General features: G+C 45.5%; 4 protein-coding genes across 6 annotated transcripts; 1 reads left to right on the top strand and 3 right to left on the bottom strand.

Moving 5' to 3' along the window:
- Window positions 1–15,074: 15,074 nt before the first annotated feature.
- On the top strand, window positions 15,075–16,019 carry LOC122207645 (olfactory receptor 5-like). Its single transcript, XM_042917765.1, has one exon. The coding sequence runs from the start codon at window positions 15,081–15,083 to the stop codon at window positions 16,017–16,019; it is 939 nt and encodes a 312-aa protein (XP_042773699.1). The 5' UTR covers window positions 15,075–15,080.
- Window positions 16,020–25,567: 9,548 nt separating this feature from the next.
- LOC122207643 (olfactory receptor 5-like) lies at window positions 25,568–26,765 on the bottom strand. The gene has a single exon (XM_042917762.1). The coding sequence runs from the start codon at window positions 26,546–26,548 to the stop codon at window positions 25,574–25,576; it is 975 nt and encodes a 324-aa protein (XP_042773696.1). The 5' UTR covers window positions 26,549–26,765; the 3' UTR covers window positions 25,568–25,573.
- Window positions 26,766–45,462: 18,697 nt separating this feature from the next.
- LOC122207644 (olfactory receptor 5-like) lies at window positions 45,463–46,478 on the bottom strand. The gene has a single exon (XM_042917763.1). It carries the CDS (start codon window positions 46,439–46,441, stop codon window positions 45,503–45,505), a length of 939 nt encoding a protein of 312 aa, XP_042773697.1. The 5' UTR covers window positions 46,442–46,478; the 3' UTR covers window positions 45,463–45,502.
- A 3,385-nt stretch (window positions 46,479–49,863) lies between these two features.
- ZIM2 (zinc finger imprinted 2) lies at window positions 49,864–128,000 on the bottom strand. Of its 3 annotated transcripts, XM_042917727.1 has the most exons (7): window positions 127,923–128,000; window positions 123,896–124,398; window positions 121,651–121,751; window positions 119,678–119,804; window positions 116,730–116,822; window positions 97,500–97,663; window positions 49,864–49,999 (listed from the first exon to the last, which is right to left on the bottom strand). In XM_042917727.1, the coding sequence occupies exons 2-7, from the start codon at window positions 124,293–124,295 to the stop codon at window positions 49,976–49,978; spliced, it is 909 nt and encodes a 302-aa protein (XP_042773661.1). In that variant the 5' UTR covers window positions 124,296–124,398; window positions 127,923–128,000; the 3' UTR covers window positions 49,864–49,975. The 3 variants fall into 3 exon arrangements, with proteins under 3 accessions (XP_042773661.1, XP_042773659.1, XP_042773660.1); XM_042917725.1 differs by lacking the exons at window positions 49,864–49,999; window positions 97,500–97,663 and adding an exon at window positions 113,236–114,347; XM_042917726.1 differs by lacking the exons at window positions 49,864–49,999; window positions 97,500–97,663; window positions 127,923–128,000 and adding exons at window positions 113,236–114,347; window positions 127,711–127,744.
- Between the last annotated feature and the right edge of the window lie 16,179 nt (window positions 128,001–144,179).

Below are 144,179 nucleotides of genomic sequence, written 5' to 3'. Positions count from 1 at the left end.
CCTTCCTTCTTCATTCCTTCCCTGCTTCCTTGCTTCCTTCCTCCCTTCTTTCCTCTCTTCCACCCTTCCTTCCATTCTTTCATCCATCCCTCCATATGTCTATCCATCCTTCAATCTGTCCACCCATCCTTCATCTGTCCATCTGTCTATCCATCCATCTACCCACCCTTCCATATACTCCTTCCCTCATTCCTTCCACCCTTCCATTTACCCACCCACACATCTGTCCATCAATCCATCCTTCCTTCCATCCTTCAATCAAGCCACACTTCCATCCATCCATCCATCCATCCACACTTTCATCCATCCATCCATCCATGCATCCATCCACCTTCCATCCTTCCATCCTTCCATCCATCCTTCCTTCCATCCAGATTTCCATCCATCTATCCATCCATCTGTCCATCCATCCATCCTTCCATCCATCCATCCATCCACCCACCCATCCATCCTTCCTCCCATCCTTCCATCCATCCATCTACACTCTCACCCCTCCACACTTCCAACCTTCCATCCATCCTTTCTTCTATCCATCCATCCATCCCTCCATCCATCAATCCATCCATCCACACTTCCACCCACCCACACTTCCATCCTTCCATCCATCCATCCTTTCTTCTATCCATCCATCCACCCATCCGTCCATCCATCCTTCTATCCATCCACCCATCTGTCCATCCATCCTGCTATCCATCCATCCATCTACCCATCCACCCATACTTCCATCCATCCATCTGTCTACCTGCCCATCCTTTCATCTTTCCACCCTCCCATAGACCTTTCCTTCCTTCCTTTCTTCCTTCTTCCCCTCTTCTCTTCCACCCTTCCTTCCATCCTTTCATCCATCCTTCCCTATGTCTATCCATCCTTCAGTCTGTCCACCCATCCTTCATCTGTCCATCTGTGTGTCCTTCCATCTACCCACCCTCCATTTGCTCCTTCCCTCCTTCCTTCCACCCTTCTATTTACCTACCCACACATCTGTCCATCAATCCATCCATCCATCCATCCATCCACACTTCCATCCTTCCATCCATCCATCCTTCCATCCATCCATCCATCCATCCATCCACCTTCCATCCTTCTATCCATCCATCCTTCCATCCACACTTCCATCCTTCCACCCATGCATCCCTCCACACTTCCATCCTTCCATCCATCCATCCATCCATCCTTCTATCCATCCGTCCATCTGTCCATCCATCCATCCACCCATCCTTCCATCCGTCTACCTGTTCATTCTTTCATCTTTCCACCTTTCCATTTACCCTTTCTTTCCTTCCTTCCTTCCTTTCTTCCTCCGTTCCTTCGTTCGTTCGTTCATTCATTCCTTCCTTCCTTCCCTTTTACCCCTCCTCTTCTACCCTTCTTTCCATCCTTTCATCCATCCATCCTTCCCTATGTCTATCCATCCTTCAGTCTGTCCACCCATCCTTCATCTGTCCATCTGTGTATCCTTCCATTTACCCACCCTCCATTTACTCCTCTCCTTCCTTCCACCCTCTGCTTACCCACCCACACATCTGTCCATCAATCCATCCATCCATCAATCCATCCACCCATCCTTCCATCCATCTGTCTACCTGTTCATTCTTTCATCTTTCCACCCTTCCATTTACCCTTTCTTTCCTTCCTTCCTTCCTTTCTTCCTTCGTTCGTTCGTCCGTTCCTTCCTTCCTTCCTTCCCTTTTACCCCTCTTCTCTTCCACCCTTCTTTCCATCCTTTCATCCATCCATCCTTCCCTATGTCTATCCATCCTTCAGTCTGTCCACCCATCCTTCATCTGTCCATCTGTGTATCCTTCCATCTACCCACCCTCCATTTACTCCTTCTCTCCTTCCTTCCACCCTTCTGTTTACCCACCCACACATCTGTCCATCAATCCATCCATCCATCCATCCATCCAAGCATCCACACTTCCATCCATCCATCCATCCATCCTTCCATCCATCCACCATCCATCCATCCATCCATCCATCCACCTTCCATCCTTCCATCCATCTATCCATCCACCTTCCATCCTTCCATCCATCCATCCATCCATCCATCCATCTTCCATCCATCCATCCATCTGTCCATCCACACTTTCATCCATCAATCCATCCTTCCTTCCATCCATCCATCCATCCATCTTCCATCCTTCCATCCATCTATCCATCCACCTTCCATCCATCCATCCATCCATCCATCCATCCACACTTCCATCCATCCATCCTTCCATCCATCCATCCATCCATCCATCCATCCATCCATCCATCTCTATTCTTCCATCCATCTATCCATCAACCTTCCATCCTTCCATCCATCTATCCATCCATCTTCCATCCTTCCATCCATCTATCCATCCATCTTCCATCCATCCATCTTCTATCCTTACATCCATCTATCCATCCACCTTCCATCCTTCCATCCATCCATCCATCTTCCATCCTTCCATGCATTCATCCATCCATCCACCTTCCATCCATCCATCCATTCATCCATCCATCCATCCTTCCATCCATCCATCCATCCTCTTCCATCCTTCCATCCTTCCATCTATTTATCCATCCATCCGTCCATCCATCCACACTTCCATCCTTCCATCCATCCATCCTTCCATCTATCCATCCTTCCATCCATCCACCCATCCATCCTCCATCTTTCCATCCATCCATCCATCCATCCATCCACCTTCCATCCTTCCATCCATCCATCCTTCCAACCCCACTTCCATCCATCCATCTATCCATCCACCTTCCATCCTTCCATCCTTCCATCCATCTCTCCATCCATCCTTTCATCCATCCATCCATTCATCCATCCATCCAAATTCCATCCTTCCATCCATCCATCCATCCATCCACACTTCCGTATTTCCAGCCATCCACACTTCCATCCTTCCATCCATCCTTCTATCCATCCATCCATCCATCCACCCACCCATCCATCCATCCATCCTATTCCCTCTGCCTGCTATGCTCTTCTTTCTCCCTCCTGGCCATGCTAATTGGATCATTCTTTTCTCTCAACACTCTTCCATCATTTCCTTGGGAAGCATTTTTGTCCCCTCATTCAGACAAGGTCCCTTTACCTCATGTCAGAAACTCAAATTCCTACAAGCCTTAGGCGGGTTCTACGGTGTTCCCACTGTGCTCCTTTGTCCTGGTTTCAGGCATGTCCTCTCTCATCTCCTTCAATAAATTGTTATGGGAAAATGGGGGCAGCTACAACTAAAACAATGATACCAGAACACTTTTTAACACCATACACAAAAATAAACTTGAAGTGGATTAAAGACCTAAATGTGAGATCTGAAACCATAAAAAATCCTAGAAGGTAACTTTATCTGACATCAGTCATAGCAATATTTTTAAAGATATGTCTCCTAAGGCAAGAGAAACAAAAACAAACATAAAGTATTGGGACTACATTGAAATAAAAAGGTTTTGCACAGCAAAGAAAGCCACCAACAAAACAAAAACAAAAAAACAACCTACTGAATAAGAGAAGATATTTGCAAATGATATATCTGATAAGGGGCTAATATCCAAAATATAGAAGGAACCTATACAGTCAACACTAAAGAAACAAACAATCTGATTAAAAAATGGGCAGACAGGGGTGGGGGGCACCCGGGTGGCTCATCTGTTAAGCCTCTGACTTCAGCTCAGGCCATAGTCTCATGGTTCATGAATTTAAGCCCCACATGTGTGCTCTCAGAATAAACCCTGCTTCAGATACTCTGTCTCCCTCTCTCTCTGACCTTTCCCCTTCCCTCAAAAATTAAATGTTTTTTTTAAAAAATGGGCAGAGAAACTGAATAAGTATTTTTCAAAAAACAAACAAACAAACAAACAAAAACAACCACAGATGGCCAACAGACACATGAAAAGATGCTCAACATCACTAATCAGCAGGGAACTGAAAATCAAAACTACAATGAGATATTATTTTACACCTGCTAGAATGGCTAAAATAAAAAAGACAAGAAGGGGCGCCTGGGTGGCGCAGTCGGTTAAGCGTCCGACTTCAGCCAGGTCACGATCTCGCGGTCCGTGAGTTCGAGCCCCGCGTCAGGCTCTGTGCTGACGGCTCAGAGCCTGGAGCCTGTTTCCGATTCTGTGTCTCCCTCTCTCTCTGCCCCTCCCCCGTTCATGCTCTGTCTCTCTCTGTCCCAAAAATAAATAAAAAAACGTTGAAAAAAAAATTAAAAAAAAAAAAAAAAGACAAGAAATAACAGGAGTTGACGAGGTTGAGAAAAAGGAACACATATGCACTGTTGGTGGGAATGTAAATTGAAGAAACTGCTGTGGAAAATAGTATGGAGACTCCTCAAAAAATTGAAAATAGAAATACCATATGATCCAAGAATTCCACTATTGGGTGTTTACCCAAAGAAGATGAACATACTAATTTGAAAAGATATATGCACACCTATGTTTATGGCAGCATCACTTATAACAGCCAGGATATGGAAACAACCTAAGTGTCCATCAATAGAAAAAGGGACAAAGAAGATGTCATATATATATATATATATATATATATATATATATATATATGAATATTACTCAGCCATAAAAAAGGTTACGATCATGCCATATGCAATGACATGGATGGACCTACAGTATATTATGCTAAGTGAAGTAAGTCAGTCAGGGAAAGGAAAATACCATATGATTTCACTCATATGTGGAATCTAAAAAAAAAACCCAAATGAATAAATGAACAAAAAGCAGAATCAGACCTCTAAACACACAAAAAAATAAACTTATGTTTTTCAGAGAGATGGGGGGGGTGATGAGGGGAGTCAGAGATATGGATTTCCAGCTATGGAAAGAATAAGTCATGGGGGTAAAAGTGACAGCATAAGGAATACAGTCAATGCCATTGTAATAGCCTTATAGCTACACTTGTAGTGAGCATAGCATAGTGTATAAACTTGTCAAATCACTATGTGGTACACCTGAAACTAATGTAACATTATCAACTGTACTCAAACAAAAATCACACACAGGCAGAAAATAGACCCATTTTCTTGACTCAACTTGCTGAGCTCAGCTTCCTTGCATAGACAACAACCACCATCAATTCCCCTCATCAGAACCCATCAGATATTGGAAGCCCCCCTCATGTCTGTGAGCTCCAGCTAAATCTGGGACCAGCCCTACAGGCTCCTGATCTAAAGGCACCTAGGGGCGCCTAGGAGGCTCAGTCGGTTAAGCATCTGACTTCAGCTAGGGTCATGATCTCATGGTTTGTGGGTTTGAGCCCTGTGTTGGGCTCTGTGCTGACAGCCTGGAGCCTGGAGCCTGCTTTGGATTCTGTGTTTCCCTCTCTCTCTCTGTCTGCCCCTCCCCCACTCTGACTCTGTCTCTCTCTCTCTCTAAAATAAATAAATGTTAAAAAATTTTTTTTAAAGGCATCCAACTAGCCCCGGGTAGCACTGATAAAGGGAGTTGGGGTTGAAGAAAAATTGAAAACGGAATCTCAAAGAGATGCCCATGCATCCACGTTCACAGCAGCTTATTCACAATAGCCAAAAGGGGGAAGGAAACCGATGAATCGGTAAGCAAGGTGTGATGTAAGCATACACAGTGGAATATTATCCCCCCTTGAGATAGAAGGATGTCCTGGCACACACTGCAACATACATGAAGCCTTAAGGACATCATGCTAAGTGAGATACGCTAGTCACAAAAAAGACAAATACTGCATAATTCCGCTTATATGAGTGGCCCAGAGTAGTCAGAGTCATAGAGACAGAAAGTAGGACGATGGGTGCGGGAGGCAGGGAGGTGGAGGGAAATGGAGAGACAGTGTACAGTGGGTGCAGAATTTCAGTTTCACGAGAGGAAAAGAGTTCTGGAGACAGGTGGAGGGGACGGTCGCACAACAGTGTGAATGTACTTAAAGTCAGCAAACTGTGCAGTTATAAACAGGACTAGGACAGTGAATTTCATGTTATGTGTATTTTACCAATTTAAAAATCCAAAAAGATAAACAGGCAGGTTGGGGGTCAGTGATAAATAAAGCTAGTGATAGCTTTTGCAAATAACTCAGCCTCAGAAGATGAGTCATATTTTCTGCAGGAAAAGTGGAGACAGGGAAGAGTACTTCAGACAGAGGGATCTGAATAAGCCAAGGCATAGAGGGAACTAGGTGTCCCAGACATGGGACAGGAGGGAGTTTAGAGCAAATGAAGCAGAAAGTCTTGCCTGGGAACATAAAATCCAGGACTTGAAATACCATACTAAAAAATTATAAATTCATACAGAAGACAAGAAGGGGAATGCTTTTTAAATATCTATCTGTCTGTTTATTTATTTATTTATTTATTTATTTATTTATTTATTATTTTTTTAAGTGGTTTCTACACCAACTTGGGGTTTGAACTCACAACTCTGAGATCCAGAGTTGCTTGCTCTTCTGACCGAGCCAGGCAGGCACAATGACACTGTTTTTTCTTTTTCCTTTTTTTTAAAAACCTAATGGGGCACTGATCTCTTTTGCACTGCTGGTGGGAATGCAAACTGGTGCAGCCATTCTGGAAAACAGTATGGAGTTTCCTCAAAAAGTTAAAAATAGAACTACCCTACAACCCAGCAATTGTACTACTAGGTATTTATCCATGGGATACAGCTGTGCTGTTTCAAAGGGACACATGCACCCCAATGTTTATAGCAGCACTATCAACAATAGCCAAAGTATGGAAAGAGCCCAAATGTTCATCGATGGATGAATGGATAAAGAAGATGTGGTATATATATACAATGGAGTATTACTGGGAAATGAAAAAGAATGAAATCTTGCCATTTGCAACTGGAGGGTATTATGCTAAGTGAAATTAGTCAGTCAGAGAAAGACAAATATCATATGACTTCACTCATATGAGGACTTTAAGAAAGAAAACAAATGAACACAAGGGAAGGGAACCAAAAATAATATAAAAACAGGGAGGGGGACAAAACATAAGAGACTCTTAAATATGGAGAACAAACAGAGGGTTACTGGGAGGGGGGGGATGGGCTTAATGGGTAAGGGGCACTAAGGAATCTACTCCTGAAATCATTGTTGCACTATATGCTAACTAACTTGGATGTAAATTAAAAAAATAAGTTAAATAAAAATTTAAAAAAAGAATACACTTATCTCGATGAGCAGTAACATGTGGTACTGTTGAACTACTACATTGCACACCTGAAACTAATATAACACTGTATGTTAACCACACGGGAATTAAAGTAAAAATAAATAAATAAATAAATAAATATATTTATGCATATATATATTTATATATGAATTTATATTTATTTATAAAATATATAAATATAAATATAAATTATAATTATATTTATATTTAAAATATAAATATAAATATATAAATATCATTTATATTTATTCATATATATATATATATATATATATATATATATATATATATATATGAAAAAAATCTAATGGGGCACCTGGGTGGCTCAGTCAAGCATCCAACTCTTGGTTTTGGTTCAGGTCGTGATTCCTGGGTCATAGTATCAAACCCCATGTCAGGCTCGGTGCTGAGTGTGGAGTCTGCTTAGGATTCTCTGTCTCTTTCTCTGTGTCCCTGCCCTCTTCCCTCTCAAATAAATTTTATTTTATTTTATTTTATTTTATTTTATTTTATTTTATAATTTTTTTCAAATAAATTTTAAAAGATTTAAAAAATCCTTCCATATGACCTAGTATGTGCCTAGTGTACATATCGAATGTTTCTTGACTGCTGAGTGAAGGTAATTCTGGAAGACTCTCTGAACCTTTAGCTCTGCCAGTGCATTCTTCTGAATGTCTTTTGTAAGTCCCCACACAGGACTAGTCTCCTTCCTCTCTGCTCCCCCAGTTTCTGGCCCTCGTGGGGTTCCATATTCACCTGTACCCCAGACCTGGGGAACAGAAGTGAAGTCTGCCTTGATTTTGTGTTCCCAGCATCCAGGACACATGCTAGCACACAGGAGGGGATAAATGCATGCTTATCGAAACACATGCTAGCCCATAGTAGGTATCAGTGCATGCTTATGGATATGGCCTACAGATGAGTCCCAGAATTAGGGGTGCCTTTGCCCTCTTCTCTCAAACCCAACTGAGATTGAGAAAAACAAAATCCCATCTGGTCTGTAATTCCACAGAGATTAAGGGAGAGAGAGGTCTCAAGATCCCCAGCTGTAGTTTAAACTGGCCTTTCTGCTTGCCTACTGGCTGTAAGGATGGATGCAACTTGGCAGAGCCCAGGCAGGAGCCCATTCAGAGTGTGCGGTGGATGAAGGTGCAAAGTGGGTCCATTGAGGTAGAGCTCCTTCCAGGCCGGGGGGAATTCAAGGAGATATCCTCGTCTCCGACTGCTGAACTCATTCCTGAAAATTGTGTCCCCAAGTGGATGCCCAGATCATCTGATCACTGACCAGAGACCCTACGGAGGGAAGAAGACTGGGTAACACCCACCTTAGTTGAACTGTTCTGGTAAGGAGACTGGACAGATCTTTGGGGGGCCAGTGGGAAGGAAATATCAACATGATGGAATGGTACTTAGGGCACATCGGCTCTGTGTCACTTGCTTTGCTGAGTGATCCTTGTGTGATCTCCATCAGTCGTCCCAATAATCTTCTGTTGTAGGAATAAGTATATTGTACAGATGGAGAACTGAAGGTCAGTAAGAGTAAGTACACGGGCTTGATTTCACATGAGCTGGGTCGAGAGCTGGAACCCAGGTACGTCTGATTTTCAAGACTGAATTATGTCTCTCGGGGACGATTGGAAAAGGATGGCTGGGTTGGAAGCTGGAAACCTCCCCAACTGGGTCACCCAACTGGGTGACTTTGGCCAAAGTGGGGTCATATCTTGATGTCCTTTAAAAAAATTGTTTTTAATGTTTTTATTTATTTTTGAATGAGAGAGAGATACAGAGTGTGAGCAGGGGAGGGGCAGAGAGGGAGACACAGAATCCGAAGCAGGCTCCAGGGTCTGAGCTGTCAGCACAGAGCCCGACACAAGACTTGAATTCACAAACTGTGAGTTCATGACCTGAGCTGAAGTCAGACGCTTAACCAACTGAGCCACCTGGGTGCCCCAACACACACTGATGTCTTTACCAGTATAGTTTTTTTCTTCCCAGGTTGCCCATTACTTTACCCATTTTCTAACTCAGAATTCTACTCATCCTTCAAGGCTCAGATGAAACGTCAGATCCTATGTGAGGTTTTCCTAATCCTTCCTTCTAGGAGTTAATATTCTGTCATCAAACCCCTACCCTAACTGATTTTTGTCTCCTCCTTGTTGATCGCCTCCTCTAGCTAGAATGGATTAGATCAACAGGTGAACCCTGAAATCCAATATGGAGGTCAGAACAAAGGATAGCTTCCCTGCACACATTCGAATGTGTGTGACTGCTTTCACGCAGACAGACAGCACAATCTAGAGGAGTGATCACTGGCTTCAGAATCAGACAGATCCAGGCTTGGTTGCTGGGTATGCCACTAACTACCTGTGTGACCTCCACATCAAGTTTCTTTGCCTCTCCTAGCTTTAATTCTTCCCATGCAAAATGCAAAGCATAACACCTCACTCACAGAATGGGGACAACCCAGATTAATGAGATAATGTGCGTATCATGAAGATAGTGCCCGTATTGGGATGACATGTTATTTAATAATAATAATAGCTAACAATTAGTGTTTATCGTGTGCCAGAAACTTGGCACAGGGCAACACCACAAGGTAAGAAATAAAATCATTCCCAGCTTGCATGTGTGGAAACTGAAGTTCTAGTAAGACATGTAACTTGTGCAAAGTCTCATAGCTATTAAGCAGAAGACCTGGAATTCAGAGTTGGGTCTATCTGACTCTTATTGTTTATTTGTTTTTAATGTTTATTTACTTTTGAGAGAGAGAGAGAGAGAGAGAGGGAGGGAGAGGGAGAGAGAGAGAGAGGGAGAGAGAAGGAGAGGGAGAGAGAGAGAGAGAGAGAGGGAGAGAGAGAGAGAGAGAGAGGGAGAGAGAGAGAGAGAGAGAGAGAGAGAGAGAGCGAGCAGGGGAGAAGCAGAAAGAAACACACACACAGAATGTGAATCAGGCTCCAGCTTCTGAGCTGTCAGCCCAGAGCATGATGTGGGGCTTGAAATCATGAACCATGAGATCATGACCTGAGCCAAAGTCAGATGCTTAACCAACTGAGGCACCCAAGTGCCCCATAATTTTTATTTGAGTATAGTTGACACAGAATGTTACATTAGTGTCAGGTGTATAACATAGGGATTCAACTTCTCTGAACCACCTGCTGTGTTCCCAAGTGTAGCTGCCATCAGTCACCACACAACGCTATGCCAATGTCATTGACTATATTCCCTATGCTGTGCCTTTTATTCCCATGGCTTACTTATTCCATTACTGGAAGCTTGTGCCTCCCTTTTCCCTTCACCCCTTTTGCCCACCCACCCCCCAGCCCCTTCCTTCTGACAACCACCATTTGTTCTCTGTATTTATAGGTCTCCTTCTGCTTTTTGTTTGTTTATTATTTTGCTTTTAGATCCCACAAATGAGTGGAATCATACGGTATTTATCCTTCTCATATCTGACTCTTATGTAATAGTGGAGATGTTATTACATGCTTTGAGATGAAGACAATTACATCTATCTTTTTTTCATAAAAGGCTATCAAGTGCCAGACAGGCTAAGTAACTTATCCAAGTTGCACCGATAAGAAAGAATCGGATAGAAAACTCCTCTGGATGGGGCGTATCTTGTTCATCTCCATATCCCCACCGTGCCTAGCACAGTGTGCAGTACTTTGCTGATGCTGGATAAATGTTTATGGGATGAAACAAAAATCCTAAATAGCCACTGTGCACTCTGCTTCTGGGCTGAAGAATTCCAGAGTGACCTTTGAAGTTAAATTGATTGTATTTTATGTAAGACGAACAAAAAACAAAACCTATTGGCATCTAAGGTGACTGGCTATGATGTTTGATATGTGGGATACTTTGTAGAAGAAGTGAGTCTGGTGCAGGCACAAAGAAAGGGATTATTAACAGAGGCAGGAGCAGAGAGAAAGTGGGTCGTGGAAGAGAAAAATCTGGTGGGGGAGGGAGCACAGACAGAATAGAGCAGTGGAGACGTTCTTGTTTAGTACCCAGATGAGTTTCACCATTTGGTGCTAACAGGGCTTGTCTGAAGAGTCATATCCAGGACCACAGAGCCTCCTTGGGAGGGGGACTGCTGTGGGCAGATATAATGTGCTTGTTTCGGGACTGGACACAGTTCCAACCACTGTGGGACCGGGGCAAACAGACCTCAGCTGAGCCTTGGCTGTGTTAACCTCATTGCTACATTTAATCTTCTCTGAGGTTAGAAGTGTCATCAAGGGAATTGAGACCCAGGGTCGTGAAGGAAGCAGTGGAATATGGCTTCAGAATGCCAACCTAAATTGAGCATCACCTCCATGATTTGTCAAGGTACTTGAGCATGTCTTATACTTTCTATGCCTCTGTTTCTTCGTCAGTAAAACAGAGCTTAAAAAAAAAAAAAAAAAAAAAGCTTACCTCACAGGGTGAATGGGACGATGAAATAAGATCCAGCCTATAGATTCTTTGTCCAGGATCCCAACACCATATGGAGGCAGCAACTTGACATCTGGGATTTTGGAAAACTCAAATCCATTTGAACTATGTAACTGTAGCACCAACCACAGCCCTTGCACCTGTATAGGTATTTTCAATTTCCTCCTGCAAAAAACAAGGATATCAAACTGAGTCCCTTCAAATGGCCCTTCCAGTCCTAACATTCCCTTCCCAGACTAGAAGACTAATTTTCTTTTCTTCTTTGGCCAACATGTTTCAAAAAATAATCATAAAGTGAAAATTTCACCCCAAGTCCCAAGAGATAGAGAAGAAAATAATGAGATGGGGTCAGCCACACCTGGGCAGTTGAATCTGTATTCTACTCCCAGCAGTTGGAAGGCTTTGAGGGACACAAGCAGACTCTGTGATCCTCAGTTCCCACATCCGTACCGTGGGAACATTGGTGATTACTTCTCAGTGTTGTGATGAGGATAAAATAAAAGCAAAGATCTCCTGACACAACATTTGGCAGTTGGTAGATGTTGGAAAATGGGGATTATTGTAATTTCTAGTTTTCACTCTGCACTCAGAACCCGGGTTTATTTGTGAGGCAAATAGGGCTCGGAGAGGTTAAGTGACTGGCTCCTAGGGAGGCAGTGGCACATCTAGGGTTCAAAGATATGCCCGTTTCATTCCAAAGAAGATCCCTGTGAAAGGAAGAAGCTCAGTAGGACTAGAGTAAGCATCGTCTGTGCTGTGCAGCTGGGATAGATGTAGGGCGAGGCTATGCCAGGAAGGCTTTGTGACAGAATGAGACACATGTGGCTCTCAAACAGACCGAGGGTATGTTTCATAAGCAATGCAACCTCATGCAAAGCCCTGCTGAGTGGTAAAATTGGACAGAACTGGTTTGAAAAAAAAACCCAGTGTCCTTACTTTGTACTTGTAGCCTCTGGGAAACTCTGTTTCTTCATCTTTAACAACAAGGAAAATGACACCTGCTTCACAGGACATTGAGCAATGAATGAAAATGTTTGTTAAAAGGACCCAACCTGGGCACCTGGTGGCTCAGTCAGTTGAGTGTCCGACTTCAGCTCAGGTCATGATTTCATGGTTTGTGGGTTCCAGCCCCGTGTCGGGCTCTGTGCTGACAGCTCAGAGCCTGGAGCCTGCTTTGGATTCCGGGTCTCCCTTTCTCTCTGCCCATCCCCTCCTTGCATTCTGTCTCTCTCTCAAAAATAAATGAACCTCAAAAAAAAATTTTTTAAAAAGAACCCAACCTGGACATACATATATGCAATAAATACTGCCTCCATCTTTATAATAAGATATGTTGGGGGTGGGGAGGATAGAACTCCCTCTATAGAAAATCAGGCATCAAACTTCCATTGTTTTTTCTAGAAAATTGCTGTACCTGACTCCCTTCTCTAATAAATGGTGGTAAGTTTCATCAATAAATGTCATCAAATCAAGAGAGGAATCTCAGAATATGGAGATAAGCATTGTTCTCTATGCCATATGACCAGGAGAAGCACTGAATTTGCTTTTATTTATTTTTTATTTTTTTAAGTTTATTAATTTATTGATAGAGAATGCACATGAGCAGGGGAGGGGCAGAGAGAGAGAGAGAGAGAGAGGGAAAGAAAGAATCCCAAGCAGGCTCCGTGCTGTCAGCACAGAGCCTGATGCAGGGCTTGATCTCATGAACTGTGAGATCATGACCTGAGCTGAAATCAAGAGTCAGTGGCTTAACAGACCGAGCCACCCAGGTGCCCCTATCTGCTTCTTCTTGAGACAGAAGAGCAGTGGGTGAGGGATGAGGGCCACAGACACCCCTCTACTTCTCTCTGTACTAGTGTTTGGGACTGGCAGTGGCGCTGATTTGGGAGATAGAAAGTTCGGTGTGGTTTTCACGTGCTAAATAAAGCACTCCTGTTTGGAGCAGAAGCATCTGGCTGGAGAACAGTTGGCTGACAGATCAGTGCCTGGAAGAACACTGGACGTGTGGCGGATGCCAGCAGGTGCACCAGGACTAGCGGTCGTGCCAACCCTCCCAGGAGATGGAGGCCCGTGTGGGCTGAAATTCTGCTTGCACAGCCCCCCCTCATCCTCCTCAAGGCAGTGGCCAGAAGGGACTCCCTCCCTTTCCTTTCCTTATGCAACCCCCGCACTATTCCGTGGGAGCCAATATCATTCTCCCCATTTCACAGAGGGAAAAACTAAGACTTGGGTGAACTCAACAATGTGCTGATGTAATAGGCCGACAAGGCAGGGTTTCTGATCCCACGGTGAATGTTCTCCCAAACACACTACATCACCTCCCTTCTGGATCAACAGCCATCAGAAATTGAAGGGCACCCAGGCAGAGTCCCAGAGTTCCCAGCCAACATCGCCTTCTCTTTGCTGCTGTACCTGCTGAGGAGTGTGATGCCTGAAGTCCAACTCTGATTCTCCGTGCATTGAATAAACGTGTGTCAAGCACCTATAAGGTACCAGGCAATGCACTCCTTTGCTGGGTCCTGAGGTTAGAGCTGTGAGCGAGATAGACCCCATCTCTTTCCTCAAGAGGCTTACAACCAAGTTGGAGAGACTTTGCATAACTCAACAAACATGCAAGTAATCCTATTCATTTATTCATTCGGTTAAATTTTTTTTAACGTTTATTTATTTTTGAGAGACAGAGTGTGAGTAGGGGAGAGGCAGAGAGAGAGGGAGACACAGAATCCAAAGCAGGCTCCACCCTCTGAGCTGTCCACACAGAGCCCAACCAGGGGCTCAAACCCATGAACTGCAAGATCATGACCTGAGCTGAAGTCAGATGCTTAACCAACTGAGCCCCCCAGGTGCCCCTCATTCATTCATTTTAATCCCAGTATTAACATACAGTATTATGTTTCATGTGTACAATACAGTGATTCAAGGTTTCCATCCTTACCTGGAGCTCATCACAGCAAGTGCACACCCTCATTCCCTTCACCTATTTCACCCACCCCCCACCCCAGCAACCTCCAGTTTGTGCAAGTAATTTAAACTAAATAAAGTTAATAACAATCACCCTGGCACAGAAGTAATGGGTTGCAGGGATAAAGAATAATGACACGGGTTTGACAAAGGATTTTCTGAGGATATGACATTGAAAAACTCATGCCAAGAATGTCAAGGATTCCCAGACATGGGAAACACAAGAATGGAGAGAAAGCTGTTCTAGGATGGAGAGACTTCATGTGGAAATGCTTTAAGGCTGGAAAGACCTTGGAGTATTTGAGGAGGTGAAAGGGCCTCCATGGGGTTACAATGGATGTGAGAAATGGTGCTGTGATGTGAAGTAGTCAGCAAGGATCGGAACATGGGGGCTCGGGGGCCATGGCAGGACACATGATGCTTATTCTAAGGACACTGAGGAGTGTATCAAGGGTGTTAAGTAGGTGATACAACAGCATAGAACCAGAGTAAGGCAAGCTGTAGAGAGAAAGATGTGCAAAATATTTTGCAGATGTATTTTATTCTTAGATGGAGAGGCCCTTGGAGTTGGGCAATGTGACCAGAGTCCAGGAGTTTGTCTTGTTGGGTTTGTCCACAAGGCCAGACGTAAGGGATGTCCTGTTTGCCATCTTCCTGGCCCTCTACCTGCTGACCCTCCTGGAGAACACGCTCATCATCTACCTCATCTGCAGTCACATCGAGCTCCACAAGCCCATGTATTTCTTCCTGGGCAACCTGAGCTGCCTGGAGATGTGCTACGTGTCCGTGACCATGCCCAGTCTGCTCGTGGGTTTGTGGATTGGACCTTACCATATCTCCTTCACAGCCTGCATGACACAGCTTTTCTTCTTCATAGTCCTCATCTGCACAGAGTGCACCCTCTTGGCCTCCATGGCCTATGACCGCTATGTGGCCATCTGCCGCCCACTCCACTACCCACTGCTCATGAGGCCCCAGGTCTGCCTGGGCTTAGCCTTGTCCTCATGGCTTGGGGGGCTGTTGGTCTCAGTGGCCAAGGCATCATGCATTGCCAGCCTGTCCTACTGTGGCCCCAATGTCCTCAACCACTTCTTCTGTGACGTCTCCCCTCTGCTCAACCTGTCCTGCACCCACGTGGCCCTGATGGAGCTGGTGGACTTCATCTCTGCCATCGTCATCCTCTGGGGTTCCCTCCTCGTGGCCATCGCCTCCTATGTGGCCATCGGGAGGGCTGTGCTCCACATGCCATCAGCCGCTGCCCGCCGCAAAGCCCTCTCCACCTGCGCCTCCCACCTGGTGGTGGTGGGCATCTTCTACGCAGCCACTCTCTTCATCTACGCCCGTCCCAGCCGCATAGAAGCCATGGACCTCAACAAGGTGCTGTCTGTCATCTACACGGTGGTCACACCCATGTGCAATCCCGTCATCTACTGCCTGCGGAACAGGGAGGTCCAGGCAGCATTCTGCAGAACCCTACACCAGTCCTGAAGCTGACCAGCGGATAGGCCATGGGGGAGATCTCAAGTTATCAATACTTTTCATTTTTTTAAATTTATTTTTTATTTTTTGAGAGACAAAGAGAGACACAGTGCGAACAGGGGAGGGGCAGAGAGAGAGGGAGACACAGAGTCCAAATCAGGCTCCGGGCTCTGAGCTGTCAACACAGAGCCCAACGCAGGGTTTGAACTCACAAACTGTGAGATCATGACCTGAGCCAAAGTCAGATGCTTAACTGACTGAGCCACCCAGGAGCCCCTCAATATTTTTCATTTTTATTGAGATATAACTCACATGCCATATACTTCACCCTTTAAAATGTGCAATTCATTGAGTTTTAGGTATATTCACAAAGTTGTGCAACCATCACCACCATCTAATTCTACAACGTTTGCATCACTACCAAAAAAATCCTGTACACAATAGAAATCACTCCCAAAGCCTAGCCCACTAGCTTAAAAAACTGTAAGTCTTCTTTGTCTGTATGGATTTTCTTGTTTTGGATATTTCATATAAATGAAATGATATAATATGTGGGCTTTTGTGTGTCTCCTTGCACTTAGTGTAACACTTTTGAGGCTTATACATGATATAGCATCTAGCAATATTTCATTCCTTCTTAAGGCTGAGTAATATTCCATTGTATGGAAATACCACATATTATTTACCCATTAGAGTACGGCTGTGTTTTCATGCTTAAATGCAGTGTGTGTCTATATGTATACAGGGAAGAATTGGAAAATCGATACTATAAAATGTTCATAGGGATTGCCATTATGTGGAGGAACTTGGGAAGGGTTTGCTTTCCTTTTCATTTTGTTGTTTTGTCAATTTTTTGTGATAAGTATGCATTGCTTTTGTAATAAAGATATATTTTTTTTCCTTTTGAACTTTACTTATTTATTTTGAGAGACATAGAGACAGCACGAGAGGAGGAGGGGCAGAGAGAGAGGCAGACAGAGAATCCCAAGCAGGTTCTGTGCTGTCAGTGTGGAGCCTATTGCAGGGCTCGAACCCATGAACCGTGAGACCATGACTTGAGCTGAAACCAAGAGTCAGATGCTTAGTTGACTGAGCCACCCAGGCTCACCCTAAAGATGTAATTTTTGGACTTCAAGATTGTGGAAGATGGCGGCATAGGAGGACGCTGGGCTCACCGCATCCTGCTGATCACTTAGATTCCACCCACTCCTGCCTAAATAACCCAGAAAACCACCAGAAGACTAGCAGAATGGATTCTCCAGAGCCAAGCATAGACAAGAGGCCCACGGAAGAGGGTAGGAAGGGCAGAGAGGCAGTGCGCACTACATGGACTGGTGGGAGGGAGCCGGGCTGGTAGAGGAGCAGCCCGCCCTGCAAGGCAGAGCCCCTGAATTCTGGCTTACAAAAGTGGAGGGGTTGGACTCTGTGAGTTCTGACAGCCAGCGGGACTTAACATCTGGAATGTTATAAGTCAACAGCTCTGCTTGGAGAGCAGGAGGGCTAGAGGACAACAGGAGGGAGAGTTGTTGAGCTCCAGAGAACAGAGCTCAGCTCAGTGGGAGAACAAAGGCACTGGCCAGCGCCATCTCCCTCGCCCACCCCCCAGCCAAAATCCCAAAGGAAACCAGTTCCCATCACGGAACTTGCTCACACCCCGCAAATACCCAAGCTGTGCTTCTGTGGATCCATCCCTCCGATGGGTCTGCCTCCCTCCCGGTGCTGCAGGGCCCCTCCTGAAGCAGACAATCAAAGGCAAAGCAAGCTGAGTCTGCCCCTCCTGCCCCTGCGCACCTTGCGGATCCACCCCCGTCAATACGCCAGATTCCATAGAAGTAGCACCACAAGCCTGGCAGTGTTCAAGTAGCCCAGACAGGGGACATACCACTCCACAGTGAGTCCTGCCCCTGGGAGAGGGGAAGATAAGGTACACACCAGCCTGACTATGGCCCCAGCGATGGGCTGGGGGCAGACATTGCGTCTGACTGCGGCCCCGCCCACCAATGCAAGATACTCCAGACAGCACAGAGGAAGATCCCTGCAGTTCCATGCCACTCCAGGGACTATTCAAAATGATGAAATGGAAGAATTCTCCTCAAAAGAAACTCCAGGAAGTAGCGACAGCTAATGAACTGATCAAAAACGATTTAAGCAATATAACAGAAAATGAATTTAAAATAATAGCCATAAAATTAATCGCTGGGCTTGAAAAAAGTATAGAGGACAGCAGAGAATCTATTGCTACAGAGATCAAGGGACTAAGAAACAGTCAGGAGGAGCTAAAAAATGCTATAAATGAGCTGCAAAATAAAATGGAGGTGACCACGGTTCAGACTGAAGAGGCAGAGGAGAGAATAGGTGAATTAGAAGATAAAATTATGGAAAAAGAGGAAGCTGAGAAAAAAAGAGATAAAAAAAATCCAGGAGTATGAGGGGAGAATTAGAGAACTAAGTGATGTGGTGAAACATAATAATATATGCATAATTGGGATTCCAGAGGAGGAAGAGAGAGAGAAAGGTGCTGAGAACTTCCCTGATCTGGGGAAAGAAAAAGGCATTGAAATCCAAGAGGCACAGAGAACTCCCTTCAGACGTAACTTGAATTGATCTTCTGCACAACATATCATAGTGAAACTGGCAAAATACAAGGATAAAGAGAGAATTCTGAAAGCAGCTAGGGATAAACATGCTCTAACATATAAAGGGAGACTGATAAGACTTGTGACCAATCTCTCTAGTGAAACTCAGCAGGCCAGAAAGGAATGGCAGGAAATTTTCAATGTGACGACCAGAAAAAATATGCAGCTGAGAATCCTTTATCCAGCAAGTCTGTCATTTAGAATAGAAGGAGAGATAAAGGTCTTCCCAAACAAACAAAAACTGAAGGAATTCATCACCACTAAACCATCCCTGCAAGAGATTCTAAGGGGGATCCTATGAGACAAAGTACCAGAGACATCACTACAAGCATGAAACCTACAGACATCACAATGACTCTAAACTCATATCTTTCTATAATAACACTGAATGTAAATGGACTAAATGCACCAACCAAAAGACATAGGGTATCAGAATGGATAAAAAAACAAGACCCATCTATTTGCTGTCTACAAGAGCTTCATTTTAGACCTGAGGACACCTTCAGATTGAAAGTGAGGGGATGGAGAACTACCTATCATGCTACTGGAAGTCAAAAGAAAGCTGGAGGAGCCATACTTATATCAGACAAACTAGACTTTAAATTAAAGGCTGTAACAAGAGATGAAGAAGGGCATTATATAATAATTACAGGGTCTATCCATCAGGAAGAGCTAACAATTATAAATGTCTATGCGCCAAATACGGGAGCCCCCAAATATATAAAACAATCGCAAACATAAGCAACCTTATTGATAAGAACGTGGTAATTGCAGGGGACTTTAATACTCCACTTACAACAATGGATAGATCATCTAGACACAGGATCAATAAAGAAACAAGGGCCCTGAATGATACATTGGATCAGATGGACTTGACAGATATATTTAGAACTCTGCATCCCAAAGCAACAGAATATACTTTCTTCTTGAGTGCACATGGAACATTCTCCAAGATAGATCACATACTGGGTCACAAAACAGCCCTTCATAAGTATACAAGAATTGATATCATACCATGCCTACTTTCAGACCACAATGCTAGGAAGCTTGACATCAACCACAGGAAAAAGTGTGGAAAACCTCCAAAAGCATGGAGGTTAAAGAACACCCTACTAAAGAATGAATGGGTCAACCAGGCAATTAGAGAAGAAATGAAAAAATATATGGAAACAAATGAAAATGAAAATGCAACAATCCAAACGCTCTGGGATGCAGCGAAGGCAGTCCTGAGAGGAAAATACATTGCAATCCAGGCCTATCTCAAGAAACAAGAAAAATCCCAAATACAAAATCTAACAGAACACCTAAAGGAAATAGAAGCGGAACAGCAAAGACACCTTAAACCCAGCAGAAGAAGAGAAATAATAAAGATCAGAACAGAAATAAACAATATAGAATCTTAAAAAACTATAGAGCAGATCAATGAAACCAAGAGTTGGTTTTTTGAAAAAACAAACAAAATTGATAAACCTCTAGCCAGGCTTCTCAAAAAGAAAAGGGAGATGACCCAAATAGATAAAATCATGAATGAAAACGGTGTTATTACAACCAATCCCTCAGAAATACAAGCAATTATCAGGGAATACTATGCAAAATTATATGCCAACAAACTGGACAACCTGGAAGAAATGGACAAATTCCTTAGTACCCACACACTTCCAAAACTCAAACAGGAAGAAATAGAAAGCTTGAACAGACCCATAACCAGCAAAGAAAGTGAAGCAGTTATCAAAAATCTCCCAACAAATAAGAGTCCAGGACCAGATGGCTTCCCAGGGGAATTCTACCAGACATTTAAAGCAGACATAATACCTATCCTTCTCAAGCTATTCCAAAAAATAGAAAGGGAAGGAAAACGTCCAGGCTCATTCTATGAATCCAGCATTACTTTGATTCCTAAACCAGACAGAGACCCAGTAAAAAAAGAGAACTACAGGCCAATATCCCTGATGAATATGGATGTAAAAATTTTCAATAAGATACTAGCAAATTGAATTCAACAGCATATAAAAAGAATTATTCACCATGATCAAGTGGGATTCATTCCTGGGCTGCAAAGCTGGTTCAACATTCGCAAATCAATCAACGTGATACATCACATTAATAAAAGAAAAGATAAGAACCATACAATCCTGTCCACTGATGCAGAAAAAGCATTTGACAAAATTCAGCATCGTTTCTTTAGAAAAACCCTTGAGAAACTCAGGGTAGAAGGAACATACTTAAACATCATAAAAGCCATTTATGAAGCCCATAGCTAATATCATCCTCAATGGGGAAAAACAGAGCTTTCTCCCTGAGATCAGGAACACGATAGGGATGTCCACTCTCACCGCTGTTGTTTAACATAGTGTTGGAAGTTCTAGCATCATCAGCAATCAGACAAAAAAAATGAAATCAAAAGCATCAAAATTGGCAAAGATGAAGTCAAGCTTTCACTTTTTGCAGATGACATGATGTTATACATGAAAAATCTGATAGACTCCTCCAAAAGTCTGCTAGAACTGATACATGAATTCAGCAAAGTCACAGGATACAAAATCAATGTGCAAAAATTAGTCACATTCTTATACACTAAAAATAAAGCAACAGAAAGACAAATAAAGAAACTGATCCCATTCACAACTGCACCAAGAAGCATAAAATACCTAGCAATAAACCTAACCAAAGATGTAAAAGATCTCTATGCTGAAAACTATAGAAACCTTATGAAGGAAATTGAAGAAGATATTAAAAATGGAAAAACATTCCATGCTCATGGATTGGAAGAATAAATATTGTTAAAATGTCAATACTACCCAAAGCAATCTACACATGCAATGCAATCCCAAGCAAAATTGCACCAGCATTCTTCTCAAAGCTAGAACAAGCAATCCTAAAATTTGTATGGAACCACAAAAGGCCCCGAATAGCCAAAGTAATTTTGAAGAAGACCAAAGCAGGAGGCATCACAATCCCAGACTTTAGCCTCTACTACAAAGCTGTAATCATCAAGACAGCATGGTGTTGGCCCAAAAACAGACACATAGACCAATGGAATAGAATAGAAACCCCAGAGGGGTGCCTGGGTGGCTCAGTCGGTTGAGCATCCGACTTCAGCTCAGGTCATGATCTCACAGTTTGTGGGTTCAAGCCCCGCATCGGGCTCTGTGCTGACTGCTTGCTCAGAGCCTGGAGCCTGCTTCAGATTCTGTCTCCTTCTCTCTCTGCCCCTCCCCCGCTCACACTTTGTCTCACTCTGTTTCTCAAAAATAAATAAAATGTAAAATAAAAAATTAAAAAAAAAAAAGAATAGAAACCCCATAACTAGACCCACAAAAGTATGGGCAACTAATCTTTGACAAAGCAGGAAAGAATATCCAATGGAAAAACGACAGTCTGTTTAACAAATGGTGCTGGGCGAATGGGACAGCAACATGCAGAAGGATGAAACTAGACCACTTTCTTACACCATTCACAAAAACAAATTCAAAATGGATAAAGGACCTGATTGTGAGACAGGAAACCATCAAAACCCTAGAGGAGAAAGCAGGAAAAAACCTCTCTGATCTCAGCCATAGCAATTTCTTACTTGACACATCTCCAAAGGCAAGGGAATTAAAAGCAAAAATGAACAATTGGGACCTCATGAAGATAAAAAAGCTTCTGCACAGCAAAGGAAACAAGCAACAAAACTAAAAGGCAACCATCGGAATGGGAAAAGATATTTGCACATAACATATCAGACAAAGGGCTAGTATCCAAAATCTATAAAGAGCTCACCAAACTCCACACCCAAAAAACAAATAATCCAGTGAAGAAATGGGCAGAAAACATGAATAGACACTTCTCTAAAGAAGACATCCAGATGGCCAACAGGCACATGAAAAGATGCTCCACGTTGCTCCTCATCAGGGAAATACAAACCAAAACCACACTCAGATATCACCTCACACCAGTCAGAGTGGTTAAAATGGACAAATTAGGAGACTATAGGTGCTGGAGAGGATGTGGAGAAATGGGAACCCTCTTGCACTGTTGGTGGGAATGCAAACTGGTGCAGTTGCTCTGGAAAACAGTGTGGAGGTTCCTCAGAAAATTAAAAATAGACCTACCCTATGACCCAGCAATAGCACTGCTAGGAATTTATCCAAGGGATGCAGGAGTACTGATGCATAGGGGCACTGGTACCCCAATGTTTATAGCAGCACTTTCTTTTTTTTTTTTTAATTTTTTTTAACGTTTATTTATTTTTGAGACAGAGAGAGACAGAGCATGAACAGGGGAGGGGCAGAGAGAGAGGGACACACAGAATCTGAAACAGGCTCCAGGCTCCGAGCTGTCAGCACAGAGCCCGACGCGGGGCTTGAACTCACGGACCGTGAGATCATGACCTGAGCCGAAGTCGGACACTTAACCGACCAAGCCACCCAGGCGCCCCATCAGCAGCACTTTCAACAATAGGCAAATTATGGAAAGAGCCTAAATGTCCATCAACTGATGAATGGATAAAGAAATTGTGGTTTATATACCCAATGGAATACTATGTGGCAATGAGAAAGAATGAAATATGGCCTTTTGTAGCAACATGGATGGAACTGGAGAGTGTTATGCTAAGTGAAATAAGCCATACAGAGAAAGACAGATACCATATGTTTTCACTCTTATGTGGATCCTGAGAAACTTAACAGAAGACCATGGGGGAGGGGAAGGAAAAAAAAGAGGTTAGAGAGGGAGAGAGCCAAAGCATAAGAGACTCTTAAAGACTGAGAACAAACTGAGGGTAGATGGGGGGTGGGAGGGCAGGGAGGGTGGGTGATGGGTATTGAGGAGGGCACCTTTTGGGATGAGCACTGGGTGTTGTATGGAAACCAATTTGACAATAAATTTCATATTTTAAAAAAAGATGTAATTTTCAATTTAAAAATCACTTTATTTTTTTCAAAATTTTTAATGTTTATTTTGAGGAGAGAGAGAGTGTGAGAGAGAGAGAACAAGCAGAAAAGGGTCAGAGAGAGAAGGAGACACAGAATCTGAAGCAGGCTCCAGGCTCTGAGCCATCAGCATAGAGCCTGACATGGGGCTTGAACTCGTAAACCATGAGATCATGACCTGAGCCGAAGTTGAAAGCTTATCTGACTGAGCCACCCAGGTGCCCCTAAAAAACCACTTTAATCTCTGTGTTTTGTGTCCATAAGACAGAGCTGAACCTCTTTCACTGGGAACTCAAGATGCCATTCTGTTGTGGTTCCAGCTGCACTCGACTCAGCATTGTGTGGACATGTCAGGGGTGTCGTATCTGGTGCCTGTGCACCAGTGTCATCTGAAAGCCGTGATCTTCCTTGTCTTCCCTGTGCATGCAGACACCTTCAACGTCTGGCTTCTGCGTCCCCAGTTGCTGTGGCACCACACTCCACTCCTCTTGCTATTCCTCCGTGGAGCTCACTTCACAGCCAGCTGAAAATGTGCAGAGCATAACGTGAGCACCTCAGAGCATGGACCCCATCCGCGTTGCCCGGAACAATGCCTGGTCCATGTTAGCTGCTCGGTGAATCTGGTCGAATAAATAAGAGAACAACTCACTGAAGAAAGGTGATGTCTGATCCATCTCCATATTCCCAAAGATTTACAGCTATAATAATTCTACTGGCTATAGAGAATTTGCTGAATTCCAGACCCTATTCAAAACACTTTATATAGATTTGTCACATTCACAGCCACGCTGTGAGGGAGATATGTGTGACAAAGGTTGTGGTCATCTACAACATCAGTCCTTCCTTCTTCCTTTAGTAATAGATCCACCATATCTCAGCTGGAAATCCAGGAAAAAATGTTTCCATGGCACAAGAACAGACATTCAGATCAATGGAACAGAAAAGGGAACCCAGAAATGGACCCACAAATGTATGGCCAACTCATCTCTGACAAAGCAGGAGAGAATATCCAATGGAATAAAGACAGTCTCTTCAGCAAGTGGTACTGGGAAAACTGGACAGCGACATGCAGAAGAATGAACCTGGACCACTTTCTTACATCATAAACACACAAAAAAAATGTTTCTCAGCTCTTCCCTTGTCTATCCATGATGTCATAGGTGTATGTGCTGGACAAATGTCCATGGAAAAGTTTTAGGTTATGCTTTTTAGGAGAAAGACACTTTCCTGTACTTCCTTCGCTCCCCTTCTCTTCTGGTTGGAATTCAAGCGTGATGACTGGAGCTGGAGCAGCCATCTTGCACCCTGACCTGGAAGCGTCATGCTGAGAATGATATAACAAGATAGGGGAACTCTGACGTTTTGGCTGTCTTATTAATACCAAATCAGTGCTGCTACATTGATGAGAAATTCGTTGTATCCTGTTTAAGCAACTGTTTTAGGCTGAAATCCATTACCTAACCAATATGATGCTGTATTAGTCAGTCATTGCTACAACACTGCTGTATTACAAGCAATCCAAAAATGTTTTTCAGTGGCTTCAGTAGCACACTTGTGTTTTTTTTTTCTGGCTTCTGGATCTATGGTGGTATTCTGCTTCAGGCTGCAGGGCAGGCTTAGGTCTTTTCTACTTGTCTCTCATCCCAGAACCAGGAGATGTTCTTCTCAAGGCAAATGGCAAGAAGGCAGTGGAAACAGTTAGTGCTTCCCCAGACATCAGCTCAGGACTCTCAATTTGGTCTACATTCCATTAGCCAAAGCCAATTATATGGTGAAGCAAAAGTTGTTGGGAAAAGGGAAGTAGTGTTATCTTATTATTACTTTTTAAAGTTTTTATTTAAATTCCAGTTGGTTAACAACAGTGTAATATTAGTTTCAGGTGCACAATCTAGTGACCCAACACTTTCGTACATCACCCGGTGTTCATCACAAGGGCCCTCCTTCTTCCCCATCACCTGTTCAATGCACCCCCACCCACCTCCCTTCTGGTGACCATCAGTGTGCTCTGTTAAAATCAGGAGCGGGCAAAGTGTGTTGTCGCTGAAGAGACCCGGGGTGAGTGGAGGGTTTTCTGCAGCACTGCCTGGACCTCCCTGTTCCGCAGGCAGTAGATGACGGGGCTGCACATGGGCGTGACCACCGTGTAGATGACAGACAGCACCTTGTTGAGGTCTGTGGAACCGATGAGGCGGGGGCGGGAATACATGAAGAGGACCACCCCATAGAAGATGCCCACCACCACCAGGTGGGAGGCACAGGTGGAGAGGGCTCTGCAGCGGGTGACGGCTGATGGCATGTGGAGCACAGCCCTCCCGATGGCCACATAGGAGGCCAGAGCCACTAGCAATGACCCACAGAAGATGACGATAGCAGAGATGAAGTCCACCAGCTCTGTCAGGGCCACGTGGGTGCAGGACAGGTTGAGCAGAGGGGAGACGTCACAGAAGAAGTGGTTGAGGACATTGGGGCCACAGTAGGACAGGCTGGCAATGCATGATGTCTTGGCCACTGAGACCAACAGCCCCCCAAGCCATGAAGACAAGGCTAAGCCCAGGCAGACCTGGGGCCTCATGAGCAGTGGGTAGTGGAGTGGGCGGCAGATGGCCACGTAGCGGTCATAGGCCATGGAGGCCAGGAGGGTGCACTTGGTACTAATGAGAGCTATGAATAAAAAAAGCTGTGTCATGCAGGCTGCGAAGGGCACATGGCATGGACTGGAGCCCAGCCCCACGAGCAGGCCGGGCATGGTCACGGACACGTAGCACATCTCCAGGCAGCTCAGGTTGCCCAGGAAGAAATACATGGGCTTGTGGAGCTCGATGTGACTGCAGATGAGGTAGATGATGAGCATGTTCTCCAGGAGGGTCAGGAGGTAGAGGGCCAGGAAGATGGCAAACAGGACAATCCTTATGCCCAGCCTTGTGGATAAACCCAACAAGACAAACTCCTGGACTCTGGTCACGTTGCCCAACTCCAGGGGCCTCTCCATCTAAGTGCAAAAGAAGCAGGTTAGAGGAGATTGTGATCCACGCAGGAGTAAAAGGGCAAAAGAGGAAGAGCATCAGGGGTCCCGAGAGCCAATGTAAGTGCTGTGGGTTGACTGTTGTCAGGAGGACTGGTGAGGTGGGACGTCGCAAAACCGGAAATGGAAAACCTCCACGTGTACTTAGTAAATCTGTGACCTTCGGCAATTCAACCCTTATAAGCCTCAGGTATCTTTTTTTTTTTTTTTAAATTAATGTTTATTTATTTTTGAGAGAGAAAGACGGCTAGAGTGGGGGAAAGGCGTGGGGGGGGGGCGGTGGAGACATAGAATCTGAAACTGAGCCTCAGTTATCTTGTCTGTAAAATGGAGGTAAAAGCTATGATTGTTTTTTTCTTTTCTTTTGATGACTTTAAGTGGTCTGGTCTTTGTCTTTCCTTCCTTCCTTCCTTCCTTCCTTCCTTCCTTCCTTCCTCCCCCTTCCTTCCTTCCTTCCTTTCTCTCTCTCTCTCTCTCTCTCCCTCTCCTTTTTCTCATTCTTGAAAAGTTTCCCAGGATGCAAGGGGTTGTCTCCAATAGTTTAAATAAAGGAAGATTCACAATCCCTTTATTCTGAAATGCATACCTCTTTTAATAGGTTGAATTTCTGGAGGAAATTTGTTACTGCTTATTAGAGAAAAGTACCATCAATAATGGTTTTTCTAAGAAAGACCAATGAAATAATTTCCTTTCTGAATATTTCTAAAAATGACTCTTTCTAGAAAGAGAACACATTCTTCTTTTTTTTTTAAGGAAAAAAACTATATGTGTTAACACCACATATGTGCCCCTACACTGTGCTGCATGTTTTAAACACAGGGAGATCAATTAATTTTCACGACCCTACAAAAATAGCGTGATCTTATCCATTCATACACGACTGTACTGAGGCTCATAAGCAGTAAGTAACTTGTCCAAAGAACAGAGTTCTAGAAGTAGGGGTCCTTATGGGGCATCTGGGCGGCTCAGTCGGTTAAGTGTCTGGCTCTTGGTTTCAGCTTAGGTCATGATCTTGTGGTTTCATGAGTTCGAGCTCCACTTCAGGCTCTGTGATGACAGTGTGGAGCCTGCTTGGGATTCTCTCTCTCCCCCTCTCTGTCTCTGCTCCTCCCTCGCTTGCGCTGTCTCTGCCTCACTCAAAATAAATAAACCAGCTTTAAAAAAAAAAAAGTAGGGGTCCTTTGCCTCTGTTGCTGACTCTGAGGATCCAGCATGAGTTTTAGGTCATTGGCATGCATAAAATATGCTATTTGGACTTATTTCTGACTTGCTATTTATCATATGTATCAAACAGCAACTATTTGAGGGTATACTATGCACAAGGGGCCTGAAATCAAACAGTGAACAAAACCAGTGGCCATGAGCTTTCACAATTTATATTCTTGCTAGTGAGGAATAGAGAAAGCAAACAAGAAGACAAATATAGGGACAAATTTTAGCTAAGAAGAAAGCAAAACAGGATGGTCAGTAATGTGTGGAGGAACAGGCTGAACACTGAGCTAGCGAGAGAGCACTTGAAACAGAATAGGAAAAAGCACGTGCAAAAACCTTAAGTTGGGAAGGCGTTTAGCATTGCTGAGGAAAACGAGATCCAGAGTGGCCCAGGAGTGCAGAACTGAGGAGGGAAGAAAGTCATTTTCTGCCCACAATACCCCATCTCTACCCCGATGCACTCTAAATCTCTCGTGGTGTGCTAGTCTCTGAGTTAAACATCCCAATGAAAAAAATTATGTGTCAGAGATAAACAGAGTAACAGGGTGGGATGAGGCTTGGGAACATACACATATATATATACAAACTTGATTTATCACATTACTTGTATTGAGGATAATCAGGAAGAAGATAGGTCTTTCTATTAATGGTTTTTGGGTAATTAGTTATTTGTGTAGAAAAATAAAAGGAAATTGAAACCATACATCATACCACATGCAGAGAAAATCAATTTCGGGCAAATGAAAACCAAAAGGTGAAGTGCGAATTTCTGAAATTTTAGAAAACAAAATAAAAGTATATCTTTGTGGCCTTGGTGGCAGAGAAAACTATAAGAATATAAGAAAAGAATTCAAAACTTGCCTGCTTTAAAATGTAAAAGTCAAAAAATAAATAAATACAATGTAAAAATCTGGGGCACCCGGATGGCTTAGTCAGAAGAATGTGTGACTCTTGATCTCGGGGTCGTGAGTTTGAGCCCCACATTGGGTGTAGAGATTACTTAGATAAGTAAGCTTGAAAAAAATGTAAAGTGTAACTATCAGAAGAAAAGCTGATCACAAAAAATTAAAACTCACAAACTGGAAAAATATTCCTGCAATACATATGGGTGACAAGGAATCCCTATGTAGGATATACAAAGGAATTGGACAGTTAATATGCAAAATACGTTTTTTTCCACAGAAATTTGGGGAAAAGGCCTGAATGTATACCTCACGAAAAAATAATTCATCACTGAAAACATGGAAATATGCTAATCTCATTAGGAACAAAGGAAATGAAAATTAATACCCAAATTAGATACCACTTCGCATCCGTGGAATTGGCACAAATATAAACTTCTGAAAATATTGTTTAATAATGCTAACTTTCACACATGGTTGCTGACAGTCTGAATTGGCATGATCACTTCAGAAAACAATTTGGAATTATGTAGTAAATTTTAAGGTATGACCATGCCCCAGAAATTCTGTGTCCAAGCATATATCCAGAGTAACTAATGTTCACAGCTGCACCGTTTTACTAGAAAAAAACAAAAACAAAAAACTGTAAACATCCCAAGTGTTTAGTGGTAGAATTGATAACTAAATTATGATTTCCTTATACACTGGAATACTATTCTATAAAGAAATGAGTGAATCAGAACCACATCTAATGTTATGAATAAATCAATCTCAGAAACGTTATATTGAACAAAGAAAGTTACATGAGTGTGCAGTTATAATTCCATTTACATAAAAGCCAAACTGTGCAAAAAAATGTTAAGAAACATATTGTTTAGGGATACAAAGTCATGTGGCAGATAAAATAGGAGAAAAGTGAGCCCCAAATTCAAGAAACATACTTCCTAGCAGTGAGGAGTGGTGTAGGAAGGGCACACAGGGGCTTCAAAGATCATTTTCTTAAAGTGGCTGATAAGTACAAGGGAGTCATTGCATCTTTATTTTTTCTATTTTTATTTTAATTCCAGTATAGTTAACATATAGTGATATATTAGTCTCAAGTGTACAATATGGTGATTTGTGTAAGCAGCCCCAATGTCCATCAACTGACAAATGGATAAAGGAGAGGTGGTATATGTGTATGTGACATATACATATGTGTGTGTGTGTGTGTGTGTGTGTGTGTGTGTGTACATATACACATAGTGGAATATTACTCAGCCATAAAAAAGAATGAAATCTTGTCATTTGCAATGACATGGATGGAGCTAGAGAGTATAATGCTGTGTGAAATAAGTCAGAGAAAGGCAAATGCATCATTATTTTTATACCTATTTCTGGGTTGCATTCGCTCATTATTTATATAAAAGCCATTTGTTTTATTTTATTTTTTAAGTTTATTTACTTATCATCTTGAGAGAGAGAGAGAGAGAGCATAAGCAAGGAAGAGGCAAAGAGAGACGGAGAGAGAGAGAGAGAGAGAGAGAGAGAGAGAGAGAGAGAATATCCCAAGCAGGCTCTGCACCATAAGCGCAGAGCCCAATGTGGGGCTTGAACTCACAAACTATAAGATTACAACTTGAGCCAAAGTCAGATGCTTAACCACTGAGCAACCCAGGTGCCCCTATAAAAGCTACTGATAAAAATAGTTTCTATGTGTGTTAAAATATATGTATCTACACACCCAAAAACTCAATTTTATGTATGTTAATTTTAAAAATAAATTTTAAAAGTAATTTTCTTGCTCCCATAGTGCTCCCTGAGGTAACAATTGGTATGAGTGTCTTGAAGGTCCTTTCAGAAATGTTGATGGCACATTCTTGCACTTAATGTATGGGTCCACCCTCTCTCCCTTTAAAAAATGACAAAAATTTCACATGAAGTGTGAGTACTAAGATTTCTTTGAATCCAAATATTGTGTTCTTTCTCCAATTCTTTAATGCCTTCTCCCTCAATTTCAGCAAAATTTCCCCACTGACCATGCTTAATTCCTAACATGTCCAAATTAAGGAAAAAGGATCATTCCCTCCAAAACTGTTGGTTTAGGCAAAGATAGACAAGGTCATTAAGATACTCCCCTTCAAGTAACAGATAAAAACACCTTGAATAATATGAATGAAATAAATTATTGGTGGTCATTGTTGATGCTATTTTATGATTATGGGGACACAGTTTGGCACAGGAAGGTAGATATGTTTTGGTGGAAACTTCCCTCTTGGTATTTTGGCACAAGCCCTCATTTTTCAGACAAGCACAATGAGGCTCAAAGTTGGTACTTCAAGTTATTTTCAGGCCAACTTCTGTCTAGGGTGGATGTTCTTAGCCCTGAATGGGGTCACCTGGCCTGTTGGGCTGTTCTTGGCTGGGAGTAAGAGCTGAGCCCATTAGAGGTGCTCTCTCTGGTGCTAAAAATAAGTGTCTGTTGCAGTCTCTTGCCATGGGCTTCCTTCCTGTCTATGCTCTGCCCTACCTCTGTCCTGCTTTTTCCCTCCTCTCCTTTTTTTTTTTTTAATTTTTAAACGTTTATTTACTATTGAGAGACAGAGAGACACAGAGCATGAGCAGGGGAGGGGTAGAGAAAGAGGGAGACACAGAATCTGAAGCAGGCTCCAGGCTCTGAGCTGTCAGCACAGAGCCCGACGTGGGGCTAGAACTCACAAACCACGAGATCATGACCTGAGCCGAAGTCAGTCGCCTAACCACTGAACCACCCAGGCGCCCTGCCCTCCTCTCCTTCTAGCTGCTCCTGTTCTTAACTTCTTCGTGAAGGCTTCTTCAGGTTATCTTGCCCTTCTGATAACTTTAGATGCTCTGGAATGTCCTTGATTAACCTGCTGAATAACTCACAAATGCACCTAAAAAGGTACTGGGCTCTCTGGGGATGGTTGCACAAACGTTCTGCACCTGAATTGCACCAAGAGCCTGAGATATAGTCAAGGTTGACATGATTTTTACCCCTGCAGAGGTTATGATGAGCAGTGAGCAAAATTCCTAATCTCTCTAAACCTGAGCTAACTACTACTGAAGATAGTAACAATAGGTCCATTAGGAATAAAAAAGATACTAGCTGAGATGGCCTTCATTTATTGCCTTTCTGTGTCCGGGCAATCTAGATGCAGTAAAATACAGTACAGCTGGCTTCATGCATTTTTACTATTGCCCAAAATAAGGAATATACTCACGTTGTTACCCAATCACAATGGTGCGCACATACACCACATATACAAATAAAGCACAAATCTCTCAAAGAAATACTTACCTTTAATCTGTGTGATTCCCTTTCATATTTTCTCTAATGTTCTAGCCATGTGATTTTTTAAGATTTTTTTAATGTTTATTTTTGAGAAAAAGAGAGACATAGTGTGAGCAGGGTAGGGGCAGAGAGAGAGAGGGAGACACAGAATCTGAAGCAGGCTCCAGGCTCTGAGCTGTCAGCACAGAGCCTGATGCGGGGCTTGAACTCATGACCTGTGAGATCATGACCTGAACTGAAGTTGGATGCCCAATGGACTGAGCCACCTAGGTGCCCCTCCAGGTGATTTTAAAAAAGATTTTATTTTTTAAGTATCTCTACACCCAACATGGGGCTCAAACTCACAACCCCGAGATCAAGAGTTGCACACTCCACTGACTGAGTCATCCAGGAGCCCCTATGCCACGTGATCTTTAATGTTAGTACTGACTTAGGGGCGCCTGGGTGGCTCAGTCAGTTGAGCGACCGACTTGGGGTCAGGTCACGATCTCACGGTTTGTGAGTTTGAGCCCCACAGCGGGCTCTGTGCTGACAGCTCGGAACCTGGAGCCTGCTTCAGATTCTGTCTCCCTCTCTCTCTGCCCCTCCCCCACTCATGCTCTGTCTCTGTCTCAGAAATAAACATTTAATATTACTACTGACTTAATACAACTACTTTATAACCCTCAGTTTAAAATATGCTGTAATTCACGGGGCATCTGGGTGGCTCAGTCAGTTAAGTGTCTGACTTGGGCTCAGGTCATGCATAATCTCATGGTTCGTGAGTTCGAGCCCCATGTCAGGTTCTGTGCTGATAGCTTGGAACCTGGAGCCTGCTTCAGATTCTGTGTCTCCCTCTCTCCCCCTCCCCTGCTCATGCTCTGTCTCTCTCTCTCCCTCTCTCTCTCTCAAAAATAAATAGACATTTAAAAAATTAAAATATATTGCCATTAAGGTTAAGAGAAGGGCTTTGGAATAGACAGACACTGGTTCTAACCCAGGCTCTGCCTCTGACTCAGACAAGGGCTCTGACTTTCTGACCTTTGTGTTGCCTCCAATAGGGAGATAACAGCACTGACTTTCTCACACTGTCATGGGAATTAGACCTCAGATAGTCTCCATGGCACCCAGGTAGTGTCTAGCACCCCACAGGTGACTTATAGGAGGGAGAACTTTTCTGGTCTTCTCTTCCCCCCCTCCCCCCTCGCCAAATCAAGCAATCTTGTTTTCTTACCTCTCAGCTAAGGTGACACGGGTCCTGCTTTTTCTTTTCTCAAGGAGACTCTGGGGGCCACAAATATTCAGCTTCTGCCCCTGGACATAAGTGAAGATGCCAGTGATGTGAAGTGTTGGCCAGGAATATTTGGAAGAAGCTGCCTTTGTCCTGAGCAGTGAGTTCACCCACCTCTCTTCATTTGGTGCCTCTGTTCTCTCAGCTGCCAACGGTACTCTGTGCTTGCAGCCGGCTGCAAGAGAAGGGCCAGTTTAAATCCGAGAGATGGGCCTTAGGGGGCTGTCCTAATCTCTGTGGGTTTAGAGGGGAGAATGAAGTGAAAGCTTTACATCAGTTGTACTGAGGCGTGGGAAGGAGAGTTCCAAGTCTGTTCTCACACAGTTTGGAGCTCGTAATAGATGCAAGGATTTATGCTGGATACTGGGATTGCAAAAGCGGAATGAGACGTAATTCCTGCTCTCAGGTTGAAACAGACGTTTATACACATTATAGTAGGAGATGAGCAAACTGTGGGTGTTTGGACCAGGGGAACCTGGGTTTCGAAATACATGCAGGAGGGAGGTCTGAGCTCAGTCTCTCTGAAGTGTTACAAGATCATGTCTCCTTGAAACAAGACAAGAAATAGATGGAACATTCTTCCAGCTCATATGGAAAATTAAAATATCCTTTCCCCACTTCCTGCTGGATATTTTAGCTGCCTGAGTTAACATTTAATGTTGAGAATTCTATGCATGAAGCACATCTTTTCCTCTCTGTGCTGTGGATTACCCACTACATAGGTCTCTCTGTTCCTGGGATGCCCGATGCAAATTTGGAGGGAGGACAATCAAATTGAATTTTTTTCTTTTCTCCTCTTGTGTGATCAGCTTAGATAGATTTATTTATTTATTTTTAAAGGTTTATTTATTTTTGAGAGAGAGAGCAGGGGAAGGGGAGAGAGAGAGAGAGAGAATCCAAAGCAGAGAGCAGAGAGCTCGATGCAGGGCTTGAACCCACAAACTATGAGATCATGACCTGAGCTGAAGTCACTCAACTGGCTGAGCCACCCAGGTGCCCCTAGATTTATTTGTTTTTAAATTATTTATTTTAAGTAATATCTACACCCAAAGTGGGGCTTGAGCTCATGACCCTGAGATCAAGAGTCACATGCTCCTCTGACTGAACCAGCCAGGTGCCTCCATAGATAGATTTAAAAGGAATGTGCCCAGGGGTGCCTGGGTGGCTCAGTCGGTTAAGCATCTGACTTCAGCTCAGGTCATGATCTCACAGTCCATGAGTTCGAGCCCCACATCAGGCGCTGTGCTGACAGCTCAGAGCCTGGAGCCTGCTTTGGATTCGGTGTCTCCTTCTCTCTCTGCCCCTCCCCTGCTCATTCTCTGTCTCAAAAATAAATAAAAATATTTAAAAAATTTAAAAGGAATGTGCCCATAATTATAACATAGCATTCTCTCAGGAACAGTAAAGTCTTTAGTCTATAAAATGCTTCAGTCAACAAGCAATACAAGATATTTTTGAGTTAATGTCTGGCCCATATTCTCTCTAGGATGTTCTCTGTTCCTCCCATCTTTAAAAAAAATTTTTAATGTTTATTTTTTAGAGAGAGAGAGAGAGACAGAGCACAAGCAGGGGCGGGGCAGAGAGAGACGGAGACACAATCCAAAGTGGGCTCCAGGCTCTGAGCTGTCAGCACAGAGCGTGATGAGGGGCTTAAACTCAGGGACTGCGAGATCATGACCTGAGCCCAAGTCGGAGGCTTAACTGACTTAACTGGCTTAACCCCCAGGTGCCCTGCTCCTCCCATCTTTTAAGGGAACGAAGGCTAAAATACTTTCACGTACTCTTGCTTTAAGTACTTAAGTACTTTAAGTACTTCCCTAGCTTTATCCTATATACACAAATACAACAGTGAACTTTGCACATCTATGCCAATGTCTGTCTTTCTGTCCTTCCCCTCTGAATGGAATCTAACTCATCTCTCAAGCTCATTTTCACCTCCTTAGAGTAGCTGTTACCCACTTTTCTTTTTCCGGACACCAGGAATTAACGCTTTTTTGCCTCCTGACAAAGAAGTGTGTTGAAGATGGCATGATCCCCAGCAGGTATCTAGGAACTGGATTGAATGTCTGGGCTTTAAACCAAATTTGGAGCTTGAGAATCTGAATTGAAATTCTTGATCTATCATTCAAAGGTTGTGTGACTTTGACCTCCCTGAGTTTCTGTGTCTCCGTCTATAAAATGGTGACTGTGATACTCACCAGAAAGAGTTCTCATGAATATTAAATTAATCAATGCACATAAGGTGCCTGTTACAATTCCTAGTATGTATTAGGAGCTCAGTAGGTGGGAGCTTTTGCTATTATTGATACACATGACCTCCACAGTAAAAAACATGAAACATTGCTGACACAAAGTTTAAAGGTTAAAAGTGCTAAATATGGAGCAACCTAAGAGTCCACTGAGAGATGAAAGGGTAAGGGTATGTATGTGATACATGCACACAATGGAATGTTATGCAAACATAAAAAAAGATGAGAACCAAAAAAAAAAAAAACATGGTAGAACAGCAAGGAACTTTTCTTTGCATCTCTCATCCCTTAAATACAACCAGATCAACACTAAACGATCCTGCACACTTAGAAAACTGATTTGAGGATTAATACACTGATCTGCACAACCTGAACCACAGAATTCAGCAGGTATGCAGCGCTGAGAGGTGAAGTGGGGGAGAGACAGTTGGAGAGTGCAGGGAGCTGTTTGTGCTTGTGGAGAGAGGACGGAGATGGGGGCAGAGGTGGAGCGTATGGAAAGCATCCCCCTTGCCCAAAGCAGCTGGAGAGAAAAGAAAGTGTACGCAAGGGACTGAACAAAAAAGGGAGAAAGGAGGAGAGGGTTTAAATTACATTAAACTCTGTAAACAGGGGGAGCGCAGAGTCCAAAACTCCGCAGCTGCATACCTGGTGGAGCTCTGATGGGAGGGGCGAATCCCCAGGAGCAGAGACCGAGGTCCTCAGGGCACACGGGAGGCGGTTCCCCTGCTGGGAGGACTCCCCAAGGGCAAACGTCCCAGCGGAGCCAGGAGAACAACCACATTCGCTGGTGCTGGGACAAGGCCGTTGGGGGTGAAGCCTGGCGCCAGATGTGAGTTGTGATTTTCCAGAATCCCTGAAACGCTGCTGCTACACGCCCGCGTGAACTTTTTCTGGGGCGAGCTGGCACCCAGCCGCAGTCTCTGGGCGTTGGCAGCAGCACGGTCTCGCGAGTGTTCCTGGGGGTGGCCGGCACCAGCCAGTGCTCGGTGAGACCCTCCTGCAGAAGGTCTGAGCGGAACAAAGCCACAGTCCCTCAGAAGTGAGGGGTTGGGAAACACAGCTGCTTCTGAGATAAAACTCAGGAGGGAGGTGCCGCCTGGCAGTCTGACGGCTTAGTCACGGACATTGTGGAAGCGGGGGGTGGACGGAAGCTGGACACAGAGGATGAGTGCACGATTGCTGGTCAGAGAGAACAGAACTCTGATACTACTGACCACACAGCTGGGTGATGCCATTTTCGCCCCTCCTGCGCATGCGCACACACACCTACATGCGCCACAACATCCACCCCAGTAAGCTAAGCAGTGCCATCTAATGGAGAACAGAGCCTTTACACTAAGCCCCGCCCAACTGGGCCAACCTCTCTCTTCAGGAACCCAAGTCTCTCCACCTGCTTATTTTACCGACAATAAAGCGCTTCATAGTTTAACTTCCAGGGGAAAACGAAGTAATTTCAGTCGTATTTCAGTCTGTTTGCTGGTCCCTTTATTCAATTTTCTTTTTTTTCTCTTTTCTTTTCTTTTTCTTGAATAAAGAAAGAGAAAAAATTTATTTCTATTTTCAATTTTTATTAAAAATATTTTTCTTTATTTTTTTAAAACTATATTTTTACTATTTTGTAAATTTTTCAAATTCCATTTTACTTCCATCATTTCATTTTATTCTATTTCTTTGTATTCATTTTTTCAAATTATCAAATGTTTTCCTTTTTTCTTCCCTTTTTTCTCTAATCTAACAAGCTCCTTTCAACAACCAGACCAAAACACACCTAAGATCTAGCATCATTTATTTGATCTTGTGTGTGTGTGTTGTTTTTAATTTTAAGTTTATTTTTACCTTATTAATTCCTTTTCTTCCTTCAAAATGATGAAACGAAGGAATTCACCCCAAAAGAAAGAGCAGGAAGAAACGGCAGCCAGGGACTTAATCAACACAGATACAAGAAAGATGTCTGAGCCAGAATTTAGAATCATGATAATAAGAATACCAGCTGGGATTGAAAATAGATTAGAATCCCTTTCTGCAGAGATAAAGTCAAGTCAGGATGAAACAAAAAACTCTATAACTGAGCTGCAATCTTGAATGGGTGCTTCGGTGGCAAGGATGGATGAGGCAGAGAAGCGAATCAGTGATATAGAGGACAAAATTATGGAGAATAATGAAGCAGAAAAAAAGAGGGAGACTAAGGCAAAAGACCACAATTTAAGAATTAGAGAAATCAGTGACTCATTACAAAGGAACAACATCAGAATCATAAGGGTCCCAGAAAATGAAGAGAGAGAAAAAGGGGTAGAAGGGTTATGTGAGCAAATCATAGTGGAAAACTTTCCTAACTTGGGGAAAGACACAGACATCAAAATCCAGGAAGCACAGAGGACTCCCTTTAGACTCAACAAAACCCGACCATCAACAAGGCATATCATAGTCAAATTCACAAAACACTCAGTTGAGGAAAGAATCATGAAAGCAGCAAGGGAAAAAAGCCCTTAACCTAAAAGGGAAGACAGATCAGGTTTGCAGCAGACCTTTCCACAGAAACGAGACAGGCCAGAAATGAGTGGCAGGATATATTCAATGTGCTGAATTGGAAAAATATGCAGCCAAGAATTCTTTACCCAGCAAGGCTGTCATTCAAAATGGAAGGAGAGATTAAAAGTTTCCCAGACCAACAAAAATTAAAAGAGTTCATGACCACTAAACCAGCTCTGCAAGAAATTTTGAGGGGCACTTTCTCAGGGAAGAAAAGATGGGGAAAAAAGACCAAAAGCAACAAAGGCTAGAAAGGATCAGAGAATACCACCAGAAGTTCCAACTCTCCAAGAAACATAATGGCAATAAACTCTCATCTTTCAGCACTCACTCTAAACGTCAATGGACTAAATGTTCCAATCAAAAGACATAGGGTAACAGAATGGATGAGAAAACAAGATCCATCTCTATGCTGTTTACAAGAGACCCACTTTAGACCTAAAGACACCTATCATGCTAATGGTCAACAAGAGAAAGCCAGAGTAGCCATACTTATATCAGACAATCTAGACTTTAAAATAAAGATTGTAACAAGAGATGAAGAAGGGCATTATATCATAATAAAGGGGTCTATCCATCAAGAAGACCTAACAATTGTAAACATTTATGTGCCAAATGTGGAAGCACCCAAATATGTAAATCAATTAATCACAAACATAAAGAAATTCATTGATAATAATACCATAATAGTAGGGGACTTCAACACCCCACTTACAGCAATGTATAGATCATCTAAATAGAAAATCCACAAGGAAACAATGGCTTTGAATGACACTCTGGACCAGATGGACTTAACAAATATATTCAGACCATTTCATCCTAAAGCAGTGGAATATACATTCTTCTCTAGTACACATGGAACATTCTCCAGAATAGATCACATGGTGGGACACAAATCAGCCCTCAACAAGTACAAGAAGATTGAGATCATACCATGCATATTTTCAGACTTCAATGCTATGAAATTCGAAATCAACCACATGAAAAAAATTAGAAAGATAACAAACATTGGAGACTAAAGAACATCCTAATAAAGAAAGAATGGGTTAACAAGAGGAAATTAAAAAGTTCATGGAAGCCAATGAAAATGATAACACCACAGCCCAAAACCTCTGGGATGCAGCAAAGGTAGTCATAAGAGTGAAGTATATAGCAATCCAGGCCTTCCTAAAGGAGGAAGAAAGTTCTCAGATACACAACCTAATCTTATACCTTAAAGAGCTGGAAAAAGAACAGCAAATAAAACCCAAAACCAGCAGAAGACAGGAAATAAAGATTAGAGCAAAAATCAATGCTATCAAAACCTAAAAAACAGTAGAACAGATCAATGAAACCAGAAGCTGGTTCTTTTTTTTAACGTTTATTTATTTTTGAGACAGAGAGAGACAGAGCATGAATGGGGGAGTGGCAGAGAGAGAGGGAGACACAGAATAGGAAGCAGGCTCCAGGCTCCGAGCCATCAGCCCAGAGCCCGACGCGGGGCTCAAACTCACAGACCGCGAGATCGTGACCTGAGTCAAAGTCGGACGCTTAACCGACTGAGCCACCCAGGCGTCCCCAGAAGCCAGTTCTTTGAAAGAATTAATAAAATCAATAAACCCCTAGCCAGTTTGATCAAAAAGAAAAAGGAAAGGACCCAAATAAATAAAATCAAGAATGAAAGAGGAGAGATCACAACCAACACAGCAGAAATAAAAACAGTAATAAGAGAATATTATGAGCAATTATACGCTAACAAAATGGGCAATCTGGAAGAAACGGACAAATTCCTAGAAACATATAAACTACCAAAACTGAAACAGGAAGAAATAGAAAATTTGAACAGACTCATAACCAGTAAGGATATTGAATTAGTAAGCAAAAATCTCCCAAAAAAACAAGAGTCCAGGGCCAGATGGCTTTCCAGGGTAATTCTACCAAACATTTAAAGAAGAGTTAACACCTATTCTCAATAAGCTATTCCAAAAAAATAGAAATGGAAGCAAAACTTCTAAACTCTTTATATGAAGCCAGTATTACCATGATTCCAAAACAGACAAAGACCCCAGTAAAAAGTAGAACTACAGACAAATTTCCCTGATGAACATGGACACAAAAATCCTCAACAAGATACTAGCCAACTGGATCCAACAAGACATTAAAAAAATTATTCACCACGACCAAGTGGGATTTATCCCTGGGATGCAAGGCTGGTTCAATATCCACAAAACAATTAACATGATTCATCACATCAATAAAAGAAAGGACAAGAACCATATGATCCTCTCAATAGATTCAGAGAAAGCATTTGACAAAATACAGCATCCTTTCTTGATAAAAACCCTCAAGAAAGTACGGATAGAAGGATCATACCTCAAGATCATAAAAGCCATATAGGAAAGACCCACTGCTAATATCATCCTCAATGGGGAAAAACTGAGAGCTTTCCCCCTAAGGTCAGTAACAGGACAGGGATGTCCACTCTCACCACTGTTATTCAACATAGTATTGGAAGTCTTAGCCTCAGCAATCAGACAATACAAAGAAATAAAAGCCATCCACATTGGCCAGGTGGAGGCCAAACTTTCATTTTTCGCAGATGATGTGATACTCTACATGGAAAACCCAAAAGATTCCACCAAAAACTGCTAGAACCGATTCATGAATTCAGCAAAATTGCAGGATATAAAATCAATGCACAGAAATCGGCTGCATTCCTATACACCAATAATGAAGCAACAGAAAGAGAAATCAAGGAATTGATCCCACTTACAATTGCACCAAAAACCATAAAATACCTAGGAATAAATCTAACCAAAGAGGTGAAATGTCTATATGCTGAAAACTATAGAAAGCTAAAGAAATTGAAGAAGACACAAAAATAATGGAAAAATATTTCGTGCTTCTGGATAGGAAGAACAGATATTGTTAAAATGTCAATATTACCCAAATAAATCTACATATTCAATGCAATCCCTATCAAAATAACACCAGCATTCTTCACAGAGATAGAATCAACAATCCTAAAATTTGTATGGAACCAGAAAAGACCCCAAATAGCCAAAGCAATCTTGAAAAAGAAAACCAAAGCAGGGGCATCACAATCGGACTTCAAGCTAGACTACAAAGCTGTAATCATCAAGACAGTATGGTACTGGCACAAAAACAGACACTCAGATCAATGCAACAGAATAGAGAACCCAGAAATGGACCCACAAACAGATGGCCAACTCATCTTTGACAAAGCAGGAAAGAATATCCAATGGAATAAAGACAGTCTCTTCAGCAAATGGGGTTAGGAATATTGGTCAGCGATATGCAGAAAAATGAACCTGGACCACTTTCTTTCACCATACAGAAAAATAAACTCAAATGGATGAAAGACATAACTGTAAGACAGGAAGTCATCAGCATCCTAGAGGAGAAAGCAGGCAAAAACCTCTTTGATCTCGGCTGCAGCAACTTCTTATGCAACACATCTCCAGAGGCAAGGGAAATAAAAGCAAAAATGAACTATTGGGACCTCATAACGATAAAAAAGATTCTGCACAGTGAAAGAATCAATCAGCAAAGCTAAAGGGAAACTGATAGAATGTGAGAAGATATTTGCAAACCACATATTAGATAAAGGGTTAGTATCCAAAATCTATAGAGAACTTATATCAAACTCAACACCCAAAAAACAAATAATCCAGTGAAGAAATGGGCAAAAGACATGAATAGACACTTCTCCAAAGAAGACATCCAGATGGCCAACCGACACATGAAAAAATGCTCAACATCGCTCATCATCAGGGAAATACAAATCAAAACTACATGGAGATACCACCTCACACTGTCAGAATGGCTAACATTAACAACTCAGGCAACAACGGATGTTGGCGAGGATGCGGAGAAAAAGGATCTCTTTTGCACTGCTGGTCGGAATGCAAGCTGGTGCAGCCACTCTGGAAAACAGTATGGAGGTTCCTCAAAAAATTAAAAATAGAACTACCCTACAACCCAGCAATTGCACTACTAGGTATTTATCCAAGGGTTACAGGTGTGCTGTTTTGAAGGGACACATGCACCCCAATGTTTATAGCAGCACTATCAACAATAGCCAAATAATGGAAAGAGCCAAAATGTCCGTTGACAGATGGATAAAGAACATGTGGTACACACACACACACACACACACACACACACACACACACACACACACACAATGGAGTATTACTTGACAATCAAAAAGAATGAAATCTTGCCATTTGCAACTATATGGATGGAACTAGAGGGTATTATGCTAAGCAAAATTAGTCAGTCAGAGAAAGACAAATATCATATGACTTCACTCATATAAGGACTTTAAGATACAAAACAGATGAACATAAGGGATGGAGAACAAAACATGGAGGGGTTGTGGGAGGCGGGATGAGCTAAATGGGTAAGGGGCATTAAGGAATCTACTCCTGAAATCATTGTTGTACCCTATGCTAAATAACTTGGATATACATTTTTGAAAAAAGAGAGAAGTTTATATCTCTCTCAAATAAAATACAATAAGATCCTTCTATTTTGTAGCCCACTTGGCATAGTTTCCATTGTCAAATTCACCTCTTGTTCCAAATGGCTACTCCAGTTCCAGCCACCTTGTCTCCCCCTCCCCACCTTTTCAGTAAAGAGGGGTAAGAAAAAAGAAAGAGAAAGACATACCTTCACCCAAAAGAACGCTTAAAATTTTTCATTAAGATCTTAAAATTTTTTACCACAAGAAAAAACCTTTTTATAACTATGTATGGTGATGTATATTAACTAGACTTATTGTGGTGATTATTTCACAACATATACAAATATCAAACCATTATGTTGTACAGCTGAAACTAACACAATGTTATATGTCAACTATATCTAAGTTAAAAAAAAAAAGAAAAAGAAAATGTATCTATAAAAAAAAGATGAGATTGTGTCTTTCAAGACAACATAGATGGACTTGGAAGGGGTTATATCAAGTGAAAATAGTCAGAGAAAGAAAAATACCATAAGATTTCACCCTTATGTGGAATCTAAAAAATAAAAATGAATAAATAAACAAACAAAAATCAGAATCAGACCTGCAAACACAAAGAACAAATTGATCGTTGCTAGAAGGGTGGGGAATGGGCTAAATGGTTGAAGGGGAGAAGAAGGCACAGACTTCCGGTTATGGAACAAGTAAGTCATGGGGATGATAGGTATAATGAAATGTGGTCAACGATATTAGATAAGGTTGTATGGTGGGGCACCTAGGTGGCTCAGTCGGTTAAGCGTCCGACTTCAGCTCAGGTCATGATCTCACCATTTGTGAGTTCGAACTCCACGTTGGGCTCTGTGCTGACAGCTGGGAGCCTGGAGCCTGCTTCCAATTCTGTGTCTCCCTCTCTCTCTTCCCCTCCTCTGCACATGCTGTGTCTCTCTCAAAAACAAATAAACATTAAAAAAGAAAGAATAGGTTGTATGGTGACACATGATAGCTATGCATGTGGTGAGTACTGCATAATGTTTGAACTTGTTGAACCACCATGTTGTATGGCTGAAACTAATGTAACACTGTGTGTCAACTACACTCGAAAAAATTTTAAGTGCTAAAGGGAAAGGTATACCATATTTATAATTTGACACTCGATATTGTCAAAAATGTCAATTCTGCCCAAAATGGTCTCTAGATTGAATGTTGTCACAATTATAATCTAAGAAGCCACTTTTTGTAGAAATGAATAGGTGAATTTAAAATTTATATGGTAATGTGAAGAACCTAGAAGAGCCAAAACTATCTTGAAAAAGAACAAAGAGGGAAGATTTAAAATTCCTGGTGATAATTCTTACAATAACACTACAATGATCAAGACAATCTCATATTTGTGAAACAATCAACAAATAGATCCATAAAGAATTAAATAGTCTAGAAAGAGAGCCACATATTTATGCTCAATCTGATTTTTCACAAAAATGCCAATGCAATTTAATGGGAGAGTCTTTCCAACAATCACTTTGGTAAAACTGGATAATATGTGAAAACAATACACTCATACATGCAAATGAGGTAGCTAAAACTATAAGCCATCTAGGAGAAAACAGAGGTTATATTTGTGGCCAGGAAATAGGCAAATTTTGTTAGGATGCAAAAAGCAATAACTGTAAATTTAAATATTGATAATTTAGATTTCACCAAAATCAAAATCTTCTGTTTATTATAAGACACTATTAAGAATATAGACAGGCAGAGAAAGGAAAATACCCTATGATTTCACTCATATGTGGAATTTAGAAAACAAAACAAATGGAACATATGGGGGGGGGGGAGAGAGGGAAACAAACCATAATAGACTCTTAACAAAAGAGAACAAACTGAGGGTTGATGGAGGAAGGTGGGTGGGGGATGGGCTAGATGGGTGATGGGCATTAAGGAGGACACTTGTGATGAGCACTGGGTGTTGTATATAAGTGATGAATCACTGAATCCTACTCTTGACACCAATATTGCACTGTATGTTGACTAAAATATAAATAAACATTTTTAAGAGAAAAAGAATATAGATAGGTAATAGCTAGTAGCAAAGGGATGGGGAAGGGATTGAGATAAAAGTTCTGCCCTAATTTTTTATTCAGCACATATATCTTGGTCGTATCATCATGTCAAACATATAAATCTGTTTCTTTTTATGTAGTACCCCAACGTTTATCTCAGAATGAATATAATGTATTTAATCCATCAATTTTAGATGGATATTAGATTGCTTCTGATTTTTTCATTATAAAGATGCTACGAATATCTCCATATATATATATATATATATATATATATGGAGATATACATATATATATATGGAGATATATATATATATATATATATATATATATATATATATATGGAGATATATATATATATATATGGATATATATATATATATATATATATATATATATGGAGATATATATAGAGAGAGAGACCATATATATATAAGATAGACCATATGTGTGTGTGTGTGTGTGTGTGTGTGTGTGTGTATATATATATATATATATATATATATATATATATATATATAATCTCTCTCTATACACACACACACACACACACACACACACACACGGTCTATCTTTACTTGTGGGAACATATAAAACATTTGGTAAATATTTGTCATCCTAGGAATAAAATGATGGGATTGCTAAATCTGCATTTCTTGGCTTACTAATAAAGTTGACCATCTTGCCATGTGAGTTATCAGTCACTTATCCTTGATGACTTTGCTTTCTCATGGACATTGTTCACTCTTCTCATGGGTGATTCAGATTTTGTTATTAATTGAAATGAACTCATTGTTTATTAATTGGGAACCACATTTCTCTAGTTTTTTTTTTTTTGTTTGTTTGTTTGTTTGTTTTGCCTTTCAGTACTATGTTTGGTATTTCCTGGCCATGAAAGATTTTCGATCAGGAGATGAGAGGTCCAATCCAAAACCATGATCAAGGCCAGTGGAGAGTTTTCCGAAGCACTACATGGACCTCCTTGTTCCTCAGGCAGTAGATGATGGGGTTGCACATGGGCGTGACCACCGTGTAGATGACAGATAGCACCTTGTTGAGGTCCATGGATTTGATACGGCTGGGACGACAATAAATGAAGAGGGCTGCTGAGTAGAAGATGCCCACCACAATCAGGTGGGAGGCACAGGTGGAAAAGGCCTTGCGCTGGGCAGCAGCTGATGGCATGCGGAGCACAGCCACCACAATGGCCAAGTAGGAGGCCAATGCTACCAACAGTGTTCCACAGAAGATGACAATGGCAGAGATGAAGTCCACCAGCTCCGTCAGGGCCACGTGGGTGCAGGACAGGTTGAGCAGAGGGGAGACGTCACAGAAAAATTGGTTGAGGACATTGGGGCCACAGTAGGAAAGGCTGGCAATGCATGTCGTCTTGGCCACCGAGACCAGCATCCCCCCAAGCCATGAGGACAAGGCTAAGCCCAGGCAGACCTGGGGCCTCATGAGCAGTGGGTAGTGGAGTGGGCGGCAGATGGCCACGTAGCGGTCATAGGCCATGGAGGCCAGGAGGGTGCACTCCGTGCAGATGAGGACTATGAAGAAGAAAAGCTGTGTCATGCAGGCTGTGAAGGAGATATGGTAAGGTCCAGTCCACAGCCCCACGAGCAGACTGGGCATGGTCACGGACACGTAGCACATCTCCAGGCAGCTCAGGTTGCCCAGGAAGAAATACATGGGCTTGTGGAGCTCGATATGACTGCAGATGAGGTAGATGATGAGCGTGTTCTCCAGGAGGGTCAGCAGGTAGAGGGTCAGGAAGATGGCAAACAGAACATCTCTTATATCTGGCCTTGTGGACAAACCCAACAAGACAAACTCCTGGACTCTTGTCATGTTGACCAACTCCAGGGACCTCTCCATCTGTGGAGGGACAAATAAAGTTTGTTGACATTCTGGTTTCTTCAGAGACACAGTAGCAAAAAAACATTGGGAATATGGTCACAGTACATGGAGACGCTAGGCACTTGGCTAGCCCAAATTCTGTTGGAAATTGACTGTTATACAGAAATGCCGAATAGATGTTTGTGAACGAAACTCTGAGCATGAGATCACTGTCTTTACTCTAATCTGTCTTACTAAGTCTGTGTCCTTATACAATTGGATCGCTTGAAAATTGGGGGAAAAACATTGGCCTCCCATGAGGTTGTTATAATATATAAATCAATTGATGGGAAATGCTATACCAAATAAGAAATTAGAATTGTTCTTATTTCAGTTCCCAAAAAAGTGCTTATTCTGGGTCATGTTTTTTCTTTCTTTGTATAGTCTGCATAAAAATTTATTTATTTAGTTTTAAATGTTTATTTATTTATTTTGAGAGAGAGACAGAGAATCCTGAGCATGCTCCACTCTGTCAGCACAGAGCCTGACTCGGGGCTTGATCTAATGAACCACATGATCATGACCTGAGTCGAAATCAAGAGTCGGGTGCTTAACGAACTGAGCCACCCAGGGGCCCCAATCTGTGTAAACATTTTGGAGTATTTTATAAGTCTGGAGTAGAGCAAGACTGTCATCTCTTTTGTTTGAAAATGTTTCTCTTCTTGGGGCGCCTGGGTGGCTCAGTGGGTTAAGTGTCTGACTTCGGCTCAGGTCATGACGTAGCAATTCATGGATTCGAGCTCCACATCAGGCTCTGTGCTGACAGCTCAGAGCTGGAGCCTGCTTTAGATTCTGTGTCTCCCTCTGTCTCTGACCTCCCCTGATCACACTCTGTTTCTCTATGTATCTCAAAAATGAATAAACATTAAAAAAATTTTTAAGAAAACGTTTCCTCTTCTTAATGCAAATTAACTTTGGGAATTATATTAGGTTGTAGGTCACCAGTGATGATGTTCAATGGACATGCCATTCATGAAAAGGTTGGAAATACCATTTATTGTATCAGTGTGTGTGATCACAAACACACATAGGCATTATTTTCCCACTGATAAGTTTCTGGAAGCTGAGGCTCACAGAAAAAAAAATAATGTAAACTGGAACACACAATCTCATAATTAAAACTTCCATAACTCATTGAGCCCCTAGTATGCCTCAGTAACTTGCCATAAAGCCTACTTATATTTGTTGGTTTTGTGCCATGAAAGACTATGGAGCCCAAACAGATAAATTCACTTGCCCAAGGCCACAGAGCCAGGACACAACAGCACAAAGAAGAAAACATAGCTGGGCCAGACGTCTATACTGTGCCAACCCCTTTTCATTCCATTGTCACAATCAAGCCTAAAAAGTCTACACTCAGGACATGGGAAGTAAAGAGCTGACAAGTGACCCAACCAGAGAATCTTTCTGACTACAGGCTATCATTCATGGGATTCATTCAATAACATTCATTAGGTTTTCCATTCCATAGTAGGTGTTGGGAATACATGGATGAGGAAGACACAGTCCATGTCTGTGGTGAGCCGACTTCTTTTTTTTTTTTAATTTTTATTTATTTATTTTGAGAGATAATGAAAGAGCAGGGGAGGGGCAGAGAGAGAGAGTGAGAGAATCCCAAGCAGGCTCCATGCTTAGCACAGAGCCCCATGAAGGGCTTGATCCTACAAACCGTGAGATCATGACCTGAGCCAAAACCAAGAGTCAAATGCTTAACCAACTGAACCACCCAGTCAGCACCCTATGAACTGACTTCTTATGAGAAAGAGAGTCAATTAACAAACAAACCAATTTAAAAAAAGCAATTTCAGGTTAGAGGGGAGCCCAAGATAGGAGTTCAAGGCTACTTAAGCTCAAATAATTGAGGATAAACTAGTGATAGAAGGCAATATCTACCAAATTTTCCTAATAAAGATACCTACTCTGCACATGAATGTTAGGGATGAAGGTGTCCTGAGACACAATCTCTCGAGTTATATTAGCAGGAATCTGGAAGAGCATCGGCATGAAAGAATTTGTTGCTATCATTTTCTTCTGGTTGAAGAGCACCAAAATTTTCCAAGAGGTCAGATTTGTAGATCTTAAGGCTCTGTACAAAGGAAGATATGAGCTAATCTAACCCTCAGGACACACAGATGTTGTGTACATTACTGCACATACACAGATTGGGCACCAAGGCTCAGGGATGTGACTCCACCAACCCGTTCCACGGCTGTCAAGCAGAAGTTTCAGCCCAATAAACACAATCACCTTTCATTTCCCCTCCTCCCCAGTCCTTCCCCTTCACTGAGATTCTTCACTCCCCCTCTTTTTGGTTCTGCCTCTGATCTTCATTATCCCCTCATCCGTATCCCCTCAACAGGCATCTCGTCCACAAATCCTCTCCCGTGGCATTGACTTTCCTAACATAGGGCTTCAGATGAGCCAAGACATCCCTGGATAATCTGCAGCAAAACTAGTGAGTGCACTCCCAGAGGGTCACATTCGTATCCCGAATCCCAAAACTAGACATTCAGAGGTTATTTTATCTAAAAAATATTTGTAATCCATGAATTATTTGCTAACAGCTGTGCTAGGTTGGAAGCAGATAGGACGGTCAGTAAGAACTCATTCCTGGTCCTCAGAGGAATCTGTGTCAGGGAACTTTCTCTATCTGTTGCCTTGAGCATTCTACTTAACCTCAGCTGTATGTTAATAAAAAATATAATCATCTCTCCCATGAACTATATAAATTCTCTGCTGTGGGAAGAGGGGCAACGTAGTGTTGTGTTAAAACAGGCTCAGAGTTATACAGAAGTGGGTTTGAATCCTGTTGTTCTAAATGAAACTCAGAATTTCCCTCATGAGAAGGCTGGTAAAATCTCGAACAGTAATTATCTATTAAGTAAGGACTTTGTGTAAGAAGCAGTGCACCAATAGTGATGGCTATTTGGGCATGAATAAACCTGAGTTTTAGCCTCAAAGTGTTCGAGAACTTTCAAGCAGTGGAACTCTGGGAAAGTCACTCAATCCATTTAATTCTGCCTTGTAAATTAATATACAGTATGTGGATAACTACTAAGGTTATTAACTGAGAATTACTTCACTTAATATTTCTAAAGCATTCAGAGTCGATAGCTGGTATGCCATGGATATTCTATAAATAAATTCTTATAAAAGAAAACCTTCTTTCGGGGTGCCTGGGTGGCTCAGTTTGTTGAGCATCCAACTTCAGCTCAGGTCATGATCTCACCATTTGTGGGTTTGAGCCCTGCTTCGGGCTCTGTGCTGACAGCTCAGAGCCTGGAGGCTGCTTCGGATTCTGTGTCTCCCTCTTTTTATGCTCCTCCCTCACTTTCGCTCTGTCTCTCTGTCTCTCAAAAATAAATAAAAAAAAACACACAAAAAAGAAAGAAAACCTTTCTGTCGTTCCTTGTCCTCATTCCCCCAAGAATAGTATTTGGTCTTCTCATGTGATGGTCTCCTCAACTACAGATCCATTCTTGCTGATGCTGCTCTTAGAAGAGGTTGAGATGCTCAGGTGAGTTCAGCTCCTCTTACCTGGAGGAGGAAATGCCAAGGAATAGAGTCACCATTCAGTCTATGTTGGAAGAAGTTGCTCCTGGACCTGAATGGCATCCACTCCTCCCACCCTTGTTTCTCTTCGTGGTTCTGGATGCCTTTCGTTGCTGAGATGACTATCCTCACAGTGAGAAGGAGGCAGGAAGGCCAGCTTAAACTGGAGCTCTGGGCCTCAGAGACCTCCCCCAGTCTCTGAAGATTTGGAGAAAAGTTGGTGTGAAAAACACTTTTACTGATATTCGCTTAAGGGGAGGAGAAACCTCAGAGCCACCCTGAGTTCAGGCCATCGTACATTGGCTGATTTATTCCCAAATACCTGGTCTTGTGTTTGGATCCTGGGGCATGAAGATGAGTGGTAGGGGCACCTGGGTGGCTCAGGTGGTTGAGTGTCTGACTCTCGATATCAGCTCAGGTCATGATCCCACGGTCGTGAGATTGACCCCACGTCAGGCTCCACACTGAGCATGGAAACTGCTTGGGATTCTCTTCCTCTCTCCCTGTCCCTCCCCTGTTCATATTCATTCTCTCTCTCTCTCTCTCTCTCTCTCTCTCTCTCTCTCTCTCTCCCTCCCTCCCTCTCAAAATAAATAAATAAACTTAAAAAAAAGATGAGTGGTAAACTGTTCCTGCCTTTGGTTGATAAGTTTGGTTATGGAAACACATGTTCATAACATGTACTTGTTCTGAGAGGAGATAATGTATCTGAGGACCACAGAAGTGGACTTTCCAGTAGAAATTGGAGGCTAAGAAAATGCTGGCCATTGAAAGTAGGGGCAGGAATGGATATCTGCATGTCCATATTCATAACAGTATTATTCACAATAGCTGAAAAGTGGGAGTAGTATCAGTGTACATGGAGGGAGGCAATAATGAGCAAAATGTGCTGACAGCTCAGAGCCTGGAGCCTGCTTCGTATTCTGTGTCTGTCTCTCTCTGCCCCTCCTCCTCCTCTCTCTCTCTCTCTCTCTCTCTCAAAAATGAATAAACATTAAAAAAATAATCCCATATGCCCTTTCGTAGCTGTGTGGCTTTGGGACGATTTTGTCTCCTCACTGAGCCTGTTTCCACACCAGCAAATTGGAGCTAAGAAGACCCAACCCACCATGTTGTCAGAGCAGGTGTTAGTTTCTGGGGATATCTGGGCACGTCAGACCTGTATCCTGCCATTTCTCTCAACACTGGGAAGTCAGTGAGAGGCATGGAGCCTTTCATGCACAAAGGTGTTGAGGCTGATAACTCAGTAAGCATTTGATGGGTTGTGAACTACACTTCTCAGAGTATGGATGGGGTCACTAATTATGGAATCTTTAGTTTCTTCAAGAGACCTCACCCACTTTCTGTGATTCTGGAGCCATGACCAAAACACATCCCCACCAAGTAGTTACTAAGCACTTGCTTGTATATCTCACATGAGGGGGAGCTTATCACCTTTCATGACAGCCTCTCCATCCTCAGAATTTAAGAATGATTCCTTGGGGCGCCTGGGTGTCTCAGTCAGTTGAGCATCCAACTTCAGCTCACGTTGTGATCTCATGGTTTGTGAGTTCGAGCCTAGTGGCAGGCTCTGTGCTATCAGCTGCTTCGGATTCTGTGTCTCCATCTCTCTCTGTCCCTCCCCCTCTCAAAAAATAAATATTTAAAAATAAAAAAAATAATTATTACAAAGATCTCCCCAGCAGTATTCGTATACATGGTTGGCAGGACTATAAACTGGAACCAATTTTTTGGAGGACACAGTGGCTATATCTGCCCACATTAACACTTAGGAGTTTATCCTACTGATAGATGTGCATGTCAACTCAAAGGTCTGTGTATGGGGTTAGTGAGAGCTGAGCATTATCTTCAAGGATAGAAGATTGGAGAGAACCTTGGTCCACTGACAGGACTGGGGAAATGCACTATGTTGTATGCTTTTTTTTTCTATTAAAAAGTTTTTTAAGTTTATTTATTTTGTGAGAGAGAAAGCACGCTGGGGAGGGCCAAAGAGAAGGAGAGACAGAATCCCAAGCAGGCCCTGTACCATCAGCACAGAGCCCGATGTGACGCTTGAACCCACACACTGTGAGATCATGACCTGAGCTTAGGTCAAGAGTCAGAGGCTTAACCTACTATGCCACCCAGGCGTCCTGCATTATGTTGTATTCTTTTTTTTTTTTTTTTTACATTTTATTTTTTATTTTTTTAAATGTTTATTTATTTTTGAAACAGAGAGAGACAGAGCATGAACAGGGGAGGGGCAGAGAGAGAGAGGGAGACACAGAATCTGAAACAGGCTCCAGGCTCTGAGCTGTCAGCACAGAGCCCGACGCGGGGCTCGAACTCACGGACCGCGAGATCATGACATGAGCCGAAGTCAGACGCTTAACCGACCGAGCCACCCAGGTGCCCCTACATTTTATTTTATTTTATTATTTTTTTGAGAGAGCAACATTAAAAAAATCTTTTTTATAATTTACATCCAAATTAGTTAGCATATAGTGCAACAATGATTTCAGGAGTAGATTCCTTAGTGCCCCTTACCCATTTAGCCCGTCCCCCCCTCCCACAACCCCTCCAGTAACCCTCAGTTTGTTCTCCATATTTATGAGTCTCTTGTGTTTTGTCCCCCTCCCTGTTTTTATATTATTTTTGTTTCCTTTCCCTTATGTTCATCTGTTTTGTCTCTTAAAGTCCTCGTATGAGTGAAGTCATATGATATTTGTCTTTCTCTGACTAATTTCACTTAGCATAATATCCTCCAATTCATCCATGCAGTTGCAAATGGCAAGATTTCATTCTTTTTTATTGTCAAGTAATACTCCATTGTATATATATACCACATCTTCTTTATCCATTCATCCATCGATGGACATTTGGGCTCTTTCCATCATTTGGTTATTGTTGATAGTGCTGCTATAAACATTGGGGTGTATGTGTCCCTTCAAAACAGCACACCTGTATCCCTTGGATAAATACCTAGTAGAGCAATTACTGGGTTGTAGGGTAGTTCTATTTTTAGTTTTTTCAGGAATGTCCATACTGTTTTCCAGAGTGGCTGCACCAGTTTGCATTCCCACCAGCAGTGCACAAGATATCCTCTTTCTCCGCATCCTCGCCAACATCCGTTGCTGCCTGAGTTGTTAATGTTACCCATTCTGACAGGCGTGAGGTGGTATCTCTTTGTGGTTTTGATTTGTATTTCCCTGATGATGAGTGAAGTCAAGCATTTTTTCATGCGTCAGTTGGCCATCAGGATGTCTTCTTTGGAGAAGTGTCTATTCATGTCTTTTGCCCATTTCTTCACTGTATTATTTGTTTTTGGGTGTTGAGTTTGATAAGTTCTCTACAGATTTTGGATACTAAATCTATATGTCATTTGTCTGATATGTCGTTTGCAAATAATCTTCTCCCATTCCGTCAGTTGCCTTTTAATTTTGCTGATTGTTTCCTTCGCTGTGCAGAAGATTTTTATTTTGATGAGGTCCTAGTACTTCATTTTTGCTTTTGTTTCCCTTGCCTCCGGAGATGTATTGAGTAAGGAGTTGCTGTGGCTAAGATCAAAGAGGTTTTTGCCTGCTTTCTCCTCGAGGATTTTGATGGCTTCCTGTGTTCCATTTAGGTCTTTCATCCATTTTGAGGTTATTTTTGTGTATGGTGTAAGGAAGTGGTCCAGGTTCATTTTTCTGCATGTCTCTGTCCAGTTTTCCCAGCACCACTTGCTGAAGAGACTGTCTTTATTCCATTGGATATTCTTTCCTGCTTTGTCAAAGATGAGTTGGCCATCTGTTTGTGGGTCCATTTCTGAGTTCTCTATTCTGTTGCATTGATCTGAGTGTCTGTTTTTGTGCCAATACCATACTGTCTTGATGATTACAGCTTTGTGGTATAGCTTGAAGTCTGGGATTGTGATGCCTCCTGCTTTGGTTTTCTTTTTCAAGATTGCTTTGGCTATTCAGGCATTATGTTGTATTCTTACAGTTAAAAACTCTACAGCTCTTCCTGAAGCCACATGGGAAAGAATGGTATTAATACATGAGAAGCAAGGTGTACCAACTGTGGAGAATATGCTATTGTTTCTATGAATGGCAGGAGAGGTTATATATTTTTGTATATATGCATGCAGATGCATATGCAATGAATGTTTCTGGAAAGACAGACAAGATTCTGCTAACAGTGGCTGCCTCTTGAGAGTTTCAGAGGGGGCATAGAGGCAAGAGACATTTTTCATCATATATCCTCATAATATTTTTTAAACTTTTGTCCATGGACATGTATTTTGCTTCTAAAAATTTGCTTTTTAGACATTGAAGAAGGAATGAAAGCCCTCCACAAACAAACTTGCTATAAAAATATTTGATCCAATTATATGAGGTATCTAGAGGAGTCAGATTCATGGAGGCAGAAAGTAGATGGTGGGGACCAGGGGCTGGGGGAGGGGGAGGTGGAGGTGTTTATTGGGTACAGAGTTTTAATTTTCAAGACAAAAAAGTTCTGGAAGCTGGTTGCACAACAATGTGAATATACTTTACACTACTGAACTGCACACTTAAAATGGTTAAAATGATAAAATTTATGTTATGTGTATTTTATCCCAATAATATAAAAAAACTAAATATATTTGAAATAACATAAGTATGTTCAAAACAAAGAACATCCTCCAGAAACCAATGCCCATTTCAACATGATAACCAGGATTTATAGTTTGGCCTTATATCCTTCAGATTTTTTGTCATGTACATGAAATGCTTTCTATGATTTGACTCCTACTATAACTTCATTTAACACTTTGGAATCAGAAAAAAAAGTAGGTTTATGAATATGTGATTCTACGTAGATCATCCCCATGGATGTTTGATGCATCACATACACAGACATAGTTTCATTTTGAAAAAAAAAAATTGGTTTTTAATTACATTTTGCATTTTAGTGTGTTTCATCCACGGAGTATTTTTCCATATTCATTAAAATGTTCATAATCACGATTTTAATAAGTGTGCAATGTCTTGTCATATGGTGTTGGCAAATAATGTTATACAATTCTGAGTTACCTAAGCGACATGAGGAAGTATTCTTTGTCAGCCAGATGAAGTAAGTAAAAGTACTTGCCTCACAGGCTTGTGGTGTGAATGAATGAAGCTGATGCATTAAATATCTTATCACAGGCCCTGGCACCTAGTAAGCACTTGATTATTGTCATTACTATGTGATCAAGTGGTATTTGATTTTTTAGAACTTGAGAGAGTGCCACAATGGACATCTTTGTATGGGAGTGCTGTGCTTGTTTTCTCTTTTTAAACGAGTTATGTGAAGAAGGATTGAGGGCATGAGGAGGAACAGACGAGTGAAGGAGGAAGCAGGGAAGGAGGGATGGAGGAAAGGAAGGGAGGGAAAGAGGAAGGGAGGGAGGAGTTATTTTACAGCTATGGGATGTAAAGTTTCCTGGAAGGTCAGCCAATGCTCTTCATTTTTGGACCAGAAAAGGTGATGCTCAGAGAGGATCAGTCTGCCTAGGTGACCCAGTGGTCCCCTTGCCCCACCCCATGCTCATTCTATCATCCTGGTTTGTAGGGTTATCTTCAGATGATGGATGAAGCAGGAAACAGAAGCCCAAAGACCTTCACCAACTCAGAAGTCAAAGCGGGGGCTTCCACACCTCCTGCCTCCAGTCAGATCCTTGAAGAATCACCCTTTTTTTCCTGAATAAGCAAAAGATGCTTTGCTCCCAAAGAAGACTCTCAGAAACCAGTGCATCCACAGCTGAGAAGCTTGGCTGAAGGAAGCCTCAACAAGATAAAGCTTCTGGCCAGGGAACTTGAAGCTGTCATTCTCCCCGAAGACCTCAGAATCAGGGCTCATTATCTACTCTCTGTGCCAATCTGGGGGCAGTGCGGACACAGCCCTTCCATTCTATCCACCCCCTCTCTCCAGCTGAAGAGGAGTATACCTCTCCATGGTGCAAAATTCCAGTTCCATGGCAAGGGTGTTTGATGTGGGCCAGGGTGTGAACAAACGGGTCCTCTTCTACTCCTCTGGTGAGAGCACAACTGATGCAGCCAAGTTGGTGGGCAAGCAATTAGACAGGTTAAAACAAAAACTTGCCTTCCTTGATGCAAATCAAACCCACAGTGAGATACCATCTCACACATGCTATGTTGGTTATCATCCAAAAAGGGGGGAAAAGAAGAGATAACAAATGCTAGAAAAGATATGGAGATGACGATGATGGTGATGATGATGATGATGGTGGTGGTGGTGATGATGGTGGTGGTGATGATGATGGTGGTGATGATGATGATGATGATGGTGGTGGTGGTCATGGTGATTGATGATGATGATGATCATAATAGTGGTGGTGATGATGGTGATTGTGATGATGATGGTGATGGTGACAGTGGTGGTGATGATGAAAGTGACGATAGTGGTGGTGATGGTGATGGTGGTGGTGATGACGGCGGTGGTGGTGATCATGATGGTGGGGATGATAGTGGGGATAGTGATGATGATGATGGTGATGGTGATGATGATGGTGATGGTGATGATGATGGTGGTCGCGATGATGATGTTGGTGGAGATGAAGATGGTGGTAGAGATGATGATGCTGGTGATGGTGATAATAATGGTAATGCTCATGATGATGCTGGTGGTGATCATGATGGGGATGGTGGTGATGATGGTGGTGATGATGGTGGTGATGATGGTGGTAGTGGTGGTGATGATGGTGGTGGCGATGGTGATGATGGTGGTGGTGATGATGATGGTGGTGGCGATGATGATTGCAGTGGCGGTGATGGTGGTGCTGGTGATGATGATGGTGATGGAGATCATGATGGTGATGGTGGTGATCATGATGGTGGTGGTGATGATGATGATGGTGGTGGTGGTGATAATGATGGTGGTGGTGATGATGATGGTGGTGGTGATGGTGATGGTGGTGATGATGGTGATGTTGGTGATGATGATGGTGATGGTGAGATGATGATGATGGTGGTGGTGATGGTGATGGCGATGATGATGATGGTGGTGGTGATGATGATGGTGATGATGATGGTGGTGATGGTGATGATGATGATGGTGGTGATGGTGATGATGATGGTGCTGGTGATGATGGTGATGATGATGGAGGTGAACGTGATGACGATGATGATGGTGGTGATGGTGATGATGGTGGTGGATGGTGATTATGATGGTGGTGATCGATGGTGATGGTGGTGATGATGAAGGTGGTGATGGTTATGATGGTGGTGGTGGTGGTGGTATGATGGTGGTGGTGATGGCGATGGTGATGATGATGGTGGTGGTGATGATGATGGTGATGGTGGTGAAGATGATGGTGGTGGTGATGATGATGGTGATAGTGATGATGTTGGTGGCAATGACGATGGTGATGGTGGTGGTGGTGGTGGTGATGATGATGATGGTGGTGATGATGATGATGATGGTGGTGGTGACGATGATGATGGTGATGATGATGATAATGGTGGTGATGGTGATAATGATGGTGGTGATCGTGATGGTGGTGGTGGTGATGGTGATGATGGCTCGATGGGATGATAATGGTGGTGGTGATGATGGTGGTGATGACGGAGGTGATCATGATGATGATGGTGGTGATGGTGATGAGGATGGTGGTGGTGATGGTGAGGATGGTGGTGGTGGCGATGATGATGGTGGTGATGATGATGATGGTGGTGATCATGACAGTGGTGATGATGATGGTGATGATGATGATGGTTGTGGTGATGATGGTGGTGGTGGCAATGATGATGGTGGTGATAATGATGATGATGATGGTGAGGGTGATGATGATGGTGGTGGTGATGGTGATGGTGACGGTGGTGGTGATGGTGATGGTGGTGGTGATGATGATGGTGGTGATGGTGATGATGATGGTGATGGTGATGATAATGATGGTGGTGGTGATGGTGGTTGTGATGATGATGGTGGTGATGGTGATGATGGTGATGATGAAGGTGATGTTGATGATGATGGTGGTGGTGATAATGGTGGTGGTGGCGATGATGAAGATGGTGGTGGTGATGATGATGGTGATCCTGATGGTGGTGGTGGTGATGATGATGGTGGTGATGATGGTGGTGGAGGTGATGATGATGGAGGTGATCCTGATGGTGATGGTGATGATGATGATGGTGGTGGCGATGATGATGGTGATGGTGGTGATGATGATGGTGATGATCCTGATGGTGATGGTGGTGATGATGATGATGGTGATGGTGATGATGATGCTGGCAGTGGTGATGATGATGGTGGTGGTGATGATGATGGTGGTGATGATGGAAGTGATCGTGATGATGATGGTGGTGATGGTGATGATGATGGTGGTGGTGATGATGGTGGTGATGGTGATAATGGTAGTGATGGTGATGATGATGGTGGTGATCCTGATGGTGATGGTGGTGATTATGATGGTGGTGATGATGATGATGGTGATGGTGATGAAGATAATGGCAGTGGTGATGATGCTGGTGATGGTGATGATGTTGGTGGCAATGACGATGGTGATGGTGGTGGTGGTGGTGGTGGTGGTGATGATGGTGATGGTGGTGATGATGATGGTGGTGGTGGTGATGATGATGATGATGGTGAAGATGATGATGATGGTGAGGGTGAAGATGATGATGGTGGTGGTGATGGTGATGGTGGTGGTGATGATGATGGTGGTGATGGTGATGATGATGGTGATGGTGATGATGATGGTGATGTTGATGATGATGGTGGTGGTGATAATGGTGGTGGTGGCGATGAGGAAGGTGGTGGTGGTAATGATGATGGTGATCCTGATGGTGGTGGTGGTGATGATGATGGTGGTGATGATGGTGGTGGAGGTGATGATGATGGAGGTGATCCTGATGGTGATGGTGATGATGATGATGATGGTGGCGATGATGATGGTGATGGTGGTGATGATGATGGTGATGATCCTGATGGTGATGGTGGTGATGATGGTGATGGTGATGATGATGCTGGCAGTGGTGATGATGATGGTGGTGGTGATGATGATGGTGGTGATGATGGAAGTGATCATGATGATGATGGTGGTGATGGTGATGATGACGGTGGTGGTGATGATGGTGGTGATGGTGATGAGGATGATGGTGGTGATGGTGATAATGGTAGTGATGGTGATGATGATGGTGGTGATCCTGATGGTGATGGTGGTGATGATGATGATGGTGATGGTGATGATGATGCTGGCAGTGGTGATGATGATGGTGGTGGTGATGATGATGGTGGTGATGATGGAAGTGATCGTGATGATGATGGTGGTGATGGTAATGATGATGGTGGTGGTGATAATGCTGGTGATGGTGATGAGGATGATGATGGTGATGGTGATAATGGTAGTGATGGTGATGATGATGGTGGTGATCCTGATGGTGATGGTGGTGATGATGATGGTGGTGATGATGATGATGGTGATGGTGATGAAGATAATGGCGGTGGTGATGATGATGGTGATGGTGGTGGTGGTGGTGGTGATGATGGTGATGGTGGTGGTGATGATGGTCATGGTGGTGATGATGGTGGTGGTGGTGATGATGATGATGGTGATGATGATGATGGTAAGGGTGAAGATGATGATGGTGGTGGTGATGGTGATGATTATGGTGATGTTGATGATGATGGTGGTGGTGATAATGGTGGTGGTGGCGATGATGAAGGTGGTGGTGGTAATGATGATGGTGATCCTGATGGTGGTGGTGGTGATGATGGTGGTGGAGGTGATGATGATGGAGGTGATCCTGATGGTGATGGTGATGATGATGGTGGTGGCGATGATGATGGTGATGGTGGTGATGATCCTGATGGTGATGGTGGTGATGATGATGATGGTGATGGTGATGATGATGCTGGCAGTGGTGATGATGATGGTGGTGGTGATGATGATGGTGGTGATGATGGAAGTGATCGTGATGATGATGGTGGTGATGGTGATGATGATGGTGGTGGTCATGATGGTGGTGATGGTGATAATGGTAGTGATGGTGATGATGATGGTGGTGATCCTGATGGTGATGGTGGTGATTATGATGGTGGTGATGATGATGATGGTGATGGTGATGAAGATAATGGCGGTGGTGATGATGATGGTGATGGTGATGATGTTGGTGGCAATGATGATGGTGATGGTAGTGGTGGTGGTGGTGGTGATGATGGTGATGGTGGTGGTGATGATGGTGATGGTGGTGATGATGGTGGTGGTGGTGATGATGATGGTGGTGATGATGGAGGTGATCATGATGAAGATGATGGTGGCGATGGTGATGATGATGGTGGTGATGATGGAGGTGATCATGATGATGATGATGGTGGCGATGGTGATGATGATGGTGGTGATGATGATGATGGTGGTGATGGTGATGAGGATGATGATGGTGGTGATGGTGATGATGATGGTGGCGATGGTGATGATGATGGTGGCGATGGTGATGATGATGGTGGTGTTGATGATGGTTTTGGTGATGATTATGATGGTGAGGGTGAAGATGATGATGGTGGTGGTGATGGTGATGGTGGTGGTAATGACGATGGTGGTGGCGATGATGATGGTGGTGGTGGTGATGATGATGGAGGTGATCCTGATGGTGATGGTGATCATGATGGTGGTGATGATGATGGAGGTGATCATGATGGTGATGGTGATCATGATGGTGGTGATGATGATGGAGGTGATCATGATGGTGATGGTGATCATGATGGTGGTGATGATGATGGTGGTGGTGATGATGATGGTGGTGATGATGGAGGTGATCATGATGAAGATGATGGTGGCGATGGTGGTGATGATGGAGGTGATCATGATGATGATGATGGTGGCGATGGTGATGATGATGGTGGTGATGATGATGATGGTGGTGATGGTGATGAGGATGATGGTGGTGATGGTGATGATGATGGTGGCGATGGTGATGATGGTGGTGATGATGATGATGGTGATGCTGATGATGGTGGTGATGATGATGATGGTTTTGGTGATGATGGTGGTGATGATGGAGGTGATCATGATGATGACGATGGTGGTGATGGTGATGAGGATGGTGGTGGTGGTGATGATGATGGTGATGGTGATGATGATGGTGGTGGTGATGATGATGGTGATGGTGATGATGATGGTGGTGGTGATGATGATGGTGGTGGTGGTGATGGTGGTGGTGATGATGATGGTGATGGTAATGATGATGGAGGTGATCCTGATGGTGATGGTTGAGATCAAGGTGGTGGTGATGATGGTGGTGGTGATGGTGATGATGGTGGTGGTGGTGATGACGATGGTGGTGATCCTGATGGTGATGGTGGTGATGATGATGGTGGTGGCAATGATGATGGTGGTGCTGATGGTGATGATAATGGTGGTAATGATGACGATGGTGGTGGCGATGATGATGGTGGTGATGGTGATGATGGTGGTGGTGGTGATGATGATGGTGGTAATCCTAATGGTGATGGTGGTGATGATGATGGTGGTGATGATGATGGTGGTGGTGGTGATGATGATGGTAGTGATGATGGAGGTGATCGTGATGATGATGATGGTGATGCTGATGATGATGGTGGTGATGGTGATGATGATGGTGGTGACCCTGATGGTGATGGTGGTGATCCTGATGGTGGTGATGATGATGGTGATGGTGATGATGATGATGGTGGTGGTGATGATGATGGTGATGGTGATGATGTTGGTGGCAATGACGATGGTGATGGTGGTGGTGGTGGTGATGATGGTGGTGATCCTGATGGTGATGGTGGTGATGATGATGGTGGTGGCAATGATGATGGTGGTGCTGATGGTGATGATAATGGTGGTGATGGTGATGATGGTGGTGGTGGTGATGATGATGGTGGTAATCCTAATGGTGATGGTGGTGCTGATGATGGTGGTGATGATGATGGTGGTGGTGGTGATGATGATGGTAGTGATGATGGAGGTGATGCTGATGATGATGATGGTGATGCTGATGATGATGGTGGTGATGGTGATGATGATGGTGGTGACCCTGATGGTGATGGTGGTGATCCTGATGGTGGTGATGATGATGGTGATGGTGATGATGATGATGGTGGTGGTGATGATGATGGTGATGGTGATGATGTTGGTGGCAATGATGAAGATGATGGTGGCGATGGTGATGATGATGGTGGTGATGATGGAGGTGATCATGATGATGATGATGGTGGCGATGGTGATGATGATGGTGGTGATGATGATGGTGGCGACGGTGATGATGATGGTGGTGATGATGATGGTGGCGACGGTGATGATGATGGTGGTGATGATGATGATGGTGGTGGCGATGGTGATGATGATGGTGGTGGCGATGGTGATGAGGATGATGGTGGTGATGGTGATAACGGTGGTGATGGCGATGATGATGGTGGTGATCCTGATGGTGATGGTGGTGATTATGATGGTGGTGATGATGATGATGATGATGATGATGATGATGATGGTGATGGTGATGATGGCGGTGGTGATGATGATGGTGGTGGCGATGATGATGGTAGTGATGGTGATGATGGTGGTGATGGTGATGAGGATGGTGGTCCTGATGGTGATAATGGTGGTGATGGTGATGATGATGGCGGTGATCCTGATGGTGATGGTGGTGATCCTGATGGTGGTGATGATGATGGTGATGGTGATGATGTTGGTGGCAATGACGATGGTGATGGTGATGGTGATGAGGATGGTGGTGGTGATGGTGATAACGGTGGTGATGGCGATGATGATGGTGGTGATCCTGATGGTGATGGTGGTGATTATGATGGTGGTGATGATGATGATGATGATGATGATGATGGTGATGGTGATGATGGCGGTGGTGATGATGATGGTGGTGGCGATGATGATGGTAGTGATGGTGATGATGGTGGTGATGGTGATGAGGATGGTGGTCCTGATGGTGATAATGGTGGTGATGGTGATGATGATGGCGGTGATCCTGATGGTGATGGTGGTGATCCTGATGGTGGTGATGATGATGGTGATGGTGATGATGTTGGTGGCAATGACGATGGTGATGGTGATGGTGATGAGGATGGTGGTGGTTATGGTGATAATGGCGGTGATGGTGATGATGATGGTGGTGATGATGAGGATGATGGTGGTGATCCTGATGGTGGCGATGATGATGATGGTGGTGGTGATGATGATGGTGGTGGCGATGATGATGGTGGTGATGATGATGATGGTGGTGGTGGTGATGATGGAGGTGATCATGATGATAATGATGGTGGTGATGGTGATGAGGATGGTGGTGGTGATGGTGATAACGGTGGTGATGGCAATGATGATATTGGTGATCCTGATGGTGATGGTGATGATGATGATGGCGGTGGTGATGATGGTGGTGGCGATGATGATGGTGGTGACGATGATGATGATAATGGTGGCGATGGTGATGATGATGGTGATGGTGATGATGATGGCGGTGGTGATGATGATGGTGGTGGTGATGATGATGGTGGCGATGATGATGATGATGGTGGCGATGGTGATGATGATGGTGGTGGTGATGATGATGGTGATGGCGATGATGATGGTGGTGATGGTGATGATGATGGAGGTGATCCTGATGGTGATGGTGGTGATGATGATGATGGTGATGGTGATGATGATGCTGGCGGTGGTGATGATGATGTTGGTGGCGATGGTGATGGTGGTGATGATGGTGGTGATCCTGATGGTGGTGATCCTGATGGTGATGGTGGTAATGATGATGATGATGGTGGCGATGATGGTGATAATGGTGGTGGCAATGGTGATGGTGGTGATGATGATGATGATGATGGTGATGATGGTGATCATGATGGTGGTGATGATGCTGATGATGTTGATGATGATGGTGGCGATGATGGTGGTGGTGATGGTGATAATGGTGGTAGTGGTGATGATGATGGTGGCGATGGTGATGGTGGTGATGATGATGATGATGGTGATGATGGTGGTGATCATGATGGTGGTGATGATGCTGGTGATGTTGATGATGGTGGTGGTGATGGTGATGGTGGTGGTGATCCTGATGGTGATGGTGGTGATGATTGTGATGGTGATGATGATGCTGGCGGTGGTGGTGATGATGATGGTGGTGATCCTGATGGTGATGGTGGTGATGATGATGATGGTGATGATGATAGTGATGGTAATGATGATAGTGATGGTGATGATGATGCTGGCGGTGGTGATGATGATGTTGGTGGCAATGATGATGGTGGTGGTGATGGTGACGGTGATGGTGGTGGTGGTCATGATGGTGGTGATGGTGATGATGATGGTGGTGATCCTGATGGTGATGGTGGTAATGATGACGATGCTGGTGGCGGTGATGGTGATGATGATGATGGTGATGATGATGGTGGTGATGATTCTGGTGATGTTGATGATGATGGTGGTGATCATGATGGTGGTGATGGTTGCAATGGTGATGATGGTGATGATGGTGGTGGTGATGATGATGGTGGTGATCCTGATGGTGATGGTGGTGATGATGATAGTGGTGATGATGATGATGATGGTGATAGTGATGATGATGGTGGTGGTGATGATGATGGTGGTGGTGATGATGATGGTGGTGATTCTGATGGTGATGGTGGTGATTCTGATGGTGATGGCAGTGATGATGATGGTGGTGATGATGATGATGGTGATGGCGATGATGATGATGGTGGTGGTATAGGTGATGGTGGTGGTGGTGATGATGGTGGTGGTGGTGATGATGATGGAGGTGATCCTGATGGTGATGGTGGTGATAATGATGGTGGTGATGATGATGATGGTGGTGGCGATGAGGATGGTGGTGATCCTGATGGTGGTGATGGTGATGATGATGGAGGTGATCCTGATGGTGATGGTGGTGATGATGATGGTGGTGGCGATGAGGATGGTGGTGATCCTGATGGTGATGGTGGTGATGATGATAGTGGTGATGATGATGATGGTGATAGTGATGATGATGGTGGTGGTGATGATGATGGTGGTGATTCTGATGGTGATGGCAGTGATGATGATGGTGATGGTGGTGATGATGATGATGGTGATGGCGATGATGATGATGGTGGTGGTATAGGTGATGGTGGTGGTGGTGATCCTGATGGTAGTGGTGGTGATGATGATGGAGGTGATCCTCATGGTGATGGTGGTGATGATGATGGTGGTGATGATGATGATGATGGTGGTGGCGATGAGGATGGTGGTGATCCTGATGGTGGTGGTGGTGATGATGATGGTGGTAATGGTGATGATGATGGTGTTGGCGATGATGGTGGTGGTGGTGGTGGTGATGGTGATGATGATGGTGGTGGCGATGATGATGGTGATGGTGATGATGGTGATGGCGGTGATGATGATAGTGGTGGTGGTGATGATGATGGGGACGGTGATGGTGGTGATGATGGTGATTATTATTATCATGATTTTGCTATTATTTTCTTTCTGCCTGGAAAATATCAAGATTTAATTCCTTGGGTCCTTCTCACTCAGCTTATGAAAGTCAAGCCTCCTGGGCCATTGCTTATTCTTTGGACTCAAATTCCCTTACAGATCTGGGGGCAGCGAGGCAAAAATACCCAGGCATTCTCTATTCCTTTCCAAGCTTTTATAGTCTGATATCACTGAATCTGCTAGATTCAGCCATGCCTGAAGCCAACACTCCCCTCCATTGCACTCATCACCACTAGGCATGCTATATAATTCCTCCATTGCATTTATCACCACTAGACATGCTATGTACTTCATGAACTTTGTACATTGTATGACTTTCCCACCAGAATGTAAGTTTCATGAGGAAAGGGCTTTGGTCTGTTTTGTTCACTACACTATCAGTAGTGCTCAGAGCAGTGCCTAACACATAGTAGGCACTCAACAAAGATTTGCTGGTGGAATCAATGAATGGATAACTTAAGCAAAAACATTGAAACTATTGGAATTGTATGAGGCAGCTGCTAAAATCTATGGAAAAGCCAAATCACTTTATCTCAGAAAACACAGAACTGAGACTAAAGTATTGTCTTCTGGAATCTCTGCAATGAGTGGACTTTGAACATTTCCAATCCTTGAGGCATGAGAAGGAATGGTGGACAAGCCACCTTTTGGTCAAAGGAGGACACGGCACCATAATTGGGTACCTCACCAAGCGTAAGTACTGTACTTACCTGTCTCTGGAAGAGTGCATTCAGCTGCAAGATATCAAATGTCTTTCAAGAGTGGCTTCTGTTAGAGAATGAGATAAGCTACAAACTAAGAGGAAATACTGCAAAAGGCACATCTGATAAAGGACTACTATCCACAATATACAAAGAACTCCTGAAATTCAACAATAAGAAAAAGAGATACTCATTTTAAAAATGGGCAAAAGACCTTAATGGACACCTCACCAAAGAAAATATACAGATGGCAAATTTGCATATGAAAATGGTCTCCACCTTATACACACAAGGAAATGCAAATTAAACAATGAGACACTACTGAACACCTATTAGAATGCCCCAGATCCAGAACACCAATGTCACTAAATGTGGGCGCGGATGTGGAGACAGGAACTCTCGTTCATGGCTGGTGGGAACACAAAATGGTGCAGTCACTTTGGAGGACAACTTGCAGTTTCTTACAAAACTAAACATAGTCTTATCGTATGATCTGGCAACTGCACTCCTTGATATTTACCAAAAGGAATTGAAAACTTATGCCCACACAAAAACTTGAATGGGGGGATGTTTCTAGCAGCTTTACTCATAATTGCCCAAACTTGGAGGCAACGAAGATGTCCTTCAGTAGGTGAAGGGATAAATAAACTGTGGTCCATCCAGACTATGGGATATTAGTCAGTGCTGAAAAGAAATGAGCTATCAAGTCATGAAAAGACTGGAGGACCTTTAGATGCATATAATTAAGTGAAATAAGCCAATGTGAAAAGACTACATACTGTGTGATACCAGCTTTATGACATTCTGGGAAAGACAAACATACAGAGGAAAGACCAGTGGTTGTCAGGGGATGAGGAGAAGGAGGGATATACAGTAGGAACCCAGAGGAACTTTAGGGCTGTAGAACTATTCTGTAGGATGCTGTAGTGAAGGGCATATGTCATTATTCATTTGTCAAAACCCCTGGAATTAGGGCACCTGAATGGCTCAGTCGTTTAAGCACCTGACCTTGATTTCGGCTCAGGTCATAACTTCACAATTTCATGGGTTTGAGCCCCATGTCAGGCTCTGCACTGACAGCGTAGAGACTACTGGGGATTCTCTCTCTCTCCTTCTCTCTCTCTGCCCCTCCCCTGCTCGCTTACTCTCTCTCTTTCTCTCTCTCAAAATAAATAAATAAACATTAAAAACTAAAACCCTGGGGGGCACCTGGGTGGCTCAGTTGTTTGAGCTCAGCTCAGGTCATGATCTCACGGTTCATGGGTTCAAGCCCCATGTCAGGCTCTGTGCTGACAGCTTGGAGCCTGGAGCCTGCTTCAGATTCTGTGTCTCCCTCTCTCTCCCTCAAAATAAATAAACATTACAAAAAAGATTTTTAAAAGTGGCCTAAGCAATAATAACTTAGTTAAGGGCTTACCATGTGCCAGGCACTGATAGCTTTTCATATATTATGAATGATTTCCTTACAATAACCCCATGAGGTAGGAATTATTAGTATCTCCACTTTACAGATGAGAAAAACAGAAACACACAAGGGGTTGGGTTCATGCTAGATAGGAAACAGCTGAGCCATGTTTCAAACCTGGATGTCTGATGCCAGATCCCACATGCTTACCCACATCATTATAACATCCAGCGTTTAAATTGTACGTATATGGGCCAGGCACACCTTATGTGACTTATGTGTGTCAATTTAATTCTCATAACAATGCCGTGGGCTGACTATCCTCACCATCATTATCATCACCCCCACTTTATAGATGAGGAGAATGGAATTACAGTAGGTAACTGTCCTGACACCACGTAGCTCCTAAAAGAAAGAAGTGGGATTTGGATTCATGCAGTCTTGCTCCAGAGAACATATATCCATTACATTCTACTGCCTCTAGAAATAATAATAAGTTTACTGTCTCTTAAAATTGCCAAGTAAAATACAGGACACTCAATTAAATTTAAATTTCATATAAATAAAGTTTCCTTAAAGTATAATTATACTAATGATTTTCAGAATAAGTATGTCCAAAACATAGCACGGGAGAGGGAGGCAAACCATAAGAGACTCTTAAATACAGAGAACAAACTGAGGATTGTTGGAGGGGAGGTGGGTGAGGGGATGGGCTAAATGCGTGATGGCTATTAAGGAGGGCATTTGTTGGGATGAGCACTGGGCATTGTATGTACCAGATGAAATACGTGGAACGCCCAGGGTGGTTCAGTCAGTTGAACGTCCAACTTGGGCTCAGGTCATGATCTCCCGGTTCATGAGTTCGAGCCCCACATTGGGCCCTGTGCTGAGAGCTCAGAGCCTGGAGCCTGCTTCAGATTTTGTGTCTCCCTCTCTCTCTGCCCCTCTGCTGCTCATACTGTGTCTCTCTGTCTCTCAAAAATAAATAAAAGTTAAAGAGATGAAACATGAAGTTCTACTCCTGAAACCAAGACGACACTTCATGCTAACTAACTTGAATTTAAATTTAGAAAAGAAATACTTTTAAAAAAGCTTGTCTATCTGAAACTCCAATTTAACTTGGAGTCCTACACTTCTGTTTACTAGATCTAGCAACCTCACCACCTCATACAACAAAATGACCATAGATGAGTAGTTGTAAATTGGTCAATTCAAGGTATCAATGATATCAGACTTGCTTCTCTGTGAGAATCTAGGATTTGCCCTCATGATCACAAAACAGCTGCCAGTGCCCCATCCTCACCAGAAAACATCCAGAAGAAAGGACGGGAGGAAGATGGAGAGTGAGGAATGCAGTCCCACCCTTTGCCTCATTCTTTTTTATGTGGAGGAAAATATTTCTTTGGAGCAGGAGGGAACTTCTCATTAAATCTCACTGACCAGATTGGGCCACATGCTCACTCCTAAACCAACCAACAGCAAAGGAGAAAAGGGCCGTTGTGATTGGCTAGTGCCTACAGATCATCTCCCAGACCTGAGGCCCCAGTTCCCAGAGCAAATTGCCTGCTGGTTCTGCACAGGGTCAGGGTTCTCCTGGGAGAGTGGTGCCTGCCCCTGCTTGGGTTATTACTGCTGCCTGACAAGCTGCCTCAAACCTAGAGGCATGAGGCAACCCTATTAACATCCTCCTGATTCTTTGGGTTGGGATGTAGGACAGAGCTCAGCAGGATGGTTTGTCTTTGCTGCACTATGTCTGGGGCCTCTGCTGGGAAGCCTTGAGGCTGGAGGTAACACCACGGCTGGAAGCTCGAGAGATATGGAAGCGTCTGTGCTCATATGTGGGAGGTCAGCTTGTGGTTAGCTGGAACCCCTACATGTGGCCTCTCCACGGGGTATCCTTGTGAAATGGTTTGGGCTTCTGGAAGCAGGACAGTCAGGTTCTGAGGAGGTCCTCCTCTGCTCCACCTGCTCTCGTCCTCCAGAAGGTCGTCCACTACTCCACCTGCTCTCCTTCCCCAGAAGGTCCTCCTCTGCTCCACCTGCTCTCCTTCCGCAGAAGGTCCTCCTCTGCTCCACCTGCTCTCGTCCTAACAGAAGGTCCTCCTCTGCTCCACCTGCTCTCCTTCCCCAGAAGGTCCTCCTCTGCTCCACCTGCTCATCTTCCTCAGAAGGTCCGCCTCTGCTGCACCTGCTCTCGTCCTCCAGAAGGTCCTCCTCTGCTCCACCTGCTCTCCTTCCCCAGAAGGTCCTCCTCTGCTCCACCTGCTCTCCTTCCCCAGAAGGTCCTCCTCTGCTCCACCTGCTCTCGTCCTCCAGAAGGTCCTCCTATGCTCCACCTGCTCTCCTTCCCCAGAAGGTCCGCCTCTGCTGCACCTGCTCTCGTCCTCCACAAGGTCCTCCTCTGCTCCACCTGCTCTCCTTCCCCAGAAGGTCCTCCTCTGCTCCACCTGCTCTCGTCCTCCAGAAGGTCCTCCTATGCTCCACCTGCTCTCCTTCCCCAGAAGGTCCGCCTCTGCTGCACCTGCTCTCGTCCTCCACAAGGTCCTCCTCTGCTCCACCTGCTCTCCTTCCCCAGAAGGTCCTCCTCTGCTCCACCTGCTCTCCTTCCCCAGAAGGTCCTCCTCTGCTCCACCTGCTCTCGTCCTCCAGAAGGTCCTCCTATGCTCCACCTGCTCTCCTTCCCCAGAAGGTCCGCCTCTGCTGCACCTGCTCTCGTCCTCCACAAGGTCCTCCTCTGCTCCACCTGCTCTCCTTCCCCAGAAGGTCCTCCTCTGCTCCACCTGCTCTCCTTCCCCAGAAGGTCCTCCTCTGCTCCACCTGCTCTCGTCCTCCAGAAGGTCCTCCTATGCTCCACCTGCTCTCCTTCCCCAGAAGGTCCTCCTCTGCTCCACCTGCTCTCCTTCCCCAGAAGGTCCTCCTCTGCTCCACCTGCTCTCGTCCTCCAGAAGTTCCTCCTCTGCTCCACCTGCTCTCCTTCCCCAGAAGGTCCTCCTATGCTCCACCTGCTCTCCTTCCCCAGAAGTTCCTCCTCTGCTCCACCTGCTCTCCTTCCCCAGAAGGTCCTCCTCTGCTCCACCTGCTCTCGTCCTCCAGAAGTTCCTCCTCTGCTCCACCTGCTCTCCTTCCCCAGAAGGTCCGCCTCTGCTGCACCTGCTCTCGTCCTCCACAAGGTCCTCCTCTGCTCCACCTGCTCTCCTTCCCCAGAAGGTCCTCCTCTGCTCCACCTGCTCTCCTTCCCCAGAAGGTCCTCCTCTGCTCCACCTGCTCTCCTTCCCCAGAAGGTCCTCCTCTGCTCCACCTGCTCTCCTTCCCCAGAAGGTCCTCCTCTGCTCCACCTGCTCTCGTCCTCCAGAAGGTCCTCCTATGCTCCACCTGCTCTCCTTCCCCAGAAGGTCCTCCTCTGCTCCACCTGCTCTCGTCCTCCAGAAGGTCCTCCTCTGCTCCACCTGCTCTCGTCCTCCAGAAGATCCTCCTCTGCTGCACCTGCTCTCCTTCCCCAGAAGGTCCTCCTCTGCTCCACCTGCTCTCCTTCCCCAGAAGGTCCTCCTCTGCTCCACCTGCTCTCCTTCCCCAGAAGGTCCTCCTCTGCTCCACCTGCTCTCGTCCTCCAGAAGGTCCTCCTATGCTCCACCTGCTCTCCTTCCCCAGAAGGTCCGCCTCTGCTGCACCTGCTCTCGTCCTCCACAAGGTCCTCCTCTGCTCCACCTGCTCTCCTTCCCCAGAAGGTCCTCCTCTGCTCCACCTGCTCTCGTCCTCCAGAAGGTCCTCCTCTGCTCCACCTGCTCTCGTCCTCCAGAAGGTCCTCCTATGCTCCACCTGCTCTCCTTCCCCAGAAGGTCCTCCTCTGCTCCACCTGCTCTCGTCCTCCAGAAGGTCCTCCTCTGCTCCACCTGCTCTCCTTCCCCAGAAGGTCCTCCTCTGCTCCACCTGCTCTCCTTCCCCAGAAGGTCCTCCTCTGCTCCACCTGCTCTCCTTCCCCAGAAGTTCCTCCTCTGCTCCACCTGCTCTCCTTCCCCAGAAGGTCCTCCTCTGCTCCACCTGCTCTCGTCCTCCAGAAGTTCCTCCTCTGCTCCACCTGCTCTCCTTCCCCAGAAGGTCCTCCTCTGCTCCACCTGCTCTCGTCCTCCAGAAGGTCCTCCTCTGCTCCACCTGCTCTCCTTCCCCAGAAGGTCCTCCTCTGCTCCACCTGCTCTCGTCCTCCAGAAGTTCCTCCTCTGCTCCACCTGCTCTCCTTCCCCAGAAGGTCCTCCTCTGCTCCACCTGCTCTCGTCCTCCAGAAGGTCCTCCTCTGCTCCACCTGCTCTCATCCCCCAGAAGGTCCTCCTCTGCTCCACCTGCTCTCCTTCCCCAGAAGGTCCTCCTCTGCTCCACCTGCTCTCGTCCTCCAGAAGGTCCTCCTCTGCTCCACCTGCTCTCGTCCTCCAGAAGATCCTCCTCTGCTGCACCTGCTCTCCTTCCCCAGAAGGTCCTCCTCTGCTCCACCTGCTCTCCTTCCCCAGAAGGTCCTCCTCTGCTCCACCTGCTCTCCTTCCCCAGAAGGTCCTCCTCTGCTCCACCTGCTCTCGTCCTCCAGAAGGTCCTCCTATGCTCCACCTGCTCTCCTTCCCCAGAAGGTCCTCCTCTGCTCCACCTGCTCTCGTCCTCCAGAAGGTCCTCCTCTGCTCCACCTGCTCTCCTTCCCCAGAAGGTCCTCCTCTGCTCCACCTGCTCTCCTTCCCCAGAAGGTCCTCCTCTGCTCCACCTGCTCTCCTTCCCCAGAAGGTCCTCCTCTGCTCCACCTGCTCTCCTTCCCCAGAAGTTCCTCCTCTGCTCCACCTGCTCTCCTTCCCCAGAAGGTCCTCCTCTGCTCCACCTGCTCTCGTCCTCCAGAAGTTCCTCCTCTGCTCCACCTGCTCTCCTTCCCCAGAAGGTCCTCCTCTGCTCCACCTGCTCTCGTCCTCCAGAAGGTCCTCCTCTGCTCCACCTGCTCTCCTTCCCCAGAAGGTCCTCCTCTGCTCCACCTGCTCTCGTCCTCCAGAAGTTCCTCCTCTGCTCCACCTGCTCTCCTTCCCCAGAAGGTCCTCCTCTGCTCCACCTGCTCTCGTCCTCCAGAAGGTCCTCCTCTGCTCCACCTGCTCTCATCCCCCAGAAGGTCCTCCTCTGCTCCACCTGCTCTCATCCCCCAGAAGGTCCTCCTCGGCTCCACCTGCTCTCCTTCCCCAGAAGGTCCTCCTCTGCTCTACCTGCTCTCATCCCCCAGAAGGTCCTCCTCTGCTCCACCTGTTCTCGTCCTCCAGAAGGTCCTCCTCTCCTCCACCCGCTCTCCAGAAGGTCCTCCTCTCCTCCACCCGCTCTCATCCCCCAGAAGGTCCTCCTCTGCTCCACCTGCTCTCTTTCGCCAGAAGGTCCTCCTCTGCTCCATCTGCTCTCCTTCCCCAGAAGGTCCTCCTCTGCTCCACCTGCTCTCCTTCCCCAGAAGGTCCTCCTCTGCTCCATCTGCTCTCCTTCCCCAGAAGGTCCTCCTCTGCTCCACCGGCTCTGGTCCTCCAGAAGGTCCTCCTCTGCTCCACCTGCTCTTGTCCTCCAGAAGATCCTCCTCTGCTCCACCTGCTCTTGTCCTCTAGTAGTTTCACCCAGGCTTGCTTTAATTGCAAGGGCAGATAGGCAAGACTCATCCCAAGCTGTAGTGTGCATCACAAGTACCAGCATCTCTTTGCCAAAGTGAGTCACACGAATGCATGCGCTCTGTTGTTACACAACACATCACATATTGTGGCTTAAAACAACGCATACGTATCATCTCACAATTGTGTGGATCAGGAACAGCTTCGATGGGTCCTTTGCTTAAGAACAAATAGCATGACGTCCAGCGGGTCTTCATCCCAAGCCAAGGCTTCCTCTCAAGTATATCCAGGGTTGGATATACTTCCAAGATGACACAGTTGTTAGAATCCAGTCCCTGGTGGGCAGTTAGGCTGAGGACTCCAGTTTCTTGCTGGCCTTCTGTGGTAGATAGAATAATGCCCTTTACCCCCTCAAGAGAGGTCCACATCCCAATCCCCAGAGCCTGTAAGCATGTTACATTACATGGCCAAAGGGATTTTGCAGGTGTGACTAAGGATCCTGAGATAGGGGATGAGCCCGGATTATCCAGGTGGGCCACATGCAACCACAAGTGATATGGTGCTAATAAATCAGGAAAGAAGGGGTGGGAGGAAGAGAAAGGTTGTACATCTCTGTACCAAAAGCCTCAGTTATTGCTCTCTGTACCCACCCACTCTGGGCATCTTCCTTACAAGCGCCAAATAGTCCAGAGACACCGTCTAAGCTGTGACAGGCTGTAACAGCCCAGACAGTCCTCTCCTCCAGGTCTGCATGGAAATCTTATCATGCATGACATCTAAAGATTCCACCTTCCAGCTCACCCTGATGGCCTTGAGGACAGACCATCTGAAGATTCTACCTGCCAGCTCACCCTGATGGCCTTGAGGAGGATAGACTTCAAAGAGGCAAGTTTTGGTGCCTGGAGGCCAATCAGGAGGTGACAGCAGGTGTTCAGGCAGGAGATAGTGCTGGTGATGGGGAAAGGTGGAGAGATTTGGGGTATATTTTGGTGGCAAGACTTCAGGTTTATTTTAGCAGCAAATGTGACCAAAACCCAACCCAAATAAGGTTAGGCTGAAATAGAATTTTCTGGATCATGGAACTGGGAAGAATGGAGGAGGTCACAGAGTCAAAGAAAGAAAGCGAAGGAATGTAATCCTTGGAAGAACTAGGGATCCCATCTTCCAGATCTTTCTGTATATATCATCTATCTATCTATCTATCTATCTATCATCTATCTTATACCTATCTATCATTTATCATCCATCTATCTGTCTATCTATAAGTCAACTATCTACTATCTATATATAATCTATCTATCTATCTATCTATCTATCTATCTATCTATCTACTATCTATTATCTATTTATCTATCTTCTATATACCTATCATTTATCTATCTATATATCTATCATTTATCTTATACCTATCTATCATTTATCTATCATCCATCTATCTATAAGTCAACTATCTATTATCTATCTATCTATCTATCTATCTATCTATCTTATACCTATCTATCTATCATTTATCTATCATCCATCTATCTGTCTATCTAATTTTTTTTAACGTTTATTTATTTTTGAGACAGAGAGAGACAGAGCATGAATGGGGGAGGGTCGGAGAGAGGGAGACACAGACTCTGAAACAGGCTCCAGGCTCCGAGCTGTCAGCACAGAGCCCGACACAGGGCTCGAATTCACGGGCCGCGAGATCATGACCTGAGCCGAAGTTGGCTGCTTAACCGACTGAGCCACCCAGGCGCCCCTGTCTATCTATAAGTAAACTATCTACTATCTATATACCATCTATCTATCTATCTATCTATCTATCTATCTATCTATCATCTATCTTCTACCTATCATTTATCTATCATCTATTTATCTATCTATCATCTCTCTACTATCTATATATCATCTATCTATCTATATCTATCTATCTATCTATCTATCTATCTATCTATCTATCATCTCTATTCATCCATCCATCCATCTCCTATCTATCTGTCTGTCTGTCTATCTATCTATCTATCTATCTATCTATCTATCATTTCTCTCTCTCTCTCTTCCTCTCTCTCTCCATCTCTCTCTTTACATACCTCCACCTTTCTAGCTCCTTCTCCACCTCTCAATCTCATTATCACACATATCCATGTGTTCCTTGCATGGAATTTCTCACATCCTGGGCATGAAGAAATATGGCTAACATCTCCCCAACTCCAGCAAAATCTTCATGATCCCAAAACCCTTCAGTCCATCCCAACAAAAAACTAATTAGCTGTGTTTGTGTTGCTGCCTTCACTGAGAACCAACAAATGTCACCAGGGATGGGAAGCTATGACTGGCTAAGCCTGGACCACGTGCTCTCACCTGCAGCCAGTTGGGGCAGAGTACTGTGACCCAGAGCCTAGTGGGACTTGCAGGAATGGGGTATATCCCCAAGGGGACAGAGGAATGTTGGCAGACATACCCCATGCTATGGCAGGTAGTCCTGAGCCACCAGGACAAGTGAGAAGCCTCCTTCCTACTGGCCTATGGAGCTCTTCTCAGAATATGCAGCCACGTGCAAGCTCCTGGGCAGCACAGGTCTCTCAGGATGCCAACTCCACTGGAGCATTTGGAAAAACCCAGAAATATCATTTTACACCCAAACAAGTGTGGCTCTGTTATGAAACTCCCCAACCCTCCACATGGCTGGTTTCTTTTTTCTATTTGAATCTCACATCAAATGTCACCAGACCCTCAGAAAGCCTGATCACCTGTCTAACACAGCCATCTCCTCATGCACTCTCTGGTATTCAGTTATATTTCTCCTCATCATTCTCTGAGCACAGAGAATACAATAAACAACTTACTAACTTGCTTTATAACATGTCTATCCATATCTCCATCCCTCTATCCACCTGTGAGTGCATCTTAATTTTTTATGCATCTCAAAGTAAGTTACAATCACTAGTATGTGGTCTTCCAGTATTTCAGCATGTACATTGCTAACTGGATTTCACGGACAGTTCTTTCTTTGTTTTATTTTGGGGGTAAAGTTTACCTAGAGAAAAATGCCCAGATAATTTTTGATAAGTTTTAACAAATGCACATGCCTGGGTAACCCAAATCCCTTTCAAGACACAGACTGGTACCATCGCCCTACCCCCAACAAGAAGTGGGGTTTCTGTGTCCTAGGATAGATGTATGATTAACTTTATAAGAAACTGCCACCCTCAATGACATAAATGCTTAAATAAATGGTGGTATATTCATACAATAGTGAGAGACAATGGAAACCAGCCACAAGCAACAATATGGATCTATCTAGAAACCTAATTTGAGAAAAAGAAGCCAGAAAAGATTTTGTATGCTTTAAAACTTTGTCAAGTTTTAAAACATGTAAAAACTGATCAATGATGTTAATGCCTTTGTGGGATAGTAGAGTCTGGTAGGGGGGATGGGGATTTCCAGGGTGTCAATAATATTTGTCTCCCAATAAGTTGCTGGTTGCAAGGGCACGTTTATTTGGGAAAACTCACCAAGCTTCACAATTATGATTCATGTACTTTTCTGTACATAGGTAACACTTAAATAAAAAGGATATTTAAAAAAAACTAGGTCCATGCATGTTGTTGCAAATGGCAAGATCTTAGTCTTTCTTATGGGTGAGTAATACTCCAGCATGAGTATAACACTGTATGTTAATTATACTTCAATTAAAAAAATCTTTTGAGGGGCAGCTGGGTGGCTCAGTCGGTTAAGCGTCGGACTTTGGCTCAGGTCATGATCTCAAGGTTCATGAGTTCAAGACCCACATCAGGCTCTGTGCTGACAGCTCAGAGCCTGCAGCCTGCTTCGCATTCTGTGTCTCCCCCCACCCCCCGCTCTCTCTGCCCCTCCCTTGCTTACTCTCTCTCTCTCTCTCCCTCAAAAATAAACATTAAAAAAAATTTTTTTAATCTTTTGAAAATAACTAGGTTACCTGACTTGAGATCTCATGCCCTTAACCACTATGCTGTCAAGATAGCAAGTGCCCCACCAGTTCTTCAACAAACAAAATGTGGGGGGAACTTTAGAGGGAAATCCTCATAGATTAAAATACATTTAAGAGACAAATATATCAAATGCAATGGCTGGGTATCATTAGCACATTTATTCAAAAAACTAAACCAACAATTGGGGGATTTGAACACTGTCTGCACATTGGCCGATGCCTACCTATATGGGGGGGAGGGCCAGTGGCTTACCTGGTCCACCACTTCAAATGCCAATCTCATCTTGAAACAGCCCCACAGACACACTCAGAAATAATGTTTAGCCAGGTATCTGGGCGTCCTAAGGCTGTCAGGCTGACACATAAAATCAACTGAAGTTCGTAAGTTATTCGTATTTGATGACTTTCTACCTGAGGTCCTTTTTCTGTTCCAGGATCCCATCCAGAACATGGCTTTACACAGAGTCACCGTGTCCCCTGAGGCTCTGTGACACTGTCTCAGACTTTGTCTTTGGTGACCCACACAGTTTTGAGAAGAAGTGTTCAGGTCTACCATAAGGTGTACCTGTATAGGGATTTGATGTTTTTTTCACAGTTAGGATGGGGTTATGGGACCACAAAAGTCTGGTGCCATTTCATCCTGTCACATCAATGGCACATTCTATCTGCACAATTTAGGACACGCCATGACTGTTGATCAGGCCACGTTTTCAGGTTTTCTCACTGCAAAATCACTCTTTTCAGGGATTTTATAGAGTGCCCCTCAATTGGGATTTGTCTGATGTTTTTCTTGTGACTACACTGGGGTTCTATGCTTGGGGGGGGGCAGAATATCACAGAAGTAAAATGCCATTTTTGTCACATCACAAAGTATTTCTGTCTGCAGTTCTATTTCCCTGAAAGGAGCTATGCCTTTGTCACACATGGAGAGCCCATGCATGGGTGGCTGGGTCTTCCCCGCCAGAAGGAGCCCTTCTGAAGAGCAGGGGCTGTTTCTGGCTCATTGGCAGATCTCCAGCACGGGTTCAAGCAAGCGCCCAGTGTTTGAAAAAGGAAGAACACAGAGACTCTGAAGCAGGTGCCTAGCGCCATCACTCCAGTCAATGCAAGATTATGGAGTATCTACTCATCAGACATGATTCTATTTGCTGGAGATACAGCAGTGAACAAGCTGGACCCTGGCTCTTAAGTTCTGGTGGACAGAGGTGAATTATAAGCTGGAAAATCAGGGTTTCTCAATTCGTGCACACTTGATATTTGGGGATGAATCATTCTAAGCTGTGGGGACTATCCTGGGCTTAACTGCGGGATGTTAAGCAGCATCCCTGCCCCCCACCACTAATGCCAGGAGCACCCCCCTTTCCAGCTGTGACAACCAAAAATGTCTCTAGACACTACCAAGGGTCCCCTGGGGAGCCAAGTCACCCTTCATTGAGAACCACTGCAGTAAAGAAACATGTAAGATCATGTCAGTGATTTAACAGGTTTTCACTGAATGTGCACTGAGTGTTCCCGGCACTGGAGAGGCAAAGAGTGAACCAGTCGGTCAAAGCCCCATCCTCACCCATGTGCCCACTTTACAAGAAGAAATGCACACGGCTAGGCAGTGGTTGCGTCCGGCCACACCAAAAAAAATCTTTTCCTCTCTTGCAATTCTGGGATGTGTTTTCTCAGCACAAAGATACTAGCCCTTGGGGAAGAAGTGCCTGCCAGAACTGCGGATGCTTTACTAATGAGTTAAACAGGTCAAAAAGTTTCTTCACAATTCCCAGGCCAATCTCTGATTGCCAGTTCCTAACGAGCTCGTAGGCCTTGGTCTCCAGTGGCTACTGGAGGGGAGTTGGAGGCCAATTACTGCAGTCCCGTCTGGCTCCTCCTGCTCCAGGCCCCAGCCCTGCAATACCAGGGTGACAGAGGGGGCCGGGGGGGATCTCTCTCGGGCACCAAGCATGTCAGCAAAGTTCTCGTCCTTGGGGAACCACCGGGAGTTTCAACGTAATGAGGCTTTTCTTAGCCGTAAAAGAATGGGTTGTTATGCTGAGCTAAACTGATTCGGGGCTGGTGGAATTTCTAGCCTGTGTTACCAGGTAAGAGCAGTCCCACTGGACTCCAGGGTCTGCAGACAGGTTAGCTAAGGTCAGTTGGAGTCAGACCGCGGCGTCTGTTTATTCTTCACCGAGTTACTTCCCTCTTTGGTGCAGACACTAAATATTCAGCCCAATTAGCAATGCTGAAGGTGTGTGCTCTCTAATTGCAATGATTTCCTGAGTGATAACACCCAGCCCCTGGGCTCTAATTGGTGTCCATATGCTGACAAGTCCTGACCCTCAGCCCCGTGTTTCCCTGTCCTGCTGTTTCTCCTCTTGAATGTCTAACAGACATCTCACAGTTAACATACTAAAGTAGATCCGTGGCTTTGTGTCCCCAAATCTGATCTTCCTACAGTTTTCCCCAGCCCAGTAAATGGCATCCACTATCCACCCAGACACTCAGGTTGAAAGCCTAAAACTCACCCCCAGCACTAAAACAGGATGGTTGTAGCTATAGGGTCACATGGCTGGGTTATTGTGAGGACCAAAGGTGTGTGTGTGTGTGTGTGTGTGTGTGTGTGTGTGTGTGTGTATACACACACACACATGTAATCGTATGTGTCGTATACAGGACAGCGTGTAGTCACATACGTATATAATTGTATGTGTCGTATATAGGACAGTGCATGGCTTAGAGTAAGCATGTGTTTGCTGCCATTGTTATGCTTTATATTACTTTATATTATTATATTATATTACTTTATATTATTAAAATTACATCGTTATTTTATATTACCACATATTACATTATGTATCATTTTGCATTATATTACTATTGTTTCTCCCACAACCCATATGCAACCACTGGAAACAATTTTCAACTCCCCAAAGTTTAGACTTTCAATTTTCAACATACAATAAAAGCTCGGATTGCAAGTAAATCGTTCTGCGAGGGTTCCAGATAAATGAGCGATGTCTTGCAATAGGAGTAGTGCGTGACGCCCAATGCCACATGATCACAACAGAGTCAAAGGTTCTTGAAATTTGCTTTGATATGCGAGTGCTTTGGATTGCAAGCGTGTTTCCGGATGATTTGTGCTCGCAAACCAAAGTTTCACTGTAGCATCCACGCCCCCCCCCCCCCCCCCCCCGCCCGTCACCACCTCTGCTGTTACCATGTTAGTCCAAAAGCCACCACTGCCCTCGGCCAAACCCCTGCCAGCGCGGACCCCCGCCAGAACACCTACACACCCTAGTTCTGCCCTTGCGTCCTTAAAGTTTATTCTCTACACCTCGTAAACTGGGACCAGCCTGGGTCACAGCCTCATCCAAGGCCTGCAGAGCTTTCTTTTTTTTTTTTTTTCCTCATGCTTGCTAATCCAACCCATACTCCTCACCATAGCCAATCGGGTCACACGGTCTCCCCACTCCCGGCCTCTCCTCATCTCCTGCCATCCCTCACCCTCCAATCTGCTCCACTCACATAATGCCCTGAGTGCCTCCTGATCTCAACACCTTGCATGTACTGTTTCCTCTGCTGGAATGTTCCCTCCTCAGTTCAGTGCATGGCTCATTCTACCATTTGCTCATTTGTCTTTTCCTCACTAAGCTGTCCTTGGCCATACTGGCTAAATACATGCCCTGCTGTCCTTCTACGCCCCTTGTCATGCTGCATTTTTCTTCATATGTCGACCACCACCTGAAAGTCGAAAATGTATTTGTTTACTTATTTTCTGCTTGACTCCCAGCTAGAATATAACATCCATGATTTTTAAAAAATTTTTAATGTTTATTTATTTTTGAGAGAGAGAGAGAGAGAGAGCGCACAGGGGAGGGGCAGAGAGAGAGGGAGACACAGAATACAAAACAGGCTCTAGTCTCTGAGCTGTCAGCACAGAGCCCGACATGGGGCTCGAACTCACAAACTGCGAGATCATGACCTGAGCCGAAGTCAGGTGCTTAACCAACTGAGCCACCCAGGCACCCTAACATTCATGATTTTACAAGATCTGGGATCTGTGGTTTACAGTGGTCTGTAAAGAAGTGTCTTAGGGGTATGAAAAAAAAGAGTTGTAGAATGAATCAATGACATAAAAATAAAGAAATTGTAAACCGTTATGCATTGGAATTGTGTCCGACACCCCAAAATTCAGATGTTGAAACTCTAACCCCCTATGAACTCAGAGTGAGATGTTATTTGGAAATGGGGTCCCTGCACAGGTAATTAGTTAAGATGAGGTCATCCTGGATTAGGATTCCTCTAATCCAATATTAATGGTGTACTCATAAAAATGGGCAATTTGGAAGCAGACATGTATGAGGGAAGGTGATGTGTACAGACAGGGACAAGACAGACATCTACAAGCCAAGGAGAGGGGCCTGTAACAGATCCTTCAGAGCCCTCAAACAAACCAACCTGCAGACACCTTGACCTCGAACTTCCAGCCTCCAGAACTTTGAGACAATAAATGTCTGTTGTTTAAGCCACTCAGTCTGTGGTACTTGTTATGGCAGTCCTGGAAACAGAGGCACTAAGTACGACCTTTGTGTCAAATAAACTAATATACAATATACAAGGAGTTCTTACAAACTACAAGAGATCAAAATGCCAATAAAGCATGGACAAGGAAGATGAACATAAAATTCACAAGAGAAGTGGAAATGGCCAAGCAGAATATTAAATATGTTACCCAACAGAACTTTCCAGAATAAGGGTGCAGTAAAAAGGAGGCAGCTTACCCAATAGAACATTCCAGGATAAGTGAGCAGTAAAAAGGAGGCAGCTTACCCAGTAGAACATTCCAGAATAAGTGAGGGGTAAGAAGGAGGCAGCATACCCAATAGAACATTCCAGGATAAGTGAGCGGTAAAAAAAAGGCAGATTACCCCATAGAACTTTCCAGAATAAGGGTGCAATAAAAAGGAGGTGGTTTCCCTAATAGAACATTCCAGAATAAGAGTGCAGTAAAAAGGAGGCAGCTAAATGCAACTGGGACCCCGAATTGGCTCTTGGGAGAGAAGAGGGAAATGAGTGAGAAACACGGAGAAATCTAAAAAGCACATTTAGTTACTAATAATGGGTCGATGTCCATCTCTTTGACAGACACACATGGTTGTCTCAGCTGTCATATTAAGTGAAGCTGTCAGGAGGTTATATGGAAACTGGGCTATCTTTGTAACAGTCCCGTAAACATAAAATTATTAAAGTATAGGAAATGTAAAATATATGTTTGAAAAAGATTCAGTAATGAGTATCATGGTGAAAAGTCTAGGACTCTGGCCCCAGACTACCTGGATCAATGTCATTGTCCTTTTCACTTACTAGCTGTGTGGCCTTGGACAAGTTCCCTAGTCTCTGTGAGCCTCCAATTCTCATCTGTGAAATAAGGACTAATAATAGTACTTGCCTTATAGGGTTGTTGTGAGGACTGAGTGTTTAATACAGATGAACTCAGAATATCCTCTGAAGATTAGTAAGCGGTAGATAAATGCTTGCTAGTATGAATTTTATATTTGCTGATGATATTGGCAAATATTAAAACATTGACAGTAAATGGGAACTCATTTGCAATGTTTGTGGGAAAGAAATGGGCATTCTTTTTTGAAGGGAAGAGTGATCATTTAAAAAAATTTTTTTTATGTTTATTCATTTATGGGAGAGAGAGTGCAAGCAGGGGAGGGGCAGAGAGACAGGGAGACACAGAATCCAAAGCAGATTTAGGCTCTGAGCTGTCAGCACAGACCGTGATGCCAGGCTTGAACCCATGAACTGTGAGATCATGACCTGAGCTGAAGTTGGATGCCCAACTGACTGAGCCACCCAGGCACCCTGGGAAGAGTGATCATTTTAATCAATATTTTCACAGCCTTATTGATATATAATTTACATACCATGAACTTCATTCATTTATTCTTTTTAAAGTTTATTTATTTATTTTGAGATATATATAGAGAAAGAATGCATTAGCAGGGGAGGAGCACAAAAACAGAGACAGAGAATCCCAAGCAGGCTCCACACCATCAGCGCAGAATCTGACACAGGGCTCAATCCAGAAAACCCTGAGATCATGACCCCAGCAGAAATCAAGAGTCTCAAGCAACTGAGCCACCCAGGTGCCCCAAACCTCACCCATTAAAATTGTACATTTAAAGAGCGCCTGGGTGGCTCAGTTGGTTGAGCGTCCGACTTCAGCTCAGGTCATGGTCTCATGGTTTGTGGGTTCGAGCCCCGCGTCAGGCTCTGTACTGACATCTCAGGGCCTAGAGCCTGCTTTGTATTCTGTGTCTCCCTCTCTCCCTCTGCCCCATCCCCTGCTCACACTCTGTCTCTCTCTCAAAAATAAACAAACATTAAATGTTTTAAATTGTGCAGTTAAATGGGTTTTTTTGGGGGGGGTATTTTTACAGAGTTGTGCAAACCACCAATGTAATCTAATTTTTTAAGTGTGCAATTCAGTGGGTTTTAATATTTTCACAAAAATGTGCAACCATCACCACATACTCATGTATATGTGTACATGTGCACATTCTAAGGTTGATAGACATTTGAATTGTTTCCATTATGTTTCCAGCCACCATGACCAATGTAGCTATGAACATTATCTAAATTGTGTTCAAGAGCACAGACACATGCATTCCCCAGTGTATATTTCTGTGAGCACAATTTCTGCATCATAGAGTACGTGCGTCTTCAGATCACCACACCTTAGAATGCTTTAACCATTTCTAATTTTTTTAACATTTATTCATTTTTGAGAGACATACAGTGACAGAGCATGAGCAGAGGAGGGGCAGAGAGAGAGGGAGACACAGAATCCAAAACAGGCTCCAGGCTTTGAGCTGTGAGCACAGAGCCTGACTCGGGGCTCAAACTCAGGAGCCATCAGATCATGACCTGAGCCAAAGTTGGACACTTAACTGACTGAGCCACCCAGGCGCCCAGAATGTTTTAACTCCTGTTATTTCCTCTCAGCCTAAATGTCACCACTACCTTGTGTTTTGAATGTATCTTGTTTGCTTTCCAGACCCCTTTGGACATTTTTGTTTCTGTTTTATATAATGTTTGTCCACACCTGGATCCATATTTACCTCTTTCTTTCCTTTTCATTTTTTGTTCCAACTCAGACTTTCCACCTTACATCTCCTTCCTTTCTGTCTAAAGTATACCGTCTAGTGTTTCCTTCAGTCTTCTACTGGTGGCAAACTCTCAATCTTTTCATCTGAAAATATTTTTATTTTTCATTCATTCTTGAGCAATGCTTTTTCTGGTATACAACAGGCAGACAGCCTTTCCACACATTAAAGAAATCCTTCACTGACTTTGACTTCCATTTTTGCTGGTATCGGTCAGTCTTACTGCCATTCCTGGGAAGGTGACCTTTTTTCTCTGGCTGACTTTAAGATAATCTCTCTAACTTTGTTTTTTTCTGAATTTTGTGATGTTTCTGGGTGTTGATTTCTTTTTATTTATCATTCTTGGGATCTGCTGAACTTATTCAATGTGTATATTGGTATCTTTCATTAGTTCTGGGAAATTCCCAGCCATTTTTTCTTCAAATATTGCTCTAACCTCTGCTCTGCTGGGGGTTTCTCTCTAAGCTCAGTCAAGTTCACTTGACCATCATGACTCCATTCTGTATCTTTTCTCTTGGGACTTTAATTGATTGCATACTGGATCTTCTCACTCCTCTTAGTCTCTCTTTTGTATTTTTTCTTATTTTTTGTCTCTGTGCTGAATTATGGATAATTTTGTTATTATTTCTTCTAGTTCATAATTCTTCTTCTGGCTGTGTTCCATCTGCTGTTAAATAAATCTCTGTTGTCTGTATTTCCAGTTTTGTGATTTTTGTGTTTCTAGACATTCTCTCTGATTCTTTTTCAAACCACCTGTCCCTTTTTATAGGTTTCTGTTTCCTACAGATATTTCCAAAGTTACATTTCTTCAAACATTGCAAACATGGTTGTATAATCTGTAACCGGTGACTCCAGTGTCTCAAATGTCCCTGGGTCAGCTTCTGATGTGTGTTGTTTTCTCTTCTGCTTCTTACTCATTTTCTCTTGTTTCCTTGGGTGCCTGGTTGTCTTTGAATTTTCATCGTCATTGCCATTAAAAAAATAACGTTGGGTTTTCTTCAAGGCACAAGATAAATGTATCCTCCTCCAGATAAGTTTTGCTTTGCTCTCACAGATGCTATGGTGGGCAAAATTCTAAGATGACTCCAAATGACCCACACCTTTGTATAATCCCTTCCCCTTGAGTGTAGGAGAGACCAGTGAATATGGTGAAATATCATTACTGTAATTATGTTATATATATATATATATATATATATATATATATATATATATACACACACATATATATATATACATATATATATATGACAAATCTTCTTTATCAGTCAATGGACACTTGGGCTCTTTCTGTAGTTTGGCTATTGTTGATAATGATGCTATAAGGTGCCTGTGCCCTTTTGAATCTGTATTTTGTGTTCTTTGGGTAAATACCTACTAGTAAAATTGCTGGGTCATAGGGTAATTCTATTTTTAACTTTTTGAGGAGCCTCCATACTGTTTTCCAGAGCAGCTGCACCAGTTTACATTCCTACCAACAGTGTAAGAGGGTTCCCTTTTCTCCACATCTTCGTCAACATTTGTTGTTTCCTGTGTTGTTAATTTTAGCCATTCTGACAGGTGTGAGGTGGTATCTCATTGTGGTTTTGATTTGCATTTCCCTGGTGATAAGTGATGTTGGGCATCTTTTTATGTGTCTGTTGGCCATCTGGATATTTAGGAATAAACCTAACCAAAGAGGTAAAATATCTATACTCTGAAAACTATAGAAAGCTTATGAAAGAAATTGAAGACACAAAGAAATGGAAAAACGTTCCATGCTCATGGATTGGAAGAACAAATATTGTTAAAATGCCAATACTACCCAAAGTAATCTACACATTTAACGCAATCCATATCAAAATACTGCCAGCATTCTTCACAGAACTAGAACAAATAATCCTAAAATTTTTATGGAACCACAGAAGGCCCTGCATAGACAAGGAAATCCTGAAAAAGAAAACCAAAGCTAGAGGCATCACAATCCCGGACTTCAAGCTATACTACAAAGCTGTAATCATCAAGACAGTATGGTACTGGCACAAGAACAGACACATAGGCCAATGGGACAGAATAGAAAACCCAGAAATGGACCCATAAATGTATGGTCAACTCATCTTCAACAAAGCAGAAAAGAATATCCAATGGAAAAAAAAAAGTCTCTTCAGCAAGTGGTGCTGGGAAAACTGGGCAATGACATGCAGAAGAATGAACCTGGACCACTTTCTTACACCATACACAAAAATAAACTCAAAATGGATGAAAGACCTAAATGCAAGACAGGAAGCCATCAAAATCCTCGAGGAGAAAGCAGGCCAAAACCTCTTTGACCTTGGCTGCAGCAAGTTCTTCCCAGACACATTTCCGGAGGCAAAGGAAATTAAAAAAAAAAAAAATTAACTACTAGGACCTCATCAAGATAAGAAGCTTCTGCACAGCAAAGGAATAATCAACAAAACTAAAAGGCAGCTGACAGAATGGGAGAAGATATTTGCAAATGACATACTGGATAAAGGATTAGTATCCAAAATCTGTAAAGAACTCAACACCCCAAAAAACAAATAATCCAGTGAAGATATGGCCAGAAGACATGAATAGACACTTTCCCCTGATACATTAAAAAAATTCCTACGAATTCTTAAGAAAAGTCAAACAGTCCAATAGAAAACATTTTATGTACAGACATTTCACAGAAGAGTAAATGCAATTAGCCAAACAGATAAAAAAGATGGTTAACCTCTCTAAAAACCATGGAAACATAAATCAAAACAAAAATGAGATCATTTCTCACCACTGGATGGGCATGAGTTTAAGGGACTGATACATCCACTATTGGCCAGAAAGACAAAAAGTTGAGTTTTATATACATGGTTGGTATTCACTGATAAAAGGTGTTTATGCTGACTTTGCATAACTAACCAGAATTTGAATGTGCACTCCTTTCAATTTAGAGATCCCATGTTAGTGGAAGCTAGTCTGTTCATATATGTGAATAGAGTACAACTGCCTTATGGCTAGATACAAGATCAAAACACAAAGTTCAATAACTTATGTGACTATCAGCAATAATCAATCACAAGTGTCATGGAAAATTAGATCTCATTCACAAGAGGCACTGAAGCTCTAAGTTAATGAGATGGAGAAAAAAGAAGTATGCAAAACTCACATGAAGAAAATTACTTAAAAATAAAAATTTCTGAAAAACATAAAGTAAGATGTCCGAGAAAGGTGTAATAAGTGTTGGCAGAATTGTTTGTCTTGGCAAAAAAAAAAAAAAAAAAGTTGAAAACAACCTAAGAGTCCACCAACACGTGTCTGGCTACATGAATCTTTTATCCATAGTGTGATAGTCAAAAAGACTGATATATTTCTACGTGTAATCTCTATTTATTTAACACATATATCTCCAAGACACAGAAAGCAAAAACTATACATTGCAGAAGAGCGTTTCTCAACAGTGAATAGCATCGCTAATGTCCAAAAACGTTGACTAACATGGTTTTGATATCACCACTCTAGAAAAGTAGTGAGCAGTTGGCATGGCTGATGCCCCGCTTGTCAACGAGTCTTGTGCTCAGAGCCTGGAGTCACCGAGGGACAGAAGGTCCCCAGAGGTGACTTTGGACGAATCCCCGAGCTGAGAGACACTGTGTGGCTCAGGGCTGAGTACTGCAGGAGTCAGCAATGCTTGCCCGTCCCTAATGCCTTCACTGCCCACAGCTTATAAGTGGGGAGTCAGCCCAGGGACGGGAATCCCAGCTTGGATCTTTGTCACCTCACACCCTTGGAGGAGCTGGCCTCCCACAAGCCCAGCTCAGCACCGTGGAGAGGTCTGGAGGAAGTGGCCTCCCACAAGCCCAGCTCAGCACCTTGGAGAGGTCTGGTTTCACTGCGGCTGGGGGCGGGGTTGGGGGGGGGGCGGGGAGATGGTTGGGACACCCCACCAGGTAGGTCAGGCTGATACAAATTTCCGAAAGGCTTCCATCTCGTACCGAGTATGACTGGAGGCCACAGAGCAGGGATGAACACCTATGATTACAGGGTTCATCAGCTGGGTTTGAACCCTAGCACTACCACTCACTAACTCTGAGACTGTGAACAAATTGCTTAACTTTTCTGTGCCTCGGTTTTTCCATCTGTGAAAAAAATGGGGATGATAAAGTAGGGTGGTTGGGAATATTAAGTGTATTGTATGAGAAGCACTCAGTTCAGTATCTGGCTCTCAGGATTTTTATTTTATTTTTTTATTAAAAATGTTTTGAAGTTTATTTTGAGAGAGAGAGAGAGAGAGTGCACAAGGGGGGAAGGGCAGAGAGAGAAAGAGAGAGACAGAATCCCAAGCAGGCTCTGCACCATCAGCACAGAGCCCAATGCAGGGCTCGAACCCACAAACTATGAGATCATGACCTGAGCCGAGATCAAGAGTCAGATGCCTAACCGACTGAGCCACCCAGGCGCCCCAGGAAGTGATATTTAAATGCCAGTTATCCTTCTGCTGACGTAGCACAAGGGACTCAAAACTAAGTCAGAGAGACAACCTCAGTGCTATTGACATTTTGGGGCCGGATCATTCTTTGCTATGGAGGGAGGGGCTGTCCTGTGCACTGAAGGATGGTCAGCAGTGTCCCTGCTCTCTACCCACTAGGTGCCACTAGCAACTTTCCCAGGCATGACAACCCAAATTATCTCCAGACATTGCCACATGTCCACTGGGGGGGAGGGGGGAACACAATCATCCCCAGCTGAGAACCGCTGCTCTAAGGTGAGCTCCCTGTGAGTGGAGGCATGCGAGCCAAGGCTGTGAGACAACGGGGTGGGGAGACTCTGGGTCTGATTCAGGCTCTTGTGAAGAGGCAGTTCCTAACATCTCATTACACCCCCAGGGTCGACACTTCTGTGTCGCTCATCAGGCAGCCTCATTTCTCCCATCAGCTGGCTGATGGCTCAGATCCAGGGTCTCTGCTCCCCTCCACTGCTTCAGATTACGCTGTTCTAATCCATATCCGTGAAGAGGTAATACCGCACAGTTCTGAGAAACACAGACTCATCCATTTGGACAAAGTAATAAAGACCCCACACGGTGCTCTAAAAATTCTGCACATACTAATAATCCCATGGCATGGGTGACACATGGTCACCATTACTCCTACACGTTACGGATAAAGAAACCAAAGCACAGAGAGGTTAAGTAGTTTACCTAAGGCCACACAGCTAGCAAGTGGCAGGGCTGTGATTTGAACCCAGAGGCTCTTTCCTCGCCCCTGCCTCACTTCTGGTGGGTTGCCAGCCATTTCTGGCATCCCTTGGCTGGTAACTTCATCACGTCAAGCTGTTTTAGTCATCACGTGCTATTCCCCTACGTGTCTCTGTCTTCATATGATCACCTTCTTGTAAGGACCTCATCTTAACGAATTGCATCCACAGTGACCTATTTCCAAATGAGGTTACATTCTGAGGAACCGGGGGTTAAGACTTCAGGGGGGTGGGACACAATTCATCCACAACAACTGGATAGTCCAGGATAATCTCCACATCTCAAAACCCTTAACTTCATCACATTTGCAAAGTTCCTTTTGCCATGTAAGGTCACATATCCCCAGGTTTCATGGATTGGGGTATGGACCTTTCTGTGGGGGCCAGGCATTATTCCACCTAACAAGTGAGGTGCTTATGCCCCAGCCGCCCAGGGCTGCCCTTCTGTAGCACTGGAGGTGACAATGGCAGGGGGCTGACGGAGTGTGAGAAAACTAATACTTTCCATGAAGAAGTTTAAAACTACGTTTTCATGTCTATTTTATTACACAATCCCAGCAGCTCAGGCACTAATAATGGAAAGAAAGACAAGGAACACACACTTGCAAAGAAACTGATAATAGTAACGGCTGACCCTTAGTGACAGCTTGCCACCTGCCTGATCTTGTTTTAAGTATTCTTCTTCCAGGACCTCATGTGACCCTCACAGCACTACATTATCCCATTCTACAGAGGAGGAAACTGAGGCTCAGAGAGATTAAGGTATTTGTCCAAGGTCACACAGAATCCAAACCCTGGATGTCTGGTTGCATAAGTATTCCTTTTTTTTTTTTTTAAGATTTACTTATTTTTGAGGGAGCACACAAGCAGCAAAGGGGCAGAGAGAGTGGTGGGGGGAGACAGAAGATCTGAAGTGACAAGACAGGGCTAAAACCCACAAATGGTGATATCATGACGTGAGCTGAAGTCGGAGGCTCAACCGACTGAGTCACCCAGATTCTCCACAAAAGCATTCTTAAATTCTACTTCCCTACCATACACTACCTCTTATGCTGGATGCTGGGGAACAAAGACATGAAAAAGAAGTGGTCTCTGCACACAGGTGGGCGGGTGCTCACAGTCTAGTGGGGGAAATCGATCATTAGAAGGCCTTGGGTAGGGAACTGTAATTAAGATGCTATGGGGTCGTCTGGGTGGCTCAGTCGGTTAAGCATCTGACTTCGGCTCAGGTAATGATCTTGAAGTTCATGAGTTCAAGCCCTGTGTTGCACTCTGTGCTGACAGCTCAGAGCCTGGAGCTTGCTTCAGATTCTGCGTCTCCCACTCGCTCTCTCGCTCACTCTCTTTCTCTCTCTCTCTCTCCCTCAAAAATAAACAAGCACAAGTTGGGGAGGGGAAGAGAGAGAGGGAGAGACAGAATCTGAAACAAGCTCCAGACTCTTAGCTGTCAGAACAGAGCCAGATGTGGGGCTTGAACCCACAAGCTGTGAGATCATGACCTGAGCTGAAGTCAGCCGCTTAACCAACTGAGCCACCCAGGCACCCCAACATTAAAAAAAAATTTTTTTTAAAGATGGTATGGAGTTATGAAGCAGAGACACACGACAAGACCAAAACTCTTAAACTAGAAGCCCCATTTGATGGGCAGAGTGTTTTAAGTTCAGGCTCACTGCCAACATGTAATACTTGGGAAATTTCACATTTACAAATTTTCTTGAAAAATGTCAGAAGATCTGGCAGTGCTTGGCCCACCACTAAAGCTGGTGAGAGCTCAGAGCAGCTGTCTCATTTGAGTGCCCTATCCCACCCCCCCACCCCCACTGGTGACACTCAGCCAGGTTCACTAACTTATGCATGTGCCAGGCCTCCATAGGTATTTGAACGCGAGACCTCCCAGAAGACAAATAATGCACGTGTGCTTCGTGAAGGAACATTTGAGCATCCTTTCCAGATGAGCTCAGCCCCCTTCTTTTCTCCTAGGTCTCTGCTCTGGTCTCATCTCTCCCCTCTTGCTCTGTTCCTTGGGTGTCCTCTGTGGTCCAGGAGCTTTTCCAGAGAGAGACCATGGCCAACCTGACAGCAGTAACTGCCTTCCTCCTCCGGGGCTTCTCGCCTGTCCCTGAGTTACAGCTGCTCAGCACGGCCACCTTCCTCCTCATTTACCTGGCCACTGTTCTGGGAAACATCACCATTGTGGCGGCCGTGACACACGATGCCCGCCTGCACACGCCCATGTACTTCTTCCTCAAACACCTCTCCTTGGTGGATATCTGCTCTGTGTCCACCACCTTGCCCCGGGCCCTGGTGGCCACCATGCTGGGCTCCAGGGAGATTTCCTTGTGTGCATGTGCATCCCAGCTCTTTGCCTTTGTCTGCCTTGGGTCCACGGAGTGTTTTCTCATCACCTCCATGGCTTTCGATCGATGTCTGGCCATCTACAAGCCCCTAGTTTACACAGCAATCATGAGCCCCCAGACCTGTGTCTCCCTGGTGGCAGTGGCCTGGGGCAGCGGGCTCCTTTTCTCTGCCTTCCACACAGCCAACACCTTCTCCCTGCCTTTTTGTGGCCCCAACGTGATTGAGCACTTCTTCTGCGACATCCCCCCACTTATGCGCCTGGCCTGTGCCAACGCGGATGCCCACGAGGCGGCAGGGTCCACAGCCAGTGGCTGCATCATCATGAGCTGCTTTGCCCTCACTGTTCTGTCCTATGTCCGCATTGTGGCCACCGTGTTTCAGATCCATTCCACGGCTGGCCGCTGGAAGGCCTTCTCCACGTGCTCTTCCCACCTGGCCACCGTTCTCCTGTTTTACGGCACCGGTAGCTCTGCCTACATGCAGCCCGCCGCCAGCTACTCCCCGATGCAAGGGCGCGTAGCTGCTGTCTTCTACTCTGTCCTCACACCCACCCTGAATCCACTAATCTACAGCCTGAGGAACAAGGACATGAAGGGAGCCCTGAAGAAGCTTTATCTTCAGGTACCCTTTTAGAACTTGGTATGTGGACACGGGAGGGACCCAGAAACCCTCCCAGAATTTTCCTCCTGGTCATGGTCCAGGTATTAGTGCCTCCAAAGACCACCCGGAACACACCTGTAGCCAAAAATTTGGCAGCAAAGTTGGATGACATTGAGCCCTTCCGGGGTCCTAGTGGATGTCCAGGTAAGATGACATTGAGCCATGCCGGGGCCCTAGTGGATGTCCAGGTAAGGTGGAGACATGTCCAACATGCATCTAATTTAGGAAAATGCTACCATATGTACACAGGGAAAGACAGAGCTAGAGGGAGCGAATAAACAGTGGGGATCATTCCATCCAAGAGCCCCTTCAATGACCCTTTGCCCTGGAGTGCGAGTCCAGTAGGAAACCATCCTCTCAGTTCCCATGGCCCTTCCACAAGAGGACACAGCATGGCCGACTCAATGTAAGTCTAATGTCTAATGGCAGACATTCTTCATCTAGTATCTGTCCTAAATGCAAGCCAATGGCTTCATCAGAAGAAGCAATGATTCCAGAAGGAAAACAGACCATATTGGACTTGCAGGGATACACTGTATAGTCTTCATGTGACTCCTTCTAAGGGAATGTCGAAGGCATTTTTGTCTTCCTACCATGTTTACCTAGTAGCATTGCATGAGTTGGATTTTTTGCTCAGTTGCTTTCGCAGAAAACGAGTTAACAGTGGCTTCAAAACCACAGAAGCCCTCATTCTCATTCATGTAAACACCTGTGCTTGTCTCATTCATGTAAACACCTGTGATCCTGGTGTCTGTGTGCCACAAAGTCATCCTGAGACCAGATTTCTCCTATCTCATTGCTCTGTATGCCTCAAGTCCTCCGATCCATGCAGCTTTTTAAAAAAATTTTTTTAACGTTTATTTATTTTTGAGAGACAGACAGAGACAGATCATGAGAGGGGGAAGGGCAGAGAGAAAGGGAGACACAGATTCTGAGGTAGGCTCCAGGCTCTGAGCTGTCAGCACAGAGCCTGATGCAGGGCTCAAACCCATAAGCCGTGAGATCATGACCAGAGCCGAACTGGGGTGCTTAACTGACTGAACCCTCTCTATCACTTCAAAAACATTACTTTGTTGAGACATTTGTGGGGGGGGGAGTTTTAGGAGAAGTTTGCTGTGCTACTAACATATCCTTGAGGATTAAGAGTCCTCTTCTACTTGGGAATACCAGCCTCTTGATCAAATGCATAAGCCCTGGGAGAGACATAAATTGTCCAAAAAGAGAAAAGGGGCATGTGATGAGCCAGTCAGATTACATAAATTTTTGGTGATCACGTGGGTGTGGCAGACACACCCTTAGGTGATCACCAATGAATCACATCCTCCTTATATAATCCCCTTACCTGAATGTGGAAGAAACTTGTGATGTATTTTTTTAGCCAAAAGAATACGGCAACGGTGATGGGATGTCATTCCCATAATCACTTGAGATCTACTCAGTGAGACAGAAAACATCCAGTCACTTGGGTATCCCAGGTTTGGGGTAGCAGGCTCTCTATAATCCTGTAGGTCTCAGCTCCAATGCCACCTCCTCAGAAGGGTCTTCCCTAACTCTCCCATCCAAATTAGGTCACCTCCAGCTCACTCTCAATCCCCTCCTTTTGTTTTATTATCTATGTTGCATTTACCACCCTTCTGAACTACTTACTCAGTTTGTTTGGCCACAAATCCCCATCCCCTCCCTCCAAATATAACCTCCAGGAGGGCAGAGCTCTGTTCTCTTCAATGCTGTGTGTACTGTCCGGCACACACTAGGTGTTCAATATGTGTTCCTCCAAACAAACAAATGTGAAGCAGAACCACAAAAAACCAAAAAGCCAGAGCTGCACTGGTGTTATCTAGAGTCAGGGGGCTGGGACCCCTGAGCCCTTAATGGTTTCTAGTCCCCTCTCCACAGTTATTTATGCCACACCTGCATGGCATCATGGGGCTCCACAAACCCAGTAGGGACAACCCTTTCCCTAGTCAGATTAACTAGTGCAGTTGAATCCAGACCACCACCAATTGGAGGACAGTCCATCATTTCACACTCCACCAGGAAAGAAAAAGGCACCGCCAATCGAACTTTGACACTTTGTCAATAAAACACATCTTGGTTTCCAATATTAAAGTGTGCTGCTCAGCCTTCAGATCACAGCCCAACTATCACTTCCTGAGCACCCCTGCTGGCGAAGCTGGGTCATTTTCCTTCTATACTCTCAGAACTCTCCTTTCTCCAAAACATGCATTGCAGTGTCAGTGAATTGTTTAGCTATTTGTTTACAAATCTATTTCCCCATGAGAATTAAAGCTGAATGAAGGTAGAGATTACATTTGCTTGCTTTGTGTTATCCAATAGCGTGATGGAAAACCAGCTCTCTGAAAAAAATTGTAGCATTTGCTAATTTCCATGGTGTAAATAACCTCACCACAGCTGATGTCAAACTATGAATCTATAGGGTAACAACTGGTTTGTAACATTTTCGAATGTTAGTAATTAACCCTCGTGAGATGTGCTAGCATGCTCCAGCACCAAACACGGTGTCAGTGAAGAATAGAAACTCAATAAACAATTGGTTCGTGAATGAATACGTTCATGTTAAATCACATTGCACGAATACGTAGCAAGTCCTTGAAACTTAACACACCTACACGCAGTCTCTATTTTTCCTCCTTCCCCAGTTTTCCTGTTCCTTCCCCAGTGTTCACCCCATTTAGTGCACTGCCATCCATCCATCCCCAGGGCAGAAATCTAGCAGGCTACTGATTTCCCTCTTACCCTCACCTCTCCCCATCACACTCCACTGTGTCCCTCCATGTATGTTTCAAACCCATGCATTTAACACCAGGCCTTGACCACCATCCTAACCCAGCACACACCATCTCTGCCTGGACTATCCCACAGGCATCCTCCCTGATCTCCCTGCCTTCACTATTACCTTCCCAAACTCCCCTCCACCCAGAAAACATGGATTCCTGTTTAGAATATGAATCACATCGTGCTATCCCTGTTGCAGCCCTTCACTGCCCTAGGCTCTCCATGTGCGGAACCCCATCCACCTCTCCAGTTTCCTTCCCTGCGCCCTCCCCTGCATCTTTTATCCCAAGCTATGCTGGTGTTATTTCAGTTCTTCAAACACGTCAATCCTTTCCCTGCCTCAGGGCCTTTGCACCTGCTCTTTCCTCAGTTCAGAAAACCCTTCCCTACATTGGGGAATTGCTGCTGCTTCATATTTGTCATCTCTTTCAAAAGACCTTTCTAAACCACCTCTGAGTAGCACGGCCCTTCCCATCCCTTATCATACTTGGTTCTGAGACAAGGGGAGTTTACTCCGCGGAGGACGCAGCCGCCGCGCCACAAGGAAGTGCGCCTGTGCGCAAGACTCGGGACTACATTTCCCAGAGCGTTCCGCGCGCGGGAGGGGGGGGGGGGGGGCTGGCGCACTTCCGCTTCCGAGGGGGTCAGGCGGTGCGGCGGGGTCAGAGCAGCGCGGGTGCTGAGCCTGTGGCTGTGCGTGTCAGCGTGTGGTGCGCGTGGCGGGTGAGCGAGTGCAGGTCTTTGTGCGCGCACGCGCGTGAGGGCGGATCATAGGTGGGCAGGCGAGTCCGTTTGTGTGTGCGCGCGCGAGGGCAGATCACAGGTGTGCGTATGAGTGCAGGTGTGTGTGTGTGCATGTGCGCGTGAGGCCGGAACACAGGAGGGTGTGCGAATGCAGGTGTGTGTGTGCGCGCGTGCATGTGCGTGAGCGTGTGAGGGCGGATCACAGGCAGGCGGGTGAGTGCGTGTGCGTGTGTGTACACGCGCGTCAGGGTAGATCACGGGCGTGCGAGTGCAGGTGTGTGTGTGTGTGTGTGTGAGAGAGAGCACGCGTGAGGGCAGATCACGGGCAGGCGAGTGCAGGTGTGTGTGTGCGCACATGAGGGCAGATCACAAGCGGGCATGTGAGCGCGTGCACAACGAGGGTAGAGTGTGGTATGTAGAGGGTAGAGGTTTGCCATGGCTGAGTTGGGGGTTCGTGCGGTGGGGACGTAGTCCTGAGCGATTCTGTGTGGGAGGGACGCACCCCCGCCTGTCGGATGTCCGCGTGGACAGGGCTGACACATACCTGCCTGCGGAAGTGGTGTGTGTGTGTGTGTTTGTGATCGTGCACAACGGCACGGGGGTCTCTAAACCTGTGGTCACACCCATGTGAGTCCATGCTCATCGCCCTTGTGTCTGAGGTTCTGGGGGCGCTTGTGGAGTTCTACTCGTGGGTGGTGCATGCGACGGACCTTCCATTCCCGTGGGGAACACAGGCCAGGGACGGTCGTAAAACAACGCCGTCACTTATGAGTGCTCTGAAGAAAACACCAGAGGGCACAGGGCACAGCGACTTAGGGCTGGGCCACTGGGGCAGTTAGAGACCCCCTCCAGGAGGGCCGTCTGGGCTCAGCCCTGAGGGATAATCATATGCTGGAGGAGAAGCTGGAGGAAGAAGGTTCTAGGCAGGGGGAAGGGCAAGGACAGAGGCCCTATGGCAGGAACGAGGTCGGGATGCTGGAGGAACGGGAGGACCACCGCTGGCCAACACAGGTTAGGAGGCCAGACCAAAGCCAAGAGGCGGGGGACGCACCGCGCTTAGTGAGAGGCCACAGCAGATAGGTGGCCAAGGGTGTGGCTACAGGGAAGGTGAAGAACCCAGGGCCAGTAACACCATCTGCATTCACTAGCTCATGGTATGCCTGCCACGTCCTACAGGTACATCCCATTCCTATCCCCATTTCCCAGACAAGGACACTGAGTCTCAGAGAGAGGTCATATAGCTAGTGGGTCACAGATGGGATTCAAACCCAGAACCCTGGTTCCACACTTCCAGTTCTCAGCTTGGATCAGGCCAGGGAACAGTGGCCATTTACCCATTCCTCCAACCCCAGAAAGGGAGGTGGCCCTTCTGGGTCCCAGAGGAGGGGCTGGCAGCATGGCCCACCAGGGCCCCGTCACTCACCGCTCTTTCCTTCTCCACCAGGAGAGGGTCTCTGAAGAGCAGGGCATGGTTCTGGGCTTGCGACTGCGATGCCCCTGGTAAGTCGGTCGATGTTCTGGGCTTATGACTACAAGGCCCCCGGTAAGCCGGCCGTCTCTGGTCTTCCCTGGAAGGGCCCCTGGGATCTGAAAGACAGGACGTGGCTGCAAGTTGGACACAGAGCACACCCGGCCCAGGCAGCAGTGTGCCGGTGGGTGCGATCCGTTAGTCAGCGGATATCCACGGGCCTCCTGTGTGCCAGGCGCTCTCGGGCACTGGGATGCAATTCTGATGCTGACTGACGAGGCTCCTGCTTGCGTGGAGACCAGGAATGACGGAGACATTAAAGAAACCCGCAGGCGTGGTCATTCAGGTGGTCACAAGTGCTGTGCAGAAAGTAAGGCCGCAGTGGATCAAGCAGAGTCCGAGGGCAACATTCATACTAGCAACACGAGGCCAGTGTTGGGGGACAGCCTTAGCTGGGCTGAGTAGGGGCACCCTCTTTGGCTGCAGGGTCTTCCCATGTGCCACAGTGCCCACCCTCCCTGTTTGTTGGTCCCCAGCAACTGAATCCCAGGTGCCTGGTGTAAGTCGACCCCAGTAAATCTTTGTCACACTGAGTGCATTGCAGTTTCCTGTACAGCCCCATAGGAAGGCCAGGTTCCACGAGTCTGTGAGCTCTTCTGGCTCTTGGACCGCCACGTGCGGCCTCAGCCATGCTGTGAGGAGTCCTGAACTTTTCTCTTTTGACTCCCCTCCCAACCCCAGACTCCCTTTCCCTGTGACCATGTGAAGGGCTAGTCATTCCAGGAGCTGATTGCTCTCCAGGATGCGGTGGTAGACTTCTCCCAGGAGGGGCGGGGGCAGCTGAGTCCTGGCCAGAGGCCCTGTACTGGGACATCATGCTGGAGAACTACAGGAACCTGGTCTCACTGGGTAAGGGCAGTGATTTTTCAGTGACCTCAGACCCCACCTCACTGCATAGAAGCCAGGGGGCATCGGGAATGTCAGCACTAGGTTGGGATGGGGTTCAGCCACTCAGTGCCTCTGTTCATGGTCTTTCCACCCTGTTTCTCCTGAAGCGCCCACCTCTCTGGATGAACATAATGGAAAAGCTAAGGGTGACTGAGGCTTCTGGCATGGCTGGATCTAGGAGCTCAAGTGTTACTTTCTGGCCTTAGTTTTCTTGGTCCTCCATAGGCTCTCACTGTCTGTTTCTCAGTTATGTTTTCTCCTCTCTTAGCCCCACTCCCAGGCTGGCCCCTTCCACTTCTGGCAGCAGTAGGCTTTAATGACGCTCAGTGGTCCCAGCAGGGTGGGCGCCTCTCTTTCCCAGAAGTTCTAGCAGAAGCCGCAGACCTGAGTGCCATCAGACCATGTCTGTTTTCTCTCTCTTTTTTTAAATGTTTATTTATTTATTTTGGAAGAGTATGAGCTGGGAGGGGCAGAGAGAGCAAGGGGAAGAGAGAATCCCAAGCAGGCTCCACGCTGTCAGCGCAGAGCCTGACACGGGGCTCGATCTCATGAACCGTGAGATCGTGACCTGAGCTGCAACCAACAGTCGGAGGCTTAACTGACTGAGCCACCCAGGCACCCCTGTTTTCTTTCTGAAGCCAATGGCTGAGGCCAAGAGACCGGGCTTTGTAATTGGCCGCACTTGGGGTACCCAGTACTGGTAGCCGACACCTGCTGAGCACTTGTGTGCCGGTGTGTGGGGGAAGGGAAGAGGACAGGCTAGATGGGGCTGGCAGGCACAAGGGCCCAATAGTCAGAGTCCCCTTGAGGGGTGCCCGCAGAGAACACACTGTGGACATCTCAGCTCGGTCTAAAGCCCTGTTTCTGCCTCTGGCTCTCTTTGTCCCTGTGGTAGGGCTGACGGCCCCTGTGTCAGTTCCTCAAACTTGTTTCTACCACACCCTGATGAAAGGTGCATTTTACTCCCCAGCTCACTGCACATCCTATGTCTGCATCTGATACGACTGAAACGAAAATTTCACAAAATGATACTTACCCTTATTATACACGACAGGCTGTTGTTCCATTCTGTTTCATTTTTTAAAACCCCACGTCACAGCCCACTACAGCAGTGGTCGAACCGGGAGAAGTTCTGCCCTGAGGTGGAGTGTAGCAGGGTCTGAAGATAGTTTTGGTTGTCACAGCTGAGAGGGTGCCATCGGCGCCTCGTGGAAGTGGCCGGGGATGATGCTTCACATCCTACGATGCCCAGGACGGTCCCCACACAGAGAACTACGTGACCCAAGAGGCCAGCAGTGCCAGAGTTGGAAATGTGACTCAGCAAAGAACAGCAGCTGCCTGAAACCGTGTGTTCATGTGACCCAGCACCGCTGAGACCCGGCTGCGAGGTAGTGTGGGCTCACTGCAGCCCACGCGGACTCCTGAGACCCCCAGATCCTGGCCCGCCCTTTCCAAGTTCTCCTTTTCCCGGACGACACGTTCCGTTCCTCTGTGGGTCAGCCCTGCTTTACCATATTATAATCTGTGCACGCTTCCCCTGTTCCCAGCCTGGACCTGACGTCCAGCCTCACCGGAGAGCCGCTGCCTCAGAGTTCTCCAAAGACACAGAACCAATAAGCTGTGTGTGTGGAGTGATTTATTTTACGAAATGTCTCATGCGTTTCTGGGGCTGCCCAGCAGGCTGGAAACTCAGGCAGGGGCTGATGCTGCAGTCTTCAAGCAGAATTTCCTCTCGAAGAAGCCTCAGCTTTTACTCTTAAGGTCTTCAACTGATTGGATGAGGCCCACTGACATTATCATGGATGATTTCCTCTACCTGAAGTGATTGTAAGTGCTAGCTACATCTATAAACTAGCTTTCTAGCAACACTTGGATTCATATTTGACTGAAATCACTCGGGACTGACAAATAAGACTAACCATCACAACTGGTAATGGAGCAGCCACCTTGGTTTCAGTGTCTTGCCTCACATCTTACAGGCGTTTGCAGTTTTGAAAACTTTCTTTCAGACCGGGACACCGGGCCTGACAACAGGGACACCTTCAAAGAAGAACGTCTCTGGAAAGTCCCCAAAACAAAGGACCTGGGGACCTGAACTTCATAAAGACCTGCAGAGAGGACAGCCTCCCCAAGAGGCCAGTCCTGGTGACATCTCTCAGCATCTTCACAGAGAAGAAAGGCTGTGGTGTCCTGAATGTGGAGAGCCTTCAGCTCCAAGCCCTTCCTCACATAACACGGAAGATCCACACTGAGGAGAGACCCCATGCATGCAGCCAGAGGGCAGGCCTTATTCACCATCAGAGAGTTCATGCTGGTGAGAAACCCCGTCACTGTTATGAGTGTGGGGAGGCCTTTAGTGACCAGTCATCACTCTCCAGCCAACACGGAGGACCCACACTGGGAGAGACCTTACAGATGCAGTGAATGTGGAAAGGCCTTTAGCTGGGCCTCATCCCTTGATCTCCCATCAGAGAACTCATACAGGCGAGAACCCCTACAAGTACCCTGACTGTGGGAAACCCTTCTGGTAAAGGTCCTTCCTCACTAAGCACCAGAAAACCCATTTGTAGGAAAACCTACAAATGCAGTAACTGTGAAAAGACTTTCAGCTACAGCAACTCCCTCAGCCTCCGCCAGAGAACTCACACTGGGGAGAACCCCTACGTGTGTGAGCAGTGCGGGGACACTGGAGGGAGAGCCCCTACACATGAGCAGTGCGGGGACACCTTCAGTACTGCTCCTCCCTGACCAAGCACCAGCACACCCACAGCATCAAGACACCCAAGAGTGTAAGGAGTGTCTGAGAGCCTTCAGCCATGTTTCACCCCTTAAAGTACATCAGAGGACCCATACCAGAGAGAAACCCTGCACGTACAGTGAGGGTGAGGAAACACCTCTGTGGCAACTAACTTCCAGCAGTTCTTACTAAGACTTAACCACCCACACGAAACTTCAGAGCTCGTTCATCATATCACATATTAGTCTTGGGGAAATGCCTTGGGGTTCCCAAGACCACCCCCCGGTTCGGTGACTCAGTAAGAGGACTCAACTCAGCACATAATCATACTCGTGGCTAAGAGTTACCATAGCAAAAGGATACAAAGTAAAACCAGCAAAGGGAGAAGGTGCACGGGGTGAAGTCCACAGGGAACCAGGCACAGGCTTCCAGAAGTCCTCTCACAGAACACATGTATTTCCTCTAGCAAGTTGTAACAACACTGCTCCCCCATCTCCTCCAGCATTTAAGCTATTTCCTGACCTCAAGCCCTTTGCTCATGCTGTTCCCTCTGCCCAGAACCCTCTCTTCCCCGTGTTCCATGGCTGATTTCTCATAAGTCCACCTCTTCAGAAAGCTTTCTTCAGACCACCTGGTCTAAAACTAGCCCTCCCAACTGGCACTCCCTCTGCCTTCTTACCTTGTTTTCTTTTTCCTTGTAGCACACACCACCTTGTTTTGCTTATTACCTTTCTCTGTACTGTGCACTAAAGTTTGAGAAATACTGGTTTTCGGGATCAACTTGAAAGCCCATATGCCTGTGGGGGCCAAGCACATCACACAAATGCACGAATGCCTTTAGGTCAAGATCACCTCCTGATCTGCCACAGGCCCCATTAACATGTTCGCACAAAATTCCTGGTCCCTGTTTTTTCAACCCTTGGCTTCAGCCTTTGTTTTCAAAACTTTAAGTTCTGACAGAATCTCCTGGAGGGCTTGTTAAAAGACAGTGTGCAGGGCTCCGCTCCCAGAATTTCTGATTCCGTAGATCTGGGATGGAGCCTCAGAATATTCACTCCTAACATTTTCCTAAGCGTACTGGTTTCCCGTGACTGCTTTCAAAAATGGCCACAAACTTGGTGGCTTAAAACAACAGAAATTTCTTCTCACAGAGTTCTGGAGGTCAGAAACCCAAAATCAGTATCACTGGGTCCAAATCAAGATGTCAGCAAGGATATCATCTGGAGGCTTTCAGTGATGATCCTCTGTTGCCTCCTCAGCTTCTGGTGTTCCTTGGCTTGTGGCTGAACCATTCCAGTCTTCAAATCTTGTGTGCACGCATGTGCATGTGTGTGCATGTGTGTGCATGTGTGTGTGTGAAATCTCATTCTGCCTCCTTATAAGGATATATTAATGACATTTAAGGCCCACCCAGGTAATCCCTCCATCTCAAAATCCTTAATCAGATCTGAAAAGCCACCTTTTCCAAATAAGGTAACATTTACAGGTTCCAGGGATTAGGAACTGGTCTCTTTGGGGGCCATCACTTGTCTGCTATACCAGGTAATGGGGTACTGCTGGTCCAGGGACCACACATCGAGAAACACTGCCTTAAACCCATGGGCTCGGTAACAGCACGGCTTGGGAGTCACACGGCCTGACTTTGACTTAGTTATGACACCACCAGTTTCTAGCGGCCCTCTTGAGCAAGTGACTGCCTCTTCCAACCTATTCAACTCTGTGTCCCTACCTGGTCAAGGCATGAGGGTTAGAAACCAGCAGAGGATCTGACCCCTAGTGAGTCAGATGCGCCAAAATGGGGCCTACGGAGCAGACATGGCCTGCAAAGGTTCTCTGTTCCTGCTGGGTTTTTTAAAATTAGCTGTCCCCATTAAAATATTGGGAGATGTCACATACAAATTGAGCATTCCAGCTCAATTTTGATTTCTTGAGAAATCAAAAGATTCTGTAACAGGAGGTTCTTTGTTTGGGGTTATCCCCCTTCCTCCTCATGACATTGCCCATCCTGCCCCCTGGCTCCCTTAGGTGCGCCTCATGGAGGTTCTTTGCCGCTCAGATTGCTTCTTCTCTTTATTCCAAGCCTATCTTTTTACCTGAGAGGCTGAAGTGGGTGAGGTGCCAGGCAGTGGGTCCTGTACTTCCTTCCTCCTCCAAGATCCCACCTGTAGGAGACCTAATTATGGCCTGGGCGCCAGCACTGAACTCAGAGCTTCCCAACTGCAAGCGTCAGGGGGAGGAGAGATTCGAAGCCGAGGTGGGGGCACGGTTGACCCCACTGAGGTGGCATTCGTAAGTCTCTGTGTGGGCGCACACACGCACACACACCTACCCTTACTGCTAGGCATCTCTGAATTTCCTGGGGAGAGAGTCCCCGGCTCTTATCAAGAGCATCTCTGGCCCCCAACTGCTTCTGGAAGTCTGGGGTTTGGTTGGCTTGAAGGCATGCAATGGGGGCAACACCGAAGTGACCCCATTCCTGGGATGCTGGCTTTCCTTTTTTATATGAGAACTGTAACAGAAAAAAGAAAAGCCCTACACAAGGAAACCCACAACTGCAACAGTATTATAGGAATGGCTGAGGAAAACCTGTGACCTGATGAGAAGAAAAGTATAAAACCCTCATCAATACACGAGTTTGAATACATGAAAGGACATGAAACAATGTTAATTCTTTCTGATTTATTTATAAGTTTACTAGTCACCCAAAGGCCGTTTTTAATTGATAAACATAAGTGTTCATCTGGAAGAATAACAATTCTATATTTTTCATATAAAATACATATAAATACACTTTAAGGCACAGTAATAGAAAACTCAACTATAAGGCTATAAAGAAGAGTACAGATCTAAGATACAATAGGGCAACAAGCAAATGAAAGTAGATGGTCCAGATACTAGATTCCGCACTATACAACAATATGACTATGAACCATTTACTGATAACTGATATTGAGGCAATTTACAATGGGTAATTTTGATCTTCTCTTCATGCAATATACCAAAGGGAATTCAAGAGTAGTTAAAGGAGACTTAAAGTGAGGGGTGCCTGGGTGGCTCAGTCGGTTAAGTGGGCAACTCTTAATTTTGGCTCAGGTCATGATCTCAGTTCATGAGTTCGAGCGCCACACTGGGCTCTGCGCTGACAGCATGGAGCCTGCTTGGGATTCTCTCTCTTTCCCTCTCTGCTTCTCCCCTGCTCGAATAAACTTTCTCTCTCAAAATAAGTAAATAAACATTAAAATAAAATAAAATTATGAGGGGTGCCCGGGTGGCTCAGTTGCTTGAGTGTCTGACTTCAGCTCAGGTCATGATCTGGTCTGTGGGTTCAAGTCCCACGTTGGGCTCTGTGCTGACAGCTCAGAGCCTGGGGCCTGCTTTGGATTTTGTCTGTCCCTCTCTCTCTGCTCCTCCCCTGCTCATGCGGTCTCTGTCTCTCAAAAATAAATAAACATTAAAAAAACTAAATAAATGCAATAAAAATTGGATGCACTTTCCCCTATTAAATTAGCAAAGTGAAAAATGCTGTTAATACATAATGCCAACAAGGATGTGTGGGACAAACACATTACAGGCAGCAGCGCAAACTGGTGTAATGTTTTCAAAGGAGCTTGGATGCATCAAGAACCTTTAAACAATCATAGCCCTCCTGACCCAGTGATTCCCCTTTGGCAAAACCTATCTGAAGGAAAGAATCCTAAGTTTGGGAAAACATTTCAAGCACCAAAATGCTCATTACGGTATCATTTGCAATTATGAAAAATCAGAACTAAGTCAAACATGCAGACAACACAGGGAAGGCCCCACACAGAAAGCTCTGGTGTGGCTATTAATGAAGTGATAACAGACAAGGGGGTGAAAAAGCAGGGTGTGGGTGTAGGACTGGGTGGAAATAAGATCCGCTATTGCATGCATGGAGTGAGCACAGCTCCATGAAAACTTTAAACACCTTACAATAGGTAATACAGTCACATGGGTAGAAACGGCAGAGGTACTGTGAAAACCAGACCTTTCCCCACTGCTCTCCAGGGGCAACCATTTTCATGAATCTAGTTATCATTTTTAAATTATAAGAAAAAGGTGTTCATGGTGCTTGGCGGGGGGTGCACAGAGGGAGGAGAACTCTACCTTTCTAAGAAATACAAATTGTCTTTTTTTTTAAATGTTTATTTATTTTTGAGAGAGAGAGAGCAAGCAGGGGAGAGGCAGCGAGAGAGGGACAGAGGATCCAAAGCAGGCTCTTTGCTGACAGCAGCGAGCCCAGTGTGGGGCTTGAACTCAGGAACCATGAGATATGACCTGAGACAGAGTCAGACGCTCTACCAACAGGGCCCACCCAGGTACCCCAAAATACAAATTGTCTTTAATGAGCCAAGTATTACTTTAAAATGGAAAACATTAACCCTTCAGAAGTGCACACTTCAAAAAAAGAAAAGTGAGTTCAGGCAAATCAATAAGAAAATGCATGAAGACCCAACAGCTAAATAGGTACAGAGCCTCAACTGTTCACAAAGAAATTTAAAAAAACATACGGGGAAAAATTCATTAGTAAGCAAAGACTCACTACTTTGGCTTATCAAATACGCTGAGTTTTTTGTTGTTTTTTTTTAAATGAGTTATCCACCAGCTACTGGGAAAGCTGTTCAAATGCTTATTTACACCAGGTGCCGCAAAGACATTCCTTTGCACATACAAACTTTGCTCAGTTGGCCTTGTCTGCCTGGAGTGAAAGATTCTCCCAGTGAAGTAGACACAGAGCATAAGTGATAAGCAGCACCTGTCAGTGACTCAGGAGGGAGGACGGTTGTCACTTATTTCCCACCCATGGACCTCCCGGCCTCCCTCTGCTACAAATGGCATTGCCCCTCCAGACACAAATTCATCAGGCTCTTTCTCCAGAGCCACAGAAATGTTCGTCACATCTCATCTAGTAATATCACTTCTTTGAAATCTAAGAAAAGTATAAATACAATGCTTTATGTTCTCTGAATCAAACCTTTATATAATTAGCCATTTTTTGAAAATGTGATTATGAAATGAGAACTTCAGATTTGCAACATGTTCTGAGAAACCTTCACCCAAAGATAAACTTCTTTGTATAGAGAATCGTTTTACTAAATGATAAAATGTGTTTCAATGTTTAAATCTGGTTTACGATTCTGTAGTTTGCTGTCACTAAGAAAACCTTAAAAAGTAAGTGAAAACTACATGAAAACAAAGCATTATGTAACAGCAGCTACTGGTAGCTGAGTATCTACTATTCACCAGACACCATTGGGCTCTTTTACACAGATGAGCCCCAGGCCTTTGGACAGTTCCAGGGGGAAGCACTGTTACCCCATTTCCTAAGGAAACAAGGTTTAATCAGTCAGCTTCCAAGAAGGGGCAAGATTTGGTGTGGGTCAGCCTGGCTCCAAAGCCCACACTCTCTCCTCTGCCAAGAGCTCTTCTACCTGTGAACAGGACTACATTTCTGGGCTTGTACTTGTTGAGATTCTGGGACTCAGGAAATTGATTAGCCTTGTTTTCCAACATGTTCTTTAATATGCTTCATATTATTTGTTTAATGAGGAAAGTAAACCTAATAAAACTATGTTAAGGGGCACCTGGCTGGCATAGTTGGAGGAGCATATGATTCTTGATCTCGGGTTGTCAGTTAGAGCCAAATATTGGGTGTAGAGATAACTTAAATAAATAAATAACTTAAAAAAAAAAAAAACTATGTCAAGAGGTGTCTGGGTGGCTCAGTCGGTTGTGTCCAGCTCTTGATTTCAGCTCAGGTCATGATCTCATGGTTTGTGGGATCAAGCCCACTCAGGCTCTGCATAGACAGCATGGAGCCTGCCTGGGATTCTCTCTGCCCCTCCCCTGGTCAAGCTACTTTGCCTGTGACTCTTTCCAGCTCTGACCTCACTCCTATTATTAGATGGGTTCATAGTGAAAATTCTTCAAGGAGAAAAGGGGTGTGGAAGAGAGTAGTTCCCTAGAGAAAAAAATCACAACTTTCAGACCTTGCTGGGATGAGGCCAGGAATGTTTCTAAAACCTTCAAGATACACATACCTTTTGGCCCAAAAATTCCTCTGCTGGGAACTCCCTCTTAGGAAATATGACTATATGCAAAGACAATAGAGCAGACTGATAAGGGAAATGCTAAGGTCCAAGAGATAGCAGGGAAGTGTAACTATAGCAGTAATGTGCACACAGAGACAGATTACAAGCAACCCCAGTTTACAACCTTAGAAGGCTAGTGAAGTAAATCAGGATACATCTACGTAACCAAGTATGAGGCAGTCCTAAAAAACAAAAGTTAGGGGCATACTTATGGATATGGGAAGATGTTCGTGGTATATTAGAATAAAGATTACAACCTCCAATACAGCGCTGATATGATTCTACTTCATAAAAATATTTTAATGTAAAAATCTATATAGATCTATGCATAGGGAAAAATATCTGGACAATTTTCTATCCCTTTTAGCAGCAAGTATATCTGGGAGAGAGAGATACAGGTATTCAAAGAAAAACATGTTATTTTATAATCTTCAAGGAATAAGGGCGCCTGGGTGGCTCAGTCAGTTAAGCGTCTGATTTCAGCTCAGGTCATGATCTCACAGTCTAGGAGTTTGAGCCCTGCATTGGGCTCTGTGCTGACAGCTCAGAGCCTGGAGCCTGCTTCAGATTCTGTGTCTCCATCTCTCTCTGCCCCTCCCCTGCTTATGCTCTGTATCTCTGTCTCAAAAATAAATAAAAACATTAAAAAATTTTTATAATCTTCAAGGAATATGCATTACGTGCATAATCACAAAAAAAATGCTTAAAACATGAGTGTTTCGAAATTTAAAAAATTAGCCCAAATAAAAGAGTAGTGCCCTATCAGATGTCAGGAACTGCATGGGAAAAGCAGGGAAGCAGGAAAGCATTATCCTCGGAAGCCCACAAGGACAGCAGCAAGCTGAAAACCAAAATAACAGGCTGAGATACGCACCATCTCAGTGAGCTCGAGTTTGTAAAATATGGAAGCTGTGGCTTATACATCTTCTGTGTGTTCCAAATAGTTCAGGGGTGACAGGCAGGGTGAGCGATGCCATGCTGTCACCACTGCCAGTTTGGGTACGAAAAAAGCATCAGAACAGACTTAGTCAAGCTGTGCTCCCTGACTTTCTCTAGTTAAGGCTCCTCAAGAAGCATGAAGCCCTGGCCCAGGGTTCTCAACAAATGGCCCACCCTGAGACCCCTCAAGAGTCTCCACTACCTCTTAATTCAAGGGTCTAAAAACTAGGCTGTAGTGATGAAGGAGGAATGCAGAGAAAATCTAGAAGAGGTAATGAAGAAGGAACTAAACAGCTGGCCTCTGTATAATCCAGAGGTGGTGAACGCTTTGAAACCTCACTGTGACTGGTGCAGTGGCCTGGAGAATGACTTGAAAAGGCTAGGCCTTTGGGAAAAACCAACACCGTGTGCCTCCTGACAGAACATAATACAGCACACAAACCACCCCCCACCCCATGACGTACTCTAGCCAAAGAAGTTGAAGATGAATCTAAATCTCGGATACTTAGAGCTAACTTAGAGAGGAAGGAGCTTAAGGAAACCACGGGAAGCAGACACATTCAGAAAGGGGGATATCCCACAGGATAACAGGCAGTTTCTTCCAGTATTATTTGCATAATCACACAAAGCTTTAACAGAAAAACAGTGCTAGAATGATGGCCCCTGGGGCTGGGGAAAGGGAGAAATGGGGAGTTACTGCTCAACGGGCATAGAGTTTTAGTTTTGCAAGATGATAAAGTCCTGGGGATCTGTTGAACATAATGTGACCGTAATTAACACTACTGAACTGCACACTTAAAAAATGTTTGAGATGGCAGTATCCAACTCTTGATCTCAGGGCTGTGAGTTCAAGCCCCACACTGGAGCTGTAGAGATTACTTAAAATTTTTTTTTAACGTTTATCTATTTTTGAGAGAGAGAGACAGAATGCAAGCAGGGGAAGGGCAGAAAAAGAGGGAGACACAGAATCAGAAGCAGGCTCCAGGCCCTGAGCTGTCAGCATAGAGCCTGACGCAGGGCTTGAACTCGCAGACTGTGAGATCATGACCTGAGCTGAAATCGGACACTCAACCGAGTGAACCACCCAGGTGCTCCTATAGAGATTACTTTAAAAAAAAATTTACTACAATTTAAAATAAAAATGTTTTAAAATAAAAGTGCTTCCAAATTAAAAATTAAACCAGGTGTGCCTGGGTGGCTCAAGTCAGTTAAGCATCACAATTTGTGAGTTTGAACCCCACATCAGGCTCCATGCTGATGGTGCAAAGCCTGCTTGGGATTCTCTTTCCTTCTCTCTCTGCCCCTTCCATGCTTGCTCTCTCTCTGTCTCAAAAATAAATAAGTAAACTAAAATTAAAATTAAAATTAAACCAGAATATAACAGTAGTACCAAAGCTATCAGATATATTAGGAATTGGGTGGGGAGGGGAGGAAGGTATATCTCTATCCCAAGGATCACATAAAGCATTAAAACATAAGAGGAGGGGTGCCTGGGTGGCTCAGCCAGTTGGGCATCCAGCTCTTGATCTTGGCTCAGGTCAAGATCTCACGGGTTCATGAGTTCAAGCTCTGCATTGGGCTACGCAATGTCAGTGCGGAGCCTGCTTGGGATTCTGTCTCCCTCCCCTGCCCATGTGCTCTCTCCCTCTCTCAGAATAAATACATTTTAAAAAATAATAATAATATAAAAAATTTTTTTAAACTTAAAAAAAATAAACTTAAGCAAAATTAAAAAGAAGAGACTGCTGTAGATTAAGACTCAAGATCAGACAACCAAATGCAATTTGTGGACCATGTTTGGATCTGATTCAAATAGGCGAACTGTAAAAAGACATCTTAGCAACAACCAGGGAAATCTGATTATGGCCTGGGTAAAACCCTTTGTTTGAGGTGACTTAATATTTTCCTTTTAAAGTAGTATATTAAAGTTTCAAAAAACAGGGATGAGACAATTGAAAGAAATGTATTAAGTGAATCACAATCCTGATATAATGCAGATTTTGCAAAAATGGTGAAGGGAGAAGTGGAATGACTGAGATTGATAAGAGCCTGAATAAACTGATAGCCTTGGGGAAAGAAGCAGATTTCACAGGACAGGAGAGAGAAGCCATCAAGAAGTTACAGCAGGGTTTACTTGGAAGTGAAGGGAGAGAGATTAAGGAGGGTATAACAAGTTAGAAGTGTTCAGAAAAGAATGGGAGCTTGTTGAAAAGGTCGAGGAGCCAACATGACAGGGTTGGAAGCTGGCCAATGCCATACAGCCAAAGCTGAAAGAATCTGAACAAATGAATACCAATAGTACTAAATTACAACCCATAAGATAGAGTAAATATCCATGAATCCATACTGCTATAAAAAAAATTACTGAGTAAATAAATAGGGAAGGCAACTCTTCCTCACAGGAGAATTCTAATTACTACGTGTAGAAGGAAGGAGAGAAATAAAAATTCACCATTGCTATTGCAGTGACAGTAGAGTAATAATGCACAGAGTAACAATGGCTGTAGACAAGATCCGCTTGCTAGATGCTAAACTTTAGTGACTTAAAGTTTGAGGAGAAGCTGGATACAGACGGCCCCCGACTTATGATGGTTCAACTTATGACTGTCTGACTTTACAATGGTGCAAAAGCAACATGCATTCGCTTGAAACCATACTTCAGATTTTGAATTTGGATCTTTTCCCAGGCAATCGTATGTGGTACAATACTCACTTATGATACTGCGCAGTGACAGCAAGCCCCAGCTCCCTGTCAGCCTCGCAACCAGAGTAAACCACCAGCACACAAACATTATGTACCCATGCAGTCATTCTGGTTTTCACTTTCAGTACGGTATTCAGTAAACAACATGAGATATTCAACACTTAATCATAAAATAGGCTTTGGATTAGATGATTTTGCCCAGCTATAGGCTAACATAAGTTTTCTGAGCACATTTAAGGTGGGCTATGCTAAGCTATGACGTTCAGTAGATTAGGCACATTAAATTAATTTTTGGCTTACGATATTTTCAATGTATGCCAGGTTTTATCAGGAGAAAATCTCATTGTAAGTCGAGGAAGATCTGTGCTTCCATGGTCTCAAAGTTTCTCCAGCGAGAAATTTATTAACTACAAAGGGAAATCAATAGCAACTTTACAATAGAAAAACCCAGCGCACGCCATTTTAAATCAAGGCATCAAGGCTAATTACCATCACCATGATGAACGAGATGCATTGACATCGTTTCCCCTTGTGGTAGTGGTGACAAGATCATTAATCAGTTTATGGTGTGTTGAAGAGGGGACTGTGATTAGAAAATAGGGCCAGCCCATGAGGTCTGTTTCATCAAGAACTTTGGAAATGAAGAAGGGGGGGTGTGCAGCTAACACTCATTTGGCTCATCAAGTTCTGATGAGTCTTGTTTGTTTTTAATTTCATGACTTTGGAGCCGCCTATTGTAAACCAGCCTCAAAATGGCTGGAAGAGAAAAAGCTGGGCAGCGAGTAACAACAGCAACAACCCCCCCCTCCAGGCAAGGAGTCAGGTTCTGGGACTCCAGGTCCAGCTGGTTACCATGTGTCTTTATATTTGACCAGCAGGCAAGGCAGTGATGGAGAGCCTTTATCATTATAGCAATATGGTATTAAAGAGATTTTTAGTGCAATTCAGGGCTCATACCTTTAAAAGGAAGTGTGTTCTGCATTGCATTAGGATTTTAGATGAAGTCGGCAAGCTAACAGTGCCAGAGCCCAAGAAAGCTCTCAAACAAGATTTGTTTAAAGGGGGGAGAAGGGAAATAAGAAACCACAACCCCTCAGACAACTATAGGAAACTACCAAAAAACTCTACTTGATCAGTAATGGTTTTATGATCTATAAGAACAATTACGAGGAAGTGTTTAGTAAAAATATACTTTCACAAGTTACCATCTCAAATCCTAAATCCTGAGAGAAATGGCTATCAAAACTTCACCCTAAGAAAGCTTTCTGAACCTCTAATACTGTGAGTGTCTTCCTCTGATTTCACATGAAACAGTGCCGGGACTACTCAAGAGGAAGGTGGCTGAACTCGGTATCCTACTGTACCTGTTCTTCTGAGAGGATATGGCAGGAATAAAGAAAGCCTGGGTTGAACATCAAAATATGAAATAAATGCCTCATGAAATCGCAAAAAAACCCCCACAGAACCTGGGTTTAGTTCCTACTTCATCCCTTACAACCTAGGTCACAACTGACAACTTGGGACTTTCAAGTTTGCTTTACCTATAAAAACACAACAGATGTGCTCACTAGGTACACTGCAGCATTCCTTAAAAGATCAAATAAAATAATATACATGGCAATGTTTTGTAAATTATGACGTACTGTGTAAATACCAATTACATCAGCTTTGTGGCTAAATTACTATAAGCACAGCTTGAAAATCTTTTTTAACCATGCTCTGGGTTGATGCATCCCACATGGTGATGTTACTGTATGTAAACACTTCTAGAAAAACTTGGGAATAGATTGCCTGCCTGGAGCCCAACTGCCAGTCACAAACTTTTTGTCACGGTGTCAAAATGAAGGTTTTTCCAATAAGATGAAAACAGAGAGGGAGGCAAACCGTAAGAGACTCTTAAATACACAGAACAACCTGAGGGTTGCTGGCGGGGTGTTGGGTGAGGGGATGGGCTAAACGGGTGATGAGCATTAAGGAGGGCACTTGTTGAGATGAGCACTGGGTGTTATATGTAAGTGACGAATCACTAAATTCTATTCCTGAAAACCAGACTACACTATATGTTAACTAACTTGGATTTAAATTTTTTTAAAAATGAAGTTTTTCCATCTACGAATACCACCAAAGAAAGGCAAAATCTATTAGCTTCTTTCCTATGCAACAAAGATATTCTTTGTAAGGATTTTCATCTGTGTGACTACTGACACATGTGCTGAATCTTCTTTTGCAGAAAGACTGTTGTATACCCTTGCAACTATTCGCCATTTTAAAAATCACACCATGATGAAATTGTGAGGGATGGCGGAAGGCCTTCTCACATTCAGAGGGTCTCTCTCCAGAATGAAGCCAACGACGTTGAGAATGTTCTCTGACTAGAGGTTTTCAGTGGGAATTGCACTCATCAGCTTTCTCTTGAGAATGGAGCTGATAATGTTGAGTGAGGTAGGAGGGTCGGCTGAAACATTTCCCGCACAGCTTACACTGGTAAGGCCTCTCTTGGGCGTGGATTCGATAGTGTTGAATGAGGTGTGAAGTCCTGCTGAAGGCTTTGCCACAGTCACAACACTGACAGGCTCTCTCTCCGATATAGTCATGTTTCCGCTGATAGCGAATGAAATACGTCTTAGTGCGGGGCAACCTAGGGGGAAGAGCTTTGGCTGCCTCGTGGGCTTTGAGATGTTGGAAAAGATGCACATCCTGGATAAAGGCTCTGCCACACTGGAAACATTCGAAGTAGTCTTCCTGACCCTGAGTTCTTACACGGCCACACGTGTTTGTGTGCCGGGTGAAAGACTTTCTACCTTTACTGCATCCACGGGACTTCTCACTGGAATGAGTCCTCTGACGTCTGGTGAGGTGTGGCATGAGGTTGAAGGCTTCTCCACATCGTTTACATTCAAAGGGTTTCTTCCCAGCATGCAACTGCTCATGTCTCTCACGAGCTCTTTGGGTGATAAAAGTTCTTTCGCAAAATCCACATCTGTTGTCTCTGTTCTCTTGGAGCAAAGGCTCATCAACCACTGGCTGGGGGCTGGTGACAATTCCAGGAGTAGCACATTGCTGGGGGTCCTTTCCTGGAGGACCTTCTGACTGTTTAGTGGGATCTGAGCTTCTTTCAAAATCATCACTGTCACGGCCTCTTTCCTGAGCGGGGGTCTCGGGCTCACTCATCTTTATAGGACTTGAAAGTTTCTCCTGGTCGACCTGGTACAAGTCTGTTGGACCATCAGGAGAAGACTCTCCTTCGTGGACACTGAAGAAGTTACCTACCTGTAAATCCTCCATTCCCACCCCCAAGGATGGCTTTTCCACAGGCAGGCTTTGCTCTGGAGTTAGATCTTTGGTTTTAGGTCTTTTTTCCCCATCTAAAAGAAATGTAAAATTTCCTCTATTCTTTCCTCACAGAGACACATTGTAGAAACCGAAGAAAGGGAACAAAAAGAACTGGTCTCCCGCAGATTGACAGGGATTTAAATGTTTTGCTAAAAGTTTGGATTTTCTTCTGAGAGTAGTAGTAGTCAAAACTTTATGCTTTATACAAAGGCAACCCCCTGGGTGGTAAAGAAACTGAAGCCAAGGAAATCAAAGGTGGCATCCTGGCAGACATCACGGTGTGTGGGCAGAGGACAAATGAGATAGCAGAGCCAGACTACGATCAGGCACGCATCAGGATGGGGATAACCAGACCCATCACAGTGGATTAGATGTTTCAGGAAATGGTCTTTGAGGAGCTGACTCAAACATGGAGGACTGAGATAGCTGTTCTGCCAGCTCTCCTCACAGAGTCCCCCAAACCTGTCCTCTACAATCCCAGCACCGGCCTCCACGAGCTTTAGCCTGCAAGAGCAGACTCCCGACTGATTTCTCTGCTGCTCTTCCTAAAGCCCATTTTCCACAGAATCGCCAGAGCGGTCTTTCTAGAACAGTGCTGCCCAGTGGAATGCCCTGAAATGAGGTAAATCATCTATATTTTTGCCATCTGATACGTAGCCACTAGCCACACATTGGTAATGAACACTTGAAATGCGGCTGGTGTGACTGAATTTAAGTTTATGTACTTTTAATTGGTGTAAATCCAACCACATGTGTCTAGTGGCCACTACATGAGACAACACAATTCTATGGTGTCAACAATAACACCTCATTCCATGGCTCAAAACCTCTGTCTGTCTCCTCAACCTCATCCCCTGTCCCCTCCACCTTACTCAGACCATATTGCTTTTCTTCCTGTTTCTGGAACACCCAAGCTCATTCCAACCTTGGGACCTCTGAATTTGCTATTCCCCCTGCCTGTAACATTCTCCCTCAAGATTTCTATGTGGCTCCCCCTCCGTCTCGTTCAAATATTCCTCAGTGAGTTCTTTCCTGACGGTCCTGGCTTCAGCAGCCTCCCATTTGTCACTGTCTGCTTTACACTCAGACTCTATTATTTGCCTGGGTATCAACCATCACCCCCATTAGAAGGCAAGCTCCATGGGGGAAGGGATTTGTTACTGTATCCACAGAACCTAGGACAGGGCTGGCCCACCACAGAGGCTCAGTAAATATGTATGGAATGACCGAGTGAGCCAAAGAGTGAAGGAACAGACTAAAGAAGACACTGAAGGCAACACAGAGGCAGGTAGAAGAGTCCCCACGGTAGATCCTTGAATTTTATTGGGACATCCACTTCTCTGCCCACACAGGACAAGGCAGGGAGGGCTGCACTGATCAGCACTGGACTGGGCACAGCTACTGGTTCAGGAGTGGGACAGGACCCAAATGGAACACTGAAGCTTCCTCACTCATGACAATGCTTCTTGGACTCACCTGCTTTCTCTTTCTCTTTCTTTCTCTGTCTCTCTGTCTCTCTCTGTCTGTCTCTCTCTTTCTCTCTCTCCTTGCATAGAAAGAAGAAAGCAGATCTAGGATTTGTTGGCAGAGTGACAAGAGGAAATGAAAGTAGGCCTTTGATAACATCACTGAGCCCCCATTTCCAATGATCCCTGAGGTCCACATGAGCGGTACTATAAGCTAATAATCCCCCCTCCAGCTTATACAGTGTTGGTGTGGTTTTCTATTGAGAGGCACTGAAGGACAACGACGATCCTGGCTGATACACAGTGACCCAACTCAGAGAAGGAAAGGATTTCATAAAGATGGCAAATGTTATCATATTGTAGCCACAGAGTTGGAAAAGGTAAAGTCTAGAAGGTTCTTGTCCTGAAGTCATAACGATGTTGGTAGAACACAGTGTGAGAGAGGGAGAGGGAAAGACAGAGAGTGTGTGTGTGTGTTGGCAAAGGTGGGGGGATGGAAACGAGACTGTGGGGGTAAAGGAGGGAAGGGGAGGGGAGCCTCTGCATGTCAAATCTGAAGACCTGGCATGAGGGAACATAGGAGGCAAGTGGAAGGAAGAGTGGTGTCATGCCAAGGTTTTCTCTTGTCTGAGTTAAAAAGGAAAGACCTGGGACTTCTAGCTGCAGAGGTAAGGGCGTGAAAAAGCGCAGGGGTTGGAACACTAGAGAAAAGGGAAACGGCGTTCCTGGAACAGGGAGGAGAAGAGCTCAGTCAGCAAGAAGAGAAGACAAAAGGAGGTACTAAGTGCCCACAGGGGGTGAAGCCTCGAGAGCCCTGAGTCAAGCGCGCCTACCGGCCCCCTCCCTGGCCTGAGCGGACCCTGAGGAATGCCCTCTGACCACAGCTCCCAGCCCCCAGCCTGTCTTCCCACGATTCCGGTTTCCAGGGGCTCTCTGCTCTCTACTCACCGTGATGCATCTCTGTATCGCTGTCTTCCTCCCTCACATGTGACTCCTCCTCTTCCAGCTGTGAGATAATGTCGGGTTTAGAGAACTGGTACCCTGTTGAAGAAGGAGACTCATAACTGGGGGATTCTTCCCTGACCCACAGCAACTCCCAGCCTAGGCTCTAAAGACTCTGCGATAATAAGGAAGATGCAAATGCACAAGAAAGAAAAATGAAGCCCATTTCTAAAGACTGATCCGGGCCCAAGGGACAGGTGGCATTGTCTGGAGCATTTTTGGTTGTCACAAGTTCAGAGAGGAAGGAAGGCTATTGATATCTAGTACAGGGGCCAGGGAGGCCACTAAACATCTTGAAATGCCCAGGACATTCCTCCACAGCAAGCAACGATCTGGCCCACATGTCAGCTGTGCCACGGCTAAAAAACTCTGCTCTAGAATAAAACCCGAGGACAGTGTGCTGGGCCCTCTACTTCAGCCTGGGGGATCTGACGTCATAGCTGCTCAAAAAGTAAACGACATGTGGTTCTCTTCCTCCTGTGATACCTTCATTTCCTTGGTCGTGAAATGCTCCTTTTCCCCTACTTCTTTATTTCGCAAACTTAAGTCATTTGCATACCACCTGCCATGGTCTGGATGTTCTTGTCCCTGTAAAATTCATATGTGGAAATCCTAATGCCCAGTGGGGTGGTGATAGGAGGTGGGCCTTTGCGGGGTACTTCAGTCATGAGGGTGGAGTCCCCATGGATGGGATTAGTAACCCTATAAAGAGAGGCTTCAGAGAGATTCCCTGGCCCTTTCCACCAAGTGAGGAGACATCAAGAAGCCTGTGACCTAGAAGAGAGCCCTCACCTGACTGTGCTGGCCCCCCGATCTTGAACTTCCAGACTCCAGGACTGTGATAAATAAAGATCTGTTGTTCAGAAGCCAGCCATTCTGTGGTGTTCTATTACAGCAGACCAAACGAATGAAGACAGCACCTCGTTATTTCCTTGCTTACTGTCTGTCTCACTGCACTGGCATTAATAACATCCACAAGAACAGGAATCCTCATCCATTACCTATACCGCAACCTGGCACGCTGACAAATTTATTACTGACCCTCCCATTTCAGCCCTATCTGTGTGCCATTTATAGTAGTGTTTAGTGTTTAATACTTTTATTTCTTTTTAAAAAATGTTTATTTATTTACTTATTTTGAGAGAAAGAGAGCATGTGTGCACAAGTGCACAGGGGGAGGGGTAGAGAAAGGAGAGAGAATCCCAAGCAGTACACAGCCTGATGTGGCGCTCAATCTCATGATCTGTGAGATCATGACCTGAGCCGAAATCGAGTCGGACACTTAGCTGATGGAGCCACCCAGATGCCCCTTAATGCTTCTCTTTAGATCACCTCTTTTTTTTAACTTAAATACACTTAATTTAAATGGAAGCTTTATATCAACGTTAAAAACAGAAACCACTGTTATTTGCAAAAAAAGAAAAAACCCTTAAGGTAGTAGAGCAATAGCTCCACCAGAAATGAAGGTTACTGAGTGCTGCCGGTCTAAGGCTTAGGGCCTCAGGTCTGCTCTCTCTTTACTCAGATGGGAGACCAACAAGATTTACTACCCAAAATACCCTTGGGTCTAACCCACCATACCCACCCCACACTTAGGAAGACAACATCCTGGGTGATATGTAAGATCTCAACTAACCCCAAACCTTCAGTAATGCAAGTGGTCAAAGCATCACAAGACAGAAATGCCTCTGGGTCACCGCATGAGGGCTGAAGAGGTAAAACTGATTTATTCCCTCTATTTTAAGTCACAAATATGGTAACTGAGAGAAGAGTTACACTGGAAAAGGCACTCTTTTTTGCCTTCTTCGTGACCAATAAAAGTCATGGTTCACATTACACACTCTTGTGCCAGGTTTGAGGTAAGGCACCCCCAACCCCTGCCCCACCCCCCAGGTCTCTGACTTCACAAGGACCAGAGCACCAGCTTGCTGCCAGTGGAATGCTGTTTGGTTTTGATTGTGTGTTTCAGGAGACCTCAGGGCCCCCCAAAAAGCTACTAAAATGAGGATCCTGACACTGGCAACAAAAACATGTAGCCTGTCAGGAGAGGCAAACCACCTTGCCTCTGGATGTGAAGAGAGACTGGGAATCTCTGACTCTAAAAGTTTAAGTCCAGCAGAAGCCTTTGGAGCTCCTGAAAGTTTCATCGATTCCTTCGCGCATTCAAAAAACATCACCACGTGGGTTGCCTGGGTGGCTCAGTCAAAGTGTCTGACTTCAGCTCAGGTCATGATCTCACAGTTCATGGGTTCGAGCCCCGCATCAGGCTCTGTGCTGACAGCTCAGAGCCTGGAGTCTGCTTCAGATTCTGTGCCTCCCTCTCTCTCTGTGCCCCTCCCTGGCTCATGCTCTATCTCTCTCTGTCTCTCGATAATAAATAAACATTAAAAAAATTTTTTTTTAAATCACCATGAGCCTTCTACTGCACCAAGACCTGATGAAGCAAACCCCTGTCTGGCAGTACAGCTATTTAATTTCAGGGAACAGATCCTGGGGCTGAACCGCTTAGGGTCACACCCCAGTCAGCCACTTAGTAGCTGTGTGGTTTTAGACAAGTAATTTAACTTTCCCAAGACAGTTTCCTCATATGTAAAGTGGCAGTAATAAAAAAAATAACAAGAAATATATCTCCCCCTCACGGAACTAATATGAGGAATAAAGGAGTTAGGACAGGTGCAGTGCTTAGACTAGTGCCTGATAACACATATTAAGTACTCAATGTTACCTCTATGATGAGTAACTGAATTTGATATTAAAATACTGTCCCTGGTCTGGGTTGAGATTCAGACGTGGTGAATCACCGTTACAGACGTTCCTGACATGAGGAGAGGAAAGAGGTGAGAACTACTGCCTTATCAGACAGAAACCAAGTTCCATGGAGAAGACGGCCTTACCTAAGGAGACCAGGTTCCTGTAATTCTCCAGCATCACCTCCCGGTAGAGATTCCTCTGAGCAGCACTAAGGTAGGTCAGTTCCTCCAGGCTGAAGTCCACAGCCACATCCTGGAAAGTCACCAACTCCTAAAATACCAGAAACAATTCTAAATGATCAACATCCAGAGATTATCCTAAGGGGGGAGAGGAGTCTGATGAGAGAGGACTGAACATAAAGCATTCAGACCGGCAGAAAGCTTCTAACCCAAGTGTTGTAATCCAGAGGGTGTAGGGACTTAGTAAAGTACCCTTCTGTCTTGAAGTACAAGGAAAGAGGGAAAATTTCTAAGACAGTTCCTGCTGCTAACTACTACAAGTTTGGATTGGAGGAAGAAGATCCTTTTAAGCCACCTAATAAACAAATAATGAATATGCGTAACTGGACGCTGAGCAGTATACCTCAGCCTCAGGAATCAGAGACTTAAGTTTAAGTCCTGGCTCTGGTTCTTATCGTCTTTGTGAGTGTGGGTACTGAAGCCTCCGTGACTCATCTGTAAAACCCAAAGAGCTCATAGATATTCAATCATATTAACAGAGAAATGCAAATAAAAACAACAAAGTACCATTTATATCCATGCAACTGACAAAACTTAGTAAGTCTGACAATACCAAATGTTATCTAGTATGTGGACCCATGGGACCTCTTGCTAGATGCTAAAGGAAATGTAAATTGGTAAACTACTCTGGACCCAGAAATTCTATTCCTAGGTATATTTGTTCATGTGTATTTGGAGACAGATATTCTTAATAGTGCTGTTTGTAACATCCAAAACCTGGAAACAACCCAAATGTCTGTTTAGAGTAGAAGAAATGGTAGAGTCACAGAATGGAATAATATTCCAGCAATGCAAACCAATTAACCACAGTTACACACAACCATCTTGATAACCTAAGGTTAAAAAGTGCATACTAGAAGACTACATGAGAATATGATACACACTTTATTAATACACATCTCTTGTGTTTTCAGGAAAACATTATGCAGATCAATGAACAACTGATTTAAACTAGAAGTCATGTACTGGCTGCCCAGCAACTACAGAGGGGTTTATCTGGCTTTTATTATGATTTTTTTATTATTTTAAATATTTAAAATTCATATTAACTGCCAACACCAAAAAAATTGTAGATTTAATATTATTAACTGGAGTTTTAAAACCAGAAGTCGGAAGACCGGAGACTTGAGCCCACATTCTCACATGGCACCACCCACTGAAGCTGAGCACAGCTGCTCCTTAGATGGACACTGTAGGGACAGAGGGCCACTCACAGGAGCAGATCTTCTAGAGCAGTGTTTCTCAAACTTTTTTTCCTTGTCTCTCCCCTCAAGGAATCTTTTTAGACTATTTCTTCCTAATCGCCAACCCCCATGAGGCTTTTTTCTGGTTCTAAAGGAAACGCAGTGTATTGATTTCATTAATTTCATTATTTATGAATTCATAAATTCATTAATTCCATTAATTATCATTTAGGTTTCAAAATATGATTTAACATGAACATTAAGGAGAGTATTTTTGAAAAAAAATAAAACCTCTCAACAGTACTATGTCCCTATATTAGCTGCCATTTGTTTCAAATATAAAGGAGCATAACAGTGCAAACCACATGAGGGTTGTTTTAAATAAGCCAACACTGGGCATAAACTGGAATACTAAGAAAACAAACAAACAAAACAATTAATGCAAGAAATAGAAAAAGAGGGAAAATGTCCTGGGATGGTGATTAAGAACAACAGAGAAAAATAAAGCAGAGAAGGATATAGAGTCAGGAACAAATTTTAAACAGGGTAGCCAGGGAAAGGCTCACTTAGGTGATACTTATATAAAGACTTAACAGAAAGTGAGAATGTGGTTTAACTGGAAAGGGAAGGTCTGGAAATCAGGAAGGTGAGATCCCCATTTGGAGAACGAAGTCAGAAGAAAGACTGACTCACCTGGGGTCCAGCAGATAAGGGGTTTTCAGACATCTCTGTGTCCTTCTTTTGTTTTCTGGTGTTCCTCTTTTCGGCAAGGACAAAGTCCTGAGCAGGGAAACCTTGAAGGGAGAAAGGAATGACCACGGAACTGAGTTCAGTCTGGCAGCACCCACAGACACAGAGAGTGGCTTGCCACCCCACATCAACCCCGCCCCTGCCATAGAAGACAGCAGCAGTCCTGGACTTCCTGTAAGAGAAAAACCAGAGAAATCTTTCCTCCTCTCAATATAGCAAGTTCCAAAAAAGAGCTCTGGGCGTTTCCCAGCTCTAAACCCTTCAATGACTCCCCACTGCCTTCCACATGAAGTGCAAGTTCCCTTTTTACCAGTGGTTCCCAGCCTCACTGTTCAGTTTCTCAACTGTAAGACGGAAATAATAATACCTATGCTCGGAAGGGATCTTATAAGGATTAAGCATTACATGTGCAACACACACACAAAGCATGTTAAAGTGGCAGCTCTTCAAGCTTTTCCTACATCTTTTTCATTCACTGATCTAGAAGACGGCCACCACATTCCCCACAGAAACCTGCACCTTGAAGGCCTGCCCTGCCTGTAGTCTCTTCCCAAGTGCACCTTTCATCAATCTGTTGTTTCTTCCTCATATCCTAGGGAGCTTTCTTTCCTTTTCCGTGAATTCGAGCTCCATTTGTTAATAGCTCTGGCCCTTTGGCCAAGTTTTTAACTTCTGGGGCAATATCCCCTATGTCCACCGGAGGCAGTATAACACTATGGTTGGAGTATAGATGCTGCAGCCAGCTGCGGGATAGGAATCCTGACTGCGAGGTACAATTGTGGGCAAGTTATGCAACCTCTTTGTGCCTCTGTCTCCTGTACAAAATAAGGTCGTAACTATTTCAAGAGCTATTAAGAGAAATAAATAAATTAGTTATGTATAAAACACCTAGGATGTAGTACATTGGAAGTACCCAACGTGTTCGCTACTACCGTCTTCCAAATTCTTTCAAGGGATGAAGGTGCACAGAATTGGGTTAGTAACGATCCTTAATTCACGATATCCGTACTAAACCACGCATGACCCTACTTATTTTAAATGTATTCATTTACAAGTATAATTAATGCCTGTGAATTCACTACCCAACCCCCAATCTAGAACATTCCCAATAACTTACACCTACTCGTGTGCTTTTTCCTGTCCACAACCCAGCCTTTTCTCCAGAGGTAACTGTAGTCTTATATTCATATTTTTTGTTCCTTTGTGTGCCTCTATCTCTCCCCCTATCCATCTCTCTCTCCCCCTCTCTCTATATAATACTCCTAAACTTTGTTTTTAGTTAGTATCATTTTTGTTCAAAGGACTATGAGGAATAAATGCCTTTTTTCTTTCACTATTAAAATACCCTTCTTTCATTATTAAAATCCCAATCTGGTAACTTGAGTTTCCAAGAGCCCACATTTTGGTAGAGGTTAAACTTCCAGGCCTTGTTTATCTCACATTTTATACCCTCATTTTTCTGGCTGTGTGTATTGTTTTGTTTTGTGTTGGTACTAAAGTTTAGGCTGGATAATAAATGGAGCAGGGGACAACAAAGCTGGAGAGAAGGTATACTCTCAGAGAAATAGTAAATATTAAAAACTTTTTTTACATTTATTTATTTTTGATAGAGAGAGACAGAGCACAAGTGGGAGAGGGACAGAGAGAGAAGGAGACACAGAATCTGAAGCAGGCTCCAGGCTCCCAGCTGTCAGCACAGAGCCTGACGTGGGGCTCGAACTCATAAACCACGAGATCATGACCTGAAGTGAAGTCCAACACTTAACCGCCTGAGCCACCCAGGCACCCCAAGAAATAGTAAATATTAAAAGCAAAAGCCAAGCCCCAAATTTCTTCCATCTCCTATGAGGCAGATTAGATCGGATTATAAAATTCATTCACTTATTCTTTTGACAAATTTTTAAATGTATTTTGCTAGAGAGTACGCACATAAGTAGGGGAGGGGCAGAGAGAGAGCGAAGGAGAGAGAGAAACCCAAGCAGGCTCCACAACATTAGTGCAGAGCCTAATGTGGGGCTTGAACCCATGAACTGTGAGATCATGACCTGAGCTGAAGCCAGGAGTCAGACACTTAACCGAATGAGCTGCCCAGGCGCCCCTGACAAGTTTTTATTCATCTCCTTTTACATGCCATGCACACAGGGATGTTCAATAAGTGGAAATGGCAGTTGCTTCCTTCCTCTCTCACCTTTCTCCCCACATGCTTGGATCAAGCCGGCCACCAGGGCTCCTGCCTCCTTGCTGTTCTTAGGCTGTTTTGACCTCACCCAGGTCTGCACCTCCTCCGGTAGGGTGCTCAGAAACTGTTCCAGCACCAGTCGTTCCATCATCTGCTGCTTGGTGTGGGTCTCGGGCTGCAGCCATTGCCGGCAGAGCTCCTGGATTTGGCTCACAGCTGGGTGAGGCCCAGTCACTGGAAGATACTGGAAATGCCTAAACGTTTCATGAGAAGCTTTCAGAGCCCCTGGACTGCTTATGGGGATGGTTTCTGGATTCTCTTCTTGATCATGTAGGTGGAAGAGCTGGGGACTCTTCAAGATAGCCAAAACGTCTGTCACGTGCACCATCTTTACAGCTTGGCCCTTCATAGGATGGAGATACTCTAAAAGGCAGGCTGCTACAGAAAACACTGGTGTGGAAGATGGTGGGTGGAATTGTAGCGGATGAAAACAGGATACGGAAACCCAGGACCTGCAGAAATCATGTAGAGAGACTCACAAATGGCCTGCACAGTTGGGACTGGACAGTGGGGTAGAGGTGATCTGAAGCAAAAGGAGTTACCACATTTCACACAAATGCCTAACTACACATTTACAGAAATTTGTACATCTCCAGATATGATGTTACTTCAGTCCCCTCCCCAGGTCTACAAAATTCATGGGCACAGGCTAGAAATATTTCAGAAATGGCACTGAAGGGAAAAGAGACTTGAACCTCAAAACACAATGAACTGTATTAATTTGATCCACAGAAGAACTTCACTTCAAAAAATAAATGTGTATTATACAAAATAAGGAAACAGCCTTTCTAAATTTTTTTAAACATTTATTTATTATTGAGAGAATGAGAGAGACAGAGCATAAGCATGGGAGGGGCAGAGAGAGGCGGGGGGACACAAAATCCAAAGCAGGCTCCAGGCTCTGAGCTGTCAGCACAGAGCCCAACATGGAGCTTGAACTTACAAACCATGAGATCATGACCTGAGCCGAAGCCAGATGCTTAACCGACTGATCCACCCAGGTGCCCCAGGAATCAGCCTTATAATATGTATACCCTACAAACAACTGGATTCATTTGCAAAATATTAAATCAGTTAGAAAAAGGCAAATAAGAGCAAAAAAAGTTAAAAGATATAAGCAGGTATTGTGCAAGATAGCTAAATGGCCGAACAGACACAAAATGGGGCTCAACTGCATTAGTCATCAGAGAAACAGGAATCAAAACCACAACGAGCTATCACAACACAGGATGTTCTTGTTGAAAAGAATCAGACAATAGTAAGTGTTTTACAGGAGACAATTAAACATTTCATTTTAATTCTTTGGTCAAAATCCAGTCTGGGGTAAAGTATGAAAAGTATTTTTTTTCCTAAAAATTTTCCTGCCGCTACAAATAAAAATTCGCTATCCTCCTTCTTGCTTTAAAAAAAAAAAAAATGTTTATTTATTTATTTTGAGAGGGGCAGAGAGGGCGCATGCGCATGCATAAGCAGGGGGGAGGGCAGGGAGAGAGAATCCCAAGCAGGCTCCCTGCTGTCCCCAAAGAGCCCAACAGGGGGCTTGAACCCAGGAACCAGGAGATCACAACCTGAGCCGAAACCAAGAATCAGATGCTTAACGAACTGAGCCACCCAGGCGCCCGTCCCCCTTCCTTCTTGGGATGTGTGACGTCCCACCCTGAATTGAACTTCCAGGTGTGCAGCCCAGGGAAGGACCCTAAGAAAGGATTACTAGAAATGAGTGTGGGATCACACCAGCCTAGCCTGCCTCCCTACACTAGCCAGGTTCAAGGCGAGTAGGGTATAACAATTCTTCCTCCTGGCCCACAAAGGGAAACTATGACCTTGAAGGGTCAAGACCTCCAGGTCTCAAGTACTGAAAGAAAGCTCATGGGCCTGCCTCCTCAGAGGGCACCTTCAGCATCCCTCCATTCTTCATAAATTCTTAACTCTCCTTCCCTTAAATTTTTATATTTTGGATTTCAGCCTTATCTTATTCCTACATCCATACCATCCAAGTTCTAACCAATTACTTCATAGGTTTGGCAACTTCTATTTCTTCCCAACACTCTTTTACTCAACCTTTATTTTTTAACTCTTAATACCACTATAATCATCTGCACAGAAAGCTTTCTAATGTCAATCAATTGTTTCACAACTTATTTCAGTTCTTTTCCATGGCCATTGGTCTATTTGGGTTTTCCACTTTTTGAACCCAAGTTTAAAAACATCCTTTTTCAAAAAAACCATCCATTTGCTTGAAATTGAAGTATACTAATACATGATTGCACACAGTATTCTCAGAATATTAAATCCCTTAAGTATGCAACTTTATCCTTTACTAATCAGTGATGCTGCTTTATTCCTAGGTTTTTAAATTTCTACTGTTCTTTATTGCCACTTTCTCTTTTTCACCCCAAGTACCACCTGCTAGTTCCAAGGCTATTATTTTTGTTTTCTCATGTATTTTTATTTATTTTCATTATTTTCTTACTCCTTTTTTTAGAGTTTTATCATTTTTTGTTTGTTCATTTGTTTGGGGGAGTTTGGGAACCTCTTGAAAAAAATGTATAATTTATTTTCCTTCTTCTTGACTACTGAAAGCTGTTAATTTGGGTTATACATCAACATTTAGGGATGTCACCCCTCTTATTTTCATTATTTTCTAAATAATTCATAATTGCACTCCGGGAAACATGAGGGAAATCATGTTAAAAAGTAGTGACAAAAGCAGCTAAGGTGTTAAATATTTTTTTAAAAAGGGGGGGGGCTAAAAAAAGTCCCTATTTAACATGTTAAAAATACTTAAAAAAAAAAAAAAGGAGTCTCTTGATTTCAGAGTGGGGAAGAGCTTTCCGAGAAGCAGGGCTGAGTGTCCGGAGAGATCCCGGGTGGGCAGAGGTCTTGGTGGGAGGAGAAAGCAAGGACTGAAGGGAACGAATGGAAGAGAGGCACCGAGGCAAGAGAAAGGGAGTAAATCAAGGCAGGCAGGGAGCAGGGCAGAGCCGAGGACGGAGTGGGACAAGATAAAGAGAAGGAGCAGATGTGAGGCGGGGGAGTCACGGGCTGGGAAAAGAGGGGCATGACCAGGGCAGGGAGGAGAGACAGACAGGACTGGTAGAACTGAGGTAGAGGGGAGCACTGAGAGGGAGGAGCGTAGAGCTGGGGGAGGGTGAGAAGATGCCCTGTCTTCAGACCCGCCCTGGGTCTGAGAGCAGAGAGACAAGGCCCTGATCCCGGAGAGGAAAGTCAGAACTGGGGGCTGGGGCCTGGCATGGATCGAGGGTGGGAAGGAGTCGGGGGGTAGGGGGGTGAAGGGGGCCGGGGAGGGGCGTGTCTTGAGGTCTATGGGCGGGGCCTGGCCCGAGAGGGGCGTGTCCTGTTTGGGGCGGAGCCTTGAGTGGGGGCGGGGTTTCAGCCAGGGGGTGGTGCCTGAGGTCGCATGGAAGGACCTGTGGCTGGGGCGGGCCCTGGGCCGGAGGGAAGGGTCCTGTCTGGTGGGGGAGGGTGCTGGGGTCTGGGCCGGGAGGGGCGTGTCGAGGTTTGGAGGGGCGGGGTCTGTGAATGGGGGTGGGGCCGGCAGGCTGAGGGAGGACTTTAGCCTGAGGGCTAGGAGGGCAGTAACCAGAGGCCAGACAACTGAGGTCACAAAGGCGCAGAGAGGAGAGGCCACGCCAGGGCGCCGGTGTCCCTCAGCTCCCTGGTCTCCTCACACCCCATGTCCCACCCAGGCCCCTTCCCCACGAGGGCTACTTCCCGTCACCCTACACGGAGGCTCCACTCACCCCACTTCCTCCTCCCCAGGCACAGCTGCGCTGGGCGCCGCACTGTGGCGTCGCACCTCAGGGAGGCCTGCGCCACCAGCCCCGGGGCTTCTCGCGCCCTCGGGTGCCCGCTCCTCGCTCTGCGTCTCCTCCAATCACGTCCCCCTCCCTGTCCCGTCCCGGGCTGCCCGCGCGCCGCCCACACGCTGGCCCCGACGCCCGCTCACGCTCACCTTGCCTGCCTGGAGCCTCGCCTGCCTGACTGACCAGCTCGCGCTCAGATTTGGCGCCTACGTTGCGGCGCATGCGCCCTGCAGCGTCTGCGCGTGCGCTCTGTGGGGCCTGCGGAGCAATGCGCCTCAAAATCCAGGCCGCTCCTCGCTGGTTCCGCTGGGGGGCGCGGGAGGACACCCATGACAGAGATGGGGGAAGGGGAAGAAGGAAGTGGCACCAGGGTCGCCTGAGTACTTCAGGTGCTTTCCTTGGCTTTTTGGTTCGTTAATATATGGTTTGCAGAGTTTTAGGTAAACCAACAGTATGAGGTGAAAAGTCTTCCTCCCCTCCCAGTGTGTACCCCATGATGAGGGAGTGTGGGGCAAGGTGAGGGCAGAGTACAGGCCAGCAGCACCCCCACCCCCAAAGTGGGATATGTGTGATATTCCTTGGACATTCCTGGCTGCCCAAGAACAGGGGAAAGGGATTTAAGTGCTTGCCGTGGTGATATGGAAAACTAAGGCAAATGAAAAATTAAATTCCCTTACTGCCTACAGCCCATTGACAAGTCCTTGAAACTGGCACAGTGGCCTCCCTCTAGGAGCTCAGCTGCCTCGATGATGACACTTTGCTAGGGACAAAAGGGAATCTTGGCTTAACGTTATCCTGACACCCCCCACCCCGACCCCACAGGATCCCGTAAGTCTACTTATTTTATTTTATTTTATTTTATTTTATTTTATTTTTTATTTTTAAAGTTTATTCATTTATTTTGAGACGCAGAGAGAGGAGGGAAGGGAGAGAGGGAGAGAATCCCAAGCAGGCTCTACACTGTCAGCACAGAGCCCCATGCGGGGTTCCAACTCATGAACTGAGATCATGACCTGAGCTGAAATCAAGAGTTGACCTCCTAACCAAGTAAGCCACACAGGTGTCCCAGGGTCCTGTAAGTCTACTTGCACATAAAAAAAAATTCCTTTGGAAACTTCCTTTGTCTCAACTCCCCTGGGATATATGTGGGCAATCATACTCCAAGCTTATGGCCGCTGATATATATCCAAAGGGTCCCATGACTGCGGTTTTACTAAAGGGTAATAAATGGTGTTTTCCTAACAGTAGCTAGCCCCTCAAGGTCCTGGAAACCTTGCTTCCAAAATTCCTCAGAGACAACGCTATCCCTAACCCCCTCCCAACCTGAGGATATATAATGAGTTACCCCTCACAACCCCAGTGCAGCTCTTCCTGCCCATGGGTCCTGTCCCAGTGTGTTAATAAAATCACCTTTTTGCACCAAAGACGTCTTCAAGAATTCTTTCTTGGCTGTCAGCTCCCAACCCCCCACCATCACCCCAAAACTTCATCACACCACCCACCAATTTTTTATGCCCATGAAACATGTGGTAACCACTGTGATTAGTTTGTGTCCTTCCACATTTCTTTATGCATGGTGTGTGTGTGTATATACATATCTTCCGCACATGCATATAAGCACATACGATCATACATATATCTGTATGTGTGATCATACATATATCTGTACTAGAGTATATATTCGTATGCATGTATCAATAATATTAATGAATGTATTTTAAAATATGAAATATTTTTATAAATATATAAAAATTAAATATATAGTACAAATATTTCTTGTATAATATATATTATTTACATATGTAATATGATATGTAATGGAAATATGTAACTATATAATCTATATTGTTATAATACATAGGTTCACTATTATACATAATTATACGTTTTCATAAATATAAGACATATTTTTAGGTTTGTGTAAGTACTCGTACTCCCATTTCCTCCCTTTTTTAGACAAAAGATGGCACACTTTACCCGTTGTTCTGTGCCCTTATTTCTTTTCACTTACCAGTATGTCTTGCAGAGCTTTTCATATCAGTACAAAGAGAGATTGCTCACTGGTTTTGGTTTTTAATTTTTTAATGTTTATTTATTTTTAAGACAGAGAGACACAGAACACGAGCTGGTGAGGGACAGAGAGAGGTAGACACAGAATCCGAAGCAGGCTCCAGGCTCCGAGCTGTCAGCACAGAGCCTGACGCAGGGCTCAAACTCACGAACTGCGAGATCATGATCTGAGCTGAAGTCGGATGGACACTTAACCGACTGGGCCACCCAGGTGCCCCTCACTGTTTTTGAATAGCTGTTTGGGTGATCTTGTATGGTTTTGACTTCAGTTATTTAACTAGTTCCTCACAGTTGAGTTTTCAGTACTTTCTCCTTCGACTAGTGTTGAGGGCATACTCTTGACCTTCAACAATTGTGCTGGTGTATAAATCTACAGGTAAGATAAATTCCCTGGCACGGGGTTGCTGAAGCAAAACATGTACATGTCTCTTATTTTTCTAAGATTTTATTTTTAAGTAATTTCTACACCCAACATAGGGGTCGACTCACAACCCCAAGATCAAGAGTTGCACGCTGCACCGACTGAGGCAGCCAGCCCGGCACCCCATGTATGTGTCATTTTGAGAAAGGTTTCTAAGTTGCCTTCCATCAACACTATTGCATCTTAGACCCCCACTACCCTTTGTGAGCGTGTCTGTCCAGGGGCTCAGCTCAGGTGACAGAAGGAAGCCCTGGATGAACCAAGGCTGAGACAGAGCCCCGCCTTGCCCAGAAAGGCCCAGAATGGCCAGGCTGCATCTCACAGATATGGGAGCACGGGCCCAGAGGAACCAAGGACCCCTGAACTGAGGAGTCTGGGATTATTTTGGAACCCTCATTGATTCTGTGGATATCAAGAAACTGACTCTCAAGTTTATAGGAGAAGCAAAAAGACCCAGAATGGCCAATACGATATTGAAAGAGAAAAACAGTGTCTGAGGACTTCAGCACTTGACACTACTGGACTTTCAAGACTTACTTGTGAGAAAATTTAATAAAGGGAAACCTCACTAAAATGAAGTTAGGAGACCAGAAGGGGGAGCTCTCACTCTAAATCAAGAATTGTGGATTACACACTCTGCGAGAAGAATGCGGCACAGGGAAGAATCATCAATTCCAGGCCCCCACAGGGAAAGATGGACACTGCATCTCCCACAAGATACTGACCACCCCTGCAACTCAGCCAGTGACAAACCATCACCACCCTGAACCCCTGCTTTTTATCCAACGGACTTTCATTCAGAACAACCCCTCCCAACTTCCTCCTTCTCCATAAAAAGACGTTCCTCTCCTTTGTCTGTCGGACTAGCCTATGCTTTTTGCAGCAGCTTGCTTGGCCCGAACTGCTATTCTCTGCTCTTCCCAATTATGAAAGACATTTTCAGATGGTAAATGAACTGTTTTATTTTTTAAGGTCAACACTCTAAAGCTAAAGTAATCAAGATAGTGTGTACTGATGAAACAATAGACCAAGCCATCAATGGAACAGAACAGAGAGCCCAGACGCAGACTCACATAAATCTGATCTTTAACAAAGGAGCAAAGGCAGAGCAACAGAGAAAAGACAGCCTTTTCCACAAACGGTGCTGGAACAGATATCCATACACACACACAAAAATGAACCTAGACACTGACCTTATTCCCTTCACAAAAAATAACTCAAAATGGATCACAGACCTAAGTGTAAAATCAAAACTATAAAACTCCTAGAAGAAGACATAAGATACACATAACCACATCCTGGCAGAGTAAAACCCACAAAGTCAGAACACACAAATTCCCCATGTGGGGGATCCCCCAGAAGTGTTCCCCTGTGTGTCTTATCTGGAAACCAATGATTCCAGAATCATGCAAACTGTCTGAGCTTCAGTTTACCCCTCTGTGAGGGCGAGGGTGGGGTGGGGGGTGGGAGGTGGGAGGAAGGATAATAAGTTATTAAATGTAAGGATTACACATGATTAAAAAGTTTTCCTCAACCCTCTTAGGATCCCAGCTGGGTCTGACAATTAACAGGAGAAAAGTTCACCAGTTCAATGTAAGTTTTCTGCGACATGAGAGCCTTCCTGAGAAAATGAGAAAGACGCATTTTATGCTAGGTTTGATGAAGAGTGGACACTCCTGGAGGAATCTGACCAGTTAAAGAGTATGAGGGATCGTAGGAAACTGTAGCAAGGCCTGTTTGTTAGAATTCTTCTCATTCTCTTTCTCTTCAGAGATAAAGATGTCCCTTTCCTCCTGGTATAAGGAGGGAAAGAGTTTTATAACCTGTTTCAGGAAAGAAGGTGGAGGATGTCAGAGTGACCTTATTTCTGGTGTTTTTCTCAAACTCCTTGAGGTTCAATACGCCAAGGTGTCATATTCAGGGTATGTTATCCTGAACCCCAACACATAACAAGTGATTAAATAATGTCTGACCCCACTATAGACAGTTTGTGTACTGGCTACAATTTTACCATTATTAGTGGATGAGAGTCAGGAAGCATCTCACTCCACCTCCTCTCCTGGATCACAGCTACCCTGCATCATTTCCTCTGGGTAGGGGCTTCACCTGGCCTCAGATGTCAGCTCTCTGCCTGATGCCTCTGCCCCATGTACTACAGCCCCTGAGTCTCAGCCAGGACTTACGGGAAAAGGTATATGACAGTTGAAAGGAAGATCAGAGGATCACAGAACTTCACACGTCAGAGCAGCAGAGACACAGGGGCCTGGATTCCTGATCATGGGGTGGCCTGGTGGTAGGGGCTAAGCCCTGCAGAGTCATCAGTCATAAAATGATCCTCAGGCTGAAAGAGAGCCAGCTCACACTGTTAAGCATTCAAAGCATGAAAAAATAACATAACTGCTAAGATAAAGGAAGTGCTAATTAACTTGATGTAGATTATCATTTAAAGAAATATACCGATATAAAACATCGTACCTTTTAAAATGTACAATTTTTATTCATCAATTACACCTCAAAATATGGGGGGGGGGGGAAACAAAATTTCTTTTTGCTGGGGGAAAAAAGACACAGTTACAACCCACCAGCCATTCCTCCACACCTCCCAACCTGTACACAGAGACCCCTTCAGGCACTCCACACACACACTCAGACCACACAGAGAACCTACCATTACCCAAACAACGCTCTTTTTAAAATAGAGATTCTGGGCACATCGACAAACACACACGTTCAGAAATACATCCACACACTCAGAACAGACAGGGATACACAAACACACACATAAAAAAAAAACCACATATTTTTAAATGAACCCCGAGGACACCAGGAAATAACGTCACACACACGTCCGCAGACACGCACATGCCCAGGCCTGCAGGTCTCTCCGGGAACACGGACACGCATGCGCACACGACCGGGGACACATGCATCTGCAGAAGCACAGCTTGCAAACCCCAAGTCACCCTCCAGACACGCAGACGCCTCTGGCTGACACCCTGGACCCAGGCTGAGCCTCGCGGGTGGACCTACCCCACCCGCAGGTGTCCCCTCCTGGATGCACACACCCCACACGCGCCCAGCCCCCCACCCTAGCCGGGCATGCGCACACAGACTCGCTGGAGGCGCTGGAGCCAGTGCGCAAGCGCCCTTCTCTTCAGACAGAGTCCTCCTCACAAGTCCCCCCCACCTCTGTCAAAGGCCTCTTGAGGGGCTCCCCGCACCGGATCCGGCCCCATCCCCGCCCCAGCCCTGGCCCCAGGCTGACTTCGGGGTGCCTCCAAATTCATTGTCCTGTGTCCCAGCCCTTCAAGTCGTCCACTGTCTCCCCTGATCCCCAGTTGACCTGTACAGAGCTCTCAGGCCTTCCAAATAACATGTGCCTCCTCCATCAGACTGCCTTGGCCCAAGGCCCTACCCTCCTGCCTCTTGAAGACCTCCCCACCATGCCCAGGTCTGCAGGCCTGACCTGAGGGGACGGCTCCTTCCTCCCCTGCACCCCCACCCCGACCCCCACATACCACCAAATACACAAGCAACTTCCACCACCAGCAGCCCAGCCCAGGAGCCTGGGCCAGGCCGTCCGGGGAAAGGCAATCTGAGTTGACAGGAGAGAGACGGGCAGGCACAGAACCTCATGCTTTTGGAGCAGCAGGGGCACAGTGCTTGGCGCTCTAGTCCCGGGGTGGGAGGGGGCTGGGCTACGGCGGCCGGCCGCAGACAGGATCATCAGATGTACCATGACCCCCGGGTGCCACTCCAAGTCACCCTCCAGGGCACGAGGACACCTTCTCGCTGACACCAGGGCCCACGCAGGCTCTCACCCAAGCCTCCCCCCCTGGAGAGCCCCCCCTGCCATGCACACACTGGGCTCTCTCCCAGCCCCACCCACTGCAGGGCTCCGCTCACACACTCACTGGAGGCTCTAAGGCTGGTTTGCAGGAGCCTTTCCCCTCTGGGATCTTCACAGGCATCCTCCACACCCGCTCTAATCAACAACCCCCCACCCCGACCCTCACCCTCCCCAACCACAACTTCACCTCCACCCCCTGAAAACATCTCTCAGGACAGTCCCCCAAAATCCTTCTCCTATGCTCACACCCTGGCCGTCAGGTCCATAACTTTTTCCCATGACTTCTAACTGACCTCTCCAGAGTCTTGAACCCACCAGATGCACGCTTGATTCTCCTCCCAGTCCCTGACCACCCCATCCCCCCCCCCACCTCTCACTGGCATGGAGGGTGTCTCCAGCCATCTCCTCTGTGAGGTCCCATGTTGTGTCCCCTCTGGTCTTCTCACCTGCAGGTGGCAGGAGGCAGTCACACAATTCAGAGTGGTTGTCAGCTAGGAAATGGCCTGGAAAGTGCCAGCAGTGGTCGGGATGACTCTCTGGTCCTCTGCGTGGATCTGTGCCTCCCGCACCCATCTCAGGGGCTCCTAGACAGCTCACGTGAGCCCCAAGACCCCAGGCGCTTCTGTGCTGTGCTGGCTGGGCGCCTAGGGGCTCAGCAGTGAGATCCTCATCCCCATCTCCATCCTGATCCGGATCCATCCTGATCTGCTGCCACCTGGCCGGCCCCAGATTACCACCCCAGATCTAAGCTGAGCGCAGGAGGTCCCTTCTGAGCCTCACCAGCCTGGGACTGTCCCTCTGGCCCTGTCAGACTTGGCGGCTGCTTTCCTGCTGGGCAGGGGCGGGGCGGCCCTGCTCAGCTCCTCTCCACTTGCCTGCTCAGGGCCCCTCAGGACTGGCCCAGAGACCCGTGCAAGACAAAGAGTGTGGGAAAGAACGTGCTCTCCCAGGGCTCAGGGACACTCCCCGCCCCCACTGCCCCATCTGTGCTCCCAAGACAAGCGATGCAACAGTGCCTGAGCAGGACACAGGCCGCTGTGGTGCTGGCGACAATTTTATTGTGTTTACAGGTTGAGGGGCAGGAGGCCTCTCCCACCTCCTCCTCTCTGGCCCTGAAGCACTGGCCCAGTCTCAGGGTGCACGTGCACCCAAATGGAAGGGGAACAGGAGGGGCCCTGCAGGAGCATCAGATCAGACACACCGGGACCCCCAGGGACGCACTGGGCTTCCCCCACACCACGCGGAGATTGCACACAATGCATACAATGAAAACCCACAATCACCCCCTTGGCGCTCACAGTCTTACGTGGAATCATTGAGACTCACGTGGATCCCACAGACACACAAAATCTATAGACGCATCCTCATGCTCACAACACGGGGGGGGGGGGGGGAGTGTCAGGTCCCTACACAATGGCAAACACACACATTCCTGGAGCCTCACGGACAACCTGCGGGCTTCGCACTCCAATTAGCAACCTAAGACTGACTTGCAGACCCTCACACGGAAACAGGCAGACACAAAGTCCAAAGAAAGCACAATGAAGCACAGACACACAAACTTTTACACACACACACACACACACACACACACACACACACACACACACACACGTTTTCAAACGAACCCCGAGGACGCCTGGACATAACGTCACACACGTCCGCAGACACACGCTGCAAGGAAACTCTGAGACGCGCACACACCCAGGCCTGCAGGTCTCTCTGGGAACACGGACACGCATGCGCACACGCCGGGGGACACATGCATCTGTAGACGCACAGCTTGCAAACGCCAAGTCACCCTCCAGACACGCAGACGCCTCTGGCTGACACCCAGGACCCAGGCTGAGCCTTGCGGGTGGACCTACCCTCCCCCAGGTGTCCCCTCCTGGATGCACACACCCCACACGCGCCCAGCCCCCACCCCAGCCGGGCATGCGCACACAGACTCGCTGGAGGCGCTGGACCCAGTGCGCAAGCGCCCTTCTCATCCGTGAGTTTTCAGTCCTGTCCTCCTCACAAGTCAGCCCTCTCTGTCAAAGGTCTCTTGAGGGTCTCCCCGACACTCCACGGCCCCCTCCCCGGCCTGGTCCTGGCTCCAGACTGACTTTGGGGTGCCTCCAAATTCATTCTTCTCTGTCTCTGCCTGTCAAGTTGGCCACCACTGTCTCCCCTGATGCCCAAATGACCTGTTCAGCATCCTGGAGGCCTCCCGAATTACCTCTGTCTCCTCCATCAGACTGCCTTAGAACAAGGCCCTACCATCCTGCCTCTGGAAGCCCTCCCCACAGTGTCCAATAACAGGGCCTGTCCTGGAGGTAAGTCTCCTTCCTCCCCTCCACCGGGACACCCACCACACATACCCGCAAACACGCAAGCAACCTTCCCCACCAGCCCAGCCCAGCCTGGGAGTCTGGGCCAGGCCATCCAGGGAAAGGGAATCTGAATTGACAGGAGAGACGGGCAGGAACGGAACCTCATGCTTTTGGACCCTCCCCACCCCCACTAGCTCCCAAGACAAGTGATTCCAACAGTGCCTGAGCAGGACACAGGCCGCTGTGGTGCTGGCGACAATTTTATTGTGTTTACAGGTTGAGGGGCAGGAGGCCTCTCCCACCTCCTCCTCTCTGGCCCTGAAGCACTGGCCCAGTCTCGGGGTCTTCTTCGTGCACCCAAATGGAAGGGGAACAGGAGGGGCCCTGCAGGAGCATCAGATCAGACACACCGGGACCCCCAGGGACGCACTGGGCTCCCCCCACACCACGCGGAGATTGCACACAATGCATACAATGAAAACCCACAATCACCCCCTTGGCGCTCACAGTCTTACGTGGAATCATTGAGACTCACGTGGATCCCACAGACACACAAAATCTATAGACGCATCCTCATGCTCACAACACGGGGCGGGGGGGGGGGGGGGTTGGGGAGAGGTGGGGCGGTGTCAGGTCCCTACACAATGCAAACACACACATTCCTGGAGCCTCACAGACAACCTGCGGGCTTCGCACTCCGATTAGCAACCTAAGACTGACTTGCAGACCCTCACACGGAAACAGGCAGACACAAAGTCCAAAGAAAGCACAATGAAGCACAGACACACAAATCTTTATACACACACACACACACACACACACACACACACACACACGTTTTCAAACGAACCCCGAGGACGCCTGGACATAACGTCACACACACGTCCGCAGACACACACTGCAGGGAAACTCAGACACGCACACACCCAGGCCTGCAGGTCTCTCTGGGAACACGGACACGCATGCGCACATGCCCGGGGACACATGGGTCTGCAGACGCACAGCTTGCAAACGCCAAGTCACCCTCCAGACACGCAGACGCCTCTGGCTGACACCCAGGACCCAGGCTGAGCCTTGCGGGTGGACCTACCCCCCCAGGTGTCCCCTCCTGGATGCACACACCCCACACGCGCCCAGCCCCACCCCAGCCGGGCATGCGCACACAGACTCGCTGGAGGCGCTGGACCCAGTGCGCAAGCGCCCTTCTCATCCGTGAGTTTTCATAAGCGTCATACTCACAAGTGACCCCCCTCTCACACAAAGGCCTCCTGAAGGTCTCCTCGCTGCTCCACGTCCCCCTCCTCCTCCCTGGCCCTGGCTCTAGACTGACTTCAAGGCGCCTTCAGATTAATTCTGTGCCCTAGCCCTCCAAATCGACCACTGTCTCCCCTGATCCCCAGTAGACCTGTCCAAGAGTCCTGCAGGCCTCCCGAATTACCTCTGTCTCCTCCATCAGACTGCCTTGGAGCAAGACCTGATCGTCCTGCCCCTTAAAGCCCTCCCCACCCCTGCCCAGGTCCACAGGCCTGTCCTGGAGGGAAGTCTTCTTCCTCCCCTGTACCCCCACACCTACCACACATACCCCCAAACACAAAAGCAACCTCCCCCAGCAACCCAGCCCAGGAGTCTGGGCCAGGCCGTCCAGGGAATGGCAATCTGAGTTGACAGGAGAGATGGGCTGGCACGGAACCTCATGCTTCTGGAGCAGCAGGGGCACAGTGCCTGGCGCCGTGGTCGGGGGGGGGGGGGGGGGGGCGGGGGGAATGGAGGGGGCTGGGCCATGGGGCCAGACGCAGGCAGGATCATGGGAGGCAAGATGACCCCCCCAGGTGCTGGGTGACCCCCTAACATACTGGACACACCCTCTTCCTTGCCGGGCCTACTGTCAACAACTCTGACACTCTCCCTCAACCTGGGCGGCCCACCTGCAAACAGAGACCCTCTGGTGGAGGCACACACACATACACACACACACACACGTGTGCAGTAACACGTGCACACACTCAGCGGCATTCTGGCACACACACACACGGAGACACACGCCTGAGTGGACACCGGCCTGATACTCCCAAGTCACCCTCCAGGAAACACAGATGCCCTCTCACTGACACCAGGGCCCACGATGGCTCCCATCCACAACCCCCCACCCCGGGGACCCCTCCTGGATGTGCACACTGGGCTCTCTCCCAGCCCCCACGGGGCTCGGCACGCACACTCACTTGAGGCTCCGAGGCTGGTTTGCAGGTGCCCCTCTCCTCCTCGATCTTCACAAGCGTCCTCCACAGATGCCCTCCAAAGCCTTCCCAGCAGCTCCATTCAGCAACCCCACCACCCCCACTTTGGCCCGCACCCCCACTCCCACCTGCATCCTCACCCCTCTACTACACCCCCACCCCCACAAATACCCCTCAGGACTCTCCCCTAATATCCTTCTCCTATGCCCCCCCCCCACACCGTCCCCACCGGCCATCAAGTACATAACCTTCCCCACTGACTCCTAACTGACCTCTCCAGTGTGTTGAACCCCACGGATGCTCTGTGCCTCCCCCTCCCTGCCCCCATCTCACTAGCATGGAGGGTGTCCCCCAGCCATCTCCTCTGTGAGGTCCTGTGTTCTGTGTCCCCTCCAGTTTTCTCTCCTGCAGGTGGCAGGAGGCAGCCACACAATTCAGAGTGGTTGTCAGCTAGGAAATGGCCTGGAAAGTGCCAGCAGTGGTCGGGATGATTCTCTGGTCCTCTGCCCGGCTCCATACCTCCCACACCCATCTCAGGGACCCCCAGACAGTACACTTGAGCCCCGGACCCCAAGGCGTTTCTGTGCTCTGCTGGCTGGGTGCCTCCACTGCCCTTCACGCAGAGGCCCAGCCAGGAGATCCTCATCCCCATCCATCCGGAACCTGATCCCACCGCCACAGGGCAGGCTCCCATTAGCACCCCAGACTTGAGCTGAGCAAGGGCGGTCCCTTCTGAGTCTCACCAGCCTGGGACTGTCCCTCTGGCCCTGTCAGACTTGGCGGCTGCTTTCCTGCTGGGCAGGGGCGGGGCGGCCCTGCTCAGCTCCTCTCCACTTGCCTGCTCAGGGCCCCTCAGGACTGGCCCAGAGACCCGTGCAAGACAAAGAGTGTGGGAAAGAACGTGCTCTCCCAGGGCTCAGGGACACTCCCCGCCCCCACTGCCCCATCTGTGCTCCCAAGACAAGCGATGCAACAGTGCCTGAGCAGGACACAGGCCGCTGTGGTGCTGGCGACAATTTTATTGTGTTTACAGGTTGAGGGGCAGGAGGCCTCTCCCACCTCCTCCTCTCTGGCCCTGAAGCACTGGCCCAGTCTCAGGGTGCACGTGCACCCAAATGGAAGGGGAACAGGAGGGGCCCTGCAGGAGCATCAGATCAGACACACCGGGACCCCCAGGGACGCACTGGACGCCCTCCACACCACGCGGAGATTGCACACAATGCATACAATGAAAACCCACAATCACCCCCTTGGCGCTCACAGTCTTACGTGGAATCATTGAGACTCACGTGGATCCCACAGACACACAAAATCTATAGACGCATCCTCATGCTCACGACACGGGGGGCGGGGTGGGGGGCGGTGTCAGGTCCCTACACAATGGCAAACACACATTCCTGGAGCCTCACAGACAACCTGCGGGCTTCGCACTCCAATTAGCAACCTAAGACTGACTTGCAGACCCTCACACGGAAACAGGCAGACACAAAGTCCAAAGAAAGCACAATGAAGCACAGACACACAAACTTTTACACACACACACACACACACACACACACACACACACACACGTTTTCAAACGAACCCCGAGGACGCCTGGACATAACGTCACACACGTCCGCAGACACACGCTGCAAGGAAACTCTGAGACGCGCACACACCCAGGCCTGCAGGTCTCTCTGGGAACACGGACACGCATGCGCACACGACCGGGGACACATGCATCTGCAGCAGCACAGCTTGCAAACGCCAAGTCACCCTCCAGACACGCAGACGCCTCTGGCTGACACCCAGGACCCAGGCTGAGCCTTGCGGGTGGACCTACCCCCCCAGGTGTCCCCTCCTGGATGCACACACCCCACACGCGCACAGCCCCACCCCAGCCGGGCATGCGCACACAGACTCGCTGGAGGCGCTGGACCCAGTGCGCAAGCGCCCTTCTCATCCGTGAGTTTTCAGTCCTGTCCTCCTCACAAGTCAGCCCTCTCTGTCAAAGGTCTCTTGAGGGTCTCCCCGACACTCCACGGCCCCCTCCCCGGCCTGGTCCTGGCTCCAGACTGACTTTGGGGTGCCTCCAAATTCATTCTTCTCTGTCTCTGCCTGTCAAGTTGGCCACCACTGTCTCCCCTGATGCCCAAATGACCTGTTCAGCATCCTGGAGGCCTCCCGAATTACCTCTGTCTCCTCCATCAGACTGCCTTAGAACAAGGCCCTACCATCCTGCCTCTGGAAGCCCTCCCCACCCCCGCCCAGGTCTGCAGGCCTGTCCTGGAGGGGGCCTGGGTGGTCCCCTCTTGCCCGCTGGCCCATCCTTCTCTGTCCCTTCCAGACTTTTCTCCTGCGGGTGGCCACAGAAATTACGGGAGCTGGAGGCGCTGACCAGTTCCGATGTGTTCAGAGCAGGGCTGCTCGAACGTGGAGGCGACCCCTAGGTCTTGGCCTGGGCTCCGCAGCGTGGATGCACTCTGGTCTCACCGACACCAGGGCCCACACTGACTCTTACCCCGCACCCCCTCTCCCCCCGCGGCTGCACACACTGGGCTCTCTCCCAGGCCCCACTCCCGGCAGGGCTCGGCATGCACACTCACTGGAGGCTCCAGGGCTGGTTTGCGGGTGCCCTTCTCCTCCTGGAACTTCACAAGCGCCCTCCACAGCGGCTCCAGTCAACAACCCCCACCCCCACTTCACCCGACTTCAGCCCGCACCCCCACCCCTACCCCCACTCCCGCAAACATCCCTCAGGACTCTCCCCTAAAACCCTTTTCCTATGCCCCTGCCGGCCGAGTCCATAACTTGCCCCCTGACTCCTAACTGACTTCCTAGTGTGTTGAACACCACCAGATGTGTCCTTGCTCTCCCCCAGCCCACGTGTCACTAGTATGGAGGGTGTCCCCAGCCATCTCCTCTGTGAGGTCCCGTGTTCTGTGTCCCCTCCAGTTTTCTCTCCTGCAGGTGGCAGGAGGCAGCCACACAATTCAGAGTGGCTGTCAGCTAGGAAATGGCCTGGAAAGTGCCAGCGGTGGTCGGGATGACTCTCTGGTCCTCTGCCCAACTCCATACCTCCCACACCCATCTCAGGGGCTCCCAGACAGCACACTTGAGCCCCAGGACCCCGAGGCGCTTCTGTGCTCTGCTGGCTGGGTGCCTCCGCTGCCCTTCACGCAGAGGTCCAGCCAGGAGATCCTCGTCCCCACCCCAAACTGATCAGGATCCTGATTCTGCTGCCACTGGGTGGCCCCAGATTAGCACCCTAGCCTTGAGGAGAGGGAAGGCGGTCCCTTCTGAGCCTCACCAGCCAGGGACTGTCTTTCCCCCCAGGGTCTGACTCAGCACCTGCTTTTAGTCTTTGTAGGGGAGAAGTTTTCTGAATTAAGTCTCTCCCATGGGTTTTCATGTTGTGACCTTAAGATCAATCTGGGATCTACCTTGTTCCAGGAGTGTGGGTACCAGTGAGGGATTTAGATTAGTTCAAGGTCATTTCCTAAGTCTGTCCACTGAGATACGTGAAAAAAATTTTTAAGGGTTTTTAAATTTATTTTTGAGAGAGAGAGAAAGGGAGAGGGAGGGAGGGAAAGTGTGAGTGGAGGAGGGGTAGAGAGAAAGGGAGACACAGAATCTAGAGCAGGCTCCAAGCTCTGAACTGTCAGCACAGAGCCTGATGTGGGGATCGAACCCACAAACTGTGAGATCACGATCTGAGCTGATCATGCGAGATCTGTGAGATCATGATCAGACGCTTAACTGACTGGCCACCCAGGCACCCCAGTGTTAATTGTTCTTTAAATGTTTAGTAGAATCACCAGTGAAGCTATCTGGTTCTGGACTTTTCTTTGTTGGGAGGTTTTTGATTACTGATTTAATCTCCTTATTCATTATTGGTCTGTTCAGATTTTCTATTTCTTCATGATACAGTCTTGGTAGGTTGTGCGCTTCTGAAAACGTATCACTTTTGTCTAGGCTGTCCAACTTAGTAGTGTGTAATTGTTCACAGTGGGGTCATAATTTTGTTTTGTAATTCTGTGGTCAGTTATAATGTGTTCTCTTTCATTTACAGTTTTATTTACTTGAGACTTTTCTTTTTTTCCCCTTAGTCTAGCTAAAGTTTTGCCAATTTTGTTTATATTTTTTAAAAACCAGCTCTTTGTTTCATTCATCTTTTCTTTTGTTTTGTGTTTGGAAAAGATATGGTGGCTCCCATCTTCCTAAATTAGTTAAGCCTTCTTTTGTGGTCTAACATATGAAGTATCTGAGAAGATGTTTTGTGTGCACTCGAGAAAAAGGTATATTCTACTACCACTGGATGAAGTGTTCTGCGTGTCTGTAGGTCCATTTGGATAGCGTTGATCCAATCTGCTGTTTCTTTATTTTCTGTCGGATCTATCCACTGCTGAAAATGAGGAACTAAAGCACCCTACTTTTATTGTATATTGCTGTCTCTTTCTTCTTTCATTTCTGTTAATACTTGTTCTGTGTATTTAGAGACTCTGATGTTAGGTACATATATAATTATTATATTTGCTTGGTGAATTAATCCCATTACCATTGTATAATGACTATTTTGGTCTCTTGTAACAGTTTGTTTGCTTGTTTGTTTATTTATTTTGAGAGAGAGGGAGAGAGAATGAGTGGGGGTGAGGCAGAGAGGGAGGGAGAGAAAGAATCTCAACCAAGTAGGCTCCATGCTGTCAGTGGAGAGCCTGATGCGGGGCTTGAACTCAAGAACCATGAGATCATGACCTGAGCTGAAACCAAGAATTGGTCGTGTAGACTGAGCCACCCAGGTGCCCCTCTTGTAACAGTTTTTGGCCTGAGGTCTACTTTGTCTGATATAGGAATAGCCACTGCTATTCTCTTTTGGCCAACGTTCCATTTACATGAAGTATCATTTTCTAACCCTTCAATTTCAGCCTATGTGTCTCCTTAAACCTAAAGTATGTCTCTTGTAGGCAGCATATATGTGGATCATGTTTTTGTTTTTTGGTTTTTTTAGTTTGTTTTGCTTTTGTTTTTGTTTTTTTACCCATTCAGATATTCTGTATCTTTTGATTGGGGATTTAATCCGTTTATACATAAATCACCTATTGATAGGTTAGAATGTATTATTGCCCTTTTGTTAACTGTTTCCAGACTTTTAAAAAATAGTTCCTTTGTTCTTTTCTTTGTCTTTTGCTGTTTTCCTTTGTCATTTGATAATTTCATGTAGTGGTATGTTTCTTTATATTTTGTGTATCTGCTATTTTCTTTAAATTTTATGTTTATCATAAGACTTAGAAAGCATCTTATATTTTTAACCATCTACTTTAAGCTGATAACAACTTAATTTTGATTGCACAGAAAAACTCTGCTTTCACTCCCTCCCCTAGGCATTTTGTGATTGATGATACCATTTACATCTTTTTATATGGTGTATTCATAAGTTATTGTCATTGTAATTATTTTTAATGATTTTGTCTTTTAATTTTTATACAAGAATTGAAAGTGATTTATGCACAACCATAACAGTATTTGAGTATTTT

This window comes from Panthera leo, chromosome E2 (assembly GCF_018350215.1).
Source record: "Panthera leo isolate Ple1 chromosome E2, P.leo_Ple1_pat1.1, whole genome shotgun sequence".
Taxonomy (NCBI): Eukaryota; Metazoa; Chordata; class Mammalia; order Carnivora; family Felidae; genus Panthera; species Panthera leo.
This window is presented reverse-complemented; position numbering and strand designations above follow the sequence as displayed.

What these genes read in the sequence shown, in the direction of transcription:
- LOC122207645 (XM_042917765.1), top strand. Translation starts at nt 15,081, where the DNA reads ATGGAGAGGCCCTTGGAGTTGGGCAATGTGACCAGAGTCCAGGAGTTT.
- LOC122207643 (XM_042917762.1), bottom strand. Translation starts at nt 26,548, where the DNA reads ATGGAGAGGCCCCTGGAGTTGGGCAACGTGACCAGAGTCCAGGAGTTT.
- LOC122207644 (XM_042917763.1), bottom strand. Translation starts at nt 46,441, where the DNA reads ATGGAGAGGTCCCTGGAGTTGGTCAACATGACAAGAGTCCAGGAGTTT.
- ZIM2 (XM_042917725.1), bottom strand. Translation starts at nt 124,295, where the DNA reads ATGAAGGGCCAAGCTGTAAAGATGGTGCACGTGACAGACGTTTTGGCT. An exon ending in CCTTATCTGCTGGACCCCAG is followed by an intron (nt 119,805 to 121,650) that starts GTGAGTCAGTCT and finishes CTGGTATTTTAG; the next exon opens with GAGTTGGTGACTTTCCAGGA. An exon ending in CGATACAGAGATGCATCACG is followed by an intron (nt 114,348 to 116,729) that starts GTGAGTAGAGAG and finishes CATTTCTTTTAG; the next exon opens with ATGGGGAAAAAAGACCTAAA.